Source organism: Ochotona curzoniae, unplaced genomic scaffold (assembly GCF_017591425.1).
Source record: "Ochotona curzoniae isolate NIBS_2020 unplaced genomic scaffold, NIBS_Ocur_1.0 scaffold_274, whole genome shotgun sequence".
In the NCBI taxonomy this organism is placed as follows: domain Eukaryota; kingdom Metazoa; phylum Chordata; class Mammalia; order Lagomorpha; family Ochotonidae; genus Ochotona; species Ochotona curzoniae.
In genome coordinates, this window is record NW_024467101.1 from 180,878 (window position 1) to 325,056 (window position 144,179).

Sequence of the window (144,179 nt, forward strand, 5' to 3'; positions counted from 1 at the left end):
ATAAAAAAATTCATTTATTTTTCTGTAGCACCCAACAATAAGAATGGCACTAAGTTAGTGCTGGTCAGGAAAGGCCACTGTTCCTACTAGAACAGGAGGTAGACTAAGTAGGGCTGGGCCGTGGACCCACTAGTGTGTGTGAGATCTGGCAGGGAGGGGTTCTGATGCAGGAGCTTGGGGAACTCCTCTATAGGAACAGTCCCTACAGGTAAGCACAAGAACTAAGACAGGGAGCAACCCAGACTAGGCCAAGTTAGGATACCCACTGGCATGCATTTGGCTTAGGTCAGGGAGCGAGCTAGGCTGAACCTGTTCCTATCACCTGCTGTCAGATCTGAGAACCAGAATTGTGTGTGGGGCACACTGGTTAGGGCTGCAATATCAGCTAGTTCCCAATAGGGCTGGTAGTAAGGACTGGCTGGGCTGGGATAGTCTGTAGTCCACCACAGCATGAGCTGGATATGGGGGTGAGCCAGGCCTGGTCAGGCTAAAACATCCACTGACTAATGCCAATGTGAGATGGGCCATTCCAGTCTGGGCCACAGTGCTCAACCAGCACATGTGAGCCTCAAGGGGTGAAGAGAGGGGTGAGCCCTGTAGAAGGACTGAGGGGGCGCCCATGTTGGACCATTCCTCCCACTGGTGAGCCTAAGAGCTTGGATGGTGGCAGAGCAGACTGGGCAGGGCTACAACACGTGTTTGCCTCATGTGAGCTGGATTAGTGGAAAGCCAGGCTGGGCTGACTATACGTAGTAGTGTATGCCTCAGCCAGAGTGTGTGTGGATTGACTGGACTTGACCCCAGCACCAACTGACAGATGCTGGCACATGGGGGGAAAATTTGAGTTTAATTGCAGAAACGCCTGTAGAGTACAAGACACAGAAGTGGGAGTGGGTCCAGTAGGGAAATAATGGACACTTCCCTCTTTGTTTGTCACTCCTAGTGGGGAGCTTGAGAACCAGGACTGGGGCAGGCATGGCTAGATAGAGTGGCACCTGCAAGCACTGGATAGTGGTTACTGGAAAGTGGTACTAGAGTGGAGAGTGGGGCTGGTTGGGATGAACTAGCCTTAGGTGCCCACTGACATATACATTAGCTGAATGGGATAGGGGACAGACTGAATCAGTGTGCTGTACCTACCGGCAAGCATGGGAATCAGGGCAGGGGGCAGGCCTGGTGGGGGTTATTGTGGATCTCTCTGACTAGGCTGCAGCTCCTGCTGGTTTACATGAAGGCCAAGAGTGTGCTGGGCAGAACTGGGCTGTGCTGCAACGCCCATTGGTTTCAATAGAAACCAGGGCTGGAGACAGAACTGACCCAGCAATTGCAACCACCAGTGTGTGCATATGTTGATTTGGATGACAGATTCTGCCAGACCTGTATTAGCAAGCACACACAGGGACAGGTCTGGGATTATCCCAAACAGTTTCATTGAGAACATCCAACTCCCCACAACTCAATGAATGGATTCAGACTCAAACCACAAAGAGAATTGGAGGTTGTATCGTCTGAATGTGGAGTTCAAATATATGTCTGTATTCCTTAGCCTCTGATCATTCCTTGGGTGGGACAATAAAGCTGTTACTTCTAAGATGTTTTGAATTTCTAATTGTATATTATCAAGAGTTCCAGGAGGGCCCGCCAGCATGGCCAAGCAGCTGAAGTACTCACCTTGAATGCGCTGGGATCCCATATGGGCACCGGTTCTAATCCTGGCACCTCCACTACCCATCCAGCCCCTGCTTGTGGTATGGGAAAGCAGTAGAGGATGGCCCAATGCTTTGGTACCCTGCACCTGCATGGGAGACCTGAAAGAGCTCCTTGCACCTGGATTCGGATCGGCTCAGCACTGGCCATTGCGCTCACCTGGGGAGTGAATCATCAGATGGAAGATCTTCCTCTCTGTCTCTCCTCCTCTCTTTATATCTGACTTTGTAATGAAAATAAAAATAAATCTTAAAAAAAAAAAAAGACTTCCAGGAGAGGTAAGGCCTAGCAGTGATGGAATTGGGCAGAGAAGCCAGGGAAGAGTGAATGTCTGTAGCTTTGTAAGTGTGTCCACATTACTTGTTGCATGTCTCTTAGCATAACTTACATTGTTGGGGAAGCTGGGACATAGATCTTCAGTTTAATGGATGGACTTCAGAGTAATGACCATTTGTCCCTCTTGGGTTTTGATTGACTGGATTGCTATATGGATTTGTGATTTGTTATTTCTAGTAGGCCCTGTTATCACCAAGCTCAGTTAATAAAGACTGCTTAATAAACCTTAAACTTGTCTGGAGTGATCTAGCTCACATCCCGCAGCAAACATAATAACCAGCCTCTTGTACACTATGAACATTTGTGTATGATTAAATTTAACTTTTTAAAAATATATTTATTTTATTTTTCTTGCACAATCAGATTTACAGAGAGGAGAAGAGACAGAGAGGAAGCTCTTCCATTCATTGACCCACTCTCCAAGTGGCCACATTGGCCAGAGCTGTGCCTATCTGAAGCCAGGTGTCTGGAGCCTCTTTCGAATCTCCCACATGAGTGCAGGCTCCCAAGGCTTTGGGCCATCTTCAACTGATTTTCCAGGACATTAGCAGTGAGCTGTATGGAAAGCAGGGCTGCCAGGATTAGAATAGTGCCCAGATGGCATCGTGACATATGCAAGGCAAGGACTTTAGCCTCTACGCAACTGCACTGGGCCCTAAATATAACTCTTAATGCAATCTATGAAAAATGCGTCAGGGCTAGAGTCAGGTCAATGCAAATTAAGTCTACATTACAAAACATTAGACAATTATGGTCTCTCCAAACCTAGGATGTAATGAATTCAGTTGGAAATCCCAATTTGATACTTGATCATCAGATGGAAGATCTTCCTCTCTGTCTCTCCTCCTCTCTGTGTATCTGACTTTGCAATAAAATTAAGTAAATATTAAATAGTGTCCATGGAGTTATGTTTTTGTCTAGCATTACAATTGTGATTTTGGAAAAAAAAAATATTTTGAAAGAACTTACAGAATTGTAAATCATATTCTAAACTCATTTGACTTTTGAAAATGCTGTAGTAGTTTTGCATATGAGTGTTACATTAAAAAAAATTATGCTTTCCTAATCAATGTAAACCTTAAGTGTCTGGTGAAGACATTCAGCCAAGAACATAAAGCACAGCACGGAAAACATTCCATTCCAAGACTTATCTGGATCGTTGCGTAGATTGCAAAAGATTTAAACTAGTTGTTAGTTATAACAATCCAGCAGTTTGTGGTATTCTAGTAAGACTTTACAGAACTTTGCACCTTAGGGCGGAGGCAAGTAATTAACTTGTTGCATAGTTCTAACAAGGCATGTATTGACAATTGGTGTACGGAAGAAACTCGAGTAAATGAGTAGAGAAATCCCTAATGATTTAGTAAATGGGGAGGACGTGAACACTGCCTCAGAGCAATGAGGCCTGAAGAGGGAGAATGAAAAACTGAAGAGGGAGATGGAAAGCATGCCCTGTTGAGAGCCTGGGCAGTGGGACAGGCTGAGCCGGTACAGGCTAACTTTCACCTAGATGTACAAAGCTTCTGGATTCATCTTTTTCTGTCAGCTGAGCTGATTTGGGATTCCTCAGAGGCCCTTATGGTGACTGTAAGAGAGGGAAGGGATCCAAAGCTAGAACTAAGGACAGAGAAATCTGCTTTCCTCTGCACAGTGGGAAACTTAGCCTTCCCTTTCACTATGAGAACCACCCAGGGCTTGGTGCTGATCTGAGGTGTCACCAAAGCCTGTGGAGGGTCTTGAACCTGCACAGGATCCTGAGCTGCATCTGGTCCATATGGGAGATCCAATAGGAAATGGCTGACCTCAAAGTTCTTGGCCTTTGAGGACAATCAACTCTCCAATGACCTCCTCAGCAAGTGGGACGTGGTGCAGGGAATACATTCTGACATCTTCATTTTTTGCATTTTTATATAAATCAGTTAAAACAGACCACATAGCTAACATTTTTACCTGCTAGTCAATTAAATAGATCACCCACATAGACATATACATGCAAACCAGGTAAAATACATGTTACAAAACAATACAGTTTTTGTAACACCTTTTTAAGAATCTGTTAAGTGTTTTAAACGTACCAGTCATTTACAATTACATCTTGCTCTTAGTAACCTGACTTAATGAAACTTTCCGTTGGAATCTGTAGCTTACTGTTTAGGTTTCAACTTTATCAGCAATAAATGCAATAGGTCTGTTGGATCCTAGAAGTTGAAGCACCAATGATTAGAACTATATATCAAACACACATCTACACGTCACACAGCACTGTGAAACTCATGATAGGACTTTACACACACTTGTATTCTTTAGGTCTCTGGGCCATTCTCATTAAGATAATAATTGTGACTAATAAAGCAACAAGATCATTAGACCTGTGTGAGGTTTGGACATTTGTACTACTAGCAGTTTGTTACATTAACATTTCTCTTTTTTATTATTAAAATTTATTTTATTTCCACTACAATGTCAGATATACAGAGAGGAGGATAGACAGAGAGGAAGATCTTCCCTCTGATGATTCACTCCCCAAGTGAACTCAATGGCTGGTACTGTGCTGATCCACAGCCAAGAGCCAGGAATTTCTTCTAGGTCTCCCACATGGGTTCAGGGTCCCAAGGCTTTGACTGGTTTCCCAGGCTACAAGCAGAGAGCTAGATGGCAAGTGAAGCAGCTGCCAGCATTACAACCATTGTCCATATGGGATCCTGGTGATTTCAAGGTGAGGACTTTAGCTGATTGGCCAAGGCACCTGGCCCACATTAACCCTTCATTATTATAACCTAAGGTTGTACCACTTAACATTTTGGCAGTATCTTTTAATATGATCCAAATAGCCTAATCAGTGGTCAGACCCAAAAAATTAGGGATAAATCCTTTAACATTCCCAGCAGGACTCCTTGGGAATACCAAAGTCCACAAATTTGAAGCTTCAGAGCTTTTAAATGACTTTCATGGATGCCAAGAAGCCTTAAAATATCTGGCTGGAATAGGCACAATATGGGTGAACTGATTATTGACACAGTGATTTCTCAAATAATTCCAACTCAATGGAAGACTGGGAAAACAAAGATTATCTTAATAGAACAAAAATGACACATGTGGCTTGTCACCAAGCCGAACAAACAAAAACACATGGAAGAGAGCTATCACATTGGTTCATCCCATACCTTGAAGCAACTCAAGAGTCAGAAATAAAACTTACTGGATCCAGCTAGCTAGAATATTTTAGTCACCAATACAAAGAAAATCACTTAAAAAGAGATGTTTAGGGCCTGGCGCGGTGGCACAGTGGTTAAGGTCCTCGCCTTGAATGCCCGGGATCCCATATGGGCACCGGTTCTAATCCCGGCAGCCCTGCTTCCCATCCAGCTCCCTGCCTGTGGCCCGGGAAAGCAGTGAAGGATGGCCCAAAGCTTTGGGACTCTGCACCCGTGTAGAAGACCTGGAAGAGGCTCCTGGCTTTGGATTGGCTCAGCTCAAGACATTGCGGCCGCCTGGGGAGTGAATCATCGGATGGAAGATCTTCCTCTCTGTCTCTCCTCTCTGTATATACGCCTTTCCAATTAAAAATAAAATAAAATCTTTAAAAAAAAAAAGAAACACACTTTAGAAAAAAGAGAGAGATGCTTAAAAACTTGGCTTTGACAAAGGATCGGTTTCTAATTCCAGGTACCAAAGACAAATATTTAGAAAATGCTTTATGTAATATGATCAATTATACCACACATCCTTTAAGAATTTGTTATTTCCTAGGCCTGCCATGTTATCCTAGTGTTTAAAGTCCTTGCCTCATACCTACTGGGATCCCACATGGGTGCTGGTTCTAATCTCAGCAGCCCCACTTTTCAGAAGCTCCCTGCTTATGGCTTGGGAAATCAGTTGAGGACAGCCCAAAGCCTTGGGACCCTACATCCTCGTGGGAGATCAGGAAGAGGCTCTGGGCTCCAAATTTCAGATTGGCTATGATCCAGCCATAGGGGAAGTGAATCAATGGACAAAAGATCTTCCTCTCTGTCCCTCCTCCTCTATATATATCTGACTTTGCAATATAAATAAATAAAAAATCCTCAGACAAATTTTTCAAAAAAAACCCAGAATTTGTTGTTTTCCTGAGGGACAAAATATCTTACAAATAATGCTTTTTGCAAATAAGAATATGAATAATTCACAATGCAAGAAGAATACAAGTCATCCCACAGCAAGACATAACTTTACAATTAGAAGACATCATAAACATAGGCACTAGTATACATTAGCTATTTTAAAACTTTTGAATCAAAGACCTTTGTACCATGCAAATATTCATTCACTTTAATAGAACACACAAACTCATATGCAGAATTTGCTCCTCTTTATAGCACATCCCTAGGTATACACAGTGACATTAGGGCAACAAATTCAGAATAATTCTATAACCCCACAACGTACTTCGCATGAACTAAATTATCCCAAATGACAATCATACGATCCAAGTTCATTCTCATTCTTTGAGAGTTAGAGATCATGTCGGAAGTCCCAAAGTCAAGATGCTTGGTTATGGCCTGGTGGTGTGGCCTGGTGGCTAAAGCCCTCATCTGAAAATTGCTAGGGTCCCATATGTACACCAGTTCTAATCCTGGCAGCCCCGCTTCCCATCCAGCTCCCAGCTTGTGGTCTGGAAATCAATTGAGGATGGCCCAAAGCTTTGGGACTCAGCACCATCCAATGCAGTCATTTAGGGACTGGATCATCAGACAGAAGATCTTCCTCTTTGTCTCTCCTCCTCTCTGTATATTTGACTATGCAATAAAAATAAATAAATCTAAAAAAAAAGATAGTTGGTTTAGAAATTTGAAGAATTCAGAGGTCTACAGAAATTGATCAAATAATATACACAATCAAGTGCATGTTCACAGTCACTATAGGCCAGATCTGATCAGAGTTACGATAACATTAGAAACTGGTAGATAGCTAATTTCTAAAACCAAATAACAAAAACTGCAGAAAGCCTTGCAAGATACATGACAGCTCATTACTGAAGTCAGTTACAATATATTGCATGGGAAAACCTTGGTTCAGCATATGAACCCATCATTTATAACAATGAGATACATCCTGAGAAAAAAAAGCATAGAATTATATATTCCTATAGCTAAGGCTCAGAGAAACCTGCAGCGCACAGGGAAAAATGTTCCCAGGCTAGGAAGGGTTAATGAATTCAAGCCTCTACCCAGCGGGTTTACTGCTAATTCACTCCATTCTTTATTTCACAAGCATGCCAGGCTGTAGAAAATGCAAATCTGGCACTTTCTCTTTAAACTTTGGTGCTCAGAAGAATCCCAGTGTCTTACGTGGTACCCGGAGTCTTGTTCAGCAGCGCCCCATCTTCTTGCCCATGCTAGTTCTGGGGTCCCAGCTGTTCAAGACTATCCTAGTTTGGCACTGAGACATACTCATCAGAATAGCATGTGCCAGGAGTGGCCATCAGAGAAGGCGGTGCTTGTTGACTGACTTGGGAAGCACTGGCTGTGGTACAGGGTGGCATGTCTGATTCAATGTTGCTTCCAGAGAGTGACAGCATTGAGGACTCAGAGGCTCCGGAAGAGAAGAGCTGGGGGCTGGACAGAGACAGGGTTAGGCACTTGGCAGTAGCACAGCCCTGATACTGGTTCTGCGCCTTAATCCACCTGTGGTGGACAATCACTTCTGGAGTGACTGCTGATTCTTCCTAAAGTACTTTCTGAATCTCAGTTGTGCTAGGACCTCACGAGTAATGACATGGCATGACTCAACACTATGGAATCACATCTGACAGGTTAGCTGCGATGGCAGAGGTTGAGAAGTCTCCAGGAAGGAGGAGGGGGAGGGCCTCCTCGCCCAGAGTGCACTTTTGCTTCCAGTGACTCCTTGGATGTGCCTTCCTTTCCTGCCTTCCCGATAAGCATCTGCGCTCTAGTTGATAGATTGGCCAAGAACAAAACTCTACCCCAGATCGAAATAGCTTTGTTAACTTTCCTGGAACTCCCTGCCCATCTGAGTGATATATTTAATTCACTAACTAATTCAGCCTGGTGACGAAGTCCTGAGTTTGAACTATTTCAATTAATCTGAGCGATGTAGTTTAAGTTTAAACTAATGTAATTAAATCTGAGAATGATAACTGATGTTTCACGGAAGCTTAACCTGTTTGAACTAAGTCTCAAGTGTTGATCTGCGAATGTTTAAAAACTGAATCCCTGGAAATAAACTTTTGTCAGAAGCTCATCACAGCACTGTGTTCCTCCATTAGATCATGCCCCTCCCCAGGCACCCACAACATGAATTCCAGCAGTAGGGGGTCCTTAGCACAGCATGCTGTCTGCACCCATTTGTCCTGGTTTTCATGATCTCTTCTTTGGTGATATAGGCATCTCATTTTACCCTAATACCAGTTTTCAAGTAACTACAACTTCTTCCCTAGAATTCTCAACAGGAAGTATTGCCAGGTTTTCATCAGCTTGCTGGACATTAATTCGTGAATGCAGCTGGAGAAAGCTAACAGCCATCAGAATGAGGCTATAGCAGCTGATTCTACCTGCCAAAACTCGTTGAGGTCCCTGTGAACAAGAACTGTTTCATTTCTAATTATGTACTCTCAAAAGATTTCCTAAAGTGGGGCCTAACAGCAATGCAATGTTAATTTTATCCTTAGGGAGAAGCCCTCAGTGTCTCCCAGCCCTCCCTTCCTACCACCAGTTATTGAAGTCAATCAGAAATAATGTATTGTATAAGACATTGTATTGTGCACCTTTCAAACTGATTGGAGGGTGAGAGCTTAAAAACCCCTGACTTCTGCCATGCGGTGCAGTGGTTCCTGGATTGTAGCAGGAGCTGTGGTCGCCAAGCTTGGGCAATAGAGACTCCTCCAAACATCCTACACTTGGGTCTGACATGATCTCTCTCGCACTCTGCAACAATGGAACCTATCTGCACTATGCTGTGATTCCACAAAGACTGCTCCAAAAACCACAAATGAAGATACACTCACGTCCCAAGCACAACCAGACCTGTGTTGATGGTTGGAAGATAAAGACCTATACTAAGGCTGCCAAATATCTGCACATCAGCTGCCAACCAGAGATCCTTCCCCACAGTTACACCATCTCCTTTCTCATGGTTGCATCTTCAGGACAAGGGGACATGAAGTTGTAACAGTCAACAATTTCCTCATCTAGTCCCTGGGATGTCCAGGCTGGAAGCGTGACTCTTCCAGAGCATGTCACATGGGGGCGCTCTGTTCATTCAGCTGGATGAGCTCCAGGAGGTTGTCCCACAACAGAGAGCTTGGGCCCTACATGGTCACCTGTTCTCCTGTTTCTGGTGACCCGGGTTGGAACTGGTGCTTTGGCAGGGAGCCAGCACTCAAAAACAATGGTGATAATTAACTTCTCTTAGGGGATCTGTTGCCTAATTAGGATTTGTAATAATCTTTTCATGATGCACCTTAGAAGGACGCTGAATTATTCACAAATCTCTGTGATGTTGGAAGCGTATGAAACAAAAATGTATACATAAATAACATATGTTTGAATAAATTCAGACAGCTGAAATAATATACCAAGTCTCCGTTCAGCAGCCCTACATCTTCCTGCCCTAGTAGTCCTGCCTTATATTAATTATATAAACATAAAACATGAATGCATAAATGCACAATGTATAATGTAAATTCACAATGTGAATTTTTTTTTTCAGTCTTCAATTGTTTTTATTGGATGTACTCATCAATTTTTTTGTTACTTTAATTAAAATAGCTAAATGGCCCCAGCTGTAGGCAATTGCCTAGGTTGCCTTGTACCTAGGAAATTGTTTTTTTTGTTTGTTTTTTTTTTTAATTCTACAAAACATTCCGAACAAAACTAACCCCAATCCTCTACAAGCTCTTCAAAACAATAGAGGAGGAAGCAACCCTCCCAAACTCATTTTATGAAGCCAACATCACCTTAATCCCAAAACCGGACAGAGAACCATCAGAGAAGGAAAACTACAGACCTATTTCTCTGATGAACATTGATGCTAAAATTCTCAACAAAATCCTAGCCAATAGAATTCAAAAAATCATCAGACAGATCATTCATCCGGATCAAGTAGGATTCATCCCTGGAATGCAGGGATGGTTCAACATTCGGAAATCCATAAATGTTATAAACCATATCCAAAAACTGCAAAACAAGAACCACATAATAGTTTCAATAGATGCAGAAAAAGCTTTCGACAAAATCCAACACCTCTTCATGCTAAAAACTCTAGCCAAAGTAGGCATAGATGGGAAAATCCACAACATAATCAAAGCAATTTATGAAAAACCCAACGCCAGTATCATACTGAATGGAGAAAAGCTAGAGCCCTTCCCACTGCGATCTGGAACAAGACAAGGGTGCCCGCTATCACCACTGCTATTCAACATAGTCCTAGAGGTACTTGCAGAGGCCATAAGACAAGAAAAAGAAATCAAAGGCATACGTATAGGAAACGAAGAAGTCAAGCTTTCACTATATGCAGATGACATAATCCTATACATAGAAAAACCAGGAGACTCAATACAGAAACTGCTAGAACTTATACGAGAGTTTGGCAGAGTAGCGGGGTACAAAATTAATGAACGAAAATCAACAGCCATAGTGTACGCAAATAACACCAAGATGGAAGAAGATCTAACCAACAGGATACCATTCAAAATAGCAGAGAGAAGTATGAAGTATTTGGGAATAAATCTAACCAAAAGCGTAGGAGACCTATTCGAAGAAAACTACAAACTATTTAAAAAGGAAATTGAACAAAACCTCAAAAGATGGAATAACATCCCGTGCTCCTGGATAGGCAAAATCAATATCATTAAAATGTCTATACTACCACAAGCAATATACATTTTCAATGCAATTCCAATCAAATTGCCCAAAACATTCTTCACGGAACTGGATACAATGATTCAAAAGTTCATCTGGAAACACAAAAAACCACGAATAGCTAGAACCATCCTGAAAAATAAGAAGTTAGCAGGGGGAATCACAATCCCGGACCTCTGGACATACTATAGAGCAGTGGTTATCAAAACAGCCTGGTACTGGCACAAAGACAGAAAGGAAGATCAATGGAATAGAATAGAAGCACCAAAAGGGAACCCACACAAATACAGCCAATTAATCTTTGACAAAAAGACCAATGACAGTCCAAGCAAATGGGAAGGCCTGTTTAGTAAATGTTGTTGGGACAACTGGCTGCTAGCCTGTAGAAACAAAAAGATAGACCCACATCTATCACCATACACCAAGATCCAATCTACATGGATAAAAGACCTAAACCTACATCCAAAAACCTTCAAACTCTTGCAAGCAAATGTAGGAAATACCCTGCAAGACCTAGGAGTAGGTCCTGACTTTCTAAGAAGGACACCAAAAGCAATAGCAGTTGAGAACAGAATAAACAATTGGGACCTCATCACAATGTGAATTTTAAAATGTTGACAAGCACACGTTTAGTCAAGTATGATGAATCTCCATATAACATCCAAAAACCAAGCACAACCAAAATTGTGTTGTTCTCAGTGCTGAGTGAATAGCTGGGCAAATTCTCAACTCCAACTGATAAGTATGCCTGTGGCTCTGACAGAACCCAGTATTGGCTAACAGCACTGCTGTGCAATCGATCAGCACCCAGCTGGGTCACCGGACCAGACACTGCCCTGTCCACATCTTACTGTTGATGCTGAACAAGCAAGGCAGTGGCCCAATGATGGCCAGTCAAGCGAAAAGCCAGGGGCGGGGAGGAGGGGAGTCCAGGAGATCCCTGACACTGATGGAAGTAGAAGTTCAGACATCCTGTTCTGGATGTGGACTCCATGAGAAATGATACAACGTGAGCATAGGGATCATTGTTGAAAAGGTTTCTGTTGCTACCAAATAGGACCCCTGAGAGAACACACTGTGATTCTACAAAGGTACACCACTACACTTAGAATCAATCCTACAAAATAAGCAAGATTCATTTGAAGAGAACACATCACAGACAAAAACCTCACTGTTTATTAAGAAGCTTATAATCAGTTACTTTGTAAATGTAACTGTAAACAGCAGTTAAATGAATTTCTTCACTGTAGCTTCTGCCTCTTTCTGGCCCATGGCTGCCTCTGCCAGTGCCACTGATGCCACAGCTGTCTTATCATAGATGTCGAGAGCAATCCCGACCTACTGGTGGCCATGTCAATCACTCCATGTCCAGGCCCACTCAGCTGCAAGCCCTGCACCTCTAGCCCGCCCATTGCTCCAGGGCCAGATGCCCTGACAGAGGTGCCAGTCCCACAGCACGGTCACCCTGTGTGCCACTCCAGACTCAGCAATTGTGCCAATGTCCCTCATATCCCAACCTGCCTGCCAGCTTTTTCAGGGCCATCTGGTGCTGGCACAGCCTGAGCCTCTAGCATGCCCCCTCACCCAAGCTCACTGCACTAGGGCCAAGTGTGTGCGAGCAGCTCTGCCCCACCACACACACACACACACACACAGACACACACACAACCATTGACTCTCACTCCAGAGCCATACTGGCTTGGCTTGGGACCTCTGCACCACTTCTCGGCCCACTCTGCCTTCCAGAAAGTTGATTCAGGGCCAGATCGACAGGACCAGAGCAACCCTTCCTACAGCAGATACACCCCGCTGACTTGCCTGGCTCTCCAGGCCAAGCCACCTTGGCTGCACCCCTCACCACCTTCACCCCTCACCCCCTGCCTTATGCCTTTAGCATGCCCACCCTGTTCACAGCTCTAGGGCCAAGCGTGCTGAGCCACAAACATGCTCACCAGACAGCCATTCACCCACCAGCAGCTCCTTGGTTGGGCAGGCTCAGCTGGTGTCCTTCAGGACCTCTGGCCTGCCGGCCCTACCACTATGCCTGCTACTCCACAGTCAGGCCACACAGGCTAGGCCAGTGTACTTGTGCTCCAGCCCTCACTCTGCCTGTACTTCAGGGCCAGACCTGTTTACCCAGGGCCTACAGTGCCTCTAGCACTCCAGCATGTCAGTTGCTGCAGGGACAGACCTGCTTAGCCTGTGAGCCCTGACTAGCCTGCCTGTCCCAAGCACAACCGGTGACTTGAGGGCTGGCAGAATCAACCAGCACACTCCACCCATCATGCATCTGTAGCATCCTTTCCCAATGGCCCCTAAAAAGCCAGGCCAACTTCAATCCCACACCACGCACTCTTAGCGCAACTGGCATTAGTTCCAGAGCCACAAGGGCTAGGCCGATGCCCCTGCACCTCTATCCCTTCTGCTACACCCCCTTGCTCCATGGCCAGGCACCCCGGGACATGCAGCATACCCAGCACATCCATCCCACCAGGTTCAGTCAGCCACCTGGTACTTGCAGTAGGCTGCTTGCCCACCTGCAGCTCCAGATCAGGTGGCTTGCCCTGTGCCTGCCAATCATTAGCAAGCCAGGCATGCCTGATGCTGCAAGGATGAGTTTTTTCTGCTGGCACCACCTTGCCTACTGTGCACTACAGGGTGAGGGCGGCTCTCTAACACCCCCATAACACACACACACACACACACACACACACACACACACACACATACACACACATCCATATCCATCCCTGGCCTGCCTGCAAACCTCTCAAGGGCCAGGCAGGCTCAGCTGATGCTCCATGTGCCATTCCTAGAGACTTTCAGGGAAGTTCTAAAATAACAGATTCTTTTTTTTTTTCTTTAAAGAGTATCTAGAGACTCTGATATGTGGGTCAAAGAACCTCTGTTTTTTGGTTTTGTTTTTAAGATTTTATTTCTTTCTAGTGCAAAGTCAGATTAAAGAGAAGAGAAGAAACAGAGAGGAAGATCTTCCTCTTTATTCAGTAGTCCCCAAGTGACAACAATGGCCTGTGCTGTGCCAATACGAAGCCAGGAGCCAGGAAAATCCTCCAGGTCTCCCACGGGGGTGCAGGGTCCCAAGGCTTTGGTCCTTCCTAGATTGCTTTCCCAGACCACAAGCAGGGAGCTGGATGGGAAGTGGAGCTGCTAGGATTAGAACCAGCACCCATATGTGATCCCGGCACGTTCAAAGCCGAGGACTTCAGCCACAAGGCCATTGCACAGAGCCCAAAACAACAGTTTCAATACAATCCCTCTGAGCCTTCACTAATCCTCTATCAGCCTCACAACTCCAGCCTGCTAGTCACGTGGTGGTGAGTTCTAGGGTTTCAGGGCTATGAATTGCTGCCTAGGTACCTCCATGTTCCATCCACTGTGCTTCTGGGTTGTGAATCAATCCTGAACACTCCCAACAACAGAGTAACTTTTCATTTAAAGGTAAGTGAGGGTACTGAGACCTGGTAGTTTGGGGAAGAGGGACTAGATGATCTTTATTTATCAGACTGATATATCTGCCTCCTTTGAGTCCTGTGTAGAACTTGTTATCACTGAACAATGCTGAGCACTGTACACCAATCCATGCAAAAGCTTTGGCTGGGGGCTTGTCTAGCAGAACCAGATCCTAGTACCTGACAGAATGATGGATAAGGAGACACATCACATTCAGGGCCATGACATTAACCATAACATGAAAGAATCATTTCTGGGGGGTAGATTCTGTGGAGCATGTGTGGGCCAAACTCTGTGGAAATACTAGTTCTGTTGGTTAGCTCAAGAGTTGGAGTGGTGATGGACTAAGATAGGTGTGACCAAGGAGCCTGCCATCACTCATGGATAAAGTAAGCAACAACAGTCTGTGCTGGTAAAGGCAGCAGCACTCAAATGTGCATCCTGAATAGGGTGCATACAAGGCCAAATGGAAGGCCAGACTATGCCCAGCAATGGCCTAACACCCACTGGCATGTATGAGAACTGGGTCTGAAAGTGGGTCAAGTGGAGGAGCTTGGGAAACTCCCCTGGTGGGTCACAGCTCCTGCTAGTGAACACATGCTCGAAGCCTGGGGTTTGATCGAAATGGGCAAAATAGCTCCAATGGCTGGATAATGTGTGGGTCAGCAATAGAACAATGTAGAATAGGCAGGGCCAAGCAAACTTTATCTCACAAGTGAAAATAGAAATCAGAATGGAGCATAAGTCATACAGAGCTAGGATCTTACACCTCCTGGTCTGCATGACCCAGGGATGCTAGGCCACAGCATCTAAAGCTAGACAAGTTTGGGGCTATGCCAAGCTGAGTCAGAGCAATCACTGGCATGCACATGATTTATGGCTGGGAATAGGCCTGGTTAAGCAGCTAAGGGGGCACACTAGCTGGGTTGGGGTTCCCAGAGAAGCATGGGGACTGGAGTGGGAAATCCACTCTGCTCTGGGTATGGCTGCAGTCTCTATTTTTGTGGACTGGGACTGGACGCACCAAGCTGGGCTAGACTTTAGCAGCATCTCGTGCTCTGGGGGACCAGGGTAGATACAGTATGGATTAGGCTTGATCTCTGCCCCTACTGAACCATGTGTGAAATATGTTTGGTTACGGATGAGTGTTGTCTGTGCTGAAACATCCAACAATAAGAACTAGAATGGGTTGAAGGCCAGTCAGGAAAGACCACTGTTCATGCTACAACAGGAGATGAAGTGAGTAGAGCTGGCTCATAGATGCACCAACATGTGGGATTTCTGGCATTGGGAGAGGATCAGATGGAGCAATCTGGGCAACTCCTCTATCAGGACAAAACCCTGAAAATACACGCAGGAAGCACAACAAGGAACAGCCCAGATCAGGCCAGGGAAAGGAACCCACTGACACATTTTGCACAGGTCAGGGGTGAACCAGGCTGAACCAGTTCACATTAGCTGTTGATGAATCTGAGCAACAGAATATTGTGGGTTGGGCTAGTTATGGTCTCAACCCAACCCAGCACACATTACAGCTGGGACAGGGTACACGCTGGACTGGGCTTGACTGAAACCTGCATCAGTTGGAATTGGGGGTAGGCTGGACTGGAGCAGGCTACAGCACCAACTAGTAAATGCTAAGGTGAGGCAGGCCATGCCAAAAAGGGCCATAGCACTAGTAGGAACCAGGAAGGGAGGGGGTAAAACTTCTAGCGGGAATGTGGAGGGTGCCCCTGCTGGAATACCTCACACACTGGAGAGCATTTGTTGGGATGGGTACAGGCCAGACCGGATAGGCTACAATGCCTGTGGGCCTCATGCGAGCCAGATTAGGGAAGAGCCAGGATTGGTTGACTGTCCCTACTGGTGCTAGCAAAGATTAGAGTAGGTGAGGGTTGGTTGGGCTTTGCCACAGCATCAGATAGCAGATTAAGGCACTGGGAGCTAACTCTGTCAAGCCAAATTGCAGAGCCATCGGGAGAGTGCATGATCCGGGAATGGGAGTGGCCTAATAAGGAAAAAGTAGGCGCCTCCTAATTGGGTTACCACACCCACTGAAGAGCACAAAAACCAGGACTGGGGCAGGGGAGGCTGGACAGAACAGCAACCACCAGCATATGTGTAGGCTGGACAGTGGAGCTTATTGTGTTGAACTAGGCTTTAATGCCAACTGACATGTATGAGAGCTGAATGGGATGTGGAACAGACTAAACTAGTCTGCTGTACATACTGGCAAGCATGGGAACTAGGGCAGGGGGCAGGTCTCGTGGGGTTTATTGTAGGTGACTTCAACAAGGCTGCAGTTCCCACTGGTTTATGGGAGGGCTGAGTGGGTGCTGGGCAGAATCACACAATTGAGGACCTCATGCTTCTTCCCATTGATTCTAAATACAGCAGCATATTATGTGAAGGAAATTCTCATAGAACAGCAAGGGAAGGTACACTCCGCCTGGATGTAATCAGGACAAGTTAATGCTACAGTATCAGTGCCCAGCCAGTGGGAACTGCTACTTAGCAATGTGATCAGAGATCTCACTTAACACTACATGAAGAAAATAAAGTCAAACCAAGTCCTAAAGAAACACAAAATAAATGCACATAGGGGAAATGTTAGACTCCAATCCTTCTACCCTATTCATAATAAATACACCATTAGAATTTATTCACAATTTTGAACCTAAAAATATTGACTCATGTGGGAAAGACTTGACATAATTAGCATATGAGAAATAAAAAGCAAGAAAAATATTGTCACTTGTGTCAAAAGCTAAAGCAGGGCCCAGCCTGGTGGCCTATTAGCTAAAGTCCTCACCTTGAACATGCCATGGTCACATGTGGGTGCCAGGTCGCATCCTGGCAGCCCTGTTTCTCATCCAACCTCTTTCTTGTGTGCTGGAAAACCAGTTCCGGATGGCCCATAGCCTTGAGAACCTGCATCCTGGGGAAGACCTAGAATAGGCTCCTGGCTCCTGCTTCAAACTGGAATGGCTCAGGCCACTGTGGTCACTTGGGGCGTGAATCATCAGATGGAAGATTGTTCTCTCTGTCTTTTCTCTATATATCTCTGACTTTACGATGAAAGTAAATAAATCTTTAAAAAAAAAGAAAGAAAAGAAAAAGAATGAGCGCTGCTTAAAAAAAAAAAAAAAAAGAGCTAAAGCAGAGGTCAATATTTTGGTATAATATGTAAAGCTGCCAACTGCAACACCAGCATTCCATATGGAATCAGCTGTTCCACTTCCAGCCCAGCTCTCTGTGAAGCTCCTGGGAAAAGCAGTGGAAGAACATCCAAGTGCCTGGGCCCTGATCACCCACATGCAAGACCTGGAGGAAGCTGCAGGCTCCAGGACTCAGCTTGGTGCAACACTGGTTATTTTAGCCACCTGTGTAGTGAGCTAGTGGGTAGAAGAACTCTGTGTCTTATTTTTTTAAAAGATTGATTTATTTTTATTGCAAAATCAGATAGATAAAGAGAGAAAGTAGAAGAGACAGAAACTTCTGCTGTCCACTGATTCCCTCCACAAGTGGCTACAACTGCCGGCACTGTGCCGATCCAAATTTAGGAGCCTGGAGCTCTTTTGGGTCTCCCACATGGGTGCAGAGTCCCAAGGCCATGGGCCACCCATGAGTACTTTTCAAGGCCACAAGCACGAGGCTGGATGGGAAGCCAGGCTGCCGGAATTAGAAGCAGCGGCCACATGGGATCCCAGTGCACTCAAGGGGAAGACTTTAACTACTAGGCTAAGGCGCCTGGCACTTTCTATTACTTGAACTCTCATTTGAACATAAACAAATAAAACATTAAAAAAGAAAAAAAAAGAAAAGAAATAAAGGCATTTTTAAGATCTATTTAGCATACCATATCACTTAAAAAATTCAATTTAAGAAATCACAAAAATCAATTATCAGATAGTAGTAGGATTTAGTCACCTTTGGGAATGGAAGGATCAAAGAGACCAAGATTTAAACTGACAAACGATTTTTTCAAATAGATTTTCTGCAAAGTCGCTGTGCCACCCCAGGCCTCTGCCAAGCACAACGCCAGTACCACATGCTGCCCCTCAACCTTGCATCAAAACTTAGAGGATACAAGGGTGTTTGTTCCAACTGCTGGAGTCTGTGCTGGTCTGGAGTCAGCAACAAGAAAACTGCCCCAGACCCTTAGGAGGAGCTTCACTGAGGAATGAGCTGGGGACCTGAGATGCTGCTTCTCAACTCAAAACATTTAGGACAACTAAAAAAAAAAAATCATCACCACCAAGAAAAATCTTTAAATAAAGAAAAAAGAAATCAGACCCAGTGGCATGGCCTAGTGCCTAAAGCCCTTGCATTGAACGCACCAGGATCCCATATGGGCGCCGGTTCAAATTGCTGCAGCTCCACCTCCCATCCAGCTCCCTGCTTGTGGCCTGGTGTCAGGAGCCGTGTACTACAGCCACACTGAAGCCATTTTGAATATAGAACTATGGGCCAGTGGAAAATCCCTGGCTGGCTAGATGCTTGGGAAAGAAGTTATGAAACTAATCACACGCTTAGCTTCAATTGTTTGTAGCAACTGTTTTAGAATATGATTTATACTGTACCTGCCGACATCTTGTTACTGATTACCTATGCTATTGTTGATATGCTGGTTACTATTGTGGATATGGTAGCTGCTCAAGAACAATTGGTCTGGAGTCCATGGCTTGCGTCCTAGTTTCTCCTTTCCTCCCTGAGCCTTAGTTACTGAAGAATATAAAAACCCTCAGTTGAAATCAATGAATTGACAGCTTGATTAGACATCCTGTCTTGCTGTCCATTCTTTGTGTCTCTTGTCCCCCAATCTCTCCTAGGTGGTTGCGACCCCCGTTGACTGTTCTGCTGGACGGGACAATTTGGCGCCCAACGTGGCTGGTGTGCAGACCACCGACAGGGAGATCACCACGCAAAAGGAGAGGCCTCTCGAAGTGGTGTTGAGTAGAACACCGGGTGAGCAGTTTCACGGTTGACCCGCCGGAAGTCGTGCTCGAGGAAATTCGTGGCGCAAATCTTACGGGGTTAAGGTAAGATGGGACAAGCATTATCACAGCAAGAACTATTCTTGCAAGGTTTTATCAGTCTTATAGACTCATTCAAGACACGAGGAATTTGGGTGATTAAAAAAGACCTCAAAACCTTTTTGGATTTTGTTGGTCAGATTTTTCCTTGGCATCCCCAGGAAGGTTCTATATAAGTCATTTAAGGTTTATATAAAAAACAAAAAAACAAAAAAAAACGTGTTCTGTAACTTGATTTAACAAAAGTAATCTAATATACAGTGGTCCAAATCCACTGTTAAATTAACCTAAAGCATGAGATGAATTATGTGTGCTTGTTTTACAAAATATCTCCAGGTTAAAATATTTCAAAGAAGAGGTTGGAAGTTGCAAAAGATTTAATAGTTATGTGTCTCTGTTCTGATATGTTTGGTGTTTGTGTTTATGTTTGTTTTGTCAATATTGTTGGTGTTCTATTATTTTTGTCCGGACAAAAACTAAATTTTGTTTTAATACTCTTCCTCCAGTTGTGTCTTTGTCTTAAATTGTTAAGTTGTTGTTCTTGTTCTGAATTGGGTGCGTGTGTGACTGACTGACAGACGAGTTGGGACGGACCGAGACTAACCTCCTTTTTCTCTCCTGGTAAATAATCTTAGAGAGGTCTAACAAATTTAACAGGACCTGGCCAGAACAGACTCCCCACCTCCACTGGGGAAATGTTCTTGTGTCATTTTCTTGCTGTTTGGTCTTCAACTTAGAGTGTTGTCCTTGCATTGATTAAGTCTAACATACAATATTCAACATGTTCAGTTAAATGCTAAAGGTACTTTTTGTTTAACTCATTTAGACCTCTAAATTCTTCAGAGTTCTAAACCAATTCTCATGACTTTGACGGTTCTAGTAGGATCCCTGGAACTCTTAAAGATTGTGACAAAATCTGAATAATGTACTTGTCATTTAAAATAATTTGGACTATAATCTCACATTGTTATAAAAGTATGCTAAATTTGTTGCATCATATATGCTATTAAAGTAGGTGAGCATTTATGCTCATTTGTTGAAATGTTTCCTATTCATAAAATTGATTCAGATTGTAAATTACTTGTGTTCTTGTTTACAAGGAAGTATGTGAGATTTTGCCTTGCAGGAGAACAATGAATTCTTTAAAGATGTATAGTAAAATTGTTCAAAATGTGTATATTTTCTGAATGTTTGCCTTTAAAACAATGGAACTGAAGTCTGATTCTTTGTGAAAAACAACAATGTTTTAAATCCTCTTTTCAGTTATTTTCATCTTATTAATAACTAAACCTATTAACTAACTTCAGTAAACTCCAAGGTAGTCTCTCAAGACAACAGCCAAACTGAAGTTTTTTCAGCTCTTTTAACTTCAATAAAACAGAAGCTAAAGAAAAGCTCCAGGCCCATCAGCCATAAAACAAGGAAGAAACATGCTTGGAGTCTGCCCTTTGGAGAATTTGGGAGTTTGTCCCAGTTGTGGTAATTCTTATCTGCCTTCATTTAAAAAAAAAATAAATAAATCAGCTAAAAGAAGGTTGTTTGAAAAAAAAAAACTTATTTCCTGGTTTTAAAGTGGATTTACACTAAAATAGGTTTCCATGAATTAGGAGAAATGGTTAAAAATTTTTTAAAGCATTGTATTTAAAAGTTGGTATGCTTTTATTTAGGAAATGTCTTAAGAAAAGTTGAGGAATAAATTTTATAAGCTTTACATATAATTGGCTATAATTTTAAAGATACTATTACAACATTGTTTAAGTCTTTAACATTAATACCTAATGCATGCTGATGTTAGAATTGATATCTGTGTTCAAAAATTTTTTGAAGTGTACATACATAAAAATACCAGTAAATATCTAAAAATAAAAATATTTCCAATTTTGCAAACTGTTAAAAATTGAAACATTGAACTTTAGGTAGTCTGTTTAATTGGTAAATTTGTCAAGCTCTATTCTTATTCCAACTTTTGAATTTGTTAAAGTTCTGAAAAAGTTATGAGATGATTTTATGCACTAATTCCTGTGTTTAAGGTTCTATTTCCCTTTTGGTGATTGATTAAGGAAATATACATTTTGCCTTTCAATTAAGTAATCACTTGGGTTCTGTATATTGTCTTTGTTAAATTCTCATGATTTAAAAAAAAATTGTGTTTAAAATGTATGGGTGATCATTTATAAGTGAAAAAAATTTTGATCTGTTGCTGTTTGAATCAGTCTGATTAAATGGTTGGTTATTATAATGAGAAATCTTTGATCAAATACTTTAAGGCCTCTTGGCGTATTTAATAGACTTAACTCTTCTGGTTCTGGGATTTCTAAAAAATAAATAAATAAATAAATAAATAAATAATAAATAATACATAAATAATAAATAATAAAATAATAAAAATTGAGGGGGTGAAGGGAATTGCAGAAAAGACATTGGGAAACCTTGCCAGTGGGGAGCCACAACTAGATACAATCCTGCCAGGAAGGCTAGCTCTAAAGTGTAGAAGAGTGTGTAAAATCCTACAGGTCATATCACAGCGCCAAACAGAGACTTTGTATTCTAGAATTCCAGCAGACCTATTGTATCCATTAAAGCTAAAGTTTAATTGTAAACTATAGGTATGGCTTATTCAGACTACTAAGAGCAATAATAATAATAATAATAATAATTTTTATTGTTGCTTACATTGTATTATGTAGTACAGTTTTATAGGCGCTGGGGATTCCCCCCACCCCTCCCATACCCCTCCCCCCATGGTGGATTCCTCCACCTTGTTGCATAACCATAGTTCAAGTTCAGTTGAGATTCATTGCTTGCAAACACATGCCTAGCATAAAGTTCATCGGGCACTCCTTGGAGGGCTTTGGGAGAACTGGGTAGAAAGGCTGGGTCGGCAATAATAATAATTTTTAAAAAATGGTAACTTTAACACACTTAAGAGAATTCTCAAGTAGCTCTTACAAGCTGTTGTTTCATATGTGTTACCTAATATGCACGTGCATGTTTATGATTGAGAATTACTAAGCTAAGTCCTTTTTTTAAATTATGTATAGTTGCATAATTAGGCTCTTAGAGAGTCATGTCCATTATTGTTTCCTCAGGATCTACAAGATCTGTTCAGCTCAATACTTTAACATGATTTCAAATGCATTTACTGCTAGGGTACAGTTTCAAGACTGGCCATGGGAGCCCAAATCCACATAAGTTAAATGGAAAATATATGAGTATACGTATGCAAGTGTTTAATGATAACTCAGATCTCAGAGAATGTTAAAATGCTCCAACATGCGAAGCAGCTCTTACAGCAGACTCATAGACTGACAATTTTGAGTAGCACAAAGTGGCCTCGGAATCAGCCTAAAAGGCATTCTGGTCTGACAAGAGAGCCAGCAAGACAACAAGCATATCAGGTGTGGAATGCCAGGACACTGCTGCTAAGAGTGTCCCTCCGTGAAGGACCTCAGTGGTCCACACCCCAGTGCAAAGAAGCAGCCATCAAGGACGGTTGTGGTCTTCTCTCAATGGAGGAGAGAACTCCCACTTTGTGTGTGGTCTTGTCTAATGGGGTTGTTGTGGATTCAAGAGGCTTCCACAGCCTAAACACCATTTGTCTGGAACCTCAGGTGATTACTGACATCACACATAAGAGTGCTAATTTGTTAAATCCACTAGAGTCATTGTGTACACTGTCTTCCAATGCAGGATCTGTATACTCAGAGTAATAGTAAAATTAATAGTACACTTTGCTGTATTTTAGTATAAAGACTTATCATCTCAGTTTTGATTATTTTGAATATTTAACTATTTTGCTGTAAGAAGTCAGCTTGCATTTACCTGTCCTGTGATGGGCTTATATCCTGATGCTCTATGCTAATCCTTTTATTCTTACTGTGCTTTCTGTTTGATCTAGGTTAGCAATTTCATGCAGCTCAGAAGTTTCATGTGTTTCGTTGAGCTTATGGAGTATGTTTCAAAATTTGAGACTTAAAGAAGTTAATTTAGACAAATATAAATCTAGTCCATAGTCTTAAATTAATGTTTATTCTAATAAAGTTGAAACCTAACAATTCTTTTACATCTAAGTTCTGATGTTCAAATATTCAAACTGCTGACTGAACTCACAACATGCTAGGCTGGGAAGAGTTATAACTATGTTATGTTTTGCTATTTAGACTTCAACACAGAGAAACTTTTCAAGTGCCAGGATGTACACCAAACACCTGATGACTTCTGTCTTCTATCAGGAACCACAAGATGGATCCCCCTAGAGCTGCTGCTACCCAACGGCGCCCCCTTCTCAGCAGGAAGTAGCTAAGAGCAGATGACAACGCCCCTTCTCCCTAAAAACAATTGGGGTTCATTTCTGTTTGAAAATGTAGGAGTCAGATGGGATGATAGGCAGTTAGGATCTCTGGTTCCTGATAAAACTGTCTTGTATACATGTAACATTTTACCACTATGTGATTCTGGAATGTTAGTATTTTCAACAATACTTGTACATTGTTAAGTATGTCTTCTTGAATCTCACCAGCCAGCTGCTCCCCAATATACCATCATATATGTGTCACCCTAGTATAAGTTCACAATTTTTCAGCCACAGTGATAAAAATTAATCAATACCCCTGGGGACAATGGTCTAAGGCCTTCCTAAATTTCACCAGTCAGTTAGCCACCAGTATAATTAAAGTAAATGAGACCCGAGTTCTACCCATGTCGGGAAAGTTATTCTAAATGGCATTAAGCTGGCAGCTTGCATGTTCAATAAATGCAGCGAGGTTATGGCCTTAAAAACCTTGATGGTTGCTGCAATGGCTCAGGCTCCCCAAGTGATAACACCCCACATTGTGCTGTGCGGCTCCAGCCTTCAAAGAGGCTCATCTAATATAATGAGGCATAGCCTTTCCCGAGTAAGCATTTAGCCAATGACAGGCACCTTTCTGATACCCCGCCAACCTAAGACAGGGAGCCCTGGATGACTGGCAGGGCTGCCCAGAGACGGGTAAGAGTTGAGGGTCCCTCAGAATGAACCTAAGACAGGCAGTGCTTATCTTGCCTCAAGGAACCTTTTTCTTTTCGCTGCTTTCATTGATATATAGAAAAGAGGGGGAGATGTCAGGAGCCGTGTACTACAGCCACACTGAAGCCATTTTGAATATAGAACTATGGGCCAGTGGAAAATCCCTGGCTGGCTAGATGCTTGGGAAAGAAGTTATGAAACTAATCACACGCTTAGCTTCAATTGTTTGTAGCAACTGTTTTAGAATATGATTTATACTGTACCTGCCGACATCTTGTTACTGATTACCTATGCTATTGTTGATATGCTGGTTACTATTGTGGATATGGTAGCTGCTCAAGAACAATTGGTCTGGAGTCCATGGCTTGCGTCCTAGTTTCTCCTTTCCTCCCTGAGCCTTAGTTACTGAAGAATATAAAAACCCTCAGTTGAAATCAATGAATTGACAGCTTGATCAGACATCCTGTCTTGCTGTCCATTCTTCGTGTCTCTTGTCCCCCAATCTCTCCTAGGTGGTTGAGACCCCCGTTGACTGTCCTGCTGGACGGGACAGCCTGGGAAAACAGTCAAGGATGGCCCAGGCTTTGGGACCCTGCACCCTTGTGGGATACCCTGAAGAAGTTCCTGGATCCTGGCATAGCATTGGCAGTTGGGCTCACTTGGGGAGTGAATCATCGGACGGAAGATCATCCCCAATGTCTCTCCTCCTCTGTGTATATCTGACTTTCCAATAAATAAATAAATCCTAAAAAAAAAAAAAAGAAACCCTGCCCAACATGAATGTCGAACTGTCCCTGGGCACTCCCCCCTCCTCACTGCACAATGGGTTCAACTGTGATTCCTAGTGTTCAAGGTCAGTGCTGCAGATTGAGGACCCCAAGGTCTCCTTCCTGGCCCCTGCCTGCTCCTGGGCCTCAGGAGATGCTCTCACACACTCACCCTTCCCAGCTTCCGACCAGTCGGGGGTCCTGCAGAGGCTCCTGTGGGGAGGGAGCTCACAGGGCAGCACTGGCTCAGCCACCTGCACCTCTCCACCAGCACAACCAGCAACGCGCCTGTGGCAGCACCCACAACAACCTCCTGCCTGCTGCCACAGGGCTTCTTGGAGCGCCTGATTGGATCGCTCCCACACACCATGACTACACATGATGTCACAATGCGCAGCCAATCAGAATCACAACGGGAGGAGGGGCAGTCTGGTAGGATTCAGGAGAGAGGGGGAGTGAGGGGTGGGGCTTCACCTCAGGCTGGAAGTGGCCTCCTCTCTTGCAATTTGAGCCTTCCAACAGCAGGGGCGGCTGTTGCCTCTCACATCAGTCCACCTCCTGGCCTCTGCTTCCCTCTCTGCTTCATGTTCAATGTAGAAATTCATAAATGTAGGACAAGAGTCAGCAGATACACGTCACTGAATGTTCAGCAGAATGTGGGACTTTATGTTGGTGGGGTTTTTTTTCCCATTAGTTCATTTGACTTTGTAAAATACAGATCTGACCCAGCGTGTTGGTCTAGTGGCTTAAGTTCTTGGCTTGAACACAACAGGATCCAGTATGGATTCCAGCTCTAATCCCTGCAGCTCCACTGCCTGCATATCCAGCTCCCTGCCTGTGTCCTGGGACAGCAGTGGAGGACAGCTGAAAGCCTTGGATCTGGAGGTATTTTCTGGCTCCTGGCTTTTGATTGCCGCAGCTCCATCTGATTTGGTCACTCAGGGAGTGAATCAAAGGACATAACATATTCTTCTCTGTCTCTCCTCCACTCTGTATATCTTATCTTGCAATGAAAATAAGTAAATTAAAAATGTTTATAACTGAAGACTATTTGAAAATTGATATAAATTAATCTTTTCAGTTTCATTTCTCCATTGTTCATTTCCCTGTTAGTATTTTTTGTTTTCATATTGTTGCATATCTGTTTCTTATTATTACACAGTAACTTGATGATATGTAATGATCTCCTGCTCAGAAATCTTGCTTGATCCTCTTATTATTTTAAGTTTGGTATTCATTAGTGTATATTGTTAATTTTATTGCTTAAAACATGACCATTCTGCTACAAATTCCTTTCTGTGTTTAATTTTCTGATTACACATTCACAACAATGTATAACAGACAAAGTGAAAAGGGCTTTTCCTGATTCAATCAAGCAAAAGAAAACCTGCAGTGACATATGTAATTCATATTATATTTCCTATGTTATGTTATGTTATGTTATGTTATGTTATGTTATGTTATGTTATGTTATGTGATGTTATGTATTTTTGTGACTTAGTTTCCACAATTTATGGTTTTTGGTTGCTGTTTTAAAACAAATTTTTAGGGGTGTTTTAAAAAATTTTGTTGGAAAGTCAGATAATACAAAGAGGATGAGAGACAGGAAGATCTTCCATCCGCTGATTCACTCCCCAAGCGATCACAAAGGCCAGTGCTGTGCCAGTCTGAAGCCAGGAGCTCAGAGCCTCCTCCAGGTCTCCCATAGGGGTGTAGAGGTCCAAGGCTTTGGACTGTCCTCAACTGCTCTTCCAGTCCACAAGCAGGGAACTGCATGGGAAGTAGGGCTGCTGGGATTAGAACTGGTGCCCAAATGCAATCCCAGCACATACAAGGCAAGGACTTAGGCCATTAGGCTATTACCCAGGCCCCTATTTTAATACATCTTACTCCTAAGTATTTCAGAAAATCCGCTCATAATCTTGTGAATGATTACAAGTTTTATGAAGGATGATGTTTAAATCCCAGAAATTGATTATTTGCAAGGCATTTCTTTCTTAGTGATTTTACTATTTTTTTTATTTTGATATTTACTTATTTATATATTTGTTGGAAAGACAGATTTACATAGAGAAGGAGAGACAGAAAAAAATCTTGCATCTGCTGGTTCCCTTCACAAGTGGATACATCAGCCAGAACCGAGTAGATCTGATGTCAAAATCCTCACCCGGGTATTTTATGTGTGCAGGGTCCCAAGGCTAGGTACCACCCTCGACTGCTTTCCCAGGCCACAGGCAGGGAGCTGGATGGGAAGTGGGGATGCTGGGGATGAACAGGCACCAATACAAGATCCCAGCACATATACAAGCCGAGGATTTACCACTGAGCCATTGTGCCAGACCCCTATTATTTGTTAATTTTGTTAATGGATTGCCACAATGGCTGGTTTTCACTAAATGTAACACAAACTTGAGACTATAAATGGATTCCCACCTACTGTGCTGGTTTATGTGACATGTTTTGTATTTCTTCCCGTGCTTTAGAAAAGTATGTAAGGGTTGTCTGCCTCCTCTAGACTAGAGCCCTATATGCCTGTATCTAGGCCTGGATTTGTATATTTCTGATCTTGTTCCAGGGATTATACAGTTTCAACACCTCACATAAATGTGACCTGTATTCATCCTCACAGTTTGATATTTTAGAAATCTATCATTTGGGCCCGGTACAGTAGCCTAGAGGCTAAAAGACCTTGCCTTACACTAGCAAGCATCCCATTTGAGCATTTTTTCCTGTCCTGGTGGCCCCATTTCCCATACAGCTCCCTGCTTATGGCCTGGAAAGCAGTGGTGAGAAGCCAAAGCCTTGGAAATCTTACCTGTGTGGAAACCTGGAAGAAGGTCCTGGCTCCTGAGTTAGGATCAGCTCAGCTCTGGCTTTTGCAGCCACTTGGATATTCCTTGTGCCTACAGCATAAGCCAGCTGCCTGTACAGCGGTATTATTTACTCTGACCAATAATCAATATTTCCACACTCTCTCTCAAGTCACCTGTGCTCACATCTCACTCCTTCCTTCACCCTCCTCTGTCTGAGGTTCCCTAGCTAGCTTTCCTCACTGAGAATCTGAGCGGACACAACCACTTCTCCCCCTCCTCCCTCCTTCTTCCTCTGCTTGAAACTGCAGTTTTTCAAAGCTTTAAGCTTTTTCCTTTCTCTTTTGTATGCTTCACGGCCCCACCCCTAATCCAGAGGGATGCAATACAGGACAAGCCAAGTACATTCAACTGGCAAACAAAACAAAACAAAACAAAATGTACTTGCCAAATTTGTTGAGTAATTTGCTATAACAAAGCCCACCAAGAACAATGAGCATTCAACCAGAGATTTTACACCTTAAATTTTGATTTAGGGCCTGGCGTGTTGGCCTAGTGGCTAAAGTTCTCGCGTAGAATGCGCCAGGAACACTCTTGGGATTAGTTCGAACCCAGGCAGCACTGTTTTCCATTCAGCTCCGTGCTTGTGGCCTGGGAAAGCAGTCAAGGATGGCCCAAAGCACTGGGACCCTGCACCTTCCATCCTATGCCCACTGCTCCTGGATGGAACCAGTCTGTCCCAGTCCTCCTGCATGGCACTCTGCCTGAGTTCCAGGGCCAGACCCACCCACCGGCCTACACTGCCTCCAGCATTCCTGCACTGTCCCTTCCTGCAGGGACAGGCCTACTTGGAAGGAGATCCCTAACATCCAGTAAACCTGGACCTCTGCTCCACAGGTGCCTTGAAGGCAGACAAAATCAGTCAACACTCCCTCCGCATCCTGCACCTCTAGTGCCCATCAGGATGGCACCCCTGGGTCAAGCCAGCATAGATGCAGCCACATACCCCTAGTCTGCCTGCTGAGTGCTCCAGAGCTTCAAGGACTAGGTCAATGATCTCCATGCCACTAGCCTTCCCACTAGGCCTGCTGCTCCAGGGTCAGTCACACTCTGCCTGAAATCCACACCCTCCCACCAAACACACACACACACACACACACACACACACACACACACACACGGCAGGCTACTCTGCTTGCTGCAGGAGAACCAGCTAGGCTCTGCCAGCCACCCAGTGCCCTAGTAGGCTGCTTTCGCACCTGCAGCTCCAGGAGCTTGCCCTACACAGGCAGCTCATACACCACTGCTGAAAGGACCTGCAGGTTCAGCCAGCGGCTCCGGGAGTCCCCAACCTGCCTACTGTCTATTTTGCTAACAACCAATCCTCCAAACCTCTCTTCCCGGCTTGCATGAAAGCCACTCCAGGTTCAGGTGGACTCAGCTGGTGTCTCATGCGCCTCTAGGCCTTCCTCCTCCGCAGCCCCCTCCTGAGGTTCTATGGCTAGGCCTCTTCAGAGTTGCTTCATAGGCCACAGCACACAAGCCATCCATTCTAGGGCCATGTCATCCAAGCCACCTAGGACAATGCATCCTGCACAGCACCCTTAGCTTGCAGGCTTCACAGCCCCGCACACTGTTTGCTCCAGGGTTAGGCAGGTTCAGCCAGTGTCGCACACCCCGCACCCCCAATCTGGGCCTGGACCCTATCAGACAGCATGCTATGTGCCCAAGTCCTCTCACTGTGCCAGCTGCTCACTCGGATCACACCCCATGAGTGCCTGGACTGCCCAACATCCACTGTGTCTCCCAGGGCCATGCTTCCCTGATTGTCACAGCAAAACCAGGCCAAGGAAGGACACCATCAGCTGCAACCCACCTGCCAGGCGCTCACGGGCCATGTGTGCTTGAACAGCGACTCCACCCTGCCCACTGTCCACTCCTGCACCAAGAGGGCTTAGCTGGTACCCCATGTGTGCCAGGCATGCACACCATGTGCTCCAGGGACAAGGGGTCATGAAGGAAAGCTGAGGACCAAAGACGACCACTGGCAGCTTGTTCTACGGCCAGGCCAGACAAGCTGGTGCAATCTACACCCATTGTCCTCCCACCATTTACTTCAGAGCCAAGTTGTTCTGGCCAGTGTCCCTGCTCCAACAGCACTGTAATCATCTACTTCAGGGCCAAATTATGTTGGGGGAAAGGTGCACCTCCAACACGCTCCCTCCATTGCCCCACTGCCCATCCAGGGCCAGGCTTGGTGAGCCAGAGCCAGTGCACCTCTATCCGAAGCACACTATCACAGTCCACCATTCACTGCTGAGAGCCAGTCAGGCTCTGCCAGTTCCCTCAGCGCTGGGTCTCAACTGCCGTCCACCCTTCCCCTGCCCCTGCCAACCCCAGGCTGCATGCCCTGTGTCCCCTGCCCCACAACATGCCCACCCTGTCACTTTACTTGTCCTTCCAGTGGCATGTCCCACATCCATAGCCCTTCTGCAACCTCCTACAGGCCAGGCCAGAAGGGTAGCCCCTACACTCAACTCTAACCTGTCTACTCACAAGGACTTCCCAATGCCCAAGGCAAGATGCGATAGAGTTGCAAGTAATTTGAAGCAAAATACCACAGCAACAACCTTGTTTCTTGTCTCACAAGACACAATTTTCATGCAGACAACTCTAGTTTGCAAAGCAGGATCTATTTCATAAGAGAAAGGAGAACATGGGCCCGGCGCGGTGGCGCAAGTGGTTAAAGGTCCTCGCCTGGCACGCCCGGGATCCCATATGGGCGCCGGTTCTAATCCCGGCAGCCCCGCTTCCCTTACAGCTCCCTGCCTGTGGCCTGGGAAGGCAGTCGAGGACTGCCCAAAGCTTTGGGAACCTGCACCCGCGTGGGAGACCCGGAAGAGGCTCCTGGCTTCGGATCGGCATAGTATCGGCCCGTTGCGCTCACTTGGGGAGTGAATCATCGGACGGAAGATCTTCCTCTCTTTCTCTCCTCTCTGTATATCCGCCTTTCCAATAAAAAAATAATAAAAATAAATTAAAAAAAAAAAAGAGAGAAATGAGAACAGTTCCTGCCCTAGTGGTAAGACAGGGCTCCAGAGGAGGAAAGGCCCAAGAAAAATGGTGGAAATAGTGCCTTTTATTACCATCTCAGTGAGGAGTTCACATGAGTCAGCCCAAGGGCAGAGAGAAAGAAAGTTATTCGCAATGGGCAGTAATGTCTTACCACTTTGTGATAAATAAAAGAGTGAGAATTGTGGCTTCCTTCTCCCAAGGTTGTGGGGTAGGAGCTAGTTCAGGGACACCAGTTTAAAAAACACACCCCACCCCACCACCTAGATGTTCCCTTCTGCCCACCTATGATGCTCACCTATCATCACCAGGAACCTGAGAGGGGGAGGTATTGCATTGTTGTGTAACCACTCCCCTGATAAACCCCAATGAAGACCATGATAGGGAGGGCTCACTCTCTTGGTCACGTGCTTCCATTGCTCTGGAACTCTGACTCTTGGTCTCCCCAGTACCTGCTTGCTCTCTGCTTGACAGACTCTGAGGACAGGTAGCCCCTGTGCATGGCCCCTGCATGTCTGTATTTCTCACCTTTTGTTCAGTTTGAGCATGAACAGTAAAGATGTTCATTCTAAGGGGTTTTGTATTATTAACTTGTGTACTTTTAAGAGTTCCAGGAGAGATGAGGCCTAGCAGTAATGGAATGGGCAGAGAAGCCAGGGAAATGTGAATGTCTGTAGCCTTGTAAGTGTGTCCTGGATTTTTGCTGTATGTCTCTTAGGTAACTTATATTGCTGGGGAAGCTGGGACATAGGTCTTCAGATTAACAGACAGACTTCAGGCTAATGACCATTTCTTCCTCTCAGGGTTTCCATTCACACTGGATTGTCACATGGACATGGGCAGGGTAGGAGTACCTGCATAGGAGTTGACTGGCACAGGGAGTTGACTGGGACAGGGGAACCAGCAGGTGGGTCAATGATCTACTGAGTGTGTGGGTGGCTGAGTGACTGTGTCTGGCCCTGGGGCAGCTCCTGTGAGGCAGGTCAGGTTGTGGATGAGGCAGACAGGACAGGCATGTGTGGGTTTCATGGAACGATGGCCAAGCCTCTCAAACTCTGGAGTGTTTGATAAGCAGGCTGCAGCACGGGAAGTTCCGCCTGGGACCATCTACCTGGCATTGGCAGAGCAGAGCAGTGGGGTAGTTGTGTTGTGGCAAGTGTTGCTCTGGCCAAGCAGGTCCATCCTGGAGAGACAGGCAGAGCACCTGGGAATACAAGAGGTACTGAGGACCCAGGGAGAGTAAGCCTATTAGAGGTGCAAGATGGAGAAAAGGGGTGGCAAGATCCATGGCAGAGCCAGCCTAGAGCTGGCACCTTCTGCAGTGTTACAGCCCACCAATTGTAAACATGGCAGGCTCCTGTGGCTGTCCAGCTCACCTGGTTCCGAAGGCTGTGTAACTCACTATTTCCACAAAAATAGATCTAACTTTCACATTTATGTCAATCTCTGAAAGACAGAAGAGCTGACCCATGCTGGTTGGTCTGTTTATCTGCCTCCTTCATAAACTTTGTTGTTTAGCAAAGAGACTGGGGACACAGGGTCATGGGCAGAAGGGGCCTGGCTCTGGGCTGCTCTTCTTGAAAAGAAGCTCTGGCTGCATGCATTCACATTTCCCTGGATCCTCTGCCCACATACCATTACTGCTAAGCCTCACCTTTGCTGGAACCCCTGAAAGTACAAATTAGAAATACAGGGTATGCTAGAATTAGCATCTTCACTGTCCCACCCAAACTGTGAACAGAGGGTGAGGAATACATACAGGGGCCATGCACAGGGGCTACCTGTCCTCAGAGTCTGCCTGCAGGAAGCCAGAGAACAAGCAGGTCCTGGGCAGACCAAGAGTCAGAGTTCCAGAGAGATTGAAGCAGGTGACCAAAAGAGTGAGCTCTCCCTATCATGGGCTTTATTGGGGTTTTTCAGGGGAGTGGTTACACAACAATGCAATATCTCCCGCTCTCAGGTTCCAGGTGATGATAGGTGAGCATCATAGGTGGGCAGAAGGGAACGTCTAGGTGGTGGGACGGGGTGGGGTGGGGTGAGGCTTCCAAGCTGGTGTCCTTGAACTAGCTGCCTACCCTACAACATTGGGAGAAGGAAGACACAAGCCTCACCATTTTAATTCTAGGAGAGGTAGCATACATTACTGCCCATTACTGTGAATAAATTTCTTTCTCTCTGCCCTTGGGGTGACTCATGTGAACCCCTCCCTGAGTTGCTGCTGTATGGACACAATTTCCACCATTTCCTCAAGTTTTTCCTCTTTTGAAGCCCCTACTGCTGCTAGGGCAGGCCACCTTCCTTTTGTTTCTTAAATAAACTGTGCTTTGCTAACTAGAGTTGTCCACATGAATATTTTTTCATGAGACAAGAAATATGTTGTTGCAGTGTTTTGTGTTGATTTCCCTACCACACTAGCCCACTTTGCCCTGCAGCAGCGGGAAGGCTATGGGGACAGGCAGGCTAGAAATGAGTGTTGTGGGCCCAAGCCCTTCTGGCCCTGGAGGAGCTTCCAGGCAGGCCAGAGGTGTGGAAGATGACACTGGAGGGTCAGGTGAGGTGGCAGAGTGGGCATATTTTGGGGCAGGGGACTCAGGGCGTGCAGGCTGGGGCTGCAGGGACACTGGCAGAAGGGGCCCACCCTGGAGTGGCTGGCAAGCACACTGCCTGCTGAGGGAGCGGGATCACTGGCTGCCCTTCTTTCCTCTCTCCTCCGTGTTATTAGGTCTGGCCCTAAAATGGAGGACAACAGTGCTTCATGACCAGGGACACTAGCCAGGATGTCTTGGCTATGAAGCAGATGGCAGGCAGGGAGGGGACTAATAGTGCACCTGCCTGTCCAGCTTGTCCCTGGAATTGCGGCCAGTGGCTGCCTCAGGCTCTGGCCTTACTGCCATGACCCACTGGTTCTGCAATGCACAGTGTGTGTCCTGGTGGCACATGTGGATACTGACCAAACAGCATGTGGGGCTGAGCGAATTGTGAGCAAGGGCTGAGCGGTGCACTGGTCTAGGTGGCTTGTGCGATGTGGCTCTGGAGCAGATGGAGTGCATGCTCAGGGCTGTGAAGTGCTGTCTGAACAGGCCTGGCCCTAGATCAGCAGTAGGGGGCAATGGTGAGGCAGGGTTAGATGTGTGTGGAGCAACAGTTGCGCCCACCTGATCCTGGAGTGGCTTGCAGGCAAGCTAGGAAAGAGAGGTGTGGTTAAGGGGAGCAAGGTTGTAAGTGTAGTAACATATTTCAAACTGGGAGCACGGGGATGCAGCTAAACGTGCAGCAGTGGTCTATGGGCTGCCTAGCAGAGCAAACATACCTTACCATGGGCTGGCAGGTAGGCAAGCAGCCTGTTGAGGTGCCAGGTGACTGGCAGAGCCCACCTGATTCTACTGCAGCAAGTGGAACAGCTGGGCAGGTGTCCTCGGGTCTTGGGCAGAGTGGGCCTGGACCTGAAGCAGTGGGAAGCATAGAGATATAGGGGTCATCAGACTGGCCCTTTTGGCTCTGGAGAAGGTGCCAAGCTGGCAAAGCGAGTGGGGGCACCGTTCATGCTGGGCAGGCCCTGGAGTGGCCATCCTGTGTCATGTCAGAGGTGCAAAAGAGGTGGCAAGCACTGCCTGATTCTACCTGCTCTTGAGATACCTGCAGCAAGGAGGGTCAGGTGGGCTAGAGGTAAGGTGTCTCTCTCCAAGCAAGCCTGTCCCTGCAGCAGGGGACAAGGCAGGAATGCCAGGAGAAGTGTAGGTGCTGGGTGAGGGGGTCTGGTGTTGGAATGCAGGCAGAGTGTGGTGCATGAAGGCTGGGGTCCATGTACTCTGGCCCAGGAGGCTTGGCTCCATCCTGGACAAGAGGTTATTGTGTTGGTGGGGTGTGAGTGCAAGGGAGGCAGAGACAAGCCGAGGATACCAAGCATGGCAGTGGCTGGTGTGCAAGAGGCTGTCTGAAGAAGTAGGTGGCCGAATTGGTCTGCCCATAAAGCTGTGGACCGGGCGGGTGTGTTACAGGCACATTGGGGATGCAGGCAGGGGGTGGGCGCAGCCTAACAGCCTGGGTCTGACCAGTACCAGCAGGTTGGTGGGGTATACCTGCTGTGGGGCATGTTGCTGTGGCAAAGACATTCTAGCCCTAGAGCGGCCTGTAGGGTGACGGGGTGGCCTGAAAAGTGGCGCAAGGGATGCCAGCAGAGCTGTCTTGGAGCAGGTGAGGGCAGCTGTAAGCACATGGGGTGCTGGCTGAGACCACCTGGCCCTGGTGCAGTGGGCTTGTGGGAGGGGGCATGCTAGAGACTCACTGTGGGCCAGCATAGCCAAGCAGGGTGTTGAAGGGCTGGCATGTGGGTTAGGGTTGCTGGGGATGCCAGCAGACATCATGAGACTGGAGTGGCATGCAGGGCAGGCTGGTTATAGATGTACGTCACAGCAGCTCAGCAAACAGGCCTGCATGAATTGAGCAAACTGGAAATCAAAGCACCAGGACACGACAGAGAATGAGCTCTGGGAAGCAGCCTGCTTACACTTCACAGGAACACCCATACTCAGCAGCTTCCCCACGTTCCCAGGCCTTGGGGATCACTCTCACTGAGGACACAGTGCCCAGGGGGGCTCACTGCATTGACTGAGGGAATCCTAAGCTGCCAGAAATGTAACAGTGTAGACCTGGAAATGCCTCACAGCCTGCAATGTCTCCTCTAGCATCTTAGCTCTCAACTGCAACCACACATTTAACACCAACTTAAGGCTGTGGCCTCTCTGATTTTTTTAACACCAGTTGTGTTATGTTTGCTCAATGCCAATTTACTGCCAACAACTAATAACAGAATTCAATTATTTCATCATCTGCAAGTAATAGAGGCCTCAGAGTCAAGACTCAATCTCTATACAACATGCTCATTAATGTTAACAGAGAGCAGATGTCAACTCTTTTTGATTTTTTTTTTTTTTTGTCACATTTAAGAAGCTGGGCCTGGCCAGGCCCGGCGCGGTGTCGCAGTGGTTAAGGTCCTTGCCTTGCATGCCCTGGATCCCATATGGGCACCAGTTCTAATCCCGGCAGCCCCGTTTCCATCCAGCTCCCTGCCTGTGGCCCGGAAAGCAGTCGAGGATGGCCCAAAGCTTTGGGACCGTGCATCCATGTGCGAGACCCGAAGGAAGTACCTGGCTTCGGATCGGTATAGTATCGGCCGTTGCACTCACTTGGGGAGTGAATCATTGGACGGAAGATCTTCCTCTCTGTCTCTCCTCTCTGTATAATCGCCTTTCCAATAAAAAAATAATAAAAATAAATCTTAAAAATAAAAAAGAAGCTGGGCCCGGCGGCATGGCCAAGTGGCTAAAGTCCTCACCTTGAACACGCCAGGATTTCATATTGGTGCCGGTTCTCATCCAAGCAGCTCCACTTCCCATCCAGCTCCCTGCTTGTGGCCGGGGAAAGCAGTCAAGGACAGCACAATGCTTTGGGACCCTTCACCCGCGTGGGAGACCCCAAAGAATTTCCTGCTTCCCGGCTTCATGTCAGCACAGTACCGGCCATTGCGCTCACTTGGGGAGTGAATCATCGGATGGAAGATCTTCCTGGAGGACAGACCAAAGCCTTGGGACCCTGCACCCATGTGGGAGATCCAGAGGATGTTGGCTCTGTGATCCTGGCTTTGGATCAGTGCTGCACAGGCCTTTGTAGTCAACTGGGGACTGAATCAATGAACAGAAGATCTTCCTCTCTGTCTCTCCATTCTGTGCACCTGATTTCCAATAAAAATAAAATGAAATCTTTATAAAGACTCTTCTCCCAGACATTGAGCACAAATGATACTTTTTATTAAAACACTCAAATACACTCACATTTTTTATTGCCCTTTCCACCACTAGAATCAGAGCACTGTAAATATTCACTGGAATAACTTATGAAGCCAGTCACAAATACACTCACAAAATGATGGGTGTTCCAGGCCACCAAAATTGTACCTTCACAAAGATTCTTTGTTGGTATAACTTACCCTCTGAGTAAACCAACTTGTGGATGCAAAATGAAACTGCTATGTATCCCAAGCTCACTACCCTAGGATTTACCTGGGCCTTTGCCAAGGTTTTACTCCCTAGGTAGCCAAGGCTCAGAGAACCAGAGTCCATTAATCATTTCTTCAGATGATATTAATATGTCACCAAGGAATGGAGTTCTGCATGGTAAAGAATAATTTAAGGTTTCAAGCAGTGAACTGTATAATAAACAGATAGACACCCTCCAGTTTTAGGGCATCAGTTGCATTCTGAATGGTAACCCCCAAACTACTGCTATCTTTCAGGAGGAATGAGTGAGAAAGAGAATAGCACAGCCACATTTGTTTTGAAACTCAAGAGTTTTGAAACTCAGGTGTTTTGAAACTCAGATAAACAAAAAGAGTGTAGTGAGGACCATGTAAATATTTCAATGGGGGATGAAGTGTTGATGAGTTTCTAACAGTTAGGTTTTTTTCCTTATTTACTGGGCCGACTTTTTCATTCACTCTCTTCCTACATTTTGCAAAAGCCACAACACTAAAAATAAGTCAGGTTTTTCACACTGGTATCCAAGTCACTGTCTGCTGCCTCCCAGCCTGGGCAGTAGCTGCACACTGCATTTGCACAGAAATGAAACCCAGGCATTCTGATGGAGACACAGGAGTCCCAACGTCATCTGAACCACTGTCACACACACCCACACAGGGCAGTGATTCCTTCCTGTGCTGTGTCAGGTGGGCATTCACTGCTTTTCTCCCACGCCTATTGTTCAAAGCAAATAGTTCCTCTAAGGAGCTAATGCTTATTTTGTGACATGAGAAAAAGACAACTTACTGAATTGTATCTTGGAGGAAATATGACGCCTGGTGTGATTTTTCAAGGCAGAGAGCAGCACTTGGCATTGAGGCAAGAGTCCTGGACATTTAGGGATTTATTCCCTGCCTTAACGCTCTCTGCTGAACCTGACTTTTTCCCTCTACAAATCATGGGGACATTTAATCCCAATTGGGAGAAGTCAAGGAAATGGGTGACAACATACCAGACGCCATCAGGATAAATCAGTAGTGCTGCCTTCACAGCTCCTTCCTCAGGTTCTTCTAGAGAAGCCCCTTTTCCTGTGTCCCCGTGCACTCCCTTTGCTTTTCTACAATGTCACTGTGCCACCTCAGACCTCTGCCAAGCACAACGCCAGCACCACATGCTGTCCCTCAACCTTGCAGCAAAACTCTGAGCAAAACAATGCTGTTGGTTCTAACTGCTGGAGTCTGTGCTGGTCTGGTGTGGGCAACAAGAAAACTGCCCAGACACTTCGGAGGAGCTTTGCTGAGGAGTGAGTGCTGGAGACACTGTTTCTGAAGTCAAAATCAGGACGAAATGAAAAAAAAAAAAAAGTGGTACTAAAGTGGGGGAAAAAAAGGAAGAAAGAAGAAACGAAGAAAAAAAAAACGGAAAAAGAGAGAAGAGGAAGGAAGCAAAGAAGGAAGGAAGGAAGGAAGGAAGGAAGGAAGGAAGAAAGAAAGAAAGAAAGAAAGAAAGAAAGAAAGAAAGAAAGAAAGAAAGAAAGAAAGAAAGAAAGAAAGAAAGAAAGAGAAAGAAAGAAAGGGAGAAAGAAAAAAAAATAGAGAAAAGCATAGAAAAAAAAAAAAAAGAAAAGAACGGAAAAGTAAATCACGCCCAACATGAAGGTAGAACTGTCCCTGGGCACTCCCCCCTCCTCACTGCACAATGGGTTCAACTGTGATTCCTAGTGTTCAAGGTCAGTGCTGCAGAGTGAGGACCCCAAGGTCTCCCTCCTGGCCCCTGCCTGCCCCTGGGCCTCAGGAGATGCTCTCATACACTCACCCTTCCCAGCTTCCGACCAGTCGGGGGTCCTGCAGAGGCTCCTGTGGGGAGGGAGCTCACAGGGCAGCACTGGCTCAGCCACCTGCACCTCTCCACCAGCACAACCAGCAAAGCGCCTATGGCAGCACCCACAACAACCTCCTGCCTGCTGCCACAGGGCTTCTTGGAGCGCCTGATTGGATCGCTCCCACACACCATGACTACACATGATGTCACAATGCGCAGCCAATCAGAATCACAACGGGAGGAGGGGCAGTCTGGTAGGATTCAGGAGGGAGGGGGAGTGAGGGGTGGGGCTTCACCTCAGGCTGGAAGTGACCTCCTCTCTTGCAGCTTGAGCCTTCCAACAGCAGGGGCGGCTGTTGCCTCTCACATCAGTCCACCTCCTGGCCTCTCCTTCTCTGTTTCATGTTCAAGCCTGGATACTGATAAATGTAAGTGGCTGCAGATACACCTCACTGAATGCTCATCACATTCTGGAACTTTCTTATTTATATTTGCATTTTTTTATTAGTTCATTTGAATTTTTGAAATTCATAACTGAGGGACTGGCGGGACACAGTAGTGGTTAAGGTCCGTGCCTTGCATACATGGGGATCCCATATGGGCGCTGGTTCTAGCCCCGGTGGCCCAGCTTCCCACTCATCTCCCGGCTTGTGGCCTGGGAAAGCAGTCGAGGTCGGCCCAAAGCCTTAGGAACCTGCACCTGTGTGGCCCAGAAGAGGCCCCTGCTTCGGATTGGCTCAGGTCCAGTTGTTGTGCCCGTTTGTGGAGTGAATCATGGACAGAAGATCTTCCTTTCTGTCTTTCCTCTTTGTATATCCACCTTTCCAATAAAAATAAAACGAATCTTTAAAAAATGCAGAAATGAAGAATATTAGAAAATATAATGTCTTCAATCTCATTTCTCCTACTTATGTTCATTTTCTACTCTGTATTTTCTTTTTATTCTCATAGTATTTCCTCTCTGTTTTTTTTTTTTTTAAGATTTGTTTTTATTATAAAGTTGGATATACAGAGAAGAGGAAGGACAGAAGATCTTCTGTCCAATGATTCACTCCCCAAGTGACCGCAAAGGCCTGAGCTGTGCGGATCCGGGGCTGGGCCAGGAACCTTTTCCGGGTCTCCCACATGGGTTCAGGGTTCTGGGTCCCAAGGCCACTGAGCCATCATGTCAGACCCCTAATTTTTGATAATTTTGTTAATGGATTGCCACAATGGCTGGTTTTCAGTATATACAAGGAAACACAAACTTGAGACTATAAATGGATCCCCACCTACTGTGATGGTTTATGTGATATGTTCTGTAAGTTTTACAAACTTACACAAGCCTTGTCTGCATCCTCGTGTCTTGAGCCCTGTATGCCTGTACCTAGGCCTGGATTTGTATATCTCTCATCTTGTTTCAGGGGCTATAGGTTATCTGCTTTTCAACACCTCACATGAATGCAACCTGTATTCATCCTTGCAGTTTGTCATTATAGAAATCCATCATTTATGCCTGGTACAGTATCCTAGAGGCTAAAAGACCTTGCCTTACACTAGCAAGCATCCCATTTGAGCATTTTTTCCTGTCCTGGTGGCCCCATTTCCCATACAGCTCCCTGCTTATGGCCTGAGAAAGCAGTGGTGGAAAGCCCAAAGCCTTGGAAATCTTACCTGTGTTGGAAACCTGGAAGAAGGTCCTGGCTCCTGAGTTAGGATCAGCTCAGCTCTGGCTTTTGCAGCCACTTGAGTATTCCTTGTGCCTACAGCATAAGCCAGCTGCCTGTAAAGCAATATTATACAATCTGATCAATAATCAATATTTCCTTCCACCCTCTCCCCTCTCTCAAGTCACGCTGTGCTCCACCTACTTCTCACATCTCACCTTCGTCTGTCTGAAATTTCCTATCTAGCTTTCCTCACTGAGAATCTGAGCAGCCACAACCACTTCTCCCCCTCCTCCTCCCTCTTCCTCTGCTTGAAACTGCAGTTTTTCAAAGCTTTAAGCTTTTTCCTTTCTCTTTTGTATGCTTCACCCACACCACTACCCCTAATCCAGAGGAATGCAGTACAGGACAAGCTAAGTAACATCTACTTAGAAACCAAACCAATCCAAACAATTACTTGCCAAGCTTGTTCAGTATCTTGCTATAACAAAGCCCTCCTCTGATACTCATTTATAATTACCTGGAACCTGAGGGGGTGGAATTGCATAGTTTTGTAACCCCTCCCCTCACAATCCCCCATAAAGGACCATGATATGGAGGGGCTGAATGTTTTGGTCCTGTGCTTCCGTCACTCTTGCACTCCAACCCTGCTCCTCTCTAGTACCTGCTTGCTTTCTAGTTTCCCATGGAAAAATTCCAAAAACAGGTAGCCTCTGTATGTCTGTATTCTTTACCCTCTGTTCATCGTCCAAGGCATATGATCAGTAAGTAGCAATGTGAGATGAATTTCCACCATTAAAATTTCATTTTAAACCCATCTTTACACAACATTCTAATCACTAAAGGCATGAAAACAGTCACATCAACCAAAAAGGCACCCCCAGCACAAACAGAGCTGTTCTGAAGCAACATCCAGACTGCAAAGACCAAGAGTTCAAACAACAAGCTGAAGTTCTCAGTACATTTGGTGGTAAGAGAACAACTGCTGGGTGGGAGACCCTGGAGGTGCTCCTGGCTCCTGGCCTTGGATCAGCTCAGCTCTGGCTGTTGCTGTTGCTGCCACTTGGAGAGAGAGCCAGGGGATGAAAAGATTTTTCTTTCCATCTCTCTTTCTCTCTGTAATTCTGATTTTACAACACAAACAAATCTTCAAAATAACAACCACCTGTGATGTCACTGGGATTCTTCTCTAACACACACACTCCATTATTCTTTCTGGTATATCTATATCTATATCTATATCATCTATCTATATATATATATACATACATGTATGTGTATATATTTATACATTTAGTAGAAAATTTGACTGAAAGAAAACGCATTGATCCAAAGGGCTTGATTAGAATGGGAGAACAGTTACTTGTATTTCTTCCCTGCTGCAGATGTGCACATAACAAAGATCCAGACTGGACAGCACCAAGTGGCCCATCAAGCTCTGTGTTGGCCCATCTTGCACTGGCACAACACTACCCGCCATTACTGGAGGCTTTACGGGAAGTTCTAAAATAATAGCTTCATTTTTTTGTTTTTTTGTTTTTTTTTTTTTACAATGTCTTGAGACTCTAATATGTAGGTCAAAGCCTACTGGTTAGATTCCCCAGCTTGCAAGTGCCAGGATCCCAGTGGGCACTGATTCATTTCCTAGCTGCTCCACCTCCCTTCCAGCATCCTGCTAATGATCAGGGAAAGCAGTTGAGGATGGCTCAAAGCCTTAGGACCCTGCACCCACATGGGAGGCCTGGAAGAAGTTCTTGACTCCTGGCTCCTGGCCTTGGATTAGCTCATCTCCAGCCATTTTTGCCACTTGGGAGTGAACCAGCAGATGAAAGATGTTTCTTTTTGTCTCTCCTTCTGTAAGTCTGCTTTTACAATAAAAATAAATAAAATCTTATGAACAAAATCCAACAAATGTACAGAAAAAAATGAAATGAAATTAAGGGCAATCATAACACTAATTTAAAGCCATATCCTCCTCAGAGATGGTTGTTGCCTTTGGGGCAGATCATTGTGTCCCATCCAAATGCTAAGGACAGAAATGTGTCTCCCAATATTTTGTATCATGAAGGGGAGACCACCAATGTGGCTCTATTGTAAGACAACACTGTTGAGAAGCTAATTAACTGGGTCTGCCTGGTATCCTAGTCACCAAAGTCTTTGCCTTACATGGGCTGGGATATCATGTGGGTGCCAGATATTGTCACAGTTCTTCCACTTCCCTTTCAGCTCCCAGCTTGTGGCCTGGGAAAGCAGTAGAGGATGGCCCAGTGCCTTGGGACCCTGTACCTGCAAGGAGATCTGGAAGCAGCTCTGGGCTCCTGACTTTGGATTGGCTCAAGTTTGCTCACTGCAACCACTTGGGGGTGAGATCCAGCAGCTAAAAGATCTTTCACTCTGCTCTCCTCTCTGGAAATCTGTCTTGCCTATTAAAAACAAAATCAATACAGAGAAAAAAAAAAAAGAAGAAATCAATTAGCTCACTTAATCCCTGTCATTGAAATCCTGTTGCAAACTGACTTGGTTTCCTTTAGAAACACTGCACAGGAACAAAGAAAACACAATGTGAGTGTATAGAAAGATGGAGGCTGTGAGTTGGCCAGGGAGAATCACCTCAGAAGAAACCATGCCTATTATCATCTTGCTCTTAAATCTTTGATCATTAGAACCATAGATGGGTGTCTGGCATCCTCCACATCTGAAATGACACCAAGGCAGTGGGATTGTGGGGTTGAGCATGCAGGCTTGCAGAGTAACAGGGGATGGCAAAGGTGGGGGTATTCAAGGCCCTAGGGATCATGCCCATGCAGGCAAAACAATCCTGGGGATTTTCTCATGTGCTTGGTCCCAGGAGATGTGGAGGAGGGGAGGAGAGAGCCCTAGCTTAGCTTGCTAGCATGGTCTGCTGGTGGAGTGGGTCTGGAGAATTTTGAGTGGGATTGAATCTTGATGGTGAGACAAGGTCTCAGGCCAGCACACATGCCAGGAGCTTGGGAACCTAAGGAGTGGGCAGTACTCCAGCCCAGCACACCACCCCACTGTTAGACTGGGCTTCAGAAGACTAGGCTGTGGAACCCATGCACTCCCAGGTGCAGGGACTGTGGATTGCTCAGGGAAGGGGGTAAGGGGATGTGTGAGAGGCAGTACCACTGAAAGAGTATGTTGCAAGTCAGGAATGACAGCTGAGGGACTTCTACTGACAAAACAACTGTACTTGCAGGTAAATGAGGGTGCTAATACCTAGTGGTTTGGAGGGGCCAATAGAGGATCTTTCTTGGTTAGACTAGTGCACCCACCAATATGAGAGACTTGAGCTGGGCTGGTTTGCATGGACTGCTACCAACCACCATCCATTGGTGTGAGGTAAAGGTAGGGCTGTGGGGCTTGCTGGCAGGGAAAGATTACACTACTGCCAGTGAGGATTTTAGAAGGGGCAGATAATATTAGGCTGGGCCATGACGCCAACAAGCATGTAAAAGAACCAGGTCTGGGGACAGATCCTGTGGAGACTACATAGTAGCAACTGCAATTTCCACTGCTTTGCTCAAAAACTAGGAATTGTAAAGCGCTGAGCTACACATGACCATGGAACCCTCTGACACGGATACTGGGATTGGGAATGGGACACACTGGTTAAGACTACAGCACAGAGCAGTGTACTGCACACGATACATACAGGAACCACGGTGGGGGCAGGCCTACTATGGGTTATTGGGTTTCACTGTGATTGGGATGCAGTTCCCAACTGGTGTACGTGAGTTCCGAGTGCAAGGTGGCATGGCTGGGCTCCACCACAACATCCATTGGTTTTGCATAACAGAATGGACTGGAGACAAAACTGATCCAGCACCTACAACCACCAGTATATGCACAGGCTCATGTGGGAGACACGCTGAAATGGACCCTGGACTGGCAAGTGCACACAACAGTCAAGTCTGAGATCACCTCAGATAAAATTTCATTAGGGATCATTCAACTGAACCAATGTACTCAGAACTCCATCCATGGAGAGAAACGTGAGATCTCTGCTCTGACCTTGGAGTGCCTGTGTCAGAATTGCTTCTCTACAGTTGTTGAAGATGGAGCAATGGTAGTGGCATCTGCTCCTCTTCTGTCTCTGCTCCTGGCAAAATCAAACAAACCAGCAAGACGGACGATTCTTTGTCTGGGTTCGCCCCCCCAAGTTCCCGGTGAAAGTCCCTTCTCACCTGGTTGCTGGTGGAGTTCCAGCTGCTGGTGGAGTTCCGACTGCCATTAGCTAAATGCTGCTGGAGTATCAGTCACCGCAACACCACATCATTGTGTTCACTGCTTTCCTGTGTCTGTTAGTCTCCAGGTACGCCTCTGCTGCTGTTCTGTCCTTTCCTATTTCCTGGAATGTGTCCTCTCTGCTTCATCCTGATTAATGTGTCCTTACCCTATTCCACTATCTTGATTTTCCCTATTTATCCTTTAATTTAAAAGCTTTAAGACATGAATCTATCTTCAGTGAACAGTCTCTGCCATACATAATTGTTTAATGTGAATAAATCCATGCACAGCCAAGAGAGAACTGCAATCACACTGTAAATCACCAACACTACTCTGAATTATTCTGTCATATTAACAGCATCTACAGTGAAAATCCCTAAGGACTAAGGTCAATAGTTCTCAAAAGTATGGCAACATACCTAAAATTAAAAGTATGAAAGAACATCAGTAAAAAATAATATAAAGTTAAAAATTACTTTTATATATGTGCAAGTATCGTAAGCATATTTTTTAAATACAGGAGCATTTAAAAATATTTATTTGTATTAGAAAGTCAAATATACTATACAGAGAGGAGGAGAGACAGAAACGAAGATCTCTGTCCAATGGTTCACTCCCCAAGCGGCCACAATGGTTGGAGCTAAGCCAATCTGAAACCAGGAGCCAGGAGCTCTTCTGGTTCTACAATGTGAGTACAGGGTTCCAAGGCTTTGGGCCGTCTTCCACTGCTTTCCCAGGCCACAAGCAGGGAGCTGGATGGAAAGCAGGGCTGTTGGAATTGGAATCAGTGCCCACATGGAATCCAGGTGTGTGCAAGGCTAGGCTACCACGCTGGGCCCAGGAACGATTTTAAGATTAAAAAAAAATCATGTTAAAAATCATTCCAAGTTTAAATTGTTCAACTTTAGTAAAGAAAAATCTGTCAATCATGGAGCATATCATATGAATGGTAATACATGTAAATTATTGCGAAACATGGTTTGCACTTACTCTTCATCTAAATTAAAATATTTATGATCAATGCTCACATTTTTTAAATTCTACACATTTCAAACTGGTTTTCACAAAAGTTAAAATGTTATTTAACAGTTAACAAATATAAAACCCACTTCATAAACCTGACTGACTTATCCATGAAACTACTTTTTAAAAATAGAAAGAAAAAGAAGCAAATAATAACAAATATATTTCTGCATATGAATGTGCATGCATTTATGCATGCTGTCTGTCACTCTTCACCTATCACGTATCAGTCCTAATCAGAACATCATTTACACGTCACAGTAAGATGAAGGTAATTTAAAATGAGCAGTGGATTTCAGAGTTAGCCTCCCCAAAACATGAGTACCTTAGTCAGTAAGATGATTGCATTCTGCAAGCTGGGTTCAATTCCCAGCTACAGCTCTTGGCAACTGCTCTCCAACAGTGATGGTTCAATAAGCTGAGTCCCAGTCTCCCATGTAGGACACCTGGACTGCGTCCTACAGTTCAACCTAATCCCAGCTGCTGAAGGAAATGTGAGGAGAAAACCAGTGGATGCAATTTCTGTCTGTATGTACTTCTTTATTTTTCTCTTTCTCTCTGCATCTCAAATATTTTTTGTGATTCAGAAAATCAGAATTCATTTACATATCTTTCTCTATTAAGTTTCAGAATGTTCAAATTGTAACACATTGAACATACCGTAGAAAGAGATCCCAGAATCTGGAAAATAAAGATTTAAATAGCACATTTAAAAACAAAAACTTCTCAGATACTTAGTTTAGGGTTTTTTAAATTTTTAATCACCAACATGCACTAATTGCTAAAATAAAAATTTATTAGTCTGCAGTTTATAATTATAGTTTTATACCTAATATTTGTAACCCACGTCTTCTAGACAGCTTCTTCCAGAATAAAAAAAGAATTTCAGGTCCCACAACAATTTGCATAAATCATTTTATCTTTTTTTCTTAATACAAATAAGAGGTAAGATTTAAATGCCCCTCCTAAGTGCCTATCTGACAAGCACTAACAGTCTACAGAATCAGAAACCTAGATGATGGAGCTAGCAATGATCTAATCCTCTAGGTGATTGTTTTCATATTCAAAGTTCCAGGATCAATATGTGAAATTATCAAAAAGAACAGACCTAAGCAAATGGGTTTGAGACCCTCTAGAAAATAAGCCAAAACAAACTAGAATCCATGAATGAAGCAAAATGCTTTCAGTTATCTATAGGTTTGTAAAGCAATGTCCACTGAGGTATATTGTTCTGGATTAACATCGTTCATGCCACCATGAAGTGAGACTCTAAAGTTATCCAAACCTCTTTTACTGTCTGTGAACCTGATGGAAAAAGTATAAATCAATTCAAACACTTTTTGTAGCTAGAGGGCAGTAGCTTTCTCAATGACTTTACCTCTTACATGCAACCGTCTGAAAATGTTGTGTTCAGGAGAATAATTCTGATTTACCATTTATGATGCTTGGGCGTTTAGGCATCCAGGAAGTGCAATTTGTTGTAATTAATTCAGGGAAATTCTCAGTAAAACTCCTATTGTGTCAAATATTTCTTCTATTTCTTATGATCCTTATTCTCCCTTACGCTTCTTCTTTTCATTATTCATGCATTCGATATTTGTAACTTCCCTGAGATTTGGAATGCTCTCTAATTTTAGTATATTTTAAAATCCTTTCTGTGTTGGCAACCTTGATTGAGCCATCCTCAACTTAACATTTGTTCCTTATTGATGTCCAGCCCATCAGTAAGCCCATTAAGGGCTTTTTTCATTTCAATGTATTATTCTTTTTCTTTTCTTCTTCTTTTATTTATTTTTTTTTTTTAGCCTCCAGGAATGACTTACACTCGTTTCTTAGAAATTCATCTCTTCATATTACATCTATTTTATTCATGTAAACACTTGGTGCACTGATTCAAAACTTAGCATACTGATCACATTGTTAGTCTGATAACCCCAAGAACCATATCATATGTGAGTCTAACAGGGATGCTTGAAAATCTTTCACACTACATTACCATATGTTAGTATTCTTCGTGATTTTTGTTGACAGATCCGTGTTTCTTTTAAACTACCCTGCTTTGAAGTTCAGTTTATTACATGGTCCCTCTCCTGAGTGACTCTATGTGATTTCGCTCTGTTCATACATCAAGCATTGAATATGCAGCTAATGTTGCTGACAGGAAATCACAGTGAAGTTTTAAAACTATATACATGACAGTTTAACAGAACACATATGTTATGTTCCTGCTTAACTGCTGATTCCAGCTGCGCTGCTAAATGTGAACAACACAGCAAGAATGATTTCATATTCTCTTCAACCTTAAAGAACAGAAAAACATCAATTTACATTTATCTCAGAAGGCATAGTCATACCATTATATTTTTAACTTATTCACCTTTAAAAACTATTCGTTTTTGGTATAATTTAGGTTCTTTCAATTTAAAAGAACATAAGACTTGTGGTTCAATTTCTATAGCAGGAAATTCTCCCAAGGAAAACAGGAGGAAGACAGTATATTCTGGAGCATGGCCTACCAACAGCATATGCCCAGTAATAGTTCTGCTTGCCCACTCTCTTACACAACTGGAGCTGATCAAGTATTACAACCCTAAAAGCCTGCAATCCCTGAGTGTCATGCAGTGCATTGCTTTCAAAATATCTCCACTAGACTCTGTGAACTTTGATTCTAAGCATACTTGCCAAGAGCTAGATATAGTTATTTAAACTTGTCTAACAGGAAATATAAAATGCTGTGGAAACAGATTAAAAGTTTCATGATTTTCTTCTACTAGAACAGTGACTTCTACACAAACCACTGGATGTTGAAGAAGGATGAATAGGGGAAATATCTGCTGATTCAAAGCAGGGGCAGATGACAGAAGAAGGCAAAGGAAGTAAATAACCAGGGGCAGTGAAAGAGACGTTTGCAGGAGGAAATCTGCCAGAAGAAAGAGGGCATGCCAAGCAGCATGGAAAATGCAACCCCACAGCAACAAGTGGGTACACAGCTCCTGAAGCCAAGCTGGAAGAGATCCTAGCTTCACGATAACCAAGGGAGCAGCTGACACCCCACTGAGGCATAAAAGCATGGTTTAAAGTTTAAAATCATCAGATTTGCAAGTAACACAGTCGTCCCACCTTCAGAATTTACTCAAATGAAATGAAATCAGCATACGACAGTTTTTCATACATTCATGTTCACAAAGCTCAATTGACAACAGTTAAAAGACAGAATTAATTCAGATGTCCATCAATGGAAGACCACATTAAAAGAATGTGGTGTATTTACATGATTGACATTTACTCAGCTAAAAGAATAAACTCCGGTCTTTTGAAACAAAATGATGTAATCGGGAACCAATATGCTTAGTGAAATAAGCCAGTTTGAAAAAGACAAATTCTCTGTGATAAGTGGTAACTAATAAAAAGTACAAAAATATAAAAGTGAGGGGCCCAGCACAGTGACTAAATTGGTTAATAATCTGCCTTGCAAGCACCAGGATCCCATATAAGTTGTTGGTTTGTGTCCAGGCTGCTCCATTTCCCATCCAGCTCCCTGTTTGTGACCCAGGAAAACAGTGGAGGATGGCCCAAGGCCTTAGGACTCCACACCCTCATGTGAGAACCAGAGGAATTTCCTGGATCCTGGCTTCAGAATGGCTCAGCTTCAACCACTGAGACTACAGCAGATGAAAGATCTCTCTATCTCTCTCTTTCTCTCTCTCTCTGAATATCTGCTTTTCCCAACAAAAGCAAATAAATCTTTTTAAAAATGGAGAAGTAAGATGGACATTGAAAATTCCTGCTTACAGCCTTTATCTATACACCTTAAGAACATTAAGTTTTTGTCTTGGTTTTGTTTTCTGTTTTCAAGTTGTTGAGAGTATTAAACCTCTGAGAAGTGAACTCAAAGTATACAATTATAAAAATATAGGAAAGCAATAAGACAGAGTAAGGATGAAGAACACAGTGAGGGGGAACAGAGAACACAGGGAGGGAGGACGGAGAACACAGGGAGGGAGGATGAGGAACACAGGGAGGGAGGATGGAGAACACAGGGAGGATGGGGAACACAGGGAGGGAGGTCATGGAGAAAGTATCCTGACGCTTCTGAAACTGTGCTGTGAAATCTGCAGCACTTGCTCTGTTTATATCAATGAAATAATTTTTAAAAACCACAAAACGAGAAAAGCAACTCTTTCAAGAAATGCCTTAAAACAAATGTAGAAATACAAGAAAGAAAAAGACAACATAACTCCTTAAAAGAAACATGTCAATATTAGAATGTGAACATTTAGAAACTGATGAAATACATGATTATAATTAAAAAAAAAACTGAAAAGAATCCTGGGGAAAAGCCCAGTCTCTTCAACAAATGCTGTTGGGACAACTGGATAGCAGCTTGCAGAATAAAGAAGCAAGACCCACATTGTCACACTGCACAAAAATCAGCTCTAAATGGATCAAGAACTGAAATCTGCACTCAGAAACCATCAAGCTATTTAAGGAAAATATAGGAAGCACTTTCTGAGGAACAAGAACATGGAAAGACTTCTTAGAAAAGACATCAAAGATCTGGCATGGCAGCCTAGAGGCTGAAGTCCTCGTCTTGCATGCACCTGGATCCCATATGGGTGCTGGTTCTAATCCCAACAACCCTGTTTCTCATCCAGCTCCCTGCTTGTGCCTGGGAACACAGTGGAGGACAGCCCAAAGCCTTGAGACCCTACCCACGTGGAAGTCCCAGAAGAGGCTCCTTGCTCCTGGCTTCATATTGGTTCACCTCCAAACATTGTGGCCACTTGAGGACTGGATCAATGGATTGAAGATCTTTTTCTCTGTCTCTTCTATTTTCTGTATATCTGATTTTCTAATAAAAAAAGATCCTTTTTTTTTTTAATAGAAAAGATGCCAAAAGCACAGGGAGTCAAAGCCAAAATGAACAAATCATACTAGGTCAAACTAAAAAGCTTCTGTATACCAAAGGAAACAAAAAAGTGAAGCTGCAACTAACAGAATGGGAAAAAATTGTTGCACACTACACAATTGATAGGGGACTAATATCCAGAATTTACAAAGAGCTTCTAAACAAAACAAAACAAAAAAAAAACCTGTTAAAAATGGACAAAGGATGGGCCCGGTGTGATAGCATAGCAGTTAAAGTCCTGGCCTCACATGTGCCGGGATACCATATGGACGCGGGTTCTAATCCCGGCAGCCCTGCATCCTATCCAGTTCCCTGCTTGTTGCCTGGGAAAGCAGAGGATGGCCCAAAGCCTTGGGACCCTGCATCCACGTGGGACACCAGGAAGAGTTCCTGGCTCCTGGCTACAGATTGGCTCATCTCCAAACATTGTGGCCACTTGGGGAATGAATCATTGGACGGAAGATCTTCCTCTCTGTCTCTCCTCCTCTGTATACCACCTTTCTAGTAAAAATAAATAAATCTTTTTTAAAAAAATGGAAAAAGGAAATGAACAGACATTTTTTCAAAAGAATACATTCAAATGGCTAACAGACATATGAAGAGATGCTCTGGCTCCCTAGCCATCAGGGAGATAACAAATTAAAATCATGTTGAGGTGCCACCTAGCTCCAGTGAGTCAGGCATACATTCAGAACTCAACGAACAACACCTGCTGGTGTGGATGTGGGGAAAAGGTACTCTCCTTCACTACTGGTGAGAGTGTAGGCTAGTACAGCCACTGAGGAGATCAGTATGGGGAGTGTCATCATTTTAGTGAAGAGACTTTTCTATTTTCCTTTTGTCACCCATGCATTGGTTATTCAGTGGCACATTTTTTTTCCACTCCACGGTGCTGTAATTTTGTTGTTGTTGTTGTTCTAATTCATATCAGTTGTTGACCTTATTTTGTGGTTTCTTATTTAAGGGAATGTAGAGTGATAGAGTAATAGAGACTACCGTATTCAGATGTGGGGATACAATGCAATATGCATCCCTGCTTCCAAATCAAAGATGGACTCCCAATGGAACTGTTGGAAATGTATAGCCAATGGGATGCTGGACTGTCTGACATTGTCTGTACCAGCAATGTCAGGGAACACTTAAATAAGAGACTGATGCAATCAAGACTCTTTGTGAAGGACTATACTATTGTAGTAACATGAGGAAAATCAGTCGGGAAGTGAGATATTGAGGGGCAGGTTCCAGTCTCTATGAAATTGTACTGTAAAATTTCTTTTTTTTTTTTTTTTTTTTTGAGTTTTAGTTACATTGATGAACATTTTTTTTTTTTTTTGGTCAATTCCTTTTCTTTTTTTTTTTTTATTATTATTGTTGCTTACATTGTATTATGTAGTACAGCTCCATTGGCGCTGGGGATTCCCCCCACCCCTCCCACACCCCTCCCCCCATGGTGGATTCCTCCACCTTGTTGCATAACCATAGATCAAGTTCAGTTGAGATTCATTGCTTGCAAACACATGCCTAGCATAAAGTTCCGTGTCCTATTGTCCAGATAAGTTCAGTGGCCTCTTGGGGAGACCTTCTATGGTCTGAAGATAGGTCTAACAGAGTAAAGATCCGGTCAGTTAAAAGCCCCAACAAGGCCTCAGTATCATTATACAACATTATGGAATTAATTGACATAGTATTGGGTAAACAATATGTTAAAAATAATGCAAGTTCCATTCTTCGAGACATCTGGGTTGAGACAGTATCAATGACAGGTTCAAAAAATAACAAACAACCAAACAAAAATTACACGTTAAATCAAGGCAAACATGTGGTATCTAATCTTTTGGGATTCACTCATTTCCCTTAGCATTATAGTTTCCAGTTGTGCCCATTTAGCCACAAAGAACTGCATTTTGTTTTTTTTAATAGCTGAGTAGTATTCCACGGAGTAGATGAACCAAAGCTTTCTTATCCAATCTTCTGCTGATGGGCATTTTGGTTGCTTCCATGTTTTTGCAATTACTGATTGTGCTGCAATGAACATAGGGATGCATGTTGGTTTGTCGTAAAACAGGTGTTTTGGATATATTCTTAGGAGTGCTATTGCTGGGTCATATGGTATGCAGATTTTGAGTTGTTTGAGTGTTCTCCAGACTGATTTCCATAGAGGCTGTACCAATTTGCAGCTAGAACTTATACGAGAGTTTGGCAGAGTGGCGGGGTACAAAATTAACGAACGAAAATCAACAGCCATAGTGTACGCAAATAACACCAAGATGGAAGAAAATCTAACCAACAGGATACCATTCAAAATAGCTGAGAGAAGTATGAAGTATTTGGGAATAAATCTAACCAAAAGCGTAGGAGACCTATTCGAAGAAAACTACAAACTATTTAAAAAGGAAATTGAACAAAACCTCAAAAGATGGAACAACATCCCGTGCTCCTGGATAGGCAAAATCAATATCATTAAAATGTCTATACTACCACAAGCAATATACATTTTCAATGCAATTCCAATCAAATTGCCCAAAACATTCTTCACGGAACTGGATACAATGATTCAAAAGTTCATCTGGAAACACAAAAAACCACGAATAGCTAGAACCATCCTGAAAAATAAGAAGTTAGCAGGGGGAATCACAATCCCGGACCTCTGGACATACTATAGAGCAGTGGTTATCAAAACAGCCTGGTACTGGCACAAAGACAGAAAGGAAGATCAATGTAAAATTTCAAAATAAAATTTTAGCAAACAAATCTTTAAAAAAACTGTATGTTGACAATAGGATGTTGGACTATCTGACATTATCCATTACTACAATGTTACAATAAACTTAAATAGGAGAATGTTGGACTTATGACTTTTTGAACAACTACACTAAACCAATATAGGAAGAGTCAGTGAGGGGAAGGGATTTGGGGAGAGGGGAAAGGAAATCCCAGAGCTTATGGAACTATATTATTAAATAAATAAATAAAGAGTTCTACTAAAAAGTTAAAGGGAGGTGCCCGGCGCGGTGGCGCAAGTGGTTAAAGGTCCTCGCCTGGCACGCCCGGGATCCCATATGGGCGCCAGTTCTAATCCCGGCAGCCCCGCTTCCCTTCCAGCTCCCTGCCTGTGGCCCGGGAAAGCAGTCGAGGACGGCCCAAAGCTTTGGGAACCTGAACCCACGTGGGAGACCCGGAAGAGGCTCCTGGCTTCGGATTGGCATAGTATCGGCCCGTTGCGCTCACTTGGGGAGTGAATCATCGGACGGAAGATCTTCCTCTCTGTCTCTCCTCTCTGTATATCTGCCTTTCCAATGAAAAAATAATAAAAATAAATCTTAAAAAAAAAAAAAAAAAGTTAAAGGGAGGATATCCTCCTAGGTCAGCATCCAAAACCAAACCAAAAAAGACAGAGATAGAAAGAGGGAGAAAAGGAACTACACACCAATATGTCTTCTGAACACAGATACAAAGGACAAAGATCCTCAACAAAATAGCTAATAAAATAGCTAATAACATCACAGGCCTACACAGTAGCCTAGAGGATAAACTCCTCCTCTTGCACACGGAAGGATCCCATATGGGCACTGTTTCTAATCCTGGTAGACCCACTTCCCATCCAGCTCCCTGATTGTTGCCTGGGAAACCAGTGGAAGATGGTCCAAATGCTTGAGACCCTGCACCCACATGGGGGACTTGGAATAGGCTCCGGGCTCCTGGCTTTGGATTGGCTCAGCTCCAGCCATTGGGGCTGCAGGGGGAGTTAATCAATAGACAGAAGATCTTTCTCTCTGTCTTGCCTCCTCTTTATATATCTGAATTTCCAATAAAAATGAAATAAACCTTTAAAAATAAATAATAAATAAAATCCAACATCAAATCAGAAAGGTCATTCACCTGGATCAAGCGATGGTTCAACCTAGGAAATTAATCAATGTGACACATAGTATTGACAAATGGAAGAATAAACAGCATGTGATTATCTCATCCGATGCAGACAAAGCATATTACAAAATACAACATCCTTTCATTATTAAAACTTCAGGTAAACTGGGTATGAGAAGAACACTTCTCCACACAAGACAAAATAGAAAAATCCAAAGCCACTACCATACTGAATGGGAAGATGCTGGCAGCAAATCCAGTAAGATCTGGAACCAACCAAGGATGCCTACTTTCACATCACTGCTATTCACGAGTTCTGGAGGTTGTAGATAGAGCCAATTGGCAAGAATAACACTCAAGAATGTTTATGCAGTTCCTTGGGATACTGAAAAGAACACAAAAAAGACATGTAGATTGAACTCCACAGAGCAAGGACTTAACAGATGAACCCACAGAGCCAAATGGACACCTAAAAGTTGAATGCTGGAAGGAAGGAGGCCTTCTGCTGGCATAAAATCATGAAGAAAACCAAGTGAGACACACTGGGATGAGAATGGTTTCCAAAGCAAAAGTCCTAACTCCATCCAACCATTTTTTTTTCTCCAACCGCACCCTTTCCCACCTGAATGTTGCCAAAAAAGTGGTATAAAAACAGGTGTAGTCACTAGATTGACACAAATTTAAAAGCCTGTCGAGCAACAATCTCTGATAATAATGAAAAGCCACTGGAATTTTCATTCACAGTTGGTGGGAATATAAAACTGTATGGCTATGTTGTGAAATAGTCTGGCCGTTGTTTGTTAAATAAAACATATTTACAATGTAAGCCACCACTTCTGCTCTATTACCCAAGATGAATAAATAAATATTTCCTCACATAGACTTGTATATACTTCTAGAAAGCTGAGTCACGTTATCCTGTTGTTTGTACGGTGAACTGAATCAAAATGTCAAAATGATTTAAAAATAAATAATTGCATCAGGAAGATTAAAGGCATAAAATCTAGTGCTTAAGGAAGTGGTTAGAATTCTGGATCCCAGTAGGAATGTCTAGGTTTGACACTCTTCTTTGGCCCTTGACATCAGCTTCCCACTGATGACACCCTGAGAGGAAGTAAACAATAACTCATATAATCAAATCTCTCCCACACACATGGGGGACCTGGATTGAGTTCCCAGTTTCCAGGTTTGGCAAGGCCCAGACCCAGACATTTTGGGCACTTGGTGTGTGAATCCGTAGATGGGAGTGCTTGCTCTCTCTTTGCTTCCTCCTACTATTTTTTCAAGCAATGCAAGATCACAGATCCAGTCTCTATCTGATTCTCAAATTTTCTTTTTAATACTAGATCTCAAAAATCAGACAAGAAGTCAACTTAATGAAAGGTTAATATTGAACATGCCCAGGCCAATTCAATTCTAAGAGATGAGACATTCACCAGATAAAGAACAGGCTTATTACTATTTTTTTTTGAAAATGAAACAGTACAACACCATAATAGCTTCATATACAATGTTTGCAATGTAGTAACTATATACCCTTAGAGAGAGCAAGCAATGGTTCAATACTTGGGAGCCTGACAACCATGTGGTAGACCTGCTTGGGTTCTAAGACTCCTGGAGCAGCTCTGAGCATTCCAAGAACTAAGGCAGTAAATAATAGAAGATCTCTCTCTCTCTCTCTCTCTCTCTCTCTCTCTCTCTCTCTCTCTCTCTTTCTCATTCTCTTTCACTCTTCTCTGCTTACACACACACAGACATATACACACACAGACATACACACAGACACATACACACATGTCCTAAACACAGCAAAAAAAGGAAATAATTTTTTTTTAATTTACAAAATATATGAAGATCTATGAAACCCACTCAAAAGACAAAAGGGTAGAAGCAGGTATTCAGCACAGCAGTTTAGGTGTTAGCTCTGATGGTAATATCCCATATCAGATTGCTGAATTCAATTCTTGCATTGCTGTCATTGTCAAAGTCCTACTAATAAGCACTTAGCAAAAAAAAACAGGCAATGTGGTAAGAACTTGTGTACCTGCCACTTACATGGGAGAGCTGCACTAAGTTCCTGGCTTCCTGACTCTACCTGACCCTGTCTTGGCTGCAGGAGGAACTCTGAGGGGGAGAAACAGTGGGTGCAAGATCTCTTGCTCTCTCTGCCTTTCAAAAACATACATCTTTTTTTTTTTTAAATTACAGGCTGTAGTATACTGTCAAAAATAATTTCAAAAATGACATAACCATGAAAAGAATCATGCTGGTCACACAAATAATAGAGTTAGCACAAAAAACCGCTTAACCTATTATTGATAACATTGAAGAAATTTTAGGAAAACAGTAAAAGTGAAGAGAAGGATGACAGTAGAAGATACATAAAATCTTCAACTTCAAAACATGAACCAAAAGGTACAGTCCCAGGCTGTGAAAACTGTATCAAATATTTATTAGGTGGAACTTTATAGCATAATAGAAACAAAAAAAATGGATAAGTGAATTTGAAGTTAGGCTTATACTATCCAAAGTAAAGCAGAGAAACAACAAAACATTGAAATAAAGAAACATAGTATGAGGTACTTCTTACTAATCAAGAAGTCTACAACATGAGTAGTTGGACTCACATGAGAAGAGGAAAGAGCAGTAGTAAAATATTTGAAGAAATCATAAGTTGAGAAAAATCAGTGAAAAAATTTGACAGACTCAATCGCTGGACTCAAAGCAGAATACATGAACAGAAAATTTATCCTAGACATCTATCATCATGTCACTCAACACCAATGACTAAAATCTTAAAAACAGTCAGACAAGGCAAGGCAGGGAGAAATAAGATAACACACACAAAGCAGCAGGGGTCAATGCGACTGTACTGCTCTAAGTTCCACATATTACAAATCAAGTGGTAATTCAAAATAAACTGTGATATTTAAGATATACGTTAGTTTCCTGAGCAGACATAAAAAGTTTTATTTAAACAAAGAGTAAATAAACCAAAATATTAAAATGTGCATAAAAATTAACCAAAAAAGAGAAAAAGAAAAAAGGGGCAAAGAATATATATGTATAAAATAAAGCAACCAGGAAGATGATAAATTAATGAACATATTAGTTAATTATCATTCTATTTGAACTAAATGACATGGAGTTTAATTAAATAAGTAAACTAAACACCAATTAAAAGACAGATTGCCAGTCTAGATAAGCAAGCTAGATGAAAGTATATGCTATTCAAGGACATACACAGTAAATATATGGTTACAAATACTTTGAAATATATTAATATTACAATGAGGAAACCCAGAAACTTTCCACCCAGATCAAGTACACTCTAAGAATTGTCTCAAAGACAAAATAACTGCTGTTGCATTGCTGGTACGTTAATGATAGATTAGTCCCGTTCTCCTAATGCTCCCTCCTATAGCCAAAATACTCAGGGCGTAACATGATTTCCTTGGGTCACTGTGCAAAAAGAAAAACAAAGAAAGGGTTTCCCTCCCCCCAACTCAGGGCAAAAGTTATTTTTAAGCACACAGAAGAGTTAACTAACAAGCATGAAATCAAGAAATGTTTAAGTTTTGATGGTAAGGTTGGCCTAAGTCTAGGATTTGAATATACATAGCAAGGCACTGAATCAACCTGGAATCAAAACTTACAATAAACAAAGACATAAAACTCCCTAAGAAAAGCCAGATGACTGTGAAAAGTCTTGGCAACTGGATATAGAGAAATATGCAAAATCCATAAATAGGTTGAAAGACACAAACCATATAGTTAAGGCAACTATTGCATTAGCTTAACGTACACAATAAAGATATGTTAAAATCAGATTATATTTGATCCTTTTATTTTATCTATCAAGGTAGAAATACAAGACAACGTGTTTAAAATGCCACAGAACACATGTACTGGGGCAACAGCCTGGCCCATGCCTACACTTGATATTTTTATTCCAAGTAGGCAAAAGATACAAATATTCATTAATAAATTTAAAGTAGTTTTAAAATGAAAAAATACAAGCGTACCATTTTCAAGTCCCGTAAGACAATTATTCTGATGGATGGGGAATTTATTCTCAGAACATTTATGAAGTCTACAAGAAAATCTAGCTGTTTTCAGCATGAATATCTCTGTTTCAGTTACGTGTTCTCACAGGTACAGTTACCTCTTCCTGCTGAGGTTCTATAGCTGTTTCTTTTTCTCCTTCTTGAGTGTTTAACCCAAATGTTTCTTCCAAACTAGAAACAAGCTGCAAAAAAATCAAAACAAATTGAACACTTTTCATAATTTAAAATTGAATCTATTGTTCCAGGACTTTGTTCATATTAGACTTACACATATTAAGACACTATTTAGACTTGACATAGGAAAAAACTTCATATTTTTCATCTTATATCTCATCTTACATCATCATAGGGCAACTAAGACATTCCTGGACCCTGCTCCCCAGAAAAAAATCCTCTTCATGAGTCTACCACTTCTATGTTGATACCTACCTAAAAAGGCAAGATTCTGCCCAAGAATGGTTGATGGATTAGGTAAGTATTCCTCAATTTATAATTTCTTGCTTTTCCTCCTCTAAAGGGAGTCATAAAAATAGAAGTATGAACACCAAAAGTAATACATTTTTTACATGAAGTTTTGTTCTTGTTTATTGGAAAGGCAGGGAAAGATCCTCATTCCACTGGTTCACTCGCAAGTGGCCATAACAGCCAGAGCTGAGCTCATTTGATCCAAAGCCAGAAACCTCCTCTGGGCCTCTGACATGGGTGCAAGTTTCCAAACCCTTAGGCCATCCTGTACTGCCCTCCCAGGATACAGGCAGGAAATGAATAGGGAAATGCAGCAGCCAGCACAAGAACCAGCGCCCATATGGGATCCAAGCACGTGCAAAGCAAGATTCAGCCACTGATCCATTGTGTTGAGCCCTAAAAGTAATGTATTTTAAAGGGATTTTTTTTTTAGCATCACCAAGAAATGTGAACAAACTTGTGCTTTGGATGTTTGATGTTACATTTCACATTCATGCTTTTCATTGCTCTTGTGTGATAACTGATGTATTTGCAGTTCAATTTTAGGTGACTGTATAAGTAAAACACAAAGAAAGAGCATTTGCTTTTCTCACTGCAAGCTGAAGTGTAAGAAATGGAAAAGCAGCTTTTGTTTTGTTTTTAGAAAGTCAGATTTACAGAGAGGAGACAGAGAGAGAAAAGATTTTTTTATCCACTGGATCACTCCTCAAGTGGCCACAATGGCCAGAGCTGAGCCAATCTGAAGCCAGGAGCCTCCTCCAGGTCTCCCACTCGGGTGCAGGGTCCCAAGGCTATGGGCATCCTTGACTGCCTCCCCAAGCCACAAGCAGGGAGCTTGAATGGAAGTGGAACAGCCAGAATACAAACCAGTACCTGTATGCGATCCGGATGCGTGCAAGGCAAGTACTTTATCCACTAGGCCACCGTGCCAGGCCCTGAAAGGTTTACCTTCAAAAGCTTCCTGTGGCATCTGAAAGGCTGAATTGCTGAAGGGTTATACTCATCCACTGACAGGAGTAGCTTACCATCCTTGGCTGCCTGTACTATGTAGTTTGTGCTCAATACTTGCTGTCCTGTATTAGTTCTGGAACTTTGGTCAAGCAAGACAGAGTATACCATGACCCATCTCTACCAAAATCCTTGGCATGAGTTCCTAACGATTTTCTTTAGTAGACATTCTCCTTGTGTTAACATAATTCATTTCTAGAGAAGTTAAACATTCATTACTCCGAAGGCAGAAGACTGGCAAGCCTGGAATTGCCTTCCTCCAGATTTCCATGTGTCATCAGTTACAAATCTCAAACACAGGTATTTAGTATACGCTGATACCCAACAAAGGGATCAGTAATTGTCTCACCATGCCCAGACGTTTGGTGATCATCTTAATCTTTTCGTCCTTCCCCAGTAGTTCTTGTGTCTTACTCGAGGAAATAGGCAAAGCGTATCATAAAAGGGATTCTCCTGCTGGTGGAGATCTTAAGACCATGGGTTCAGCTTTGTCACACGCTAGTTTTCTATTACGTCACTCTTTCAATCTATGTGACAAGGGTGTCTTAAGCAGCCCTTTTTGATATATCAGTTGCGGAACATCTGCCCAGGTAGAACTTGCGGACATTATGTGCTTGGACGGCTTCATTTCCCTGTGGACTTAGCTTCCAAGTTGCAGATGAAAAATCGAAGTCCTCCCTGCAAATAAAACATAAGAAAAAAAAATTTGACTAATAAAGATATTTTAATCAATTCATGCACTACACTTGCTTTTATTTTTCTGAGGCAGCGTTCTGAGCAGCTTGCACAGAGTATATCCACCAAACTCTGGAATTCACAATTAAAAATTATAATTAGGTACATCAGAGGTAAAATCCTTAGGTAGAATAAAGAGTATAGTTAACAAAGTATTCAATTTACAACAAAAAGTCACTTAATCCCAAATAGCAAAAAATAAAATGCTATTGTTTTTAAGATGATAATACACATAATTATCACCATCAAATATGTGTGTAAAGTGAAATCAGAATGACAAGCTGACTATTACAAATCTACTAAATTCTGAATTCGTAGTTCTAAAAGAGGCTACATTTGAGCCAGTTGAATCTGGCTACAATTCCTGCTTCTTTTCTATGTCATTTTCTCTCCATATGGAAAAAAAAAAATGTTTTTTTTTTTAAAGCTAAAGCACGTACGTGAATGAGGAAACAGATGAAGATGTCTGATTTAAAATGATAGAAGGGTGGGGCACTGTGATGCAGCAGGTCAAGTTAATATAAGGGACACACACTGCTCTTATCTCAGGAGCACCAGCACCTCTGCTTCTGACTGAACTTCCTGCAAATGCATCTTGAGAAGCAGGTAATGATGGCTCAGGTGACTGTGCCCCTAGTGCTGATGTGGGAGATCCAGATGGAGAGCTGGCATTCTAGTTTCCGCCTCTCTCAGCCCTGGCTATGGCAGGAGCCTGCAGAGTGAATCAGTGGTTTTTAGATTCCTCTCCAGCCTTTCAGGTAGACTAAAAAACAAACAAAACAAACGTTTTTCTTAATTGATGGAAAGATGACTAATTAACAATGTCAACCCTATAGAAATTACAAAATGGAGAAGGCAAACATTCCTGACAAGTCACAAATTTTGTGTTGAGAAAACCCTCAGCAAAAATGAAATGTGTATGGGGCAACTCGGGAAAAGGCAGTGTCAACAGTGCAAGAGTCTACTTCTAATTCTGATTAAAATTCTGCTTATTTGAAAGGCACAGTTGAGGGAGGAGAAAGGGGACAGGTAGGGAGAAAGAGAGGGAGAGAGAAAGAGAGAGAATGAATGGTCTATCTGCTTGTTCACACTGCAAATGGTTGTACTAAGGCTGGGTGAGGTTAAAGCCAGGCACTTCAGCTTGGTCTCCCACATAGGTGACCAGCCACTTAGACTGTCTCTGCTGCTTTCTCGGGTATATTCATAGAGAGCTGGACTGGAAATGGAACAACCAGGACTCACCTGGGCACCCATATAGAATAAGGTGACATAGGTAAAAACTTTACCTGCAAGCCACAATGCCAACCCTTCATCTTCATCTTTTCCTCATAATTCCAAAAGCACATGCCCTTTACACCATGATTCCTATGCAAAAATGGCCAGGTCTTGGAACACGACATGGTACATCCAAGTCAACCTCATGTGCAGGCCACACTCAAGTTCTACAGGACTAAAGATCGTGAAAACCATTAAAAGGAACACAAATGTAGACCCAGATGTATAAATTACAAAATCTACACATGGCTTGGGTCCTTGGGTCTACCTACTAGGTGGATTTAGGGTTCGTGAGCCCCAGGGTTGGGGGATCCAGCAGGGCTTGGGTAGCCTGGCCCAGGTCCTTGGGCCCACCTGCAAGAACTTAGTGAAAAAGGTGGAGCAGTGGACACAGACTCTCCTGATGTAAAAGGAGAATTGGCAGCTCATTTGGTGCCAATGCAGAAGAACTTTGAACCCCCCAACAATGACAGCGGTGAACGGAGACTCAAGGCTGACCATGTCAGCAATGAATACTGGCAGGGTGGCAGCATCCTTGGATTGGTGAAATCAACAGCATTTCAGAACTATCCAAACCACTTGGGCAGAACCCTGGGAACATGTGCACATCTGGACCCTGAGTTGATACATGGTGGTAGTTCCTCGTCCCTGGTCACTGGGCCATTTGGAAAGTTCATGTGGCTTTCCTCTCTCTCCCCTTCCCCCAAAGAAGAAACAGCAAACTTGGAAACAATGAGTTCACTCAATTTTCCCTAAACCAGAATCCTTCTAAATCGTATCAACAAAATAACCATTATAAAAAATAAAGTAATTATAAAAGTTGACATTAAACATCATCACGTGAGGTTAACAAATCAAACAGTACAGAATGAATTGCACGTGGGCACAGGATAATGTACTGTCCAAACTGAAACACAGAAAGACACTAAAACAATGAACGGAATAGGAGGTTTTGTTTATATATCAAGCAATCTAAGTGTATCTGGAGTGTCCAGCAAAGGACAGCAGTGAAGCATTCGAATAAATAACGAGTTTTTCCAAATTTGCTGAAAAACATATTCTCAGCTCCTTGGCCTTAAAGAATACACAGAAAACTAATAAATACACATATTAACAAAGGTGATCCAACAACAAAGCAAAATCCATGGCTTGCAGATTTTAACATAAATGGATAAGCCTCTTCGGAGAGTTACAGAAAGGTTTAAGAGGACTATAAGACAAGGTAATTGCCCCCCTTGCCCTCCTAGCCACCCCAGGAGCTGGGCTCTAGCACTATCCACCAGCCAGGTGCATCACCACTGCCACCCTTCACGCCTTAACCTGACAGCAAGACAAGGCCTTCGGTGGGGACACAAAACAGCACAGGATGAGTCTGAAAACGCCCACAACACTCTTCAAATTTTCCAGCGGGGGCCGCAGAGTCATCACTGAGAGAAAAGTATACCCCAGACCGGAGCTGAGCCATCTCAAGGGGGAACCCTCTAGGCAAGCCATAGCTCCTCAGGTCAGAGACAAGCTGTCCCAGAGGGGGAAGCCTCACCCTGAGCCCCGGGGGAGTCCCTTATTCCCCCAAGGGGAAGCCTCACCCTGAGCCCTGAGTGGGACGCCTCACTCCGCCTTGTGCCTTCCAGAGGGGGAATCTCACCCCAAGCCTTCTTGAGGGAGTGCCTGACTCCTCCTTGGTGGGGAGTCTCAGCCTCACACCAAGCCTTCCCTAGGGATTCTGTCACTCCTGGGAGGGGGTGAGCACCCTATCCGAGGGGGAAGCCTCATCCTACACCTCGGGTGTCCCTCTCCAGGTGGCCAGGAGATGGGGACTGTTCGGTGAGCTCGAGTTGAAGGTGAAAACCTGCTTACCTGATGTTGGAAGTCCTGCATCTGCTGGGCTTCAAAACAGACGCCTGCCCTCCGCATACAGCTAGCCAGCCCTCTACCAACACATTATTGCTGAAGAGGGGCGCCCAGGTCCCGGAAGACCTCAGGGAGCGCTCACACACAGGTGGTCTCTTCCGGGGGCGGCACAGACGGAGATGACGTCACAAACATCACAGACGCGGGCGGCTTCCGACGTCAAATGCAGAGAATCTGTTTTCTGTATCATAAGTATAATTCCAAAAAGATAATTATATTGATCTGAATAAAACAGGGAGCCGGTGTTTTGGAGGAAGACTAAAGAACCTCCATCGATTCCTCGTGTACCAGAATACCCTCTAAAGCGAAACAACATGGAGAATTATTTTGTGCAAAAGCGAAATTAGTTTCATGCTGCAGGAAGTATTTGTGCATTGTTGTTTCACAGTTCACATCAGTTTTTAATTAATTTATATAAAGTGAATACATGCCATATGTTTCACAATAAATTTAGAGAATCATAGTGAAACCTCCCACTAACTCCTGTCCTACATTTTCGTTTCATTTTAAAGTAGTCAGGCAGACACAGCGAGAGACATCCTGACTCTGCTGGTTGACTCAGCAGATGCACATGAAACCCTAGGGTTGGGCCAATCCAAGCTCTCCCATAATTTACATTAGCATGAAGCTACATCTGAATTATAGCCGCAAGGACTTGAACCAGGCACTCAGCTATGGAAGGTAAGCATCCTACACTGCATCTTAACTTCTGTGTTAATGCCCATTCCTGTTTTAGTTTCTCAGTGTGGTATTAGAGGTCATAGATTTGATATCTTTCTTTTCCAACATTGTTGTTACCATTTGTAAATGCTGTAAGTCCTCCCCTGCATGCTTACTTTTGATGGGATGCCATAACGTCTGATATAGTATATTTTCATTTAGTCTAAAATGTTTGCAGCACTTTATTTTCATTTTTGTTTGAATCTTTGGCTACTTAGGTTTCTGTTGGGTATACAAATTTTTACATTCTACCCATTGAGCTGAAATTAAATTTTTGTGTAATTTGGTAAACTTACCTTGCAGGTTTTGAAATTTCTTAAGATTATTGAGACAGCAGAGAATGTTGTCCTTGTGGCATTTTCTTGGTACACCTAAGAATAATATACCAGTGGTTGAAGCATTTATATTTATAATATGCTTTATAAATATAATATATAATATACTTTATAAAATACATGCTCCTGACTGATCATTTTTTCATTTTAAAATATTGCCTATTCTGAAATCTACAGTTTTTTTTATCAATAGTGACATGTTTTCTAACCTTTCAATTGATTACTTTATTTATCTTTCAAGAACTCTTTGCAAATAGTTTATGATCATCTTTTTGAAACGATTATAACCACATCTGCTTTTCATTTGAGGGCACTTGCATTTAATGAAATCTCTGAAATGATTAAATTTGAGTCTACTAGGTTTTTCTTTTTAAGCTTCATTTATTTATTTGAAAGGTGGAGTTACACAGAGCGAAAGAGCGTGAGGGAGAGATCTTCCATTCTTTGCTGCAAACCAAAGCCACGGACTTGGAATTGTGCTCAGACCTCCCACGTGGGTAACAGGGGGCCCAAGTGATTGGAATTATTTTCCATTGCCTTCCCAAGCACAACAGCAGGGAAATGAATTGGAATTGAAGCATCTGGCATGTGAACCAATGCTTACATGGAATGCCAGCATTCCAAGGTGACAAGACATGATAATCCATGCTCCCTGCTACCATTATTTTCTTGACATAAAAAGAAACACACAATGTACTTAATTATTTCTGGTCATGCTCTTTTAACTCTTAGCAAATAAAATTTCAAGTCATCCACGTTCTATCCAAAAATAGGGCATAGTGTTTGGCCTTCAGCTGTCTGCTCCTTGGTTAAGAAATCGCAATGCATAATGATCTCAACCTTACTACCTTTACAGAAAATCAGCTGGTTTTGTTTTATGCAGAAGGCTTTACTATGCTGTTAAATGTTCAAGGAAACTTTTACACAACTGAGACATGTTACCAATTCAGGTTGAGTTGCAGGCCCGGCACAACAGCTTGTTTGAATAATCATTTTTCAAGCACTGAGATCCCATATGAGTGCCGGTTTGTATCCCAGTTACTCCTCTTCTCATCCAGCTCCCTATATGTAGCCTGGGAAAGCAGAGGAGGATGGCCTAAAGCATTAGGACTCTGCACTCATGTAGGAGTCCCAGAAGCAGGTCCTGGCTTGTGGCTCCTGGCTCAAGATTGGCTCAGCTCCAGCCATTATAGCCACCTGGGGAGTGATCCAGAGGATGGAGGATCTTGCCCTGACTCTCCTTCTCTCTGTACATTTGCCTTTCAAATAAAAATAAATAAATATTTTTTTAAAAAATTTTGAGTTGTGTGTTAGTAAATTACTCATTTTACAGTTATCAGACCATGTTACTTTCATGAAATTGAGCCGATATAAATTTAGAAAATTTTCATTGTCTCTGTGAAAGCATGAAAAAATTTCTCACATGCCTCTGCTAATATTATCTGCACTGGCTTCAACCACAGAACCCAAGAATGACTCTGCAGTAACGGACTGAGGAAATGCATCCAGAGAACGATCATGAATGTCATCTAGTGACAACACACATGTCGTTTTTTAGTTCACCAAGTAGCTTTACTTGAAGATTAAAAAAAGAAATCTTAAGAAAACTTAAGAAAATTTCTTAAGAAATCTTAAGAAAACTAACTAAAACTGAAAAGTAATAGAATATCAAACCAGCACGTACTCCAAAATCAATGGAGTTATTTACAAAAGCAAATCTGATCATTTGTTTAGCTATACCAATTAAATTGGAGTTATAGTAGGTACGGATCAAGCAGGGAAGCCTTTCAATGCACCTTAGTGACTCCTTTACAATGAAATATTTTTGCATGTTTTTGTATTTAACATGTAAATTGTCATAAAGAAATTTCATAGGTTAAGGGGAAAAATGCAGATAAACAAATGAACCTACTTCCATCCTCTAATATAATGCATCATTGGTATGCAATAGCAATAACCAGTAGGAGAAATGCATATACACTTTGTATAACATAAGGTACACCCCAAATTTGAGAAGTGTAATCCTAAACCTCTGGTTGGCTTTGGGATTTTGGCTGCCTAAAGGGATCCTTTGGCTAACGTCGACCAAACCCATATGTGGTGGCATCCTGTCTTTTTACTCTATTCCTGGATCCCATGATCCTGTACCACTGGTGGGGTACCATAGTGTATCCAAAACAACCCATACAAAACACACCCAAGTTATTTTGGTATTGCTCCTGATTTTCAATGGAAAATCACCATGGTCCTGACTGTATCGCTTTTCTTTATGGTTCCAAGTCATCTTGATGTGGTGCCACATGCTTTTTTTGATTCTGGTTGAATTAGTTAAATTCAATTGAAGTACACTAAATGATATTCATCTTGAAAATAGTGTTATGGTTGATAAAAAAATCTACATTCAATAGAATTTCATTCTGAAGTTGAGGCAATATTATTTTATAAAGTGTTCCTTTATGTTATTTCATAGAGGGTTCTTGTTATTTCATACAGGGTTTAGTTTTGTGCAAATATCGGTATAGTTATTAAGATAAATTGTTGCACAATTTATCGTAACATTAGCTATAATATTTTACATGGGAAAAGTAGAAATATAGCTTTTTGGGCCCAATGGCATGGCCTAGTGGCTAAAGTCCTCTCCTTGAACACGTTGGGATCCCATATGGGTGCCAGGTCTAATCCTGGCTGCTCCACTTTCCATCCAGCTTCCTGCTTGTGGCCTGGGAAAGCAGTGGAGGACGGCCCAAAGCCTTGGGACCCTGCACCCGTGTGGGAGACCTGGAAGAGACATTCTGTTTGCTGAGTCACTCTCCAAGTGGGTGCAACGACCAGAGCTGAGCCAGTCTGAAGCCACGAGCCAGGAACTTTATCCAAATCTCCCGTGTCGGTGCAGGGTTGCAAGGATTGGGGCTGTCCTCCACTGCTTTCCCAGGTCACAAGCAGCGAGCTGGATGGGAAGTGAGCTGTTTGGATTAGAATCGGTGCCAATATGGGATCCTGGCATGTTCAAGGCGAGGACTTTAGCCACTAGACTACTGCACTGGGCCAAAAACTATTTTTTAAGAATATAGGAAGTTAGAGAATTTCACAAACATCAGCACATTCTAATTACAAAAACATTGTTCATTATGCATGGTTATAAAGTTTTATTTGTTGATGTGACACAATTGGGACTTATAAAACTAAGTAATTCATTTAGAAGAGGTGCTTTCTGGATGGTGTTATACTGCAATTCGCATATGAAAGTTCCTGTCACATTGGAGTGCCCGGGATTAAGACCTGTCTGCTCCTGATCCCCTTTCCTGATAACATAGCATTGAGGAGGCGGCTCAGTTTCTTAGATCTTAATCACCCAAATGGAAGATCTGGATGACCTGCTGACTTTGGGAGAAATATATAATATTATACATTATTTTTACACATCAGAATTCTGTTCAGACTTAGAGAAATCTAGAAGAAACAGCAAGCTGGCGGCTGCTAGAGGCTGTAGAATAAGCAAACTAGGAAGATGACAAGAAAGTATCCAAATGCTGAGGAGACAACAGAAATAAAACCCAGGGCATCTATGTGGTGGCTACGATAGTAGCAGCATATTGTATATTTGAATATTTCCAAGATATAAGGAAAATATTGTGAAGTAGGTCAACTCAGCAATCGTACAGCATGTACGTATATCCAAACATTATTTTGTACATCATAAACAAACTCAATGTTTATGGCTTAATTCGTCTATTAAATATAAACACAAAATACTTATCTGATTATATATATGAACCCAAATATATGTATGCACATATATACATATCAGTGTGTGCACACGTGTGTATAGAATACTGAATCCACATAAACCTAAAAGCCTCCTCTACCCCTCCCCCGGGGGGGCAAGTTGAGGAAGGGAGGGAGGGAAAACCTAGCTTCAGGTCCAGCTTGGGGTCTGTGTTCAGGCATGTGGGGTGGAGATGGGGAGGGGATGGACCAATAGATGGGATTACCTATCTCTTTCATTTTTCAAAGAAATGATTATTTATATTCACCCATTACAGGGCACTGAAAAAAAAAAAGTTCATGATTTTAATTGGAAAGCAGAATGCCAGAGAGGGAGAGAATGGAGAAAGACAGATTTCACTCCTCAGATGCTCTCAATGTCCAGGCCTGGACCAGGGCAAAAGGAAGGAACCTGGAACTCCACCTGGGTCTCACGCACAGATGGCAGGGGTCCAGCATAGACCATCCTCCAGGGCTTCCCCAGGCACCTTAGTGGATAGCTGAATCAGGACAGGATCAAGGAATAAAACTGGCGCTTCAGTATCAGACACTAGCATTACGGGGGATCCCTAAGCCCTCTGTACCAAAACGCAAACCCAGGCAACATGTTTGCTTGTCTAATTGTAAAACTCAATGGGTGGTAAAGGTACATTGTTCTCTGAAAGTTAAGTTGGTACAGTTTGTGGAATATAACAGACAATGTCTGACTAGTCTTGGGAGACATCCGCAAGGATCCCACACTCTCACCTGCTAAGAGCGTTCAGAATGTGTCCATAGGGCCTGGCGTGGTGAACTAGCAGCAGAAGTCCTCACCATGAACGTTCAGGGATCCCATATTGGCGCTGATTCTAATCCCAGCAGCCCCACTTCCCATCCAGCTCCCTGCTTGTGGTCTGGGAAAGCAGTCAAGGATGGCCCAAAGCCTTGGGACCCTGCACCCGCATGGGAGACCTAGAAGAAGTTCCTGGTTCCTGGCTTTGGATTGGTGCAGTACCAGCTGCAGTGCTCACTTGGGGAGTGAATCATCGGAGGGAAGATCTTCCTCTCTGTCTCTTCTCTCTGTATAATTTTCCTTTTCCAATAGAAAAAAAAATAATCTGTAAAAAAAAAAATAATGTGTCGATAACATAAATTTTCTTGCAGTAGTTAAAATCTGAGCTTAAATGCCAGTGAAGAAATGCCAGAGTAGGCTTCAGTGATAGGTGGGGCACAGATAGCACTGAAACGGAGGTTCCTATGCTGCCCTTCTTACCTCCTGCACGGTTCAAGTTACTTGACAGTGTGCAATTGGCTACAACAATTCCGCATGCCCTGCCCCTCGTGCCTCCTACCATGCTGGTTTAAGAAAACTTTGCATTCCAAACCAGAACCCTGATGACAGACCAAATCTGACAGGGACCCAAAGCCGATGGGAACCCAAACCTGATGGGAACCCAAACCTGATGGGCCATAAGGATGTCTGGTAGGATCCTGGGCTGCGCCCAACCTTCAGAAGAGTACTTGAAACAGAAACGTATGACAAAAATCCCGCTTATGTGCAACCTCACCTACATCTAGATGACTCCTCCAGAAGGGTGGTGCAAATCCCAGGACGCAGGAAGCCAGGATTGTGGGAGGACAAGAGCAAGTCATCGGACACATGCTAGGATGTTGGAAGTAGTCTTTCTGCTGCACTCCAGGAGATACTGTGCAGGGTGGACAAAGTAAGGGTGTTTAAGTTCTCAGTCTCCAACCAGACTGAAGTGGGCAGTACAAAGTTTCCAAGCATTCAATTAATTAAGTGGCCCAAAGAAAGCTACTGGAGCCCAGAGTGTCACTGTAGCTAATTAGGTTGAAGTAGCACAGTAGGAGGCATGAGAGGCCAGGTGTGCAGAGCACAGGAGGGGCAGGGCAGGCCGGAACCTCTAGAGTGGGTTTCCCACAATCAGTTAATTTGAATCCCATGACAGGAGATAGGAAGTGCCTGGAATGACCTCCATTTCTGCGCTGTCTGCTGTCAATAAACCTGGTAAGCAGGTGTTAGCTATCACACTGTGTGCCCAAGAATTCTTCTCAGCATTTTGTTTGCATGAATTCAGTTCATCTCACCACAGATGCATTTGATCACAGTGCATCTTAGAGTTAGAGAAACCGAGGCATAAAGGGGTAAAGCGATCAGTGCTAGGTCACACAGGATGGAAGTGGCAGAGATGAGCTCAACCCAGGATGTCTCTGCTCTTACATCCCTCACTTGGCTGCATCTCTTCCTGCTGTTAGCAACACATTTACTACCTGAAAGGATTTAACAATACGTATTGCCATATTTATTTGAAAGGCAGAGAGAAAGAGAGAGAGATCTTCCCTCTGTTAATTCACTCTCCCCAAATTCCTGCACCAGCCAGAGCTGGGCCTGGATAAAGCCGGGAGCCAGGAATTCCATCCTAGTCTCCTGCGTGAATGGCCAGCCCAAACCACTCAGGCTGCCTTAGGCTGCTTCCCCAGACAGGTTAGCAGGGAACTGGTTTGGAAGTGGAGCAGCTGGGAACTGATTATGTTCTCTAATCTGGGCTTCAGGTGTTTCAGACAGCCTCCCAACCCATTGGGCTACAGTGTCAACATCAGCCCCCTCAGAAGGTGTTTTTAAAAAAACAAGAAGGGCAGATATTTGACACTGAATCTAAGACTACCAGCAGGGGGTGGGGTGCTAAATGGTTCAATTGGCTAGTCCCCTGCCTTCAAGAACCAGAATTCCATAAGGATCCTTGTTCCCTTCTTATGGCCTGGAAATCAGAGGAGGATAGACCAAAGCTTTGTGACTCTGCACCTGTGTGGGAGAGCTGGTAGAAGCTCCTGGCTCCTGGCTCCTGGCCTTAGATGGGCTCAGCTCCAGCTGTTGCAGCACTTTGGGAGAGTGAAATAGTAGATGGAAGATATTTCTCTCTGTTTTTCCTTCTCTTGTAAATCTGCATTTTCCATTAAAAAAAATAATAAACTTTGAAGACCCCAGTCGGGATGTTCACCTTCCACATCAGAGTGCCTGAGTTCAAGACCTGGCTCTGCTCTGAACGCCAGCCCCCTACCAGTGCACATCCTGGAAGCAACAGGCAAAGGTTCAAGTACTTGGGTTCCTGTCACTCCTGTGAGACAACCAGATTCAATTCCTAGCCCCCAGCTTTGGTTTAGCCAAGCCCCAGCCTTTATTAGCATGTGGGGAGAGCATCTCTTGTCTGTCCATTCCTCTCTCCAAGAAAGAGGGAATATCCTATATAATCCACCCTGGAGTATCCACAGAACCTGTATCATGGTGAGAAATGGGTTCCTGTGGGGAGATGCCATGGCAGAGATGAGGGACAGACAATGTTTCTTTTTAGAACCTGTCTAGAATACCGATGTCCTGCAGAGAGATTCTAAACCCTCAAGTGAACGTTTTACCAGGCCCTTGCTGTCTGCTCCTCAACTCATGCACACAGAGCTGGGTAACAGGAAAGGCTTTCTTTCCAGAAGCTGGTAGTCTTGAGCAAGGAGCAATGTCTGGATCTAAGATGTGCTTTGTCCTCCTGACAAGCCAGCAAAAAGTGGACTGTAAAGCAAAGGGATAGGGAGAGCAGGAAGTAGAGGCTGGCAAGCAGTGAGTTCATTCAGTCGACCAGTAAGCAGATTTTCAGGCTGGTATGCTGCTGAGCCCAGGGGAGACTTCCTGGTCAGGGTCTATGTCTTGGAAGGGCCACCTTTCCAAGTCATATGCTCTCTTTGGCTCCTGGAAGTCCCAAATACACACTTCATTAGTCTCTACTCCCATGGAGTTTGCAACAGCAGCAGCCAAAAGACAACCAGGGGAAGAGAGATAGCTTCATTCCAGTTGATTACACTAGCTCAGTTATTCAAGGACTTCCTTCACGGAGAGCCCCCTGGGGAGCCAGAAAGTCAGTGAAAATAGACACAAGAGGATAAATGAATCACTTCCTGGTGTGCAACCATTCCTGCTCTGGTAGTCTACCCAAACACAATATCAACACTTGAAAATTCTCTTACCCAAGCATACAGCAGCCCAATGCACAATAGCTAACACATGGAATCAACCAAGATGTCCATCAACTGATGACAGGGTAAAGAAAATGGGATACATTTACACGATGGACTATGACTCGGCTATAAAAAAGAACCAATTGCTGTTTTTGGCCACAAGCCAGATGCAACTGTTACACTTTAGTGAAATAGCCAAGGCAGCCAAAGACAAATATCATGTTTCCTCAGATGTGTGGCAGATATCATAAAAATATATGATAGCTATGAAGCAAACATCTTGTAATATGATTGTCAATTTTAGCCCTTGTTTCCTCTTGGGACACTGTGTTCTTTCTGTTTTTCACTTGTTGATTATTCAGGTTAGGATTGAACTTAGAGTACATTGAAATGATGTCTTTGCAAAAATCTGAAAATTTTACTTTTGTAAGAGTTTTTTATTCATTAATTACTTTTATTGGAAAGACATATTTACAGTATCTTTGGGGTCCAGTGAGTTCTTGTTTCTTCTTCCACCCACACTTGGTTCTAGAGTGCCAACTGAAGCCTGCACCTGTAGGTAAGTTTCCCAAGATGGAGGCAAATGACTTTCCACTCTGAGGAGACATATCCATGAGAGACATTGCCGACTACTGTTGACTTCTATCTCTGTCTCTGCTCCAAGTTCTGGTTGAAGCAGGGGGTGATCATAAACCACTGTAAGATGGAACAGGATGTCTCCTGTGGCTGTGTCAGAAACTTGGAGCTTTCCTTCTCTTACTCATCCACACAGGCAGCCCTGGAGTTTTCCCAAAGGTTGTAGCAGTTGGCACAAACTCTTGCACACTGGCTGTGTTAAGAAGGACATTTGTACAGGGGACCCTGTTGGGGTGCTCACACCTCTGAGTGGGGAGTTGTGCTGAGGCCACAGCGCCCCACATTCCAACATCCCTCTCATGCCTTGGCGGGTGCCACTCTTTTATTTTCAAGAAGTTTATTTTTATTTGAAAGGCAGATTTACTGAGGAGGATGAAATCTTCCAGCTTCTGATTCATTCCCCATATGGCTGCAACAACCAAAGCTGAGTGCATGTGGGGAGCTGACCCTGGGTGGACAGTGTGCCAATTGATGCTAGGCTCCACCTGCTGGATGCCCGTCCAGGGACCTCTGGGATTTTGGTTCTTTGATTTCTGCTTGGAACGTTCCATACTAAATCTTCAGTGGTTTGGGGACGTGAAACAATCCTAAAGATTCCCAATGACAGTAAATCTTCCTCAGTTGAATCTCTAATTAATACGGTATCAACCCATGTTTTGAAAAATTGTAAAACCTAATATACTTTCAAAACCTTGTGCTACTCATAAATGGAGTGGGAGAACAAAGAAATCTTCCATCTCCTTTGAATATGTGAGGAAGCCGTGTAGTGTAATCTATCAGGAACATGACAGATAACTTATAGACAATTGATTCCAAACAGCAATAGACAATAGTAAAACTACAAAGACATACAGGGGGAATCAAGAGCAGTCCTAATTAGGTATTAACAGGAGGTCACATGCACAGAGCGGGGGGAGCCACAGTGGAGCAGTGGAACAGGAGGAGGCTTATATCCCAACTCTCGAGACTCCCGGATTCCCACCAAGGACTATCAATATGGGCACCAAGGACTACATCGCAACCCCCAAAGAGACCACAGGGAACTGTAATGCCTTCGGAAACCAAGAACTCAGAGGACATCCGCTCCGCCCCTTTGGACCTACCACATGGGATGGAAGAAGCCTGAATCCTTCCTCGTAGGATCCAAGGTCATCGAAACAACAACCAGAAACCCTGAGTAGTCCTCAGAATCAGAAGAACAGTAAAAATCCTTCAGGACTAGGGAGAGAAGCTTTCTCTGGTCCTTACGTAGTTCCAACTTTGGGTTCCCACCCTCTGCAATGACCATCAGGGTCGCTCCAGAGCCCCCCTCCCACCGTAACACACACATACACACACACACACACACACACAGACACACACACACGAATAGATAGGCAGAGAACAACAAGGAAAGCTTGGTCAGCATGGACTCACACATACCTTACTAGATAGGACACAAAGAATAAGTACTCCTCACCAAGGTATTGAAGATTTCTCTGCACACCCCTCCTAAAACTGTTTTGCACCTCAATTGTTAAAATGTCATTGACGTGGTCACAGGATGTTGTTAACAACTTGCATTTAATTTTAACATATTGTTTACTCAGTACTATGTCAATTAATTCCATAATGTTATATATTGTTGCTGATGGAGCTTTTAATTGATCGGGGTTTTACTCTGTTGGCTATATTTTCAGACCAAAGAAGGTCTCCCCAAGAAGCTGTTGAACTTATCTGGTGCATAGGATGCTGGACTCTATGCTTGGTATATGCTTGCAATAAAGGAATCTCAACTGAACTTGAACTGTGGTCACACAACAAGGTGGAGGAATCCACCATGGGGTGAGGGTTAGGGGAAGGGTGGGGAAAATCCCTATAAAACTGTGTCACATAATACAATGTAATTAATTTAAAAAAACAACTGCTGATGCTTTGCCAGCATCTCATAGGAATAAATAAACAAATCTTAAAAAAAAATCATAACCAGCAGGTAAAAAACAAAGCATGCATTAATTCAGCACACTGCAGGAAAAGAGACATTGGGTACACATGACTTTAGGAACCAAAGGGCCTTTGTTGGATGAATTCATCATACATCTCCTTGAATCTGAACTTGGGCCATCTCTCTTGTACAAATGACTGTTCCCTGGAGGTATTTTTATATTGAATCCATATTTTGTTCGTAATAGATTGGTTTTGTTGGCATTTTCGAGAGTGGCCAACCTAAAGGCTTGAACATAACATCTGATCATAGAAGGGGGTAATTAGCGGGAGTTATTAAAAACTGTAGATTTTTATTAAATCCTGTAGATTTTTAAAAACTCAAAAAGATTAATTTTATTTTGAGAGGCACAGAGAGACAGACACAGAGATAGATGTCCCAGCTAATGAATTTTGTTTATTTTTCAGTGAGTCTGGATGAAATTTTTTTTACAAACGCTTATTTATTTGTTTAATTACTTATTTATTTATTTGTTTGACACAGTTGCAGAGAGAGAGAGATTCCATGTGCTAATTCACTCCCCAACAATGTCCACAATAGCTGGATCTGGGCAGGTGCAAAACCGGAAATGAGGAGCGACTTCTGGCTCTCCCTTGTTGGTGCACGGGCCTCAAGGACTCAGGCCATCCTCAACTGCTTTACCAGGTACATTATCAGGAAGCTGGATCAGAAGTGGAACCACCAGGATTTGAACTGGCACCCTTATGGGATGCTGGCACCACAAGTGGAAGCTTAGCCTGATATGTCACAGCACCACCCACTGGATAAAATCTGACTCAGAGTTAAACTATTTGGCACCAAGAGCAGAGGCCAAACCATCTCAGGATATGGAAGCTCACAGGTGACAAGTGCTCAGGAAAGTCTCAGGCAGGGCCAGGACAAGGTGGCCCCTCACTTCCTCTGTCCTCCAAAAGCAGCCTCTTTCCCCATTCCAGATTTGCAGACAGGAAGTGGATTTGCACAATCCATTTCCTCAACAACATCACCAGATATTTAGGACAGGCTGGCCAGAAGATTGCCCCTCTTATCCCTTCTCCTCCCTGCCCTCAGACACTCAGCTGAGACAGGAGAGGGGCAGCTGAATGGACATTTCCCAAAGTGGCAAGTGGTGGAGAAGCCATGCCCAAACATAGCTGATGTACGCTGCAGCATGGGGCAGCAGATAGGAGTTGGCCTCTGGACCGAAGCTGCCAGGATCCCACATCAGCACCACATTGAAAGATGCGTGTTACTGTCACCAAGTACCTTAACCCCTAGGGCCCTCTTTTTCAGCCACATATCACTTCTTCGAAATCGTTTATTTGAAGAGCAGAGAGATAGAGATAGAAGGGGAAAGAAAGCAAGGTCTTCCATCTGCTGGGTCCTGCCCACAGATGCTCACAATGGCTGGGGTTGGAGCAGGCTGAAGCCAGGAGCTGGGAACATGGCAGGGACCCAAGCACCTAAGCCACTACCTGCTGTTTCCTTAGGTCTCAGTTATCTGGAAGCTGGATCAGAAGCTGAGCCAGATGCTCCTGCTATGGGAGGCAGGGCAGATGTCCCAAGCATCATCGCACCTGTGATGTCTTAACTACTGTGACAAACAAGCTGTCTGCCTCAGCTTTCTCATCCTCAAGGTGGCACATACAAGGGTAAGTACCTCGCAGGGTTGCAGTAGAGCTTAATCGAGACCAGGGTGGAGAGCACCCAGAACTGTAAATGGCCTACAGGAAAAACTCAGTGAGCTTTGCCAAGTATAGTCATATTTTACCAAAGAAAAATGCCCTTTCCTCAGTTTCCTGTTGAAGACATCATTATTCTCCCATACATTCAAAGTGAAACTGGGCCTAATGTTACAGTGCAGTGTGTTAAGCCATAACTTGTGATGCCAGCATGCTCATATGAGCACTGGTTCAGGTCCTGGCTGCTCCACTTACAATCCAGCTCCCTGTTAGTGTGTCTGGGAAAGCAGTGGAGGATGGCCCAAGTGTTTGGGACCCTGCATCCAGATGGGAGACCTAGATGGATTCCCAGCTCCTAACTTTGGCCTGGCCCAGCAGGAGTTGATGTGGCCATTTTGAGAGCAAATCAGCAAATGGAAAACTCTCTCATTCTCTAAGAAATAATAAAACTGTAGCTAAATGCCAGCCTCCATCTCCTATTTATTCTTTTGTTCTTCCTCCAAAATGCTTCTGACTTTATGGCCAGGTTTATTTCTATTTTGATCTGCTTTACAGTTTTTGAGCATCCATTGGTGACATAAAATGATGTTTTCCAGATTCTTCTGACATGTCCCAAGCTAAGCTCTCATCACCTCTCCAGAACAGCACTATCAGCAGCTTCCTGGGTGCTCTCCTGCACACTGCTACCTGCAACTTCCTAGGCACTCTGTTTGACTCCCACATGCCACAGTCACATTAATTTTGCCTGTGCATATTCTGATCAGCTTGGAGTTTTGAACTCATATTTTGAAATTTGATCTTTTAGGACATCCCCTAATTTGAATCCCACTGGCCATTGTAGCCTTGCTCTCCATAGCTTCCCTCCTGGGACATCTCATTATATTGTTTCCTTGCCCCATTGCAGGTCCAGTTATGCTTTCTTGTCTCTGGGCCATTGCTTATGCTGCTCCATGGACCTGAAACGCCCAGCCCCTTATCCTTCCACCAGCTGACAGCATCAGTGTCTCATGAAGACGTGTCAGAATCAGCACACACCACACTTGCTAGGTCAGAATCTTTCCAATGATCCTAAGGTGTCATAGTTGAGTCTTAGTGCAGCAGGAATGGCTCAAGTAATTAAGCCATGGCTTGGGAAACCCATAGCCCACACAGGAGTGATTGAGTTTGAGTCCCTGCTTTGATTACAAGTCTAGCTTGCTGCCACTGCACCCTGGGAGGCAGCAGCTGATGGTTCCAGAATTGTGTCCTTGCCACCCACATGGGACACCTGGATGGAGGTTTTGGTTCTTGGCTTCAACCTGGCCCAACCCTGACTGTTGCAGCCATTCAGGGAGTGACCAGCAGATGGAAAATCTCTTTATGTCTGTTTTTCTTTCTAGATTTCAAGTAACTAAATGAGTAAAGAGCATTTACATTATGATCAGTGCTATGATATATAGCAGGTGAAGCTGCTGCTCGCAGCGCTGGTCTCCCTTAAGAGCATCAGTTCAAATCCTAGCTGCTCCACTCCAATACCTGATAATTTGTTTGGGAAAATGGCAGAAGATGATACAAGTGTGTCAATGCCTGTATCCACGTGGGGGATTGAGAAAGAGCGCAAAACTTCTGTCTTTGGACTGGTGCAGCTCTGATAGTTTTAGACATTTGGGGAGTGAATGAGTGCATGGGAAATACTCACTGTCTCTCCCACCCACTCTTCCTAACTCTAACTCTCAAATAAATAAATCTTTTTAAAAAAATAAAAATAGTAGTTGGCACGATGGTTCAATTAGCTAACCTCCACTTACAAGCACTGAGGTCCCATATGGGTGCCAGTTTTTGTCTCAGCTGCTCCACTTCCCATCCAGCTCCCAGCTTTGGCCTGGGAAAGCAGCAGAAGATGACCAAAGCATTGGGATCCTGCATCCATGTGAGAGACCCAGAGGAAGCTGGCGCCTCCTGGCTTTGGATTAGCTCGTCTCCGGCCATTGCAGTTACTTGGGGAGTGAACTATAAGAAGATCTCTGTTCCTTTCCTTTCTGTAAAATCTGCCTTTCTGAATAAAAATAAATAAATCTTTAAAATGAAAATGCAAGTTAACTAATAAAAATGCATAAAAATGGTCCTGGCTTTGTGTCAAGAACAAAACATCAATGCGTGAAATTTTGCAAGATAAAGAATCTTATACATTTATGTCATATCTTCTTTATCATTAGAGATTCCATTCTCTTCCCCTCCCCTGTCCTGTTAAGATTCGCTCTCTGCATTTCCTGTGGCTGACTCATACCAGCTTATGGCAAACAGCACTTCCCCTAGCCCAATCCCATTGTGTCTCCTTGTCTTACTAGACTCAGCTGAGCACAGAACCATCCGCTGACAAAGCAGTACCCCATGCCTCCTATCTCTGGCTTCAGTGGCTGTGGTCAACCGCAGGCTACAACACACAGTGTAAGGGATGTCAAGAGACAAGGATGAACCACATTCCTGGAATTTTCATTCCAGTTTATTGTTCCAGCAAATTGGGTTGTTGTTAATACCTCATTAATGAACATAACACTACAGAGTTAAGCTTTCTCTGAAGCTTCAAGAATCACTGAGGAGCTTAGCACACATTTAAATACAGTTAAAGAAGCTCTACTGTGCCCTGTAGAATCCTCAAATTAGACATCAAATTACAAGACAGAGTTGAGCATTTGGCTCAGCTGTGGCAAGGCCACTTGGGGCACTCACACCCCCTCTCAGAGAACCTGGATCCAAGTGCAGGCTCTGCTGTCAATCTCAGGCTCCTGACAATGTGTGTCCTGGGAGACAGGCAGGGAAAGCTCAGGGATTGAGTTCTTGTGACTCTGTTCCCAACTCCAGAGTGAGAAGACCCAGCCCATCCCTGGTGGGGAGTGAGACCTCAGGGAAGGAGCAATAACACAAGAGGTCTTTCTCTCTCTCTCTCTGTTTCTCTGCCACTCAAAAGTGAAAAAGAAACTTTGAAAAATAACATTTAAAAATACCCAGAACACAGACTAAAACAAGAAGATGCCATGCTTTATTTACAGCTGAGGCAGTGCCATTGTGTCTATCAGTCACTGTAATTCAGGATCTGAGGATGATGGGATTTCTCAAACTGCAAAAATTCCTGAGACTGGAAAGAAAAGTTCATTGGCCCCAAGAGATGACCCTAAAACTTCAAAAATAAGCTTCATAAGCATCTAAATGTCCACAACCACAGGATCCATTTTCAGAGTAGTCACATCATCTTGAAAACCAGTTTTACAATTTTTCATGTTTGGTGAGGATTCCTAAGCAGGCTCAGTGATGAGCCAGAAATATGTGCAGGCGCAGCAGAAGCAAAATTGGATGACACCAAGGGTCCCTCCCCTTCATAGCCAAGAAAGAGGAGGAAAACCAAAGAGAGTCTGAGCTCCCTGAGGCCCAGACATGGCCCAGGACACAAGTGCTCTTGGCCCTTGCTGCCAGGAGCACCAATGGCTGTGAATGTCCTCACAGCAATTTTTATTTAACTTGTAATTTTTGTTTGGTTGTTGGTTATTTTTTGAACCTGTCATTGATACTGTCTCAATCCAGATGTTTCGATGAATGGAACTTGCATTATTTTTAACATATTGTTTACCCAATACTATGTCAATTAATTCCATAATGTTTTATATTGATACTGAGGTTTTGTTGGGGCTTTTAACTGACCGGATCTTTACTCTGTTAGCCCTATCTTCAGACTAGAGAAGGTCTCCCCAAGAGGCCACAGAACTTATCTGGACAATAAGACGCTGGACTTTATGCTAGATATGTGTTTGCAAGGAACGAATCTCAACTGAACTTGAACTGTGATTATGCATCAAGGTGGAGGAATCCACCATGGGGGGAGGGGTATGGGAGGGGTGGGGGAAATCCCCAGTGCCTATAAAACTGTATCACATAATACAATGTTAACAACAATATAAAAAAAAAGATTTATTTTTATTGGGCAGTCAGATATAAAGAGGAGGAGAAGAGACAGAGAGGAAGATCTTCCATCTGATGATTCATTCCCAAAGCGCTGCAATGGCTGGAGGTGAGCCAATCCAAAGCCAGGAGCCAGAAATCTCTTCTGGGTCTGCCACACAGGTGCAGGGTCCCAAAACTTTGGTCTGTCCTTGGCTGTTTTGCCAGGCCACAAGAAGAGAACTGGATGGGAAGTAGGGCTGTCAGGAATCCCAGTGCATTCAAGGCAAGGACTAGCAGCTAGGCTATCATGCCAGGCTGCCTCACAGCAATTTGCAAGCGGGCATCAGGCTTCAGCTTGGTGATCTGTGATACCCCAATACTCAATTCTGTAGCCACAGGCAAGATACAGCACCAACACTCACTGATTCATTCACCCATTCTCTCTCTCTCTCTCTCTCTCTCTCTCTCTCTCTCTCTCTCTCTCAGGCATACTACTCTGTAGTGATTTTCGATGTTTTTACACCATGAGCATATACTTCAGACTAAAATAAAACAAAAATTAGCTATTTGAAAAGAAGGCATGAGCCAAGTGTTATTATAGGGGCGGCGGGGGCAGGGAAAGGGGCATTTAAACTGCCACCTGCAACATTGGCGTTCCATATGGGCATGAGGCTTGTGTCCTGTGTGCTTCACTCTGTCTATTGATGTGCCTGAGAAAGCAGTGGAAGGTAGCCCAATGTTTGGGCCCCTGCCATCCATGACAGGGACCTGCATGAAGCCTTTGGCTCCTGTTTTTGACCTGGCCAGTCCTGGCTGTTGTGGAGTTTGGGCAGTGAGTGAATGGATACAAGATCTGTCTTTGTAACTCTGCCTTTCACATAAATACTTAAAAATAAAATAAGAAATACAGTAAGAACAAAAGAAACAGAAAGAGTGAGAAGAATAAAGAGAAAGCGCAGAAATTTGAGAAAGTCAGTTGCATGTGTTGGCTTTGATGTTGTGGGCCTGCCTTTGCCTTCTATCCTGATGTTATCTGTGGCACCTGCTTTTCCCTTTGATGCCACCATGACACCACTGGCCATTTGCTCTGGTCCAACACAGTCCCAGCCCTAGGGAGACCCTGAATACCCCCAACTGCACAATCTTCCCAACAATACAAAGCTTTTGATACTTTTCTGGTTTTCTAAGTATAAAAACACTCTCAAAGAAGATTAAGCACTTTCCCAAAATCACACTGCCAGGTTAAGGCAGACCTAAGGTGTGATCTGGGGCTACCACTTTAACAACTGGTGCCTGTCCAGGGTTCATCGGCTGTCCTTGGGGCTGGTTCCACAGCAGACATTATCTTTTTGTTCAAGTTCAAAATCCTCACCAGCTTTTCATTTGGAGACTGGGTGGATGTGCAGAGACACAGAGCAACCTGTTCCTACTCAGAATCTTCAGCAACTGAGAAGTGACTATCATCCAAAGTGGGCTGGTCTCAATAATATTTCACCCTGTGTCAGTTGAGCTTTTTATTCTGATATCACCACATTCTTGTCTGCTTATCCAAACAGCAGGCATATTTATGAGGTGATGGCTGATTGGCCTTAATTCTATCTACATTCTAGCCTAACAGCAAACTCACTTCAACTCTTTTTTTAACATTATCAGTATTATTATTATTACCATTGAAAGCTACAGTTCCATAGGCTCTGGGATTTCCCTCACTCTCTCCTTGACTCCCCTCCCTCAACACACCATGATTTCCCCTATATTATTACAATATTATGGTTCTTCATGAACAGTCATATGTCCATCATTGCAAGCATAGGCAATGGCAGAGAGTTCAGCATCCTATTATCAATACACAGTTAGCAATTTTATTGGAAGTCTATCTTTGATTTGGAAGTAGAGATGCATATTGCATTGTATCCTTATATCTGGATATAATAGTTTTCCTTACACAGTTACTATACATCCCACTAAATGAAAGGCACAATACAAAATCAATGCCAGGGAAAAAAAAATAGAAACTGAAATGCCATGAAGTTAAATAACATGCTACTAATATAACCATCTCCATTACAGTTACTATACACTCCCTTAAATGAGAAGCTACAAAGCAAAATCAACAACAGGAAGAAATAAAAAAATTACAATGCCATGAAGTTAAATAACATGCTACTCAATAACTAAGGTGTCACTGAAGAAATGAAAAAGAAAATCAAGAACCTTCCTGAAGAAAATGATATCACTGTATAATATATGAGTCAGTTAAGAATTTAGTGAGAAAGTGTTTTGAAGAGATGAAACTTAAAAAAATCCATGAGATATACTTTTTGCTCAAATTGTTGGTGGGATTTGTTTTCTGTAGGCAACAAATAGATGGGTTTTGTTTTTTAGATCCAGTCTATTTATCTACAATGGTTGATTAATGAGTTTAAGCCATTTACATTCATGTTTAATATGAGTGGGTGTTAATTTGCTTCTGTCATTCAGCAATGGGCTTTCATTGATTTGGTCACCTGTTGTTATTTTGCTGGAATGCTCTTCGGATTTACCTTTGGTTTTGGTGGGTGCAATTCCTCTCGTCTATTCAGAGAACATGTTCAAGTATGCTTTAAAGGGCAGGTTGGAAAGAGACATATTCTTTTAACTGTTCTTGATTGTGGAAGAATTTTATACGGCTTTGCTGGGTATGTTACTGTGTCATTCCTTCCTTCTTGCTTTCTTTCCTTTCTTCCAGTCTCCCTCCCTTCCGTCCTCCTTTCCTTTCATCTCTCCTTCTCTCCTTCTCCTCCTTTCCTTTCTTCTCTCCCTTTCCTCCTTTGCTCTACTTTCTTTCCTTCTCTCCATCTCTCTTTCCTCTCTTTCTTCTTTCCTTCATTCCAACAGCTTACTAATCAAATGCATGTTTGTGTGTCTGCTAAAATGATAGTAAAAGCATAAAGTCAATGGAGATTTTGGAATGCAGGAGACAACCTTGCATGCAATCTCTAGGTCACATTGCATAATTTGGAATCCAGTCTTCAACACAGAAAGACATTTCTTCCTTCTCAGATTCTCTCTTCTCCTTCCTCCCTCTCTCCCACTCATTTCAACTTTTTTTTTTTTAATAATATACTTTAACTATTTTTTAAAGGCCAAATTACAGTGAAAGCCGAAAAAAAAAAAAAAAACTTTCACTGATGGTTCACTTTCCAAATTGCCGCAGTTGTCAGGGTTATGCCAGAAAGAAGGAAGGAGCCAGAAGTTTCTTGCATGGCTGTCATGGGTGCTGCACCTCCAGCACTTGGACCATCTTGTGCTGATTTCCTGGGATCATTAGCAGTGAGCTGGATCAGAAGTGGATCAGGAGTAGGCACCCACATGGGACACATTACAGATGGCATACCCAATACATGACAGTGAAATCTATTGCTAATAAATCCAAATTTAGACTTCAGATATCCTCAGACTAAGAAAGCTTTGTTTATGAACCTGGTATGATAGCGTAGTAGCTAAAGTCATCGCCTTGCACATGCCTGGATCCCATAAGGGCACCTGTTTGTGTCCTGGTGGCCCCAGTTCTCATCCAGCTCCCGGTTTGTGAGATGAGAAGGCAGTGGAGGAGAGCCTAAAGTTTTGGGACCCTGCACCCATGTGGGAGATCTGGAGGAGGCTCCTGGATCCTGGCTTCAGATTGGCTCAGTTTTGGCCATTGTGGTCACTTGGGAAGTGAATCAGCACAAGAAAATCTTCCTCTCTGTCTTACCTGCTCTTGTGTATATCTGACTTTCCAATAAAAATGAATTAATCTTAAAATGGAAATATCTTTTTACAGTCAAATCAGCCTGCAAGCAGTTATCTATTACAGCTGATTGCCTCATTGCCATGCCATGTGTTGAACAGGTTGAGCCTAATGTATGCTTTTAAAACACACGATAGAAAAATTAACCATGGTGTGTGCATACAAAGTTTTACAAAGGAAGTAAATTCAGACTTATGCCACAGCATGGATGAACCTTGTGCGCTTTATTCTAAATGGATAAGCTAATCACAGACTGGCAGGCTTGAGGGCAGCAGTTCAAACCACTGCCTTACATACCTAGGATATCAGAAACTTTGAATCTCAGGAAGTCTGCTTCCTCTCCAGTTCCCTGCTAATGCGCCTGGGAATCAGTGAAAGATGGACCAGCTGCTTGATCCCTGTGGCCCATGCAAGTAGTCCAGGTGGAGTTCTAGATTCCTGGCTTCGCCTGTACCAACCTCCCACTGTTGCAGCCACTAGAAGTCCTCTTTCCTTCTCTTTCCTTCTCTTTCCCTGTGTCTTTCTTTCTCTCTTTCCACATTTTAAATAAAAGATTTTTTAAAATCTTAAAAGAACATCCACATGATTTCATTTATGGGATGTACCAAAAGTGGTCCAATTCTCAGACACAGAAGCTGAACAATGCCTGCCAGGTTCTAGGGGGCTGGGGAGCAAGCAGTTACTGCATGGATTCAGTCTCAGTTTTATGAGATGAAGAGACTTGCGAAGATGGCTTGTGCAGCCACATGAAGCCACTCAACACTCCTGGAACCACACAAAGATTGAGATAGAAACTTACCTCATGTGTGTTCCATCACAGTTACACATGTTTGTAAAGAAAAAAAAATCACGTGGGCTGTTGGTGAACATGAGAAATGGCTGAGCAGCTGGGAGGTCACTGCAGGGCTCAGGGTCAGAGGTCAGATGATAGTGGCTGGGATTAGAGGGCTGGAGGTGCAGGATGTTGAGCACAGTCAGATTTGGGGTCTGTGTTGAAAGCAGAAGCAAGCAGGAATGCTCCCACAGGTTGGAGATGGAGAGTGTAGGAAAAGGCGAAATGGCAGAAAACACCTAAGATTACGACCTGTGTTCCTGAGTGAGATGGCGCCGGCCAGCAGGCTGAGGTCCTTGGGTAGAGTGAGCTGCCAGGTGGCAGGTTGATGCTGCTGGACCTGTTCCGTCCTAAGGGGCAGCATTTTGTACCTGCAGGATTCATCTAGTGGTTCCAGGCTTGGATCTGGCATCCTTGGTTGCTTGCCAAACTGGTCTCCCCCTGGAGTTTCTGGATGGTGCATATTCCCTTAGGGTCATCTAGACAATGTGGCTTCTTACCAGGAAAATGACTGAACAGAGAAATAGCAGGCAGTGGGTTTGTGATCAAGGTGCTTCCTATTGGCATCACAGTCTCTCAGCCCCAGGAGCAGGAGGGCAGACGGAAAGGCCACTGGCTGCCACTTCCTGTGCCAGCTGGAGGGACACCTTGCAATGACACAGCCTTTTCTTTGGCCACCGTTTGCCATTTCACCCATCTCCAAGACACACTGGGACTGGAATCTTACAGAAAGAAATCTTTGATTTCTTTTTCTTGTCTTATGGCCTCTGCAAGTACCTCTAGGACTATGTTGAATAGCAGTGGTGATAGTGGGCATCCTTGTCTTGTTCCAGATCTCAATTGAAGGGTTCTAGCTTTTCTCCATTCAGTATGATACTGGCGTTGGGTTTTTCATAGATTGCTTTGATTATGTTGTGGATTTTCCCATCTATGCCTACTTTGGCTAGAGTTTTTAGCATGAAGAGGTGTTGGATTTTGTCGAAAGCTTTTTCTGCATCTATTGAAACTATTATGTGGTTCTTGTTTTGCAGTTTTTGTATGTGGTTTATAACATTTATGGATTTCCGAATGTTGAACCATCCCTGCATTCCAGGGATGAATCCTACTTGATCCGGATGAATGATCTGTCTGATGATTTTTTGAATTCTATTGGCTAGGATTTTGTTGAGAATTTTAGCATCAATGTTCATCAGAGAAATAGGTCTGTAGTTTTCCTTCTCTGACGGTTCTCTGTCCGGTTTTGGGATTAAGGTGATGTTGGTTTCATAGAATGAGTTTGGAAGGGTTGCTTCCTCTCTATTGTTTTGAAGAGCTTGTAGAGGATTGGGGTTAGTTCTGTTCGGAATGTTTTGTAGAATTCTGTAGTGAAGCCGTCTGGGCCTGGGCTTTTTTTCGTTGGGAGATCCTTGATGACTGTTTCAATCTCTGCCTCGGTTATGGGTTTATTTAATTCTTCAGTTGCCTCCGGACTGAGTTTTGGTAAGTGGTGAGAGTCCAAGAACTTTTCTATTTCTTGGTGATCCTCAAATTTGTGGGAGTACAGTTCTTTGTAGTAATTTCTAATTATTTTCTTAATGATTGCAGTGTCTGTTGTTATGTTGCCTTTTTCATCTTTAATGCTATTGATTCTCACTTTCTCTTTTTTTTTTTTTTTTTGGTCAATCGGGCCAGTGGAGTGTCTATTTTGTTTATTTTCTCAAAAAACCAACTTTTTGATTTGTTGATTTTATGTATAGTTTTTTTTGATTTCTATTTGGTTTATCTCCTCCCTTGTTTTGATGATTTCTTGTTTCCTATTGTGTGTGGGACTCTTCTGCTGCTGTTTTTCCAGATCCTGGAGGTGTGTGGTTAGTTCCTGTATTTGGCGTCTTTCTTGGGCCTTGACATGGGCTCCGATTGCGATGAATCTACCTCGTAGCACTGCTTTGGCGGTGTCCCACAAGTTTTGGAATGTTGTATCAGAGTTTTCATTGGTTTCCATATATTTTTTGATCTCGTCTTTAATTTCTTCTCTGACCCATTGTTCGTTTAATAGCATATTCAATTTCCAAGAGTGCCTACATTTCCTGGGGAGTTTTGAGTTGTTGATTTCCAGTTTCATCCCATGGTGGTCTGAGAGGGTACATGGTATGATACTAATGTTTTGGAAGTTGTTTAGATTCACTTTATGTCCTATCATGTGGTCGATTCTGGAGAAGGTGCCATGCACCGCTGAGAAGAATGTATAGTCTGTGGCCTTAGGATAAAAAGTTCTATATATGTCTACTAAGTCCAGTTGTTCTATTGTTTGTGTGAGCTCTGTTGTTTCTTTGTTGAGTTTTTGTTTCGTAGACCGGTCCATTGATGTTAAAGGTGTGTTGAGATCGCCTACAAGAATTGTGTGGGTATCTATGTCTTCCCTTAAGTCTGTAAGTAATTGCTTTACGTAACTAGGTGCATTAAGATTCGGTGCATAAACATTAATGATGGTGATTGCTTCTTGATGGATCATTCCTTTCACCAGTATAAAATGGCCTTCCCTGTCTCTTTTGATGTTAGTTAGATTGAAATCTATCTCGTCTGAAATTAGGATAGCTACCCCAGCTTTTTTTTCTCGTCTATTGGCGTGAAATATCTTTTTCCATCCCTTCACTTTCAGTTTCTTTGCATCCTTTCTGGTTAGATGTGTTTCTTGTAGGCAACAGATGGTTGGGTCTTGTTTGATGATCCATTCTATTAATCTCTGTCTTTTGATTGGTGAATTTAGACCACTTGTGTTGAGAGTTAAAATTGAGAGGTTGCAATTTTGCCCTGCCATGCGACTGTGTTTTGTGTGTGTTGTTGTCTGTGTAATTGCCTTGTTTGTGCGGGCTTTAGTTTGGAGACCTTCTTATTTGCCAACTTTGTTTGTGATTTGCCTCCTTTTTATCCGGGACTAGCGCATTTCTAAGAAGGCTTTGCAGAGCTGGTTTTGTGTAAACATATTCTTCTAGTTTTTCTTTGCTATTGAAGTATCTTATTTCGTTCTCATATACAAATGAGATCTTTGCTGGGTAGATTATTCTTGGTTGACAGTTGTTTTGTTTCAGGGCTTGGAAGATCTTTATCCATTCTCTCCTTGCTTGTAGGGTCTCTTGGAGAAGTCAGCAGTGATTCTGATGGGTTTTCCCCTGTATGTGATCTTTTCTCTACTTCGTACTTGTCTCAGGATTCCTTCTTTGTCTTCATTGGAGTAGAACTTGAGCACCGTGTGTCTGGGTGAAGATCTCTTTGGATCATGTCTGTTGGGAGTTCTCTATCCATTCTGTATGCGGAGTGGTTTCGTGTTCCAAGTGTTTTGGAAGTTTTCCTGTATAATTTCGTCAAGCACTGCTTGCATTACTGATTCTTTTTCTACTCCCTCAGGGAGGCCGATGATCGGAATATTCAATTTTCTAAGGTAATCCTTCATTTCTTGCATCATTTTATTAGTTTTGCTGAGGCTTGTCTCCAGCTGTTTAATTCGCTGGGCACCTTCATTTTGTGTGTCTTCTGTTTCAGAGATCCTTTCCTCTGCCGCATTTATTCTGTTGATCAGGCTTTCAATTTTATGATCTTGGGCATCCAGTTTGGTTTTGATTTGTTGTATTTCAGTGATTATGCAGTTCTGGAAGTCTTCCAGCTTCATGTCCACGTCTCTGAAAAATTTTAGCACTATTTTTTTAAATTCCTTGTCTGGTAACTCTTCCATGTCTTCATCTCGCATCTCCGATATTGATAATGGCTTTTGGCCCTTGTTTGGTGGGGTGCTGGCTCTTTCATCTGGAGCACAACTTTTTCTGGTGGTTTTTCCCATTGCGTTGGTGTATTTTGGTGAGGCCAATGGACCCGTGTGTTGAGGGGTCGTCAGGTGCTTTCCTGTAGAGGTTGGAGCCTGCAGGTGTGGTGTTGCAGGGCGTGGTAATTTTCAAGGCACCGTTGGTGCGTTCTCAGGGCCCGGGACTATAGGGCACCACCTTGGGGGCCCAGTGGATTCCAGGCACACTCTGGGCACCTCTTCTACAGGTGTGACACCCCAGGGCGTGGAGGGATGGAGGCGCTCTCTGGGTGTGCCCCCTGCACGGGAATCCACAGGACGTAGAAGGTTTTATGTGCTTTCTCCCTGCGTTCTCCGTGCCAGGGACTGCAGGGTTTTTCAGAGCCCACCTGGTGTGTCTCCCACACACGGGACTGTGGGTGAGGCACTTTCTGGGCGTGACTCTTGCTCAGTGATTCCACCACTCATGGTGTGTGGGTGTTCTGAGCCACCCTGGTGTGGCTCCCCCTCACAGGACCGTAGAGGAGGAGTGACCCAGGCGCCCTGTTAAAATGACTTCTTGGCGGGTTCACACAGTGCCAGTGTGGCACAGGCATTTTCAGAGCTCTCCTGGTGTGTCGCCCACACTCAGAACTGCGGGGTGAGAAACGAGGAGTGGGCAATTCACGCTATGGGAGTGGCACCTGTGTGTCAGGGACACACAGCGCTTCACTTCCCAGCTCAGAGCCCACCTGACTCCTGCGCTGCAGACGTGGTTGCTGCAGGCGGGACCGCCCAGCCGGCCCGGCGCTGTGTTCAGAGTCCTCCTGGTGCTGTTGCCCACCCACAGGGTATCAGGGTATCAGACCCTCGCCGGCAGCCTCTGTGCGCTGAGGTGCACTGGCCCACTCAGCGCAGGAATATCTGGGGCACTTTCCCTCGTGTTTTCTCAGCCCCCAAGACCACTGTGTGCCACTCCCAAGGCAGAGACCTGGCAGTTTCAAGGCACTTGCCCTGTATTCTCAGAGGCTGGAGCTTCTGCTGCCCCTGCAGGGGGAAAGGCAGAAGGAGCACCACAGGGGTTTGGAATGCAGAGGCTGTTAACCCTTCCTTGGCTCACCGTACCTCCGGCTGTTGCAGTCTGCTTCTGCTGCTGTTGAAGACCTCTGCCGGTGAGGATCCCTCCCGATTTCGTTGTCTCTGGGTCAGCTGCGTCTCTCGTCGGGCCATTCTCAAAGGTGACTCAGCAGGTCTGGAGCAGGATGTCGGCTTCTCTGCCCCTGTTTTGTTTCGTTCTCGTTGTTCTTCCGAGTTGTGTGGATCTGTTTGGCTCCACACTGTCCAGGGAACTTCACGCACCTCTCCCTGCAGTTTTTTGAAGTTCCTCTTTGCTGCTTCTGTAGCGCTCTATCCCTCTCTCACTGCACGCTCCCTCACAGCCTTCCTCCTACGTCGGCCATCTAAACCCCTCCCTCGCACCTGTGATGTCTTAATCACTGTGGCAAACAAGCTGTCTGCCTCAGCTTTCTCATTCTCAAGGTGGCACATACAAGGCACATAACATAACTCACAGGGTTGCAGTAGAGCTTACAATTTTTCATGTTTGGTGAGGATTCCTAAGCAGGCTCAGTGATGAGCCAGAAATGTGTGCAGGCCCAGCAGCAGCAAAATTGGATGACACCAAGGAACCCTCACCTTCATAGCCAAGAAAGAGGAGGAAAACCAAAGAGAGTCTGGGCTCCCCGAGGCCCAGACATGGCCCAGGACACAAGTGCTGTTAGCCCTTGCTGCCAGGAGCACCAATGGCTGTGAATGTCCTCACAGCATTTTTTTTTAAGATTTATTTTTATTGGACAGTCAGATATACAGAGGAGGAGGAGAACAGAGAGGAAGATCTTCCATCCGATGATTCATTCCCCAAGTGCTGCAATGGCAGGAGGTGAGCCAATCCAAAGCCAGGAGCCAGGAGTCTCTTCTGGGTCTCCCACACAGGTGCAGGGTCCCAAAGCTTTGGTCTGTCCTTGGCTGTTTTGCCAGGCCACAAGCAGAGAACTGGATGGGAAGTAGGGCTGTCAGGAAATGAACCGGCACCCATATGGGATCCCAGTGCATTCAAGGCAAGGACTTTAGCAGCTAGGCTATCATGCCGGGCTGCCTCACAGCAATTTGTAAGCAGGCACAAGGCTTCAGCTTGGTGATCTGTGATACCCCAATATTCAATCCTGTAAACACAGGTAAGATACAGCACCAACACTCACTGATTCATTCACCCATTGTCTCTCTCTCTCTCTCTCTCTCTCTCTCAGGCATACTATTCTGTAGTGATTTTCAATGTTCTTACACCATGAGCATATACTTCAGACTAAAATAAAACAAAAATTAGCTATTTGAAAAGAAGGCATGAGCCAAGAGTTATTATACGGTGGGTGGGGGATGGGGGTGGAGGCAGGGAAAGGGGCATTTAAACTGCCACCTGCAATATTGGCGTTCCATATGGGCATGAGGCTTGTGTCCTGTGTGCTTCACTCTGTCTATTGATTTGCCTGAGAAAGCAGTGGAAGGTGGCCCAATGTTTGGGCCCCTGCCATCCATGACAGGGACCTGCATGAAGCCTTTGGCTCCTGTTTTTGGCCTGGGCCAGCCCTGGCTGTTGTGGAGTTTGGGCAGTGAGCGAATGGATACAAGATCTCTGTAAATCTGCCTTTCACATAAATATTTAAAAATAAAATAAGAAATACTGTAAGAACAAAGAAACAGAAAGAGTGAGAAGAATAAAGAGAAAGTGCAGAAATTTGAGAAAGTCAGTTGCATGTGTTGGCTTTGATGTTGTGGGCCTGCCTTTGCCTTCTAGCCTGATGTTATCTGTGGCACCTGATTTTCCCTTTGATCCCACCATAACAGCACTGGCCAGTTGCTCTGGTCCAACACAGTCCCAGTCCTAGGGAGACCTGAGTACCCCAACTGCACAATCTTCTCAACAATGCAAAGCTTTTGATACTTTCCTGGTTTTCTAAGTATAAAAACACTCTCAAAGAAGTTTAAGCACTTTCCCAAAATCACACAGCCAGATTAAGGCAGACCTAGGGTGTGATCTGGGGCTACCACTTTAACAACTGGTGCCTTTCCAGGGTTCCTAGGCTGCCCTTGGGGCTGGTTCCATAGCAGACACTATCTTTTTGTTCAAGTTCAAAATTCTCACCAGCTTTTCATTTGGAGACTGGGTGGATGTGCAGAGACACAGAGCAACCTGTTCCTACTCAGAATCTTCAGCAACTGAGAAGTGACTGTCATCCAAAGTGGAGCAAAGGGCTGGTCTCAATAATATTTCACCCTGTGTCAGTTGAGCTTTTTATTCTAATATCAACACATTCATGTCTGCTTATCCAAACAGCAGGCATATTTATGAGGTGATGGCTGATTCTCCTTAATTCTATCTATATTCTAGCCTAACAGCAAACTCACTTCAACTCTTTTTTTTAACATTATTATTAGTATTACCATTTAAAGCTACAGTTCCATAGGCCCTGAGATTTCCCTCACTCCCTCCTTGATTCCCCTCCCTCAACACACCCTGATTTCCCCTATATTATTACAATATTATGGTTCTTCATGAACAGTCATATGTCCATCATTGCAAGCATAGGCAATGGCAGAGAGTTCAGCATCCTATTATCAATACACAGTTAGCAGTTTTATTGGAAGTCTATGTTTGATTTGGAAGTAGAGATGCATATTGCATTGCATCCTCACATCTGGATATAATAGTTTTCATTACACAGTTACTATACATCCCATTAAATGAAAGCCACAATACAAAATCAATGCCAGGAAAGAAAATAGAAATTGAAATGCCATGAAGTTAAATAACATGCTACTAATATAACCATCTCCATTACAGTTACTATACATTCCCTTAAATGAGAAGCTACAAAGCAAAATCAACAACAGGAAGAAATAAAAAAAAAAATTACAATGCCATGAAGTTAAATAACATGCTACGCAATAACTAAGGTGTCACTGAAGAAATGAAAAAGAAAATCAAGAACCTTCCTGAAGAAAATGATATCACTGTATAATCTCTGAGTCAGTTAAGAATTTAGTGAGAAAGTGTTTTGAAGAGATGAAACTTAAAAAAATCCATGAGATATAATTTTGCTCAACTTGTTGGTGAGATTTGTTTTCTGTAGGCAACAAATAGATGGGTTTTGTTTTTTAGATCCAGTCTATTTATCTACAGTGGTTGATTAATGAGTTTAAGCCATTTACATTCATGTTTAATATGAATGGGTGTTCATTTGCTTCTGTCATTCAGCAATGGGCTTTCATTGATTTGGTCACCTGTTGTTATTTTGCTGGGATGCTCTTTGGATTTACCTTTGGTTTTGGTGGGTGCAATTCCTCTTCTCTATCAAGAGAACATGTTTAAGTATGCTTTGAAGGGCAGGTTGGAAAGAGACATATTCTTTTAACTGTTCTTGATTGTGGAAGAATTTTATTTTGCTTTGCTGGGTATGTTATTGTGTTATTCCTTCCTTCTTGCTTTCTTTCCTTCCTTCCAGTCTCCCTCCCTCCCTTCCTCCTTTCCTTTCATCTCTCCTCTCCTTCTCCTCCTTTCCTTTCTTTTCTCCCTTTCCTCCTTCACTTTACTTTCTTTCCTTCTCTCCTTCTCTCTTTCCTCCCTTCCTTCTTTCCTCCCTTCCAACAGCTTACTAGTCAAATGCATGTTTGAATATCTGCTAAAATGATACTAAAAGCATAAATTCAATGCAGATTTTGGAATGCAGGGGACAACCTTGCATGCAATCTCTAGGTCATATTGCATAATTTGGAATCCAGTCTTCAACACAGAAAGACATTTCTTCCTTCTCAGATTCTCTCTTCTCCTTCCTCCCTCTCTCCCACTCATTTCAACTTTTTTTAAAACAAATGTATACTTTAATTTTTTTAAAGGCCAAATTACAGTGAAAGACGAAAAAAACTTTCACTGATGGTTCACTTTCCAAATTGCCACAGTTGTCAGGGTTAGGCCAGAAAGAAGCAAGGAGCCAGAAGTTTCTTGCATGGCTGTCATGGGTGCTGCGCCTCCAGCACTTGGACCATCTTGTGCTGATTTCCTGGGAGCATTAGCAGTGAGCTGGATCAGAAGTAGAATAGTTGGGTCGGGAGTGGGCACCCACATAGGACACATTACAGGTGGCATACCCAATACATGACAGTGAAGTCTATTGGTAATAAATCCAAATTTAGACTTCAGATATCCTCAGACTCAGAAATCTTTGCTTATGTACCTGGTGTGATAGCCTAGTAGCTAAAGTCATCGCCTTGCACATGCCTGGATCCCATATGGGCACCGTTTGTGTCCTGGTGGCCCAGTTCTCATCCAGCTCCCTGCTTGAGAGATACGAAGGCTGTGGAGGAAGGCCTAAAGTTTTGGGACCCTGCACCCACGTTGGAGACCTGAAGGAGGCTCCTGGATCCTGGCTTCTGATTGGCTCAGTTTTGGCCATTGTGGTCACTTGGGAAGTGAATCAGCACAGGAAAGTCTTCCTCTCTGTCTTACCTGCTCTCTGTATATCTGACTTTCCAAAAAAATAAATCAATCTTAAAATGGAAATATCTTTTTACAGTTCAAATCAGCCTGCAAGCAGTTATGTATTACAGCTGATTGCCTCTTTGCCACGCCATGGGTTGAACAGGCTGAGCCTAATGTATGCTTTTAAAACACACGATAGAAAAATAAACTGTGGTGTGTGCATAGAAAATTTTACAAAGGAAGTAAATTCAGACTTATGCCACAGCATGGATGAACCTTGAGCGCTTTATTCTAAATGGATAAGCTGGCAGGCTGACAGGCTGGCAGGCTTGAGGGCAGCAGTTCAAACCATTGCCTCGCATACCTAGGATATCAGAGAATTTGAATCTCAGGAAGTCTGCTTCCTCTCCTGTTCCCTGCTAATGTGCCTGGGAATCAGTGAAAGATGGATCAGCTGCTTGGCCCCTGCAGCCCACGCAAGGAGACCAGGTGGAGTTCTAGATTCCCGGCTTCGCCTATACCAGCCTCCCGCTGTTGCAGCCACTAGAAGTCCTCTTTCCTTCTCTTTCCCTGTGTCTTTCTTTCTCTCTTTCTGCATTTTAAATAAAATATCTTTAAAAATCTTAAAAGAACATCTACATGATTTCATTTATGGGATGTACCCAAAGTGGTCCAATTCTCTAACATAGAAGCTGAACAATCCCTGCCAGGGTCTTGGGGGCTAGGGAGCAAGAAGTTACTGCATGGATTCGGTCTCAGTTTTATGAGATGAAGAGAGTTGCTGAGATGGCTTGTGCAGCACATGAAGCCACTCAACACTCCTGGGACCACACCAAGGTTGAGATACAAAGTTGCCTCATGCGTGTTCCATCACAGGTATACATGTTTGTAAAGAAAAAAAATCACTTGGGCTGTTGGTGAACATGAGAAATGGCTGAGCAGCTGGGAGGCCACGGCAGGGCTCAGGGTCAGAGGTCAGATGACAGAGGCTGGGATTAGAGGGCTGGAGGTGCAGGATGTTGGGCACAGTCAGATTTGTGGTCTGTGTTGAAAGCAGAAGCAAGCAGCAATGCTCCCACAGGTTGGAGATGGAGAGTGTAGGAAAAGGCAAAATGGCAGAGAACACCTAGGATTAGGACCTGTGTTCCTGAGTGGGATGGCACCGGCCAGCAGGCTGAGGTCCTGGGGTAGAGTGAGCTGCCAGGTGGCAGGTTGATGCTGCTGGACCTGTTCTGTCCTGAGGGGCAGCATTTTGTTCCTGCAGGATTCATCTACTGGTTCCAGGCTTGGATCTGGCATCCTTGGTTGCTTGCCAAGCTGGTCTCCCCGTGGAGTTTCTGGATGGTGCATATTCCCTTAGGGTCATCTAGACAATGTGGCTTCTTACCAGGAAAATGACTGAACAGAGAAATAGCAGGCAGTGGGTTTGTGATCAAGGTGCTTCCTTGTGGCATCACAGTCTCTCCGCCCCAGGAGCAGGAGGGCAGAGGGAAAGGCTGTCGCTGTCCCGCAGCGACGGACTTGGTGCATGGAGCCGTTAATAACACGCGTGGACCCTGACTGATGGTCAAAGCCGAAGTTTATTAGGGGCATCAGACTTTATACTCTGAAAGTCCGTATGGGGTAGGGAAGGAAGTATCGAGCTCATAAACAAAACCATCAACTGTTATCGCATTCTAGATTAGAATTCCTTTAGTCTTTACATCAGGCTAGGTGTTCTCATTTACATGCTGTTTACTCAACCCATGGGGACTATCTCCCAACAGGTATGCAAGAGATAGCCATTTGGTCGTTTTCATGCAAATACTGCCCAATGAACTGTAAACCTGTGCTCACTGGCCTTCCAGGCTCACAATGTCCTCCTACAAAAGGCCATTGGCTGCCACTTCCTGTGCCAGTTGGAGGGGACACCTTGCAATGACACAGCATGTTCTCTGAACACCATTTGCCATTTCACCCATCTCCAAGACACACTGGGACTGGATCTTAGCATCATCTGCGACTGCTAGCTTGCCTGGCTTCTCCTGTAGCATATGCAGGAGTGATGGAAACAGGTCTAGCACAGTGAAATGTAGGAAAGGATACTCCAAGGGAGGAAAGGGGCACGGCCCAGGGCTGTCTTTCTTGATTTCTTACTTTATAAATACGTACTTTATTGATTTTTTAATTGTAAAGTTAGCTATACAGATAAGAGGAAAGGCACAGAGGAAGATCTTCCATCCAATGATATACTCCCCAAGCGACAACAATGGCGGGAGCTGAACTGATCTGAATCCAGGAGCCCGGACCCTCTTCCAGGTATCTCATGCTTTGAGCTGTCCTCAACTGCTTTCCCAGGCCACAAGCAGGGAGCTGGATGGGAAGCAGGGCTACAAGCACAGGAACTGGTGCCAATATGGGATCAAGGTGTGTGTAAGTTAAGGACTTTAGCTTCTAAGCACAGTCCCCAGGCCCCGGGGCTGTTTAGGGCTTTTATTAGTGAAGTGTGAGGGGGCGTGCCACTCTTGATGAACATTTAGCAGTTGCATGCCTTTGGATCTTGGGTCCCTTCCCTTGTCAACCCTTGCATAACTCTCCACCTAGTACAAGAGGTGGCAGTGGCAGAGTTGGGGGAACTACTCAACATGACATCTCCCAACCTTTATGGGTTCAGCCTATTGTATGTAGATCCTTAGGTCCTCCATGGATTACCTTCTCTGATGTTGTACCCTGCCCCTAATCTTCCTCCCACCACATTCTCCCCCTGTCCCTCGCCTGCCCCTTTGAGATCTCTGGGCCTGCAGTTTGGAGGAAGGCTGCATGAAGGAGATCCCATGTCTGTGCCTAGTGACACCATGTCCTTCCTGCAGCTGGAGCCACCCTCGCACCCCCAGCAGGGCTCTGTGCCTTCCCACAGGGGGCCCAGGATGGCCAGTACCAGTCAGATACACTTCCTTGGAAGTCTTGGCAGGCAAGCAGCAATCAAGAAGTTTATTCCTCTTTCCCACAGGAGCCAGAGCTAACCCAGCAGGCAGAGCCCAGCCTTTGAACTTCAAAAGAACAGCAGTGGCTGGAAGTGGGTCCTAATGCTTTTGGGCTGTCCTCAGCTGCTTTCCTGGGCCACAAGCAGGGAGCTGGATGGGAAGTGGAGCTGCCGGGCTTAGAACCGGCACCCATATGGGGTCCCAGTGCTTTCAAAATGAGGACTTCTGCTGCTAGGCTACGTGGCCAGGCCCTCTTCAAGATATCTTATGCAAGGTGTTTGGCCATCTCTACTGCTTTCTCAAGCCACAATCAGGGAGCTGGATGGGAGGTGCAGCTGAGACTTAACAATGCCCATAGAGAATGCTGGCACATGTAAGGGGAGGTGTAGAAAATTGACCCACTGCATCATGTCCTCAGCTAGTCTGAGGGTGTTTTTAAATAGTTCCCATCCCTCCCCAATGCTAACCTGGGAACTTCTCTACCATTCAACTCTGGGCATGCCTGAACGGAATAGCCCCCACTGGGGCTCTCCTCTCCCATCCAAACTCTGGGCATGGCTGCATGGAGCAGCCCCTGCTGGCTGGCTTTGTGGGCCAGCTCTACAGGTGTCTTTGTCCTCTGGAATGGTCCCTGCCTCTGGCCTAGCACACTCTACTGTACTCTGGCTCCATCTCTCTGCTGCACCTGCACTGCTTTGGGCCACACAGATGCACAATGACTCAAGCTGTCCCAGACCCTGGGGCCAGGACATCCCATCTCTATCTTTTAGAACTCCTAAGCTTCTCTTCATGGGAGAGAAAAGTACTTTGCTCTGACAGAAACTCTCAAAAGTTGTTTTGAAAAAAGCAAAACTAGACTAAACTAAACTAAACTAAACTAAAGAGCTAAACTAAACTGCAGAGTCAGCACAATACCTCAGTTAGTGAATCCTCCACTTTGTAGGACCAGTATTCCATATGGGCACCTGGTTCTCCACTTCCCATCCAGCTCCCTGGATGGGAATTGAACCATAGAATTGAAGATCTTTCTCTCTGTTTCTCTTTCTCTCTCTCTGTAAATCTGCCTTTCCAATAAAAAATAAATAAATCTGTTAAAACACACACATACCCAATGGGGCAGCAGCTAAGATATGGGGTTTGAACCCCAGCTCTACTTCTGGCCCCATCTCCCTCCTGTGGCACATCTGAGAGGCAGCAGACTCTTGAGTACTCTGGGGCCCCAGCACTCACACAGGAAAGCTCAAAAGGAGTTCCCAGCAGCTGTTGACTTCAGTCTGGTCCAGCCCAGTATTTGTGAGCATTGGGGAAGTGAACCAACCATTGGGAGATCTCTCCCTGTGTCAAAAAGTTTACAATATAAAAGCAAAGCAAAGCAAATTACACTCTGCTGAGAAGGTGCCCTCCTGGCTGGCTGTGACTGGTGGTCCCTACTCCTCCAGGACCCAGCTGCTGGTGAAAGCCTGGTGCCCTTCTACTTGGGTCTGGTGCCTGTGGTTCTTTCTGGGAACTACAAGATGCAGTTCTATTCCTTTAAGCATCAAGTTCAGTCCATGCTGGGGTTTCTAGAACAGTTACATGTGTCGTACTTATAGCTGTCAGTCAACATCCAGGACCCAGCCACATCATGGTCACAGTTACCAAGCTCAAGGGTGTTTGAGACCTCAACCCAGCTGGACCAGCATCAGTTATTTGATTCTCCCATTTTCATTGTTTCATTCTCATTTTGTGGGCCCACCCAATGTTGTGGGGGGTAAAACCTCCCTTCAGAGACCATGGGGTCCTCGTCCCTACAGCATGGAGTCTTCTCTCTGGATTTCTTTTCCAGGACTGAGGGGTGGGCATTTGTATTGAGTTGGTCAGTCACCCCAGGAAGGCCAAGGACAGAACCACCCCAGAAGGCCTTGCATCCCAAAATGATGACAGATCAAGGACCAGGGCCAAGAGAGTGTCGCTCTGGGTATGGGGAAGCACAGCATCATGTGAAAAATAAGTCACATATGATACATATATATGCAAATATACACACATATTGATATATATACACATATGTACACACATATCTATTCACGTATACATACACATATATATGTGTATCCATCTATCTTTCATCTATTTATCTATTTTCTTAAATATTTCCCCTTGGGCCCAGCACAGTATCCTAGTTGCAAAATTCCTTATCGTGCATATACCCACATCCCAAATGGTGCTGGTTTGTATCCCGCTGGACCTGCTTCCAATCCAGCTCCATGCTTTGGCCTGGGAAAACAGTTTAGGAAGACCAAAGCTTTGGGATTCTTCCTATGTGGGAGACCCTGAACAACCTCCTGGCTCCTGGTTTCTGATTGGCTAAGCTCCAGTGTAGAAGGACATTCTGACCCTTTTTAAAAAAATCCCGTCATGTTGGGATTGCTCACTGATGAGATTGTCCCCGGAGGGTGGTGACCTGGGGAGATATCCTTGGATGGGATTACTTCATGTCTTCCTTTATAAAGGAGGAGCCAGGAGCAGACATCCATACACTTGCCAGGGTGCCACCAGCCTTGAGCGTTTCCACACTGAGGGAACAAAGCCAACTCTATGACCATGGAAGGAAGCAGGCCTGACTCTTTTCCAACTCAGCCTACTCTGGTAAGTAGAGAGCCGACAGGGACAGCAAAAGCATCAAGCGTGTCCTTTTCCCCTGAGCCAAAGTTGCTCCTGAGACAGTGGAACTTAGTGGAGTTTCCCGGCCTGGTGTTAGGTGAGTGAGGGTCAGTGCAATCTGCACTTCTGTCTGTGGAACTTGTGTGATGACTGAGGCAAGCTTGCTTCCACATTGATTTGTTTATTTGAAAGGTAGAGTTGAGTCGAATGCTGGTAGAGAGCATCCTTCATCAGATGCTTTACTCTCAAAATGGCACAAATGTTGTGGGCTGGGCCAGGGTGAGGTGAGGAGCCTTGAATTTTGTACTGCTTTCCATGGGGTTGCTGGATTCAAGCACTTGAACCATCCTTTGCTAGTTACCCAGGTGTCATGGACGTGCGCTGCATCTGAATATGAGTAACTAGGGCTCAGACCACAACCCCTATGGGATTCAATTGTCACAAGAAACTAACTGATTGAACCCTGATTAGCCATCTGCCCTTCCCTACAGGTTTTTTTTTTTTTTCATTATTTTTGTTAGAGCTGATAACAGAGGAAATTGAATGCTATTTGATTCTTCACTGTAAAAGTTAATCTCTTCTGTTCATAAATTTCTTGGCAGATATCCTAGGTTTGTGGTGGTTGTTGTTATGTTTGCTTGTTTGTTTTATATCCACATGACTTCATAGCTCTCATGTGCATGCTAAACCCTCACTAGGGCCCTAGTTCTTTCTCCCTGTCATTGATTTTGTTGCTTTCTCCCAAATTCTCTGTTGGGGAGCAGGAAGATCAGTTGATCTCAAAGTGAGGTTCCCCAGGTGTCCTGAATGACTCCTGGTTTGGGACGACTCAGTCAGTGTTGGATGGCCTGGGAAGGAATCACCTCCACCCCATCCAGTGCATCCTCCTGCATAGGCACACCGGTGGCAGGCACCATGGCTCCAGCGTATGGTTATGTGCCACATTCCCAAGAGACCAGGACAGGTTAGGTGGCTCTTGAGTTTGTCCTGACCCAGGCCTAGCAGTGACAGGTGTAGGGGGAATGAGACTGAGCATCTCTCGCTCTCTCTCTTTCCTTTTCTTTCTCAATGTGAATTTCAAATTAACATGTGTCTATCCTCAAAATTGCATGCATGTTTCTATTCTAGTCTCCACAAACTTCCTGACATCCTAGCATCCTGATGCCCAAACCTTAATTGTGACAGTGAGGAACATCCCAAAGCTCCCTCCACTCGTGCAAGGGGACCAGCTGTCACTGCACACCTTCCTACGGCAAGCAGCCTTGGCCTGCCACTCTGCTTCCATTGCCCCTTTCTTGTTGCTCTTTCAGGGGAGGCTGCGAAGAAGTATGATCCCCGACATGCTGCGGAGGAAGCCGCGGGTGTGTGCGGTGAAGGTCACACAGAAACGTGCTGTTGACTGTGTGCTCTCCAGAAGGCTCACAAGTTGCATATTCCAGAGGCCAGTCACCCGTGTCACTGCCCACCCACGCAACAAGGTCCGAAGGTCGCCAGAAGAAGCTACCCTGCCGAAGCCACAGCAGCGGTGTGCACTCCAGAGGCTGCAGGGACTCCAGGCCTGCAGCAGCGAGGGACAACTACTGAGCCCCTTAGACTTTGCCAATGCCATCCAAATGCCTACAAGCAGAATCCCAGGCACATCAGCAGTGTCCGCTGGGGCTGGGCATCAGAAGAGCAGGCCTAAGTGCACCTCTAGCCCAGCCACAGATTGGTCCACGTTTGTTCCCCTGGTGGATATGGGTCTGTCCCAGCAGCCCTCCAGCAGGCAGGTGACTGCTGGAGACATCCAGCGGCAGGCCTGGAAGGTGAAGAAGGCAAGGAGGAGGCTGGCCCAGGCCTTGCAGGCAGACAAGATCATGAGAGAAGAAGAGTGTGCTGCAGGAAGACCACATGGAGAGCCAGTGGAGGAGGAGAAGGAGGAGAAGGAGGAGAAGGACGAGAAGGAAAAAGAGGAGAAAGAGGAGAAGAAGGAGAAGGAGGAGAAAGAGGAGAAGAAGGAGAAGGAGGAGAAGGAGGAGCCTGGTTGTGTGGAACTTTCCATGTTGCATGCATGACTACCTGTGGTGTCTTGGAACATCTTCTGCCTTTGTGGATGCAATATAGATAGGCTTATGGGAACTCCCATAATCTCAAGTCTACTCCCTCTTGCGGTTGATATATAAATTCCTCCCACCCTTCTCTCTTGTCATATGTGACTCAAGTCTATAAAAGCCTGATGCTATGAATAAATGTTTGTTATTGACCATCAGTCAGTAGTCCACGTGTATTAATATTGGATGTGTGCATCATTTCCATCATGGTGAGATAATAAACAGGGACTTAACTCAAAAGTACCACATCTATATAAAAAAAAAAAAAAAAAAAACAACTGTTCATATCATATTGAATGAGGAAAATCTAAAATCTTTTCCGGATGAAGACAAGGATGTCCACTTTAAACACTGTAATACAGTGTTGGAAGTTATAGCAAGAGCCACTGGAGAAGAAGAAGTAATACAGAACACCAGCTTTATAAATGTAGAAGTGAAAATAGCCATGGTTTTAAGGTGACATATAAAAAAATCAAAATACTCTATTAGAAATCCTTTGGAACTAAAAAACCAGTGGAGAGTATTGTGGCACAGCAAGTAAAGACAGCATGTGATGAAACATCTTTTTTAGTGTCCTTGATATTTCCAGCAAGCTTCCTGAAATTGCAAACTGGAACAGCAAATGTGGAAAGCACATGTTTGTGCTGCTGTCATCCATGTGAGACCTAGAAGAATCTCCTGGCTCCTGGCTCTATCCTGGTCGAACCACAGCCATTGTACTTGTCGAAGTATTTATCTAATGGATGGAAGAAGATCCTGGCTCCTGGCTTTAGCCTGAGTCAGCTCCAGTCATTGTGGCCATCTCAGTAGTTATCATATGCCTGGAATATAATCTCATCTTCTCCCCCTCTCTCTGTTAACTCCAAGTTTAAAATTAATAATACTTGTTTACAAAAGTATTTTTAGAAGAATATATTTATTTTGTAAATTTTCAGAACACAATACCAACATTTAAAAATTGCTTTTTTTTTGCACCAATAATTATTATCTTTTCTAGGCGAGATCAATGAAAAATGCCATTCCCATTAGTTTCAAATATCATTACGCATAAATTTAATCAAACAAATGAATGAAAATTGCTCAGCGGCAATGGAAGGCATCACTAAGGATGGGGAGATGTTTCTTATCCATGGATTGAGAGAAAATTGTTAAAATGCTCATGCTATCTAAAATGCAAGAAACAACGTATTATAGGAGGACAATTCTCTGACTATACAAAACAAAGAGAGCTAAGTCCAGCCTAGGGTGGGAATAATTGAATGCGTCTATGGACAGGCTTATGGGAACCGCCATAATCTCATGTCAACTCCCTGTTGTTGATATGTAAATTCCTCAATCCTTTCACCCTCATCCTAGATGACCTTCAGTCTATAAATGCCTGATGCTAGAAATAAATTTAGTTATCACTCATTATTTAATAGTCCACATATATGTGAGTGTTGGCTCTGTGCACCAAGTCCATCAGTGCTGGATGGCAAGGAACATCTATCAAATTCCTAATCACATAAAAAATATAAAAGAGAAAAACAAATAAGAGAGGGCACGAAATAAAGGAGGGCTGTGAGGAGAGAAGAAGGGTTGAAGTAAAAAGATAAGTCCTCATTATATCATTTACAGAGTTAGTAAAAATTCTAAAACTCATATAAAGCTACAGAAAACAGAACATTCAGAGAAATTCTGAGAGAGAAATCCAACTGCTGGCATTATAGTGCATCAAGGAAATCTTTCTCATCCCACTAACAATCTTGCTGTCATCATTTCCCATCACAATCGTTGATGCACGGAGTACAGTGTCAGTTTATGCCGTATACCCATGTTGACCTATTCTTTTTGTAGATCATTAAAGTGTATGACATTTTAAAATAACAACTACTGATAAAGTAACGCTGATTCCACCATACTATTTCTGTAGGTATCATAATATTCATTATCATTCCATAGATGATCATGATCTTGTCTCAATGTTAGAATGATGGATAATGCCAATGGGGCAAATTACAGTCTAAGCTATACACTCAAAATACTCCTGTTCTACTATGAGCAATGAGAAATATCTTACATGCCAAATGTACATTTAGATATTAAAATATTATATGAGAAGTAGACTCTGCACAGCAATAAGCTCTGTCATGTGTAATATGTGTAATATGTGTAACATAATTACACAAGAAATACACAGCCACTGCCCCCGTCTTGCGACGGACGGGGGTTGTGGCTGAGACCCCAGCAGGATTCCGTCCAGCAGAGGCGCCCCCACCAAGAGCCACCTCGATGGGAGTTTAAACCCGCCCCTTGTCCTGAGACTCGACCCGCCCAGCCTGTCCTGCTGCCAGCTTTTGGCTGGCGGGGACAGGGGAGAGCCAGGATTTTGCCCCCAGCCCCCAGCCCTCCCCCACGGGTACTCACCCACAAGGGCGCTCTAGGTGCTCCCGGGCCAGGAGATGTAGCCGCAGCACCCAACCAACACACGAGAGAACCAGGAAAGGAGGAGGCAGAGCTGACAGGAGAATAAGGGGAGTTTCCCTAGCTGAACAGCAACTTACACTGAGGAGCGTGAGCTAGGTGGGGAGTAGACCAGAGCAGGCAGGGACACAGCGCCTGTGCACCTCATGTGGACCAGATTGGGTGAAAACCAGGCTGGGCTGACTATTCCCACTGGTGCAAGCTACAATCAGAGTTGGTGAGGGTTGTTGGCGCTTAGTTGTAGCACCAGCTGGCGGAAGCTGGTACAAAGGGTTAGACACGTTGAGTTTTTTTAAAGATTTATTTTTTATTATTTTTGTATTGGAAAGGCGGATATACAGAGAGGAGAGACAGAGAGGAAGATCTTCCGTCCGATGATTCACTCCCCAAGTGAGCGCAACGGGCCGATACTATGCCGATCCGAAGCCAGGAGCCTCTTCCAGGTCTCCCACGTGGGTGCAGGTTCCCAAAGCTTTGGGCCGTCCTCGACTGCTTTCCCAGGCCACAGGCAGGGAGCTGGAAGGGAAGCGGGGCTGCCGGGATTAGAACCAGCGCCCATATGGGATCCCGGGCGTGCAAGGCGAGGACCTTTAACCACTTGCGCCACCGCGCCGGGCCCAGACACGTTGAGTTGAACCACATGGCCAACTGGAGAGGGCACAACTGGAATGGGAGCGACCTGGGAGGGAAATAGTGGGCTCCTCCCTCATGGGTCAACACCTTCCACGGGAGGGCATGGGAACTAGGACAGTGGATGGGGTGGCTAGACAGACATCCAACAATATCCGTTAGGGATGGTAGGAGGAGATGGTTGGATGGAAGTAGGCTGCAACACCTGTTAGCAAGTATATGAACAGAAGGGTATTTGGGACAGACTGGTCTAGTCTGCCATATATACTGGCAAACCAGGGTAGGGGGTGGACCTGGTTGAGGTTACTGTGGGCCGCCCGACTGGGCTGCAACTCCTACTGGTACGTGCGAGGGACAAGTGCGTCCAGGGTGGAACCAGGCGGGACTGCAAGAGGACACGGGTGGAGACAGAACCGACCCAGCAACTGCAACCACCAGCTGATCAGGGCAATAGACTGTGCCAGGCCCTATGCTACTAGAACATGCAGGAATCTGGACTGGGAATACCTCAAAATTTCTTTGAGGATCTCCCCATTCGAGACACCGGACTCAGAGTCCTAACCAAGGAAAGACAGGACAAGTCAAGCAACAACCTCAGCTATCTGATGGCAGCAAAAAACTGGGCAAATGGAGACTCTAGAAGGGAATGTGTCAATCAATGGACTCTTCAACGACCACATCGTGCTTGGAGTGGCGAGACTGGCAGCGACCCATGAATGGGGAACTTTTGGAATCACTCGATCGAGTATCTCAGAGCATGCCCCACATCCGGGACTTAGGGTGGGCGGGAAACTGGGTGGGGCTTCTTCCTCTATATCCCCCTTTAGGCCTTGAACCTTTTTCACCCCAAGTAAATTTGTAAGGATTGTCAAAATTAAATGAAAAAAAAAAAAAGAAATACACAGCCAATACACTCACCATACACTCAGACATACACACAGATACATGCATAATCACTCAAGATGGCACAACATACACACTTAAACTCACACACAGAGTCATGCACTGACAAACACAATCTGTGAGGATGTATAGTCCTTCATAAGGATTCATGATTAAATCAGTCTGCTACTTAAGTGTGCCCCGACATTGTGGGTACAGACAATGTCGGATAGTCCAGCATCTACAGATTTCCAAGTTTCACTACGCATCCATCTTTGATCAGAAAGTAGGGATGGATACTTCATTGTATCTCTACATCTAGATATAGTCTCTATTGCTCTATCACTATACATCCCACAAATGAAAAGTCTTGAATTAAGTTATGAATTAGAACAAAGTTACCTTTCTCTCCACATTTACACAAGCAGATGTTGTTACTTGAGTTTTGAGTGAAGGTCATTCTCAATGGAGTTAAATGGTTCCCCAATGTGGTTTTCTTTTGTATATCCCTGAAAGCAAGTAAGCCTGATTATCTTTATATATGTCAGCCATTTGAATTTGTTCTTTTGAAAAATGTCAGATGACACTCTCTCCCTCCTCTTTTTTTAATTACATTTAATTTTATAACAACGTTTCATAGGCTCTGATATTCCCCCGTCCCCTCCCTTCCCCTCCCCTCATGATTGATTGCTCCACCTTATTGCAGTATTACAGATCAAATCTAGTCTTGTGTGAAATGTAGTATTACATTGTTAATTAACCCCATAATGTTTGAAATGGTTGTTGATGTTATGTTATGGCATTTAATTGATTGGAACGATAATCTCCATCCTCTTTCAAGAGGCACCTCACCTCCTGTCCTTCTCTCCAGAGGTGACCCTCCTTCCCTCTCCCTTCCCTGCTCACCTGGTCCCTTTGCATATATACTTTTCTGTGCCAGAGTCCAACTCCAGCCGAGTTCGGAGCTCAGGAAGGGTGCGTCGAGTCGGCGATAAAGAAAGACACAGACACAGACGTTTGGTGTGTTCTCACCACACCTCAAGAAAAAACTGTCCTTTTTATTTTCTCAAAACCCCTCACAAGCTTCTGCACAAGCAACTAATTATTCTGTTTTTACTTCAAGTCTAAGGAGGCATGTACAGACATTTGGTCACTCTGTCTGCTCTTCAAGGCTAAGCAAGTGACCCTAAAGATAATTCTGCAAAATCCTGTATTCATATTCTTCAAAGCAAGCTATTCATTATTTTTCAACAGTAGCCATGGAGCAACAGTCAGGACTCCAAGACCAAGGCACATGCGATTACCTGCTAATTAGTAGTACTTTCCCACCACATTTCTACTTCTACATTTTACCCATCATTTAATGGAAAAATAAGTTACAAGGGAAAAAACCTAAAATCTAAAACAGAAACTTCAAATGTTAAATCTCCCTATAACTATAGACTCCTACAACCCCATAAACAATGAAGCAAAAATCAAAAGCATTTTTCTTTAATAAAAGCATCCTTAATTCCTCTAGCTAAAAATTATAAAAGCAGCTAAAACAATATTTCCTACACTCCTAAAATTTGCAAAGACAAGCTAGCCTTTGAGATAACAGTAACTATATTTATTGCCATAGCAGTTTCAGTTCTCACTCACATTACTTGCATTAATAGTTAAGATATTTTCAAGCCCCTTTCCCAGAAGGTGTGCTATATGTCTGGGCCAAATTCTAAGACAATGGTTAAGTACCCAATAAGGTGTCCAAAAATGGCATGGGCTTAATTGTGCTCCTGTGTGTAAATTGTCAAAGGCCCACTCACCAAGACATTATCAGTGACATTAACTCTCAAGCTCACATTGGTGTAAAAACCTGCAAAAACTGTCTCACAGGGGCAAACAACAATGCCTTAAAAGAATCCAGAATTCTTAGTGGGGTGCTTGAGTGTCCATGCAGCCAGTGGGTGAAACAGCGTGAGGGTGGTCAGAGAGAAATACGCCAGGCCCTGCCAAACAGCTGGAAGCTCCCCGGGCCCTGCCATCCACACCTACCACAAGGACCCCAGCATTTCTGTTCCTTTCCATTGTCCAATTTACATGTTTTTGTTGTTGTTGTTGTTCACTGTCCCTGGGTTTCTGAATCTGTGTGTGAATCCTGGATATTAGTCTCCTATCACTTGTGCAGTGTGCAATAATTTTCTCCCATTATGTTGATTGTTTCTTTGTTAATTGTTTGCTTTACAAAAGCTTTTTAGATTGATGTAGTCCCATTTGTGCTTTTGATGTCTTTTCTAAGTACTCTACCAATTCCAATTTGTTGGACAGTGTTTCTGATACTTTCCTTTAATAGGTTCATGGTTCCTGGATGTAGAATTAGGTCCTTGACCAGACTAGGCAGAGCTACCACACCTGTGTGCCTCACGCGGACTAGATCAGGGAAAAGCCGGGCTGGGTGGATTATTCCTACTGGCGCAAACAAAATTAATGTGGGCGAGGTTTGTTTGGGCAGCATCAACTGGAATCTGGGAGTGGGAGAAGCCTGGGAGGGAAATAGTGGGCTCATCCCTCTTGGGTTACCACTTCCACGGGAGGACATAAAACTAAGACAGCGGCTGGGGTGGATGGGGTGTGGGACAGACTGGATTACTGCTACACTTACTGGCAAACCAGGGTAGGGGCGGGCCTGGTGGGGTTATTGTGGGTCGTTCCAACTAGGCTGCAGCTCCCACTGGTTTATGTGAGGGCCAAGTATGTGTGGGGCAGAACCAGGCTGGACTGCAATGCCCATTGGTTCCAGTGGAAGTCGGGAGTGAAAACAGAACCAACCCAGCAATTACAACCACCAGCGGATTGGAGCGATGGACGGTGCCAGGCCCTGTACTTATTAGCACATACAAGAAGTTTCTTTGGAGATCTTCCTAATCTAAATGCTGGACTCAGAACCCTAATGAAGAAAAGAGAGAAGACAGAATGGGTCAACCAACCATCTCAGCTATGATGGACTATGTCAATCAGTGGATTTTTCAAAGACCTCATAGTACTTGGAGTGGCAAGATTGACAGCGATTCATAACTGTTGCAATATCAAAACCACTTGAGCAAGAACCTCAGAGCATGCCCTACATCCGGGACCTGGGGAGGGTGGGCAATTGGGTGGGCCTTCTCCCTTAATAACCCCCTTTAAACATGAAGGTAACAATATGGAAAACATACTAGTATTATCCACTTTCCTGTAGTCCTTGAACCTTCTTACTCTAACTAACTATGTAAAGAATGTCAAAATAAATAAAAAGCCAAAAAAAAAAAAAAAAAAAAAGAATTAGGTCCTTGAGAAGCCTAGAGCCATGGCCTAGTGGCTAAAGTCCTAACCTTGAACGCGCCAGGATCGCGTATGGGCACCGGTTCTAATCCTAGCAGCTCCACGTCCCATCCAGCTCCCTGCTTGTGGCTTGGGAAAGCAGTCAAGGATGGCCCAAAGCCTTTGGGACCCTGACCCCATGTGGGAGACCTGGAAGCACTCTGGGCTTCTGGCTTCGGCAATTGCACTCAGTTGGGGAGTGAGTCATCAGAAGAAAGAAATTCCTCTCTGTCTCTCCTCCTCTCAGTATATCTGACTTTGTAATGAAAAAAAAAAAAAAATAAGGCCCTTGAATCACTTAGAGCTGATTTTTGTATACTGTGACAGGTGCAGGTCTTGCTTCTTAAGTCTGCAAGCTGCTATCCAGTTGTCCCAACAGCATTTGTTGAATAGGCCAGGAGTTTTCCCTGGTGTGTTTTCACTTTTTGGTCAAAGATTAGTTGGTTATATATATGTGGGTTCCCTTCTGGTATTTTGTACTAGCAGAGATTCATATGAAGAGATACAGCAAATCTTGGACACCACCCAGAAGTGTTACTTTTATGTCCCAAAGAAATCTGATAGAAGGTCGTTCAGAATGGTTTTATTCTGTGCCCCAGAGGTCTCATGAAAGCTTGTCACAACTTCAAGGCCCTAAGAAGAAGAAAAAACATCCTCAGTTCTGGGACACAAAGACAGAAGACCAGAAATATTTCAGCAGAGATTGGAAGACTGTACCCTCAACTATTGCAACAGAAGCAAATAGAAAATCTAGGAATCCCCAAACGGAAGACTCTGACCAGCAAAGCACTAAGCAGAAAGCCCCCCATCCAGCCAAAAGTAAGAATGAACAGCCAAAAAAATGGTGATGGAAAATCAGCCTTCCCTCCAGATTTCCAATGGAACAGTTAATCCAGCTTTCTGCTGCCCTGGAAACTGTGGATGAATTAGAGACAACATCTACCAACCTAGTCAAAGGGAATGAGATGATCTTCCTCCCCTTCTCTCTACATATGCTTGTTCATGGACTAACTCAGAAACTCCAGATATCCTCGCTTCTTTGGTGGCAATGTATTTCAGAGATTTAAATACCAATCCAAAGAAAACAGAGACAATTTAAAAACACTGAAAAATGTATGTTTAATTTTTGTCAACATGAAAATTAATTATCTGAACTTTTTAATTAGTATCCATACAACACCACACAGAAAAATAAACTAAAAAATCAAGAAAAGGATGACATATGCTGTCACTCATATGACTTCCCTGCTGGATACTTTCATGAATCAGTCAGCAAAAAACATTTCCTGCATTTCTCTTTCATTGATAAACCAGGAATCACTGGTGATCAAAGGACATATCTGCCCTCTAAACAGTTATATATGTAAAGCATGACTGAAATGATTACAGAATAAGGTACTGCATAGCAAAGGGCTAAGGTGTGTTTCTGCAACAATTACAGGGAATGGTATGCATCAAACGTTGGTAATTTCACAGAATGAACACATATCACAAAACAGTACTGAATTGCACATATTGAAATTTGAATAAACATGTATCTCAAAGTTCAACAAAATGTGAAAGATTAAATACATGCTTTATCTTAGAGCAGATAAGCATACATCTCTTGCCATTTATTCATGTACATCCTGAAACAGGCCCAGTACCACACAGGTCATTGCTCACACAGCAGTGAGCACTGGAAGACTCTCTCTTCAGTCTGTACAGAGGAATAGGTGTGGCAGATCAGGTCAAGATGGCTGTGGTAGCTGAGAAAGTACGCCTAGACTCAGTAAGCCTAGACTCTTAGGTCATGGTGGCACACATTGCAAGATGAGGCTAAGCAGAGTGAGGGTCAGGTAGCTGCAACACAATAAAGGTCTAGCTCATAAGCCTGATGAGGACAATGTGGACCTAGAACAAGTGTGTGGTTGTGTTAGAGCTTCATGCCTACAGTGAAATGACAGAGGCAACTAACTTTCTAGAGAGGAAGGCTTGCATGGCTCACAGCTCTGGAGGTTTAAGTACAAGACTGGTAGTTCCCAGTGGCTTGGTGTGTGATAAGGAGTCTGCATGGAAGAAGGATCACAAGACCAATCAGGAAGCAGAGATGGTGGTTGGAGCCAAACCATGTTTCTGTAAGAACCCTCTTGCAAAAATGATCTTCTGAGGCATATCTCCCAGGGACTAAAGTTGGGCCTACTTCCTAGACACCCCAATTTTATTAATTGATTAAATTTCCACTCTCTTAGTATCATCAACTTATAAATTTTGGATTGAATGTCTGCATGAGTTCAGGAATCAAATAATATTGAAACCACCGCAGAAATCCATGTGATGAACTTTTCAGTAGAATAACAGAATTCAATAAACTCCTATCAAGATGCTAGATGGGGGCCCAGTGTGATAGCCTAGCAGCTGAAGTCCTCGCCTTGAACAAGCAAGGATCCCATGTGGATGCCCATTCTAAACCCGGCAGCCCTGCTTCCCATCCAGCTTCCTGCTTGCTGTCTGGGAAAGCAGTTGAGGATGGCCCAAAGCCTTGGGACTCTGCACCATCATGGGAGACCCTGAAGAAGCTCTGGGCTCCTGGCTTTGGATCAGCACAGCTCAGGCACCTTCAGCCCCTTGGGCAGTGAAACATCGGACAGAAGATCTTCCTCTCTGTCTCTCCTCCATTCTGTATATCTGCCTATCCAATAGTAGTAAAGGAGGACTATATGATGCTTGTAACCTGAGAGGGCAATAGAGGGCATGGCCCAACACCTTGGGATTCTGCACCTGTGTGGGAGACCTGCAAGGAGCTCCTGGCTTCAGATTGGATTGGCTCCAGCTGTTGCAGCCACTAGGCGAGTGAACTGAATGATGGAAGATCTTTCTCTGTCCTTGCTTCTCTCTGTAAATCTAACTTTCCAGGAAAATAAATAAAGTTCAAGGGTCCGAGCTCTGGTATAGGGGGTTAAGCCACTGCTTGCCTGCCAGTCTCCCATACTTGAGTGCTAGTTCACATTCCATCTACTCTGCTTCTGATTCAGCTCCCTGCAGACAGACCAGAAGTCCTGCACTCCTGCCACCTAGGGTGAGACCCTGGCAGGAGTCTAGCTCTCTAATGCAGACTGGCCCATGCCTGACTATTACAGATATTTGGGGAGTGAACTAGCAGAAAGAACTCGCTTTGGTTCTCTCTTTCTCCCTTTTTCTGTCTGTTCCTCTCTCTGTCACCCTATCTTTCAAAACAAAAACTATGATTCTTAAACCAAAAACAAGATATAGAGATGGCAAATAAACACATGATGAACACACTGAGTTCCCTAGGTGTCACATGCACATTCAGCATTATGTGATGCCAGAGCAGTTGTTTCCAATGGTAGCAGAAAATCCCTTGAGCAATGAAGTTTCTCTGGATGTGGAGTTCTTCGTGCACTGAGTGAAAATCTACAACCTGTTTTGTCTGCAGTGCTCAGCATGCTTTATTTCAATACAGAGTGCTCAATGAGCATTACATGAAAAGTGACAAACCTGGGTTTCTGGGAGAGCTGCTTACAAGCCTGATGGAATGTGAAGTTAGTGAAACAAATGAATTAATTCTGCCACTGGCACAGCTGCGCTGCTCCTTCGGAACGATGTGCTTTGCCATGGCATTGAGTTCCCTAGATGTCACATGCACATTCAGTACTATTTGGTGTCAGAGCTGCTGTTTTTATAAAAGCTAAATATCATTTGGGTGCAGAAGTTCTCTCTGGAGGTGATTTCTTGTTCATCGAGTGAGAATCTACACTCTAGTTTGGTGTGGGGTGCTCAACATGATTCATTTCAATAAAGTACCCTTAATGAGCATAAGAGGAAAAGTGACAAAACTGTGTTTCTGGGAGAGCTGCTTGGAAGCCTGCTGATATGTGCGGTTACTGACACAGATGGAGTAGTTCTGCCACAGGAGGACATATGCTGCTTGTTCAGGATTATGCCATTAACCAACGCAGTGAGTTCCCTAGGCATCATATAAGTATTCAGCAGTATGTGGAGCCAGAGCAGTTGTCTTCAATGGTAGATGAAAATCACTTGGGCAGTGAAGTTCTATCTATATGTGAAACGCTTAGTGCATTGGATCAGAAGCTACAACCCAAATCTGGTGTATGGTACTCAACCACCCTCGTATCATTACAGTGCGCTCTTTGGGCATTAGACAAAAAGTGGCAAAAGTGGGTTTCTGAGAGAGGTAATGGTAAGCCTGATGGCAGGTGAAGCTTGTGACCCGATGGAGGTGTACTGCCACACGAACAACTGTGCTGCTCCTTGGGGACTATGACTTTCTCCAACACACTGAGTTCCTTAGGTGTTACATTCATATTCAGCGGTTTGCGGTATCAGAGCATTTGTTTTCAATGGTAGCTCAAAATCGCTTGGTCGCTAAAGTTCTCTCTAGGTAAGGAGTTCTTAGCATGTTGAGCGAGAATATCAAACTTGTTTTGTCCAGGGTGCTCAACATGTTTCATTTCAAAGGATTGCATCTATGGGCATAGAGGAAAAGTGACAAAACTGGGTTTAACGGAGAGCTGCTTGTAAGCCTGATAGTGTGTGCATGCACACCTGTACTGCTCCTTTGGGACTATACCCTTCACCTACAGCACTGAGTTCCCTAGGTGTTTCGTGCACATTCAGTAGTCTGTGGTGCCAGAGCAGTTGTTTTTGAAGGTACCTGAAGATAGCTTGGGTGCTCAGGTTATCTCTGGGTGTGGAGATCTTGGCAAACTTATTGACGAAATACAACCTAGCTTGGTGTTGGTGCTCAACATGATTCATTTCCATACTGTGCACTCTATGGACATTAGACAAAAAGTGGGAAAACTGGGTTTCCAGGAAAACTGCTTGTAGGCCTGATGGTAGGTGAAGATACGGAATTCTAGATATGGATTTCTTAGCATGTTGAATAAGAATACTACAATCAGGTTTGGGGTATGGTGCTCAGTGTGCTCTGTGGGCATTAGACGGGAAGTGACATAACTGCGTTTCTGGGAGAGCTGCTTGAAAGCCTGATGGTATGTGAAGTTAGTGACCCAGAGGAGTACTTTTACCATGAAATATCTGTGCTTTTCTTCCGGACTATTCCCTTTTCCACTCAATAAGTTCCCTGGGTGTCACATGCACATCCATCAGTCTGTGGTGCCAGAGCAGTTGTTTTCAATGGTAGTTGAAAAACCTTGGGTGCTGAAGTTCTCTCTGCATGTGGAGTTCTTAGCATGTTCAGAAATAATCTACAACCTTATTTTGTGTGGGGTGCTCAGGTTGCTTCATTTCAATAAAGTACCCTTAGTGGGCATGAGAGGAAAAGTGACAAAACTGGGTTTCCAGGAGAGCTGCTTGTAAGCCTGATGGCATGTGAATGTAGTGACACAAGTGGAGTGTTTCTGCCACTGCAATGCTTGTGCTGCTACACCTATTGTGTGGCTGGACGGGAGAAGAGAAGAGAAGATAGTGAAGGAGACGATAGTGAACTCAGGGGAGGAGGAAGGGAGACCATGGTGCCAACTAAACTGTATCAAAAACAATCACAAAAAAGAGCGGTTGGAATTCATATGATAGTTTTGCAGGCTGGCAAGATACAAAATGAATGAACATAAATGGATGGCTCTTGTATATACAAATAACTCATGTCTGAGAAAGAGCTCTTAAGTCCAGTCACCTTTAAAATGGCAGAGAAGCATCTTTGGAAGAAACTTAACCAGAGGCTTCGAAGACCTCTATGATGAACATGATAAACATTAAAAAAGAAGATGACATTTATAATGTAGGAAATTGTCATCTTCCTTGGTTGGTTGAATTAACATAATCAAAATAGCCATATTACTGAATGTAATATACAGATTCAATACAGTCCCAATCAAAATCTCAATATTCTTTTCAGAGATGGAAGCAATGATGCAAGAATTCATCTGGAAACAAAAGAGATTACAAATAGCTAATCCTATTTTTTAATTTTTTAAAATATTTATGGGCCCAAGTATGGTGTCTCAGTGGCTAAATCTTCACCTTGCCAGTGCAGGATTTAGAAAATTATCTGAATAATTTGATCATTCTTGCATACATAATCAAACAGAACTCCACTTGCTTTGTTTTGTTAGCTCACACAACAAGCATCAAGAACACTCAGGCTTGATACAAGCAGACAAGGGAATCTGTGCTATGGATGGCTAAGAGTGTCCAAGCAGTCCCAGGGTCTGCCAACCAGAAAGGAAGGTGGAAACATCCTCACAGATTGTGTTTGTCAGTGCATGACTCTGTGTGTGAGTTTAAGTGTGTATGTTGTGCCATCCTGAGTGATTATGCATGTATCTGTGTGTGTGTCTGAGTGTATGGTGAGTGTATTGGCTGTGTATTTCTTGTGCACCTTATTTTCATGTATTACCCATGGCAGAGCTTATTGCTGTGCAGAGTCTACTTTTCATATAATATTTTAATATCTAAATCTACATTTGGTATGTAAGATGTTTCTCATTGCTCATAGTAGAACAGGAGTATCATGAGTGTATAGCTTAGACTGTAATTTGCCCCACTGGCATTATCCATCATTGAAACATTCAGACAAGATCATGATCATCTATGGAGTGATAATGAATATTACGGTACCTACAGAAATAGTATGCTGGAATCAGCATTACTTTATCAGTAGTTGTTATTTTAAAATGTCATACACTTTAATGATCTACAAAAAGAAAGGTCAGTATGGGTATACGGCATAAACTGACACTGTACTCTGTGGCATCAACGATTGTGATGGGAAATGATGACAGCAAGATTGTTAGTGGGATGAGAAAGATTTCCTTGATGTACTGTAATGCCAGCAGTTGGATTTCTCTCTCAGAATTTCTCTGGATATTCTGTTTTCTGTGGCTTTATATGAGTTTTAGAATTTTTACTAACTCTGTAAATGATATAATGAGGACTTATCTTTTTACTTCAACCCTTCTTCTCTCCTCACAGCCCTCCTTTATTTCATGCCCTCTCTTATTTGTTTTTCTCTTTTATATTTTTTATGTGATTAGGAATTTGATAGATTGTTTGCCATCCAGCACTGATGGACTTGGTGCCCAGAGCCAACACTCACATATGTGGACTACTGAATAATGGTCGACAACTAAATTTATTTCTAGCATCAGGCATTTATAGACTGAAGGTGATCGAGGATGAGGGTGGAGGGATTGAGGAATTTACATATCAACAACAGGGAGTTGACATGAGATTATGGCGGTTCCCATAAGCTTGTCCATAGATGCATTCAATTATTCCCACCCTAGGCTGGACTTAGCTCTCTTTGTTTTGTATAGTCAGTGAATTGTCCTCCTATAATAGGATATTATCTTTCATTCTAGATATCATGAGCATTTTAACAACAATTTTCTCTCAATCCATGGATAAGAAACATCTCCCCATCCTTAGTGATGCCTTTCATTGTCACTGAGCAATTTTCATTCATTTGTTTGATTAAATTTATGCCTAATGATATTTGAAACTAATGGGAATGGCATTTTTCATTGATCTCGTCTAGAAAAGATAATCATTATTGGTGCAAAAAAGAAGCAATTTTTAAATGTTGGTTTTGTGTTCTGAAAATTTACAAAATAAATATATTCTTTTAAAAATATTTTGTAGAGACGTATTATTAATTTTAAACTTGGAGTTAACAGAGAGAGGGGGAGAAGACGAGATTATTTTCCAGGCATAAGATAACTACTGAGATGGCCACAATGACTGGAGCTGACTCAGGCTAAAGCCAGGAGCCAGGATCTTCTTCCATCAATTAGATAAATACTTCGACAAGTACAATGGCTGTGGTTCGACCAGGATAGAGCCAGGAGCCAGGAGATTCTTCTAGGTCTCACATGGATGACAGCAGCACAAACACATGTGCTTTCCACATTTGCTGTCCCAGTTCGCAATTTCAGGAAGCTTGCTGGAAATATCAAGGACACTAAACAGGATGTTTCATCACAGGCAGTCTTTACTTGCTGTGCCACAATACTCTCCACTGGTTTTTTAGTTCCAAAGGATTTCTAGTAGAGTATTTTGATTTTTTATATGTCACCTTAAAAACATGGCTATTTTCACTTCTACCTTTATAGAGCTGGTGTTCTGTATTACTTCTCCTTCTCCAGTGGCTCTTGTTATAACTTCCAACACTGTATTACAGTGTTTAAAGTGGACATCCTTGTCTTCATCCGGAAAAGATTTTAGATTTTCCTCATTCAATATGATATGAACAGTTGTTTTTTTATATAGGTAATTTTTTTATATCTGATATTTTTGAGTTAAGACCCTGTTTGTTATCTGACCATGATGGAAATGATGCAAACATCCAATATTCATGCACGTGGACTACTGACTGATGGTCAATAACAAACATTTATTCATAGCATCAGGCCTTTATAGACTTGAGTCACATATGACAAGAGAGAAGGGTGGGAGGAATTTATATATCAACCGGAAGAGGGAGTAGACTTGAGATTATGGGAGTTCCCATAAGCCTGTCTATATTGCGTCCACAAAGGCAGAAGATGTTCCCAGACACCACAGGTAGTCATGCATGCAACATGGAAAGTTCCACACAACCAGGCTCCTCCTTCTCCTCCTTCTCCTCCTCCTCCTTCTCCTCCTTCTCCTTCTTCTCCTCTTTCTCCTCCTCCTCCTTCTCCTCCTTCTCCTCCTCCTCCTTCTCCTCTTTCTCCCCTTTCTCCTCTTTTTCCTGCTTCTCCTCCTCCACTGGCTCTCCATGTGGTCTTCCTGCAGCACACTCTTCTTCTCTCATGATCTTGTCTGCCTGCAAGGCCTGGGCCAGCCTCCTCCTTGCCTTCTTCACCTTCCAGGCCTGCCGCTGGATGTCTCCAGCAGTCACCTGCCCGCTGGAGGGCTGCTGGGACAGACCCATATCCACCAGGGGAACAAACGTGGACCAATCTGTGGCTGGGCTAGAGGTGCACTTAAGCCTGCTCTTCTGATGCCCAGCCCCAGCGGACACTGCTGATGTGCCTGGGATTCTGCGTGTAGGCATTTGGATGGCATTGGCAAAGTCCAAGGGGCTCAGTAGTTGTCCCTCGCTGCTGCAGGCCTGGAGTCCCTGCAGCCTCTGGAGTGCACACCGCTGCTGTGGCTTCTGCAGGCCAGCCTCTTCCAGCAACCTTCGGACCTTGTTGCGTGGGTGGGCAGTGACACGGGTGACTGGCCTCTGGAATATGCAACTTGTGAGCCTTCTGGAGAGCACACAGTCAACAGCACGTTTCTGTGTGACCTTCACCGCGGGCACCCGCGGCTTCCTCCGCAGCATGTCGGGGATCATACTTCTTCGCAGCCTCCCCTGAAAGAGCAAGAAGAAAGGGGCAATGGGAGCAGAGTGGCAGGCCAAGGCTGCTTGCCGTAGGAAGGTGTGCAGTGACAGCTGGTCCCCTTACACAAGTGGAGGGAACTTTGCGATGTTCCTCACTGTCACAATTAAGGTTTGGGCATCAGGATGCTAGGATGTCAGGAAGTTTGTGGAGACTAGAATAGAAACATGCATGCAATTTTGAGGATAGACATGTTAATTTGAAATTCACATTGAGAAAGAAAAGGAAAGAGAGTGAGCGAGAGATGCTCAGTCTCACTCCCCATACACCTGTCACAGCTAGGCCTGGGTCAGGACAAACTCAAGAGCCACCTAATCTGTCCTGGTCTCTTGGGAAGGTGGCACATAACCATACGCTGGAGCCATGGTGCCTGCCACCGGTGTGCCTATGCAGGAGGATGCACTGGATGGGGTGGAGGTGATTCCTTCCCAGGCAATCCAACACTGACTAGTTGTCCTAAACCAGGAGTCATTCAGGACACCCGGGGAACCTCACTTTGAGATCAACTGATCTTCCTGCTCCCCAATGGAGAATTTGGGAAAGAACAAGAAAATCAATGACAGGGAGAGAGAACTAGGACTCTAGTGAGGGTCTAGCATGCACATGAGAGCTATGAAGTCATCTGGATAGAAAACAAACAAGCAAACATAACAACAACAACCACAAACCTAGGATATCTGCCAAGAAATTTATGAACAGAAGAGATTAACTGTTGCAGTGAAGAATCAAATAGCATTCTACTTCCTGTGTTATCAGCTCTAACAAAAATAATTAAAAAACAAACAAACCAAAAAAAACACCTGTGGGGAAGGGCAGATGCCTGACTCAGAGTTCAATCAGTTAGTAGCTTGTGACAACTGAATCCCATAGGGGTTGTGGTCTGAGCCCTAGTTACTCATATTCAGATGCAGCGCACGTCCATGACACCTGGGTAACTAGCAAAGGATGGTTCAAGTGCTTGAATCCAGCAACCCCATGGAAGGCAGTACAAAGTTCGAGGCTCCTCACCTCACCCTGGCCCAGCCCACAACATTTGTGCCATTTCGAGAGTGAAGCATCTGATGGAGGATGCTCTCTACCAGCATTCGACTCAACTCTACCTTTCAAATAAACAAATCAATGTGGAAGCAAGCTTGCCTCAGTCATCACACAAGTTCCACAGACAGAAGTGCAGATTGCACTGACCCTCACTCACCTAACACCAGGGAGGGAAACTCCACAAAGTTCCACTGTCTCAGGAGCAACTTTGGCTCAGGGGAAAAGGACACGCTTGATGCTTTTGCTGTCCCTGTCGGCTCTCTACTTACCAGAGTAGGCTGAGTTGGCAAAGAGTCGGGCCTGCTTCCTTCCATGGTCATAGAGTTGGCTTTGTTCCCTCAGTGTGGAAACGCTCAAGGCTGGTGGCACCCTGGCAAGTGTGTGGATGTCTGCTCCTGGCTCCTCCTTTATAAAGGAAGACATGAAGTAATCCCATCCCAGGATATCTCCCCAGGTCACCGTCCTCCGGGGACAATCTCATCAGTGAGCAATCCCAACATGACAGGATTTTTAAAAGACTTATGCATTTCCATTGGAAAGGCTGAAGAGCAGGAGAGTCAGAGAGGTAAATCTCCCATCTGCTGATTCACTCCCCATGTGGCTTCACCTGCTGGAATGTCGCTGTCCTGCAGTGATGCACTTGGTCCATGGAGCCTATAATAACACGCATGGACAAATGTTAACCAATCAGTTGTACCGCTGTGCTCACTAACCTTCTAGGGTCACAATGTCCTTCTACACTGGAGCTTAGCCAACCAGAAACCAGGAGCCAAGAGGTTGTTCAGGGTCTCCCACATAGGAAGAGTCCCAAAGCTTTGGTCTTCCTAAACTGTTTTCCCAGGCCAAAGCATGGAGCTGGATGGGAAGCAGGTCCAGCGGGATACAAACCAGCACCATTTGGGATGTGGGTATATGCAAGATAAGGACTTTTTGCCACTAGGATACTGTGCTGGGCCCAAGGGGAAATATTTAAGAAAATAGATAAATAGATGATAGATAGATGGATACATACACACATATATATGTGTATGTATATGTGAATATATATGTGTGTACATATATGTAGGCCCCAGTCTCCCAAGGATTAACTCCACAGCACAGCTTGTTTCTCAATGGTGTAACAGGAAAGGCAATCATGGCCTGATACATTTAGCCTGTGGCTTGACTGCAATCTCCTTCCTTCCTGCTTCCCCTTGTTGCATGTCCTTGGGGGAGCTTAGGTGTGGCTTAACCATTGGGAGGATCCTGGGAGGGGCCAAGCAGACTATAAAAGATGCAGCTTGACTTCAAATAAATCGGCATTCTCCTCACATGAATGACCCACTGTGTCTGTGTGTTGTCTGTCTTGTCTGTCTCATAACCCTAGTCCCTCCGCTCGACTCAGAGCTCGGGGTACGTGGCGATGCGGGCGTTGCCAACATCTGGAGGTTCCACCGAGTTCGAGAAAGAGAGGATACACGACGAAGGGTCGTCCCAGGAGGCTGGCCAGCAGGTAAGTGGGACGTATTGTAAGTCTTTCCTAAACTGGTAGGAAAGGGAGTTTTATTTTGTAATATAGGTAGGTTTAAGATTTATTTTGAAATATAGTTAACATTTTAAATTTATTTTGAGGCATAGTTAGGTTTAAGATTTATTTTGAAATATAGTAAGGTCTTGGTGTTTAATTTATCCTGCGAAAAGGACAATAAAATGGGTTCAGCCTTCTCCAGGATAAATTGGTTACCGAGCTTGAAGAACTTCTACATAAAATGGGAACTCTGTTGGTCAGAACAGGCTGACCAGAGAGTTAAGCAATTCAAGCAAGGTAGATATAAAATAAATAAAAGAAAAAAAAAAAAAAGAAAGAAAGAAAGACACGTGTTCTGTAACTTAATTTAACAAAAATAATCTGATATAGAGTGGTCCACTGTTAAATTAACTTAAAGCATGAGATGAACCTAAGTACTTGTTTTATAAAATGTCTCCAGGTTAAAGTATGTCAAAGAAGAGGTTGGAAATCGCAAAGTGTTTAAGAGTTATATGTCTCTGTTCTGATGTGTTTGGTGTTTGTGCATATGTTTAGTCATTATTGTTGGTGTTCTATTATTTTTGTCCGGACAAAAACTAAACTTTGTTTTAACATTCTTTCTCCAGTTCTGTCTTTGTCTTGAGTTGTTAAGTTGTTCTTGTTCAGAACTGGGTGTGTGTGTGACTGACTGACAGACAAGATTTGACAGACGATGACCTACCCCCTTTCTTTCTCCTGGTAAATAATTTTAGAGAGCTCTAACAAGTTAAAAAGTTCCTATAATGTTTTCTTCTATGATGTTTGATGTTCAGCTTACAGTGTTATCTTGGCATTGATTAGGTCCAGTGTACAGTTAAATGCTAAAGGTATTTTATTGTTTAACTTATTTAGACCCCTAAATTCTTCAGAGTTCTAACCCAAGTCTCATGACTTTGAGCGTTCTAGTAGGATCCCTGGAACTCTCAAAGATTGAGACAAAAATTTGAGTAGTGTAATTGTCATTCAAAATAATTTAGATTTTCAGATGTTTCCTAATTATGAAATTGGCCCTGATTGTGAATTATTTCTGTTCTTACTTACAAGGAAGTATGTGAGATTTTGCCTTACAGGAAAACAACAAATTCTTTTAAATTGTATAGTGAAATTGGTTATGATGTGTATGATTTCTGAATTTTGCCTTTAAGACCATGGAGTTGGAGTCTGATTCCTTGTGAGAAACAACAGTGTTTTAACATCTCTTTTAAAGTTATTTTCACCTTATTGTTAACTAACTTCAGTAAATTTCTAGGTAATCTCCCAAGACAATAGCCAAATTGAAGTTTTTTTCAGCTCTCTTGACTTCAAGAAAACAAAAAACTAAGGAAGAGCTTCTGGCCCTCCAGCCACAAAACAAGGGAGAGGCATGCATGGAGTCTGCCCTTCCAAGAATTTGAGACCTTGTTCTTGTCCCTGTTGTAATGATTCTTATCTGCCTTCATTTGAATGGGAGTAAATTGCCAATTCAGAAGAAGGTTGTTTGAAAAAACTTCTCTTTCCCAGCTTTGAGGACGGTTTGTGTTAAAATGTGTTTCCATGAATTGGGAGAAATGGTTGAAAATTGTTTATGGCCATTGTATTTAAAATTTTGAAAGGTGAAAAAAAAAAAAATTTTGAAAGGTGTTAAAAAATTGTAGCATTGAACTTTAGATAGTCTCTGTTTAATTGGAAACTTTATCAAATGTCTATCCAGGTTCAGTAAGCTCTATTCTTGTTCCAACCTTTGAATTTGGTAAAATTCTTAAAAAGTTATAAGAGCTGTGTTTTCAAGGGTATTTTATGTTACTTTGAAATGTTTGGGTGATTATTTACATGTGATAGAAATTTTTTCATATGTTACTGTTCGATTCAGTTTGACTAAAAGGATGGACATTATAATGAGGCACCTTCAATCAGATATTTTAAGGCCTCTTGGCATATTTAATTGACTTAACTCTTCTGGTTTTGGGATTTCTAGATGGGCCCCTAGCAGCCTCAAAGTCAGAAGAATGTAATTCAAAGATTGTATCTTTCAGTTGGTAAAGTTAATTGTAGGACAGACAACTGATTCAATCTGTTTAAAAAAAAAAAATTTAGGGGGGCATTGTTAAAGTTTAATAGTAAACTCTAGGTATGGTTTATGCAGATTATTAAGAGCAAAATGTAATTCTAAACAATTGGTAACTTACACGCTTAAGAGAAATCTCAAGTAGCTGTTACAAAAGCAGTTTGTTTTATAATGTGTTATCTGATATACATGTATGTTTATGTGGCAAGCTATACAGTCTATCTTAATTGGCTTACAGATGAGAATATTCATAAATGTGAATTGCTAAGCTAAATCCTTTTGAAATAATGTATGGATACACAATTAAGCTCTTGGAGAGGCATGTCTGTTTCTATTTTCTCAGGACCTACAAAGTCTGCTCAGCTGAATGGTTTCGAATGTATTCAAATGGACTTACTACTCAGGATTTCAACAAAGAGAAGTCTCAAGTGCCAGGATGTACATCAAACACCTGATGACTTACTTCTACCTTCCATCAGGAACCACTAGATGGACTGACCCCCAACTGCTGCTGTTACCCATCTGCACCCCCCACTCAGCAGGAAGAAGCTAAGAGCGAATGACTACGCCCCTTTCCCTAAGAACTTCTGGGGTCCATTTCTGTTTGGATTTGTAAGAGCCAGATGGAATGATAGGCAGTTAGGGTCTCCAGTTCCTGGTAAAACTGTTGTATACATGTAACATCTTAGCTCTATGAGATTCTTGAATGTTAGTATTTTCAACAATACTTGTACATTGTTAAGACCAGAGTACCCCTCGTGTCGAGAAAGGTTATTGTAAATGTCATTAGATTGGCAGCATGGATGTTTAAGGAAATGTTAAAGGAATGGAGTGGAGTCTTAGCCATGGGACTAATGGCTACAGCCATGATTGCAGTACTGTTTACTCCTCTTTGCCACCTATGCAGGCAACAAGCCCGGGAGCAGGTCATCATTTGATAGACTATGATGGCTTTAGCTGTGGAAAACCCTAGCACTCAAGTACGTTTGAGCATGATGCATGATGCATGATGCATAATGGGCAGCATGATGCATAATGCAGCCATAAGATCTGGCAGAGCTGATGACCAACCTAAGACAGGGATCCCACATGCCCCGAGTGGGGCTCCCCATGACGGGTAAGGTGTCAACTGACTGCTGCACAACCTAAGACAGGCGTCCATTAAAAAACAAAAAAGGGGGAGAGATGTTGGCAACGCCCGCATCGCCACGTACCCCGAGCTCCGAGTCGAGCGGAGGGACTAGGGTTATGAGACAGACAAGACAGACAACACACAGACACAGTGGGTCATTCATGTGAGGAGAATGCCGATTTATTTGAAGTCAAGCTGCATCTTTTATAGTCTGCTTGGCCCCTCCCAGGATCCTCCCAATGGTTAAGCCACACCTAAGCTCCCCCAAGGACATGCAACAAGGGGAAGCAGGAAGGAAGGAGATTGCAGTCAAGCCACAGGCTAAATGTATCAGGCCATGATTGCCTTTCCTGTTACACCATTGAGAAACAAGCTGTGCTGTGGAGTTAATCCTTGGGAGACTGGGGCCTACACATATATGTATATATGTGTGTATATTTGCATATATATGTATCATATGTGACTTATTTTTCACATGATGCTCTGCTTCCCCATACCCAGAGCGACACTCTCTTGGCCCTGGTCCTTGCTCTGTCATCATTTTGGGATGCAAGGCCTTCTAGGGTGGTTCTGTCCTTGGCCTTCCTGGGGTGACTCACCAACTCAATACAGATGCCCACCCCTCAGTCCTGGAAAAGAAATCCAGAGAGAAGACTCCATGCTGTAGTGACGAGGACCCCATGGTCTCTGAAGGGAGGTTTTACCCCCCACAACATTGAGTGGGCCCACAAAATGAGAATGAAATAATGAAAATGGGAGAATCAAATAACTGATGCTGGTCCAGCTGGGTTGAGGTCTCAAACACCCTTGAGCTTGGTAACTGTGACCATGATGTGGCTGGGTCCTGGTTGTTGACTGACAGCTGTAAGTATGACACATGTGACTGTTCTAGAAACCCCAGCATGGACTGAACTTGATGCTTAAAGGAATAGAACTGCATCTTGTAGTTCCCAGAAAGAACCACAGGCACCAGACCCAAGTAGAAGGGCACCAGGCTTTCACCAGCAGCTGGGTCCTGGAGGAGTAGGGACCACCAGTCACAGCCAGCCAGGAGGGCAGCTTCTCAGCAGAGTGTAATTTGCTTTGCTTTGCTTTGCTTTTATATTGTAAACTTTTTGACACAGGGAGAGATCTCCCAATGGTTGGTTCACTTCCCCAATGCTCACAAATACTGGGCTGGACCAGACTGAAGTCAACAGCTGCTAGGAACTCCTTTTGAGCTTTCCTGTGTGAGTGCTGGGGCCCCAGAGTACCCTAGAGACTGCTGCCTCTCAGATGTGCCACAAGAGGGAGATGGGGCCAGAAGTAGAGCTGGGCTTCAAATCCCAACATCTTAGCTTCTGCCCCATTGGGAAAGTGTGTTTTAATGGATTTATTTATTTTTATTGGAAAGGCAGATTTACAGAGAGAAGAAACAGAGACAGAGATAAAGATCTTCAATTCTATGGTTCAATTCCCATCCAGGGAGCTGGATGGCAAGTGGAGAACCAGGTGCCCATATGGAATACTGGTCCTACAAGGTGGAGGATTCAATAACTGAGGTATTGTGTTGACTCTGCAGTTTAGTTTAGCTCTTTAGTTTAGTTTAGTTTACCTTAGTTTAGTTTAGTCTAGTTTTGCTTTATTGAAAACAACTTTTGAGAGTTTCTGTCAGAGCAAAGTACTTTTCTCTCCCATGAAGAGAAGCTTAGGATTTCTAAAAGATAGAGATGGGATGTCCTGGCCCCAGAGTTTGGGACAGCTTGAGTCATTGTGCATCTGTGTGGCTCAAAGTAGTGCAGGTGCAGCAGAGAAATGGAGCCAGAGTACAGTAGAGTGTGCTAGGCCAGAGGCAGGGACCATTACAGAGGACAAAGACACCTGTACAGCTGGCCCACAAAGCCAGCCAGCAGGGGCTGCTCCATGCAGCCATGCCCAGAGTTTGGATGGGAGAGGAGAGCCCCAGTGGGGGCGATTCCATGCATGCATGCCAAGAGTTGAATGGTAGAGAAGTTCCCAGGTCAGCATTGGGGAGGGATGGGAACTATTTAAAAACACAATCAGACTAGCTGGGGGCATGATGCAGTGGATCAATTGGCTATACCTCCCCTTACATGTGCCAGCATTCTCTATGGGCATTGTTCAAGTCTCAGCTGCTCCACGTCGCATCCACCTCCCTGATTGTTGCTTGAGAAAGCAGTAGAGATGGCCAAACACCTTGCATAAGATATCTTGAAGAGGGCCTGGCCATGTAGCCTAGCAGCAGAAGTCCTCATTTTGAAAGCACTGGGACCCCATATGGGTGCCGGTTCCAATCCCAGCAGCTCCACTTCCCATCCAGCTCCCTGCTTGTGGCCCAGGAAAGCAGCTGAGGACAGCCCAAAGCATTAGGACCCTGCACCCACTTGGGAGATCCAGAGGAAGAGGTTCCTGGTTCCGGGCTTCGTATCCGTGCAGCACTGGCTGTTGTGCTCATTTAGGGAGTGAATTATCGGACGAAGGATCTTCCTCTTTGTCTCTTCTCTTCTCTGTATATCTGACTTTGTAATAAAAATAAATAAATCTTTTAAAAAAAGATATCTTGAAGAAGCTCCTGGCACCTGGCTTCAGATGGACTCAGAGCCAGGCATTGTGATCTTTTGGGAATTGAACCAGCAGAAGGAAGATCTTTATCTCTGTGTTTTCTCTCTGTAAATCTACTTTCCCAGTTAAAAAAAAAAAAAGGCAACAAAACAAACAAAAAAACACTAGGTGGGGCCCAGCGCAATAGCTTTGCAACTAAAGTCCTTGCCTTGAACGCGCGGGGGTCTCATATGGGCACTGGTTCTAATCCCAGCAGCCCCATATCCCACCCACCCAGCTCCCTGCTTGTAGCCTACAAGTATAGTCGAGGACAGTTTGAAGCTTTGGGTCCTGCACCTTCGTGGGAGACCCTGAGAAAGCTCCTGGTTGCTGGCTTCAGACTGGCTCATCTCCAACCATTGTGGCTGCTTGGTGAGTGAACCTTCGGATGGAAGATCTTCCTCTCTGTCTCTCTTGCTCTTCTCTGTATATCAGCCTTTCCAATAAAATTGAATAAATCTTTAAAAAATTGAAACAAGCAAAAATAAAAAAAAAAAGACTAGCTGAGAGTTACCCCAAATTGGCTAAGATTTCACTCTGCCCACCTGTGTAATAAAAGGGTAAAGACGTGTTCACAACCACTGGCCACCCCATGGAGAAGCTGCCTTCATGGGAGTGGTGTGCAGCCACTCCATGTGCTTGGGGAAGGCACCTGGCCAGATTCTGTGCACTGCACTAGAAGTCTCCACTATTCCCGAGGACCAGCAGGTCACCACTTCCAGCCACTGCTGTTCTTTTGAAGTTCAAAGGCTGGGCTCTGTCTGCTGGGTTAGCTCTGGCTCCTGTGGGAAAGAGGAATGAACTTCTTGATTGCTGCTTGCCTGCCAAGACTTCCAAGGAAGTGTATCTGACTGGTACTGGCCATCCTGGGCCCCCTGTGGGAAGGCACAGAGCCCCGCTGGGGGTGCGAGGGTGGCTCCAGCTGCAGGAAGGACATGGTGTCACTAGGCACAGACATGGCATCTCCTTCATGCAGCCTTCCTCCAAACTGCAGGCCCAGAGATCTCAAAGGGGCAGGCAAGGGGTGGGGGAAGAATGTGGTGGAAGGAAGACTAGGGCAGGGTACAACATCAGAGAAGTAATCCATGGAGGACCTGAGGATCTACATACAATAGGCTGAACCCATAAAGATTCCCTACCCCCTACCAATAGACAGCTATTAGAGCATGTGGTCATATCCAACCTGGCCCAGCACCGCGTGGCTTAGCCAGTGGAATGACCAAGCCAGTCCCTTTGGGAGGGGTGTGTATGCAGGTGAAAGCATGTCTGTTGTGTGCCCCAGCAACTCCTAACTAGAGTTTCAAGTACAGGCAGAGGAGACAAATGGTGCTGGATAGGTTGGGAGATGTCATGTTGAGTAGTTCCCCCAACTCTGCCACTGCCACCTCTTGTACTAGGTGGAGAGTTATGCAAGGGTTGACAAGGGAAGGGACCCAAGATCCAAAGGCATGCAACTGCTAAATGTTCATCAAGAGTGGCACACCCCCTCACACTTCAGGAATAAAAGCCCTAAACAGCCCCGGGGCCCGGGGACTGTGCTTAGAAGCTAAAGTCCTTAATTTACACACACCTTGATCCCATATTGGCACCAGTTCCTGTGCTTGTAGCCCTGCTTCCCATCCAGCTCCTTACTTGTGGCCTGGGAAAGCAGTTGAGGACAGCTCAAAGCATGAGATACCTGAAAGAGGGTCCGGGCTCCTGGATTCAGATCAGTTCAGCTCCCACCATTGTTTTTTTTTTTTTTTTAAAGATTTATTTTTATTATTTTTTCATTGGAAAGGCGGATATACAGAGAGGAGAGACAGAGAGGAAGATCTTCCGTCCGATGATTCACTCCCCAAGTGAGCGCAACGGTCGATGCTATGCCGATCCGAAGCCAGGAGCCTCTTCTGGGTCTCCCACACGGGTGCAGGGTCCCAAGGCTTTGGGCCGTCCTCGACTGCTTTCCCGGGCCACAGGCAGGGAGCTGGAAGGGAAGCAGGGCTGCCGGGATTAGAACCGGCGCCCATATGGGATCCCGGGCGTGCAAGGCGAGGACCTTAACCGCTTGCGCCACCGCGCCGGGCCCGCAGCTCCCACCATTGTTGTCGCTTGGGGAGTATATCATTGGATGGAAGATCTTCCTCTGTGCCTTTCCTCTTATCTGTATAGCTAACTTTACAATTAAAAAATCAATAAAGTACATATTTATAAAGTAAGAAATCAAGAAAGACAGCCCTGGGCCCTGCCCCTTTCCTCCCTTGGAGTATCCTTTCCTACGTTTCACTGTGCTAGACCTGTTTCCATCACTCCTGCATATGCTACAGGAGAAGCCAGGCAAGCTAGCAGTCACAGATGATGCTAAGATTCCAGTCCGAGTGTGTCTTGGAGATGGGTGAAATGGCAAATGGTGGTCAGAGAACAGGCTGTGTCATTGCAAGGTGTCCCCTCCAACTGGCACAGGAAGTGGCAGCCAGTGGCCTTTTGTAGGAGGACATTGTGAGCCTGGAAGGCCAGTGAGCACAGGTTTACAGTTCATTGGGCAGTATTTGCATGAAAACGACCAAATGGCTATCTCTTGCATACCTGTTGGGAGATAGTTCCCACGGGTTAAGTAAACAGCATGCAAATGAGAACACCTAGCCTGATGTAAAGACTAAAGGAATTCTAATCTAGAATGCTATAACAGTTGATGGTTTTGTTTATGAGCTCGTTACTTCCTCCCCTACCCCATACGGACTTTCAGAGTATAAAGTCTGATGCCCCTAATAAACTTCGGCTTTGACCATCAGTCAGGGTCCATGCGTGTTATGAACGGCTCCATGCACCAAGTCCGTCGCTGCGGGACAGCGACAACCTTTCCGTCTGCCCTCCTGCTCCTGGGGCGGAGAGACTGTGATGCCAAAAGGAAGCACCTTGATCACAAACCCACTGCCTGCTATTTCTCTGTTCAGTCATTTTCCTGGTAAGAAGCCACATTGTCTAGATGACCCTAAGGGAATATGCACCATCCAGAAACTCCAGGGGGAGACCAGTTTGGCAAGCAACCAAGGATGCCAGATCCAAGCCTGGAACCACTAGATGAATCCCGCAGGAACAAAATGATGCCCCACAGGACGGAACAGGTCCAGCAGCATCAACCTGCCACCTGGCAACTCACTCTACCCCAGGACCTCAGCCTGCTGGCCGGTGCCATCTCACTCAGGAACACAGGTCGTAATCTTAGCTGTTTTCTGCCATTTCGCCTTTTTCTACACTCTCCATCTCCAACCTGTGGGAGCATTCCTGCTTGCTTCTGCTTTCAACACAGATCCCAAATCTGACTGTGCCCAACATCCTGCACCTCCAGCCCTCTAATCAAAGCCACTCTCATCTGACCTCTGACTCTGAGCCCTGAAGTGCCCTTCCAGCTGCTCAGCCATTGCTCATGTTCACCAACAGCCCAAGTAATTCTTTTTTTCTTTACAAAAGTGCAACTGTGATGGAACACGCATGAGGTAACTTTCTATCTCAATCTTCGTGTTGTCCCAGGAGTGTTGAGTGGCTTCATATGGCTGCACAAGCCATCTTCGCAACTCTCTTCATCTCATAAAACTGAGACTGAATCCATGCAGTAACTGCTTGCTCCCCAGCCCCCTAGAACCTGGCAGGCATTGTTCAGTTTCTGTGTCTGAGAATTGGACCACTTTGGGTACATCCCATAAATAAAATCATGTAGATGTTCTTTTAAGATTTAAAAAAATCTTTTATTTAAAATGCAGAAAGAGAGAAAGAAAGACACAGGGAAAGAGAAGGAAAGAGAAAGAAAGAGTACTTCTAGTGGCTGCAACAGCGAGAGGTTGGTACAGGCGAAGCCAGGAATCTGGAACTCCACCTGGTCTCCTTGCGTGGGTTGCAGGGACCAAGCAGCTGGTCCATCTTTCACTGATTCCCAGGCACATTAGCAGGGAACTGGAGAGGAAGCAGACTTCCTGAGATTCAAAGTTTCTGATATCCTAGGTATAAAAGGCAGTGGTTTGAACTGCTGCCCTCAAGCCTGCCAGCGTGTGATTAGCTTATCCATTTAGAATAAAGTGCTCAAGGTTCATCCATGCTGTGGCATAAGTCTGAATTTACTTCCTTTGTAAAACTTTGTATGCACACACCACGGTTTATTTTTCTATCATGCGTCTTAAAAGCATACATTAGGCTCAACCTGTTCAACACATGGTGTGGCAATGAGGCAATCAGCTGTAATAGATAACTGCTTGCAGGCTGATTTGAACTGTAAAAAGATATTTCCATCTTAAGATTGATTCATTTTTATTGGAAAGTCAGATATACACAAGAGCAGGTAAGACAGAGAGGAAGATTTTCTTGTGCTTATTCACTTCCCAAGTGACCACAATGGCCAAAACTGAGCCAATCTGAAGCCAGGATCCAGGAGCCTCCTCCAGATCTCCCACATGGGTGCAGGGTCCCAAAACTTTAGGCTCTCCTCCACTGCCTTCTCATCTCACAAGCAGGGAGCTGGATGAGAACTGGGCCACCAGGACACAAACAGGTGTCCATACGGATCCAGGCATGTGCAAGGCGATGACTTTAGCTACTACACTATCATACCAGGTTCATAAACAAAGCTTTCTGAGTCTGAGGATATCTGAAGTCTAAATTTGGATTTATTAGCAATAGATTTCACTGTCATGTATTGGGTATGCCATCTGTAATGTGTCCCATGTGGGTGCCTACTCCTGACCCACTTCTGATCCAGCTCACTGCTAATGATCCCAGGAAATCAGCACAAGATGGTCCAAGTGCTGGAGGTGTAGCACCCATGACAGCCAAGCAAGAAACTTCTGGCTCCTTCCTTCTTTCTGGCCTAACCTTGACAACTGTGGCAATTTGGAAAGTGAACCATCAGTGACAGTTTTTTTTTTTTTTTCGTCTTTCACTGTAATTTGGCCTTTAAAAAAATTAAAGTACATTATTAAAAAAAAGTTGAAATGAGTGGGAGAGAGGGAGGAAGGAGAAGAGAGAATCTGAGAAGGAAGAAATGTCTTTCTGTGTTGAAGACTGGATTCCAAATTATGCAATGTGACCTAGAGATTGCATACAAGGTTGTCTCCTGCATTCCAAAATCTCCATTGACTTTATGCTTTTACTATCATTTTAGCAGACACACAAACATGCATTTGATTAGTAAGCTGTTGGAATGAAGGAAAGAAGAAAGGGAGGAAAGAGAGATGGAGAGAAGGAAAGAAAGTAGAGCAAAGGAGGAAAGGGAGAGAAGAAAGGAAAGGAGGAGAAGGAGAGAAGAAGAGATGAAAGGAAAGGAGAACATAAGGGAGGGGACTGGAAGAAAGAAAAGAAAGCAAGAAGGAAGGAATGACACAGTAACATACCCAGCAAAGCCGAATAAAATTCTTCCACAATCAAGAACAGTTAAAAGAATATGTCTCTTTCCAACCTGCCCTTCAAAGCATACTTGAACATGTTCTCTGAATAGACAAGAGGAATTGCACCCACCAAAACCAAAGGTAAATCCAAAGAGCATTCCAGCAAAATAACAACAGGTGATCAAATCAATGAAAGCCCATTGTTGAATGACAGAAGCAAATTAACACCCACTCATATTAAACATGAATGTAAATGGCTTAAACTCATTAATCAACCAATGTAGATAAATAGACTGGATCTTATAAACAAAACCCATCTATTTGTTGTCTACAGAAAACAAATCTTACCAACAATTTGAGCAAAAAGTATATCTCATGGATTTTTTTAAGTTTCATCTCTTCAAAACACTTTCTCACTAAATTCTTAACTGACTCAGATTATACAGTGATATCATTTTCTTCAGGAAGGTTCTTTATTTTCTTTTTCATTTCTTCAGTGACACCTTAGTTATTGAGTAGCATGTTATTTAACTTCATGACATTGTAATTTTTTTTTTATTTCTTCCTGTTGTTGATTTTGCTTTGTAGCTTCTCATTTAAGGGAGTGTATAGTAACTGTAATGGAGATGGTTATATTAGTAGCATGTTATTTAACTTCATGGCATTTCAGTTTCTATTTTTTTTCCCTGGCATTGATTTTGTATTGTGGCTTTCATTTAGTGGGATGTATAGTAACTGTGTAAGGAAAACTATTATATCCAGATATAAGGATACAATGCAATATGCATCTCTACTTCCAAATCAAAGATAGACTTCCAATAAAATTGCTAACTGTGTATTGATAATAGGATGCTGAACTCTCTGCCATTGCCTATGCTTGCAATGTTGGACATATGACTGTTCATGAAGAACCATAATATTGTAATAATATAGGGGAAATCATGGCGTGTTGAGGGAGGGGAGTCAAGGAGGGAGTGAGGGAAATCCCAGGGCCTATGGAACTGTAGCTTTAAATGGTAATAATAATAATAATAATAATAATAATAATAATGTTAAAAAAAGAGTTGAAGTGAGTTTGCTGTTAGGCTAGAATGTAGATAGAATTAAGGACAATCAGCCATCACCTCATATATATGCCTGCTGTTTGGATAAGCAGACAAGAATGTGGTGATATCAGAATAAAAAGCTCAACTGACACAGGGTGAAATATTATTGAGACCAGCCCACTTTGGATGATAGTCACTTCTCAGTTGCTGAAGATACTGAGTAGGAACAGGTTGCTCTGTGTCTCTGCACATCCACCCAGTCTCCAAATGAAAAGCTGGTGAGGATTTTGAACTTGAACAAAAAGATAATGTCTGCTGTGGAACCAGCCCCAAGGACAGCCGATGAATCCTGGGAAGGCACCAGTTGTTAAAGTGTTAGCCCCAGATCACACCTTAGGTCTGTCTTGACCTGGCTGTGTGATTTTGGGAAAGTGCTTAAACTTCTTTGAGAGTGTTTTTATACTTAGAAAACCAGAAAAGTATCAAAAGCTTTGTATTGTTGGGAAGATTGTGCAGTTGGGGGTATTCAGGATCTCCCTAGGGCTGGGACTGTGTTGGACCAGAGCAACTGGCCAGTGGTGTCATGGTGGCATCAAAGGGAAAAGCAGGTGCCACAGATAACATCAGGATAGAAGGCAAAGGCAGGCCCACAACATCAAAGCCAACACAAGCAACTGACATTCTCAAATTTCTGCACTTTCTCTTTATTCTTCTCACTCTTTCTGTTTCTTTAGATCTTAGTGTATTTCTTATTTTATTTTTAAGTATTTGTGTGAAAGGCAGAGTTAGAAAGACAGGTCTTGCATCCATTCACTCACTGCCCAAACTCCACAACAGCCAGGACTGGCCAGGTCAAAAACAGGAGCCAAAGGCTTCATGCAGGTCCCTGTCATGGATGGCAGGGGCCCAAACATTGATCTACCTTCCACTGCTTTCTCAGGCACAAAAATAGACAGATGAAGCACACAGGACACAAGCCTCATGCCCATATGGAACACCAATGTTGCAGGTGGCAGTTTAAATGCCCCTTTCCCTGCCCACACCACCCATATAATAACTCTTGGCTCATGCTTTCCTTTCAAATAGCTAATTTTTGTTTTATTTTAGTCTGAAGTATATGCACATGGTGTAAGAATCACTACAGAATAGTATGCCTGAAAGAGAGAGAGAGAAAGAGAAAATGGGTGAATGAATCAGTGAGTGTTGGTGCTGTATCTTGCCTGTGGCTACAGAATTGAGTATTGGGGTATCACAGATCACCAAGCTGAAGCCTGATGCCTGCTTACAAATTGCTGTGAGGCAGCCTGGCATGATAGCCTAGCTGCTAGTCCTTGCCTTGAATGCACTGGGATCCCTGACAGCCCTACTTCCCATCCAGTTCTCTGCTTCTGGCCTGGCAAAACAGCCAAGGACAGACCAAAGGTTTGGGACCCTGCAACTGTGTGGCAGACCCAGAAGAGATTTCTGGCTCCAGGCTTTGGATAGGCTCATCTCCAGCCATTGCAGTGCTTTGGGAATGAATCATCGGATGGAAGATCTTCCTCTCTGTCTCTTCTCCTCTTCTGTATATCTGACTGCCCAATAAAAATAAATCTTAAGAAAAAATTGCTGTGAGGACATTCACAGCCATTGGTACTCCTGGCAGCAAGGGCCAAGAGCACTTGTGTCCTGGGCCATATCTGGGCCTCAGGGAGCCCAGACTCTCTTTGGTTTTCCCCCTCTTTCTTGGCTATGAAGGGGAGGGACATTGGTGTCATCCAATTTTGCTGCTGCTGGTCCTGCACACATTTCTGGCTCATCACTGAGCCTGCTTAGGAATCCTCACCAAACATGAAAAATTGTAAAACTAGTTTTCAAGATGATGTGACTATTCTGAAAATGGATCCTGTGTTTGTGGACATTTAGATGCTTGTGAAGCTTGTTTTTTAAAATTTAGGGTCATCTCTTGGGGCCAATGAACTTTTCTTTCCAGTCTCAGGAATTTTTGCAGTTTGAGAAATCCCATCATCCTCAGATCCTGAATTACAGTGACTAATAGACACAATGGCACTGCCTCGGCTGTAAATAAAGCATGGCATCTTCTTGTTTTAGTCTGTGTTCTGGGTATTTTAAAATGTTATTTCTCAAAGTTTCTTTTTCACATTTGAGTGGCAGAGAGAGAGAGAGAGAAAGAGAGCTCTTGCGTTACTGCTCCCTCCCTGAGGTCTCACTCCCCACCAGGGCAGGGCTGGACTCAGGAGTCCTACTCTGGAGTCAGGAACAGAGTCACAAGAACTCAATCCCTGAGCTTTCCCTGCCTGTCTCCCAGGACACACATTGTCAGGAGCCTGAGATTGGCAGCAGAGCCTGCACTTGGATCCAGGTTCTCTGAGAGGGGGTGTGAGTGCCCCAAGTGGCCTTGCCACAGCTGAGCCAAATGCTCAACTCTGTCTTGTAATTTGATGTCTAATTTGAGGATTCTACAGGGCACAGTAGAGCTTCTTTAACTGTATTTAAATGTGTGCTAAACTCCCCCGTGATTCTTGAAGCTTCAGAGAAAGCTTAACTCTGTAGTGTTATGTTCATTAATGAGGTATTAACAACAACCCGATTTGCTGGAACAATAAACTGGAATGAAAATTCCAGGAATATGGTTCATCCTTGTCTCTTGACATCCCTTACTGCTGTGTGTTGTGTTCTAGCCTGCGGTTGACCACAGCCACTGAAGCCAGAGATAGGAGGCATGGGGTACTGCTTTGTCAGCGAATGGTTCTGTGCTCAGCTGAGTCTAGTAAGAAAAGGAGACACAATGGGATTAGCCTAGGGGAAGTACTGTTTGCCATAAGCTGGTATGAGTCAGCCACGGGAAATGCAGAGAGCGAATCTTAACAGGTCAGGGGAGGGGAAGAGAATGGAATCTCTAATGATAAAGAAGATATGACATAAATGTATAAGATTCTTTATCTTGCAAAATTTCACGCATTGATGTTTTGTTCTTGACACAAAGCCAGGACCATTTTTATGCATTTTTATTAGTTAACTTGCATTTTCATTTTAAAGATTTATTTATTTTTATTCAGAAAGGCAGATTTTACAGAAAGGAAAGGAACAGAGATCTTCTTATAGTTCACTCCCCAAGTAACTGCAATGGCCGGAGACGAGCTAATCCAAAGCCAGGAGGCGCCAGCTTCCTCTGGGTCTCTCACATGGATGCAGGATCCCAATGCTTTGGTCATCTTCTGCTGCTTTCCCAGGCCAAAGCTGGGAGCTGGATGGGAAGTGGAGCAGCTGAGACAAAAACTGGCACCCATATGGGACCTCAGTGCTTGTAAGTGGAGGTTAGCTAATTGAACCATCGTGCCAACTACTATTTTTATTTTTTTTTAAAAAAAAGATTTATTTATTAGAGAATTAGAGTTCCGAAGAGTGGGTGGGAGAGACAATGAGTATTTTCCATGTACTCATTCACTCCCCAGATGTGTACAACAATCAGAGCTGCACCAGTGCAAAGACAGAATTTTGGCGCTCTTTCTCAATCCCCCACATGGATACAGGGATCGACGCACTTGTACCATCTTCTGTGGCTTTCCCAAACAAATTAGCAGGTATTGGAGTGGAGCAGCTAGGATTTGAACTGATGCTCTTAAGGGAGACCAGCGCTGCGAGCAGCAGCTTCACCTGCTATATATCATAGCACTGATCATAATGTAAATGCTCTTTACTCATTTAGTTACTTGAAATCTAGAAAGAAAAATAAACAAACATAAAGAGATTTTCCATCCACTGGTCACTCCCCAAATGGCTGCAACAGTCAGGGTTGGGCCAGGTTGAAGCCAAGAACCAAAACCTCCATCCAGGTGTCCCATGTGGGTGGCAAGGACCAAGTTCTGGAACCATCAGCTGCTGCCTCCCAGGGTGCAGTGGCAGCAAGCTAGACTTGTAATCAAAGTAGAGACTCAAACTCAATCACTCCTGTGTGGGCTATGGGTTTCCCAAGCCATGGCTTAATTACTTGAGCCATTCCTGCTGCACTAAGACTCAACTACGACACCTTGGGATCATTGGAAAAATTTTGACCTAGCAAGTGTGAGGTGTGGTGATTCTGACACGTCTTCATGAGACACTGATGCTGTCAGCTGTTGGATGGATAAGGGGCTGGGCGTTTCAGGTCCATGGAGCAGCATAAGCAATGGCCCAGAGACAAGAAAGCATAACTGGACCTGCAATGGGGCAAGGAAACAATATAATGAGATGTCCCAGAAGGGAAGCTATGGAGAGCAAGGCTACAATGACCAGTGGGATTCAAATTAGGGGATGTCCTAAAAGATCAAATTTCAAAATATGAGTTCAAAACTCCAAGCTGATCAGAATATGCACAGGGAAATTTAATGTGACTGTGGCATGTGGGAGTCAAACAGAGTGCCTAGGAAGTTGCAGGTAGCAGTGTGCAGAAGAGCACCCAGGAAGCTGTGATAGTGCTGTTCTGGAGAGGTGATGAGAGCTTAGCTTGGGACATATCAGAAGAATCTGGAAAACATCATTTTATGTCACCAATGGATGCTCAAAAACTGTAAAGCAGACCAAAATAGAAATAAACCTGGCGATAAAGTCAGAAGCATTTTGGAGGAAGAACAAAAGAATAAATAGGAGATGGAGGCTGGCATTTGGCTACAGTTTTATTATTTCTTAGAGAGTGAGTTTTCCATTTGCTGATTTGGTCTCAAAATGGCCACATCAACTCCTGCTGGGCCAGGCCAAAGTTAGGAGCTGGGAATCCATCTAGGTCTCCCATCTGGATGCAGGGTCCCAAACACTTGGGCCATCCTCCGCTGCTTTCCTAGACACACTAACAGGAAACTGGATTGTAAGTGGAACAGACAGGACCTGAACCAGTGTTCATATGAGCATGCTGGCATCACAAGTGATGGCTTAACACACTGTACTGTAACATTAGGCCCAGTTTCACTTTGAATGTATGGGAGAATAATGTTGTCTTCAACAGGAAACTGAGGAAAGGGCATTTTTCTTTGGTAAAATATGACTATACTTGGCAAAGCTCACTGAGTGTTTCCTGTAGGTCATTTACAGTTCTGGGTGCTCTCCACCCTGGTCTCGATTAAGCTCTACTGCAACCCTGCGAGTTATGTTATGTGCCTTGTATGTGCCACCTTGAGAATGAGAAAGCTGAGGCAGACAGCTTGTTTGCCACAGTGATTAAGACATCACAGGTGCGAGGGAGGGGTTTAGATGGCCGACGTAGGAGGAAGGCTGTGAGGGAGCGTGCAGTGAGAGAGGGATAGAGCGCTACAGAAGCAGCAAAGAGGAACTGCAAAAAACTGCAGGTAGAGGTGCGTGAAGTTCCCTGGACAGTGTGGAGCCAAACAGATCCACACAACTCGGAAGAACAACGAGAACGAAACAAAACAGGGGCAGAGAAGCCGACATCCTGCTCCAGACCTGCTGAGTCACCTTTGAGAATGGCCCGACGAGAGACGCAGCTGACCCAGAGACAACGAAATCGGGAGGGATCCTCACCGGCAGAGGTCTTCAACAGCAGCAGAAGCAGACTGCAACAGCCGGAGGTTCGGTGAGCCAAGGAAGGGTTAACAGCCTCTGCATTCCAAACCCCTGTGGTGCTCCTTCTGCCCTTCCCCCTGCAGGGGCAGCAGAAGCTCCAGCCTCTGAGAATACAGGGCAAGTGCCTTGAAACTGCGAGGTCTCTGCCTTGGGAGTGGCACACAGTGGTCTTGGGGGCTGAGAAAACACGAGGGAAAGTGCCCCAGATATTCCTGCGCTGAGTGGGCCAGTGCACCTCAGCGCACAGAGGCTGCCGGCGAGGGTCTGATACCCTGATACCCTGTGGGTGGGCAACAGCACCAGGAGGACTCTGAACACAGCGCCGGGCCGGCTGGGCGGTCCCGCCTGCAGCAACCACGTCTGTAGCGCAGGAGTCATGTGGGCTCTGAGCTGGGAAGTGAAGCGCTGTGTGTCCCTGACACACAGGTGCCACTCCCATAGCGTGAATTGCCCACTCCTCGTTTCTCACCCCGCAGTTCTGAGTGTGGGCGACACACCAGGAGAGCTCTGAAAACTCCTGTGCCACACTGGCACTGTGTGAACCCGCCGAGAAGTCATTTTAACAGGGCGCCTGGGTCACTCCTCCTCTACGGTCCTGTGAGGGGGAGCCACACCAGGGTGGCTCAGAACACCCACACACCATGAGTGGTGGAATCACTGAGCAAGAGTCACGCCCAGAAAGTGCCTCACCCACAGTCCCGTGTGTGGGAGACACACCAGGTGGGCTCTGAAAAACCCTGCAGTCCCTGGCACGGAGAACGCAGGGAGAAAGCACATAAAACCTTCTACGCCCTGTGGATTCCCATGCAGGGGGCACACCCAGAGAGCGCCTCCATCCCTCCACGCCCTGGGGTGTCACACCTGTAGAAGAGGTGCCCAGAGTGTGCCTGGAATCCACTGGGCCCCCAAGGTGGTGCCCTATAGTCCCGGGCCCTGAGAACGCAGCAACGGTGCCTTGAAAATTACCACGCCCTGCAACACCACACCTGCAGGCTCCAACCTCTACAGGAAATCACCTGACGACCCCTCAACACACGGGTCCATTGGCCTCACCAAAATACACCAACGCAATGGGAAAAACCACCAGAAAAAGTTGTGCTCCAGATGAAAGAGCCAGCACCCCATCAAATAAGGGCCAAAAGCCATTATTAATATCGGAGATGCAAGATGAAGACATGGAAGAGTTACCAGACAAGGAATTTAAAAAAATAGTGCTAAAATTTTTCAGAGACGTGGACATGAAGCTGGAAGACTTCCAGAACTGCATAATCACTGAAATACAACAAATCAAAACCAAACTGGATGCCCAAGATCATAAAATTGAAAGCCTGATAAACAGAATAAATGCGGCAGAGGAAAGGATCTCTGAAACAGAAGACATGCAAAATGAAGGTGCCCAGCTTGTTAAACAGCTGGAGACAAGCCTCAGCAAAACTAATAAAATGATGCAAGAAATGAAGGATTACCTTAGAAAATTGAATATTCGGATCATTGGCCTCCCTGAAGGAGTAGAAAGAGAATCAGGAACGCAAGCAGTGCTTGACGAAATTATACAGGAAAACTTCCAAAACACTTGGAACACGAAACCACTCCGCATACAGAATGGATAGAGAACTCCCAACAGACATGATCCAAAGAGATCTTCACCCAGACACACGGTGCTCAAGTTCTACTCCAATTAAGACAAAGAAGGAATCCTGAGACAAGTACGAAGTAGAGAAAAGATCACATACAGGGGAAAACCCATCAGAATCACGGCTGACTTCTCCAAAGAGACCCTACAAGCAAGGAGAGAATGGATAAAGATCTTCCAAGCCCTGAAACAAAACAACTGTCAACCAAGAATAATCTACCCAGCAAAGATCTCATTTGTATATGAGAACGAAATCAGATACTTCAATAGCAAAGAAAAACTAGAAGAATATGTTTACACAAAACCAGCTCTGCAAAGCCTTCTTAAAAATTCGCTAGTCCCAGATAAAAAGAAGGCAAATCACAAACAAAGTTGGCAAATAAGAAGGTCTCCAAACTAAAGCCCGCACAAACAAGGCAATTACACAGACAACAACACACACAAAACACAGTCGCATGGCAGGGCAAAATTGCAACCTCTCAATTTTAACTCTCAACACAAATGGTCTAAATTCACCAATCAAAAGACAGAAATTAATAGAATGGATCATCAAACAAGACCCAACCATCTGTTGCCTACAAGAAACACATCTAACCAGAAAGGATGCAAAGAAACTGAAAGTGAAGGGATGGAAAAAGATATTTCACGCCAATAGGCAAGAAAAAAAAGCTGGGAATAGCTATCCTAATTTCAGACGAGATAGATTTCAATCTAACTAACATCAAAAGAGACAGGGAAGGCCATTTTATACTGGTGAAAGGAATGATCCATCAAGAAGCAATCACCATCATTAATGTTTATGCACCGAATCTTAATGCGCCTAGTTACATAAAGCAATTACTTACAGACTTAAGGGAAGACATAGATATCCACACAATTCTTGTAGGCGATCTCAACACACCTTTAACATCAATGGACCAGTCTACAAAACAAAAACTCAACAAAGAAACAACAGAGCTCACACAAACAATAGAACAACTGGACTTAGTAGACATATATAGAAGTTTTTATCCTAAGGCCACAGACTATACATTCTCAGCGGTGCATGGCACCTTCTCCAGAATCGAAAACATGATAGGACACAAAGTGAATCTAAACAACTTCCAAAACATTAGTATCATACCATGTACCCTCTCAGACCACCATGGAATGAAACTGGAAATCAACAACTCAAAATTCCCCAGGAAATATAGGCACTGTTGGAAGTTGAACAATATGCTATTAAACGAACAATGGGTCAGAGAAGAAATTAAAGATGAGATAAAAAAATTTATGGAAACCAATGAAAACTCTGATACAATATTCCAAAACTTGTGGGACACCGCCAAAGCAGTGCTACGAGGTGGATTCATCGCAATCGGAGCCCATGTCAAGGCCCAAGAAAGGCCAAATACAGGAACTAACCACACTCCTCCAGGATCTGGAAAAACAGCAGCAGAAGAGTCCCACACACAATAGGAAACAAGAAATCATCAAAACAAGGGAGGAGATAAACCAAATAGAAATAAAAAAAAACTATACATAAAATCAACAAATCAAAAAGTTGGTTTTTTGAGAAAATAAACAAAATAGACACTCCACTGGCCCGATTGACCAAAAAAAAAAAAAAAAAGAGAAATTGAGAATCAACAGCATTAAAGATGAAAAAGGCAACATAACAGACACTGCAATCAATAAGAAAATAATTAGAAATTACTACAAAGAACTGTACTCCCACAAATTTGAGGATCACCAAGAAATAGAAAACTTTTTGGACTCTCACCACTTACCAAAACTCAGTCCGGAGGCAACTGAAGAATTAAATAAACCCATAACCGAGACAGAGATTGAAACAATCATCAAGGATCTCCCAAAGAAAAAAAGCCCAGGCACAGATGGCTTCACTACAGAATTCTACAAAACATTCCGAACAGAACTAACCCCAATCCTCTACAAGCTCTTCAAAACAATAGAGAAGGAAGAAACCCTTCCAAACTCATTCTATAAGGCCAACATCACCTTAATCCCAAAACCGGACAGAGAACCGTCAGAGAAGGAAAACTACAGACCTATTTCTCTGATGAACATTGATGCTAAAATTCTCAACAAAATCCCAGCCAATAGAATTCCAAAAATCATCAGACAGATCATTCATCCGGATCAAGTAGGATTCATCTCTGGAATGCAAGGATGATTCAACATTCGGAAATCCATAAATGTTATAAACCACATACAAAAACTGCAAAACAAGAACCGCATAATAGTTTCAATAGATACAGAAAAAGCTTTCGACAAAATCCAACACCTCTTCATGCTAAATACTCTAGCCAAGGTAGGCATAGATGGGAAAATGCACAACATAATCAAAGCAATTTATGAAAAACCCAACGCCAGTATCATACTGAATGGAGAAAAGCTAGAACCCTTCAATTGAGATCTGGAACAAGACAAGGATGCCCACTATCACCACTGCTATTCAACATAGTCCTAGAGGTACTTGCAGAGGCCATAAGACAAGAAAAAGAAATCAAAGGCATACGTATAGGAAACGAAGAAGTCAAGCTTTCACTATATGCAGATGACATAATTCTATACATAGAAAAACCAGGAGACTCAATACAGAAACTACTAGAACTTATACGAGAGTTTGGCAGAGTGGCGGGGTACAAAATTAATGAAGGAAAATCAACAGCCATAGTGTACACAAATAACACCAAGATGGAAGAAGACCTAAACAACAGGATACCATTCAAAACAGCAGAGAGAAGTATGAAGTATCTGGGAATAAATCTAACCAAAAGTGTAGAAGACCTATTCGAAGAAAACTACAAACTATTCAAAAAAGAAATTGAACAAGACCTCAAAAGATGGAATAACATCCCGTGCTCCTGGATAGGCAAAATCAATGTCATTAAAATGTCTATACT

General features: G+C 43.9%; 1 long non-coding RNA gene across 1 annotated transcript in view; it reads left to right on the top strand.

Moving 5' to 3' along the window:
* The first annotated feature begins 139,573 nt into the window (after nucleotides 1–139,573).
* LOC121172016 overlaps nucleotides 139,574–144,179 on the top strand; it is a 17,593-nt gene continuing 12,987 nt past the window's right edge. The window contains exons 1-2 of the long non-coding RNA XR_005886190.1: nucleotides 139,574–139,665; nucleotides 139,992–139,998. This is a non-coding gene — a long non-coding RNA (uncharacterized LOC121172016). The remainder of the gene's footprint in view (nucleotides 139,666–139,991; nucleotides 139,999–144,179) is intronic.